General features: G+C 36.1%; 17 protein-coding genes and 11 pseudogenes across 22 annotated transcripts in view; 20 read left to right on the top strand and 8 right to left on the bottom strand.

The window, feature by feature from the left end:
* Window positions 1–9,789: 9,789 nt before the first annotated feature.
* Window positions 9,790–11,316, top strand: LOC149527142 (uncharacterized). Its single transcript, XM_089783804.1, has 3 exons — window positions 9,790–10,866; window positions 10,948–11,064; window positions 11,170–11,316. Exons 1-3 carry the CDS (start codon window positions 9,796–9,798, stop codon window positions 11,314–11,316), a joined length of 1,335 nt encoding a protein of 444 aa, XP_089639930.1. The 5' UTR covers window positions 9,790–9,795.
* Window positions 11,317–16,033: 4,717 nt separating this feature from the next.
* LOC110418275 (uncharacterized) lies at window positions 16,034–19,156 on the top strand. Its single transcript, XM_021430956.1, has 2 exons — window positions 16,034–16,172; window positions 16,860–19,156. Exons 1-2 carry the CDS (start codon window positions 16,160–16,162, stop codon window positions 18,920–18,922), a joined length of 2,076 nt encoding a protein of 691 aa, XP_021286631.1. The 5' UTR covers window positions 16,034–16,159; the 3' UTR covers window positions 18,923–19,156.
* A 2,364-nt stretch (window positions 19,157–21,520) lies between these two features.
* On the top strand, window positions 21,521–23,781 carry LOC149527141 (uncharacterized). The gene is given in 3 exon segments (XM_089783803.1): window positions 21,521–21,604; window positions 21,735–23,045; window positions 23,047–23,781. Coding segments are annotated over 3 exon segments (2,130 nt in total).
* A 750-nt stretch (window positions 23,782–24,531) lies between these two features.
* On the bottom strand, window positions 24,532–26,585 carry LOC110417992 (expansin-like A2). The gene is made up of 5 exons (XM_021430604.2): window positions 26,126–26,585; window positions 25,826–25,935; window positions 25,560–25,738; window positions 25,073–25,205; window positions 24,532–24,965 (listed from the first exon to the last, which is right to left on the bottom strand). Exons 1-5 carry the CDS (start codon window positions 26,235–26,237, stop codon window positions 24,720–24,722), a joined length of 780 nt encoding a protein of 259 aa, XP_021286279.1. The 5' UTR covers window positions 26,238–26,585; the 3' UTR covers window positions 24,532–24,719.
* Window positions 26,586–28,312: 1,727 nt separating this feature from the next.
* On the bottom strand, window positions 28,313–35,956 carry EMB1030 (Alanyl-tRNA synthetase, class IIc). 3 transcript variants are annotated; one of them, XM_021430358.1, is made up of 13 exons: window positions 35,673–35,956; window positions 34,665–34,766; window positions 34,372–34,580; window positions 33,723–33,901; window positions 33,510–33,588; window positions 33,182–33,316; window positions 32,891–33,040; window positions 32,648–32,758; window positions 31,607–32,524; window positions 31,131–31,403; window positions 30,119–30,328; window positions 29,447–29,604; window positions 28,313–29,123 (listed from the first exon to the last, which is right to left on the bottom strand). In XM_021430358.1, exons 1-13 carry the CDS (start codon window positions 35,809–35,811, stop codon window positions 28,787–28,789), a joined length of 3,000 nt encoding a protein of 999 aa, XP_021286033.1. In that variant the 5' UTR covers window positions 35,812–35,956; the 3' UTR covers window positions 28,313–28,786. The 3 variants fall into 3 exon arrangements, with proteins under 3 accessions (XP_021286033.1, XP_021286034.1, XP_021286035.1); XM_021430359.2 differs by lacking the exon at window positions 35,673–35,956 and having other exon boundaries at window positions 34,372–34,569; XM_021430360.1 differs by lacking the exons at window positions 34,665–34,766; window positions 35,673–35,956 and having other exon boundaries at window positions 34,343–34,448.
* A 646-nt stretch (window positions 35,957–36,602) lies between these two features.
* Window positions 36,603–37,093, top strand: LOC149527140 (auxin-responsive protein SAUR68 pseudogene; annotated as a pseudogene).
* Window positions 37,094–38,646: 1,553 nt separating this feature from the next.
* On the top strand, window positions 38,647–39,043 carry LOC110417525 (auxin-responsive protein SAUR68 pseudogene; annotated as a pseudogene).
* Window positions 39,044–39,180: 137 nt separating this feature from the next.
* Window positions 39,181–39,627, top strand: LOC110418099 (auxin-responsive protein SAUR68 pseudogene; annotated as a pseudogene).
* Window positions 39,628–40,936: 1,309 nt separating this feature from the next.
* On the top strand, window positions 40,937–41,380 carry LOC110417521 (auxin-responsive protein SAUR63 pseudogene; annotated as a pseudogene).
* A 1,654-nt stretch (window positions 41,381–43,034) lies between these two features.
* Window positions 43,035–43,470, top strand: LOC149527139 (auxin-responsive protein SAUR67 pseudogene; annotated as a pseudogene).
* A 1,295-nt stretch (window positions 43,471–44,765) lies between these two features.
* Window positions 44,766–45,350, top strand: LOC110418096 (auxin-responsive protein SAUR63 pseudogene; annotated as a pseudogene).
* Window positions 45,351–46,440: 1,090 nt separating this feature from the next.
* LOC149527138 (auxin-responsive protein SAUR67 pseudogene) lies at window positions 46,441–47,971 on the top strand (annotated as a pseudogene).
* Window positions 47,972–48,411: 440 nt separating this feature from the next.
* On the top strand, window positions 48,412–49,259 carry LOC110417526 (auxin-responsive protein SAUR63 pseudogene; annotated as a pseudogene).
* A 1,386-nt stretch (window positions 49,260–50,645) lies between these two features.
* Window positions 50,646–51,399, top strand: LOC110417523 (auxin-responsive protein SAUR67 pseudogene; annotated as a pseudogene).
* A 1,863-nt stretch (window positions 51,400–53,262) lies between these two features.
* LOC110417522 (auxin-responsive protein SAUR68 pseudogene) lies at window positions 53,263–53,997 on the top strand (annotated as a pseudogene).
* A 1,391-nt stretch (window positions 53,998–55,388) lies between these two features.
* Window positions 55,389–56,338, top strand: LOC110418448 (auxin-responsive protein SAUR68-like). The gene has a single exon (XM_021431180.2). The coding sequence runs from the start codon at window positions 55,762–55,764 to the stop codon at window positions 56,206–56,208; it is 447 nt and encodes a 148-aa protein (XP_021286855.1). The 5' UTR covers window positions 55,389–55,761; the 3' UTR covers window positions 56,209–56,338.
* Window positions 56,339–58,723: 2,385 nt separating this feature from the next.
* Window positions 58,724–61,898, top strand: LOC110418203 (lysine histidine transporter-like 8). Its single transcript, XM_021430863.1, has 5 exons — window positions 58,724–59,389; window positions 59,487–59,623; window positions 59,833–60,260; window positions 60,928–61,059; window positions 61,169–61,898. The coding sequence occupies exons 1-5, from the start codon at window positions 59,001–59,003 to the stop codon at window positions 61,655–61,657; spliced, it is 1,575 nt and encodes a 524-aa protein (XP_021286538.1). The 5' UTR covers window positions 58,724–59,000; the 3' UTR covers window positions 61,658–61,898.
* A 6,205-nt stretch (window positions 61,899–68,103) lies between these two features.
* Window positions 68,104–71,196, top strand: LOC110418464 (lysine histidine transporter-like 7). Its single transcript, XM_021431203.1, has 5 exons — window positions 68,104–68,593; window positions 69,212–69,345; window positions 69,452–69,888; window positions 70,226–70,357; window positions 70,527–71,196. The coding sequence occupies exons 1-5, from the start codon at window positions 68,277–68,279 to the stop codon at window positions 71,013–71,015; spliced, it is 1,509 nt and encodes a 502-aa protein (XP_021286878.1). The 5' UTR covers window positions 68,104–68,276; the 3' UTR covers window positions 71,016–71,196.
* A 2,685-nt stretch (window positions 71,197–73,881) lies between these two features.
* On the top strand, window positions 73,882–74,844 carry LOC110418520 (uncharacterized). The gene is made up of 2 exons (XM_021431266.2): window positions 73,882–74,189; window positions 74,313–74,844. Exons 1-2 carry the CDS (start codon window positions 74,004–74,006, stop codon window positions 74,640–74,642), a joined length of 516 nt encoding a protein of 171 aa, XP_021286941.1. The 5' UTR covers window positions 73,882–74,003; the 3' UTR covers window positions 74,643–74,844.
* Window positions 74,845–74,980: 136 nt separating this feature from the next.
* On the bottom strand, window positions 74,981–77,857 carry LOC110418276 (late embryogenesis abundant protein). The gene is made up of 3 exons (XM_021430957.2): window positions 77,111–77,857; window positions 76,416–76,601; window positions 74,981–75,729 (listed from the first exon to the last, which is right to left on the bottom strand). Exons 1-3 carry the CDS (start codon window positions 77,549–77,551, stop codon window positions 75,442–75,444), a joined length of 915 nt encoding a protein of 304 aa, XP_021286632.1. The 5' UTR covers window positions 77,552–77,857; the 3' UTR covers window positions 74,981–75,441.
* An 828-nt stretch (window positions 77,858–78,685) lies between these two features.
* CAO (chloroplast signal recognition particle component (CAO)) lies at window positions 78,686–80,169 on the bottom strand. The gene has a single exon (XM_021430847.2). The coding sequence runs from the start codon at window positions 80,138–80,140 to the stop codon at window positions 78,776–78,778; it is 1,365 nt and encodes a 454-aa protein (XP_021286522.2). The 5' UTR covers window positions 80,141–80,169; the 3' UTR covers window positions 78,686–78,775.
* A 2,229-nt stretch (window positions 80,170–82,398) lies between these two features.
* On the top strand, window positions 82,399–85,813 carry LOC110417691 (L-ascorbate oxidase homolog). The gene is made up of 9 exons (XM_021430156.2): window positions 82,399–82,620; window positions 82,721–82,889; window positions 82,993–83,102; window positions 83,762–84,032; window positions 84,130–84,232; window positions 84,325–84,670; window positions 84,766–85,131; window positions 85,216–85,294; window positions 85,385–85,813. Exons 2-9 carry the CDS (start codon window positions 82,734–82,736, stop codon window positions 85,595–85,597), a joined length of 1,644 nt encoding a protein of 547 aa, XP_021285831.1. The 5' UTR covers window positions 82,399–82,620; window positions 82,721–82,733; the 3' UTR covers window positions 85,598–85,813.
* A 130-nt stretch (window positions 85,814–85,943) lies between these two features.
* On the top strand, window positions 85,944–87,842 carry LOC110417692 (GDSL esterase/lipase At5g55050-like; annotated as a pseudogene). Its single transcript, XR_016351300.1, has 5 exons — window positions 85,944–86,458; window positions 86,543–86,682; window positions 86,810–87,037; window positions 87,160–87,409; window positions 87,584–87,842. The product of XR_016351300.1 is annotated as a GDSL esterase/lipase At5g55050-like (transcript).
* Window positions 87,843–88,009: 167 nt separating this feature from the next.
* LOC110418214 (protein CYTOSOLIC ABA RECEPTOR KINASE 9-like) lies at window positions 88,010–92,446 on the bottom strand. Of its 3 annotated transcripts, XM_021430875.2 has the most exons (7): window positions 91,989–92,446; window positions 90,919–91,144; window positions 90,724–90,833; window positions 89,758–90,646; window positions 88,986–89,219; window positions 88,755–88,904; window positions 88,010–88,424 (listed from the first exon to the last, which is right to left on the bottom strand). In XM_021430875.2, exons 1-7 carry the CDS (start codon window positions 92,123–92,125, stop codon window positions 88,272–88,274), a joined length of 1,899 nt encoding a protein of 632 aa, XP_021286550.1. In that variant the 5' UTR covers window positions 92,126–92,446; the 3' UTR covers window positions 88,010–88,271. The 3 variants fall into 3 exon arrangements, with proteins under 3 accessions (XP_021286550.1, XP_021286551.1, XP_021286552.1); XM_021430876.2 differs by having other exon boundaries at window positions 90,919–92,123; XM_021430877.1 differs by lacking the exons at window positions 90,724–90,833; window positions 91,989–92,446 and having other exon boundaries at window positions 90,919–91,023.
* A 135-nt stretch (window positions 92,447–92,581) lies between these two features.
* On the bottom strand, window positions 92,582–94,600 carry LOC110418215 (coiled-coil protein). Its single transcript, XM_021430878.2, has 3 exons — window positions 93,854–94,600; window positions 93,589–93,708; window positions 92,582–93,433 (listed from the first exon to the last, which is right to left on the bottom strand). The coding sequence occupies exons 1-3, from the start codon at window positions 94,409–94,411 to the stop codon at window positions 93,422–93,424; spliced, it is 690 nt and encodes a 229-aa protein (XP_021286553.1). The 5' UTR covers window positions 94,412–94,600; the 3' UTR covers window positions 92,582–93,421.
* Window positions 94,601–98,151: 3,551 nt separating this feature from the next.
* Window positions 98,152–101,811, top strand: ROPGEF1 (rho guanyl-nucleotide exchange factor 1). Its single transcript, XM_021430043.2, has 5 exons — window positions 98,152–98,693; window positions 99,107–99,223; window positions 99,322–99,860; window positions 100,288–100,641; window positions 101,119–101,811. Exons 1-5 carry the CDS (start codon window positions 98,414–98,416, stop codon window positions 101,548–101,550), a joined length of 1,722 nt encoding a protein of 573 aa, XP_021285718.1. The 5' UTR covers window positions 98,152–98,413; the 3' UTR covers window positions 101,551–101,811.
* A 186-nt stretch (window positions 101,812–101,997) lies between these two features.
* Window positions 101,998–103,387, bottom strand: LOC110418095 (F-box protein SKIP23-like). The gene is given in 5 exon segments (XM_021430712.2): window positions 101,998–102,299; window positions 102,302–102,689; window positions 102,691–102,808; window positions 102,810–102,924; window positions 102,927–103,387. Coding segments are annotated over 5 exon segments (1,170 nt in total). The 5' UTR covers window positions 103,285–103,387; the 3' UTR covers window positions 101,998–102,108.
* LOC149527137 (F-box protein SKIP23-like) overlaps window positions 103,307–104,418 on the bottom strand; it is a 2,429-nt gene continuing 1,317 nt past the window's right edge. The window contains exon 1 of the mRNA XM_089783895.1: window positions 103,307–104,418. This exon is cut by the window's right edge and continues 1,317 nt beyond it. Coding sequence (XP_089640021.1) covers window positions 103,938–104,418 — 481 coding nt within the window. The 3' untranslated portion in view covers window positions 103,307–103,937.

The following is a 104,418-nucleotide window of genomic DNA, read 5'->3' as shown; positions in this document are numbered from 1 at the left end:
CAAAAATAAACATCTCAAGAAGAGGAAAAGAAGGTTAAAATGTCAACAGAGCGTAGCATAAATAACAATCAGTGCATTGAATTGGGTAGTAAGGGTTACATCATATCCTTAACCATCATAATGATTTACTACTTTGATCATCTGGAAATTGGAACTGGAAGCTCTTCGCTCACTTTCATCTGTTGGGCATTTACCATGTACCAGTACAGGCTAATTAATTGGTTAATAAAGTTTCTTCCCCTTTTGTTTCAATTTGCCATATGAGTATGACAAATCAAAGATTTGACTCCACAACACAGTTTTGCCCATTTCATTATCAACAACAGTTTTGCCCCCTGCCTTCTACATTTGTCAGTTTCAACTTTCACACTTACTATTCAACCAGTTAAGTTATCCCCAACATCCACTACAAGTTTTGTTACTTACTTATCTACACTTCCCCAGAGAGGTAGCCAGCCAGCCAATCCAGGGGCCCACGAAACTAAAGTTGCGAGTGCAAGACAACCCCCGATCAACCTGAAAGAAAACAGAAAAAAGAGAAATTGAAAATTTCTTGCTTTGGAAATGTTTCAAATTCCATAACCAACATTGTTCCCAGTTAGTGTTCTTTTTTTGAGATTGTGACAGATTAATCTGTGTTTCAGCACACGCGAGGCCTTGGGGCGTAGACATGCATGTAGTTGGAAACGTGGAAGACCAAAATGTTTCGGATTACAAAGGAACGAAAACCAGTTACAATCAAACAAATTGTTGTTAGTGTTGGGGATTTGTTGGGTCATGGGTGATAGCAGCCTCTAAACTGTAGGTAGAACTCGCACACGGCATTGCTGTCGTTGGAGGAAGGCGGATGTGGGAATTGGCCAATTGAGTGGATGGGAGATATTGGGACCCAGACCCAGTTGAGAAGAGGGGCAAGAGAGATGAGGGTCATTTTCTTTTGGGTCTGTGATTGGAGGCTATGACAAGGAGGCTCCTCGTAAATATAGGCCACTAGCCATTAGGCCTCTTGCACTTATCATCTAGGCAGCACGTTGCTATTTAATGCTTCTGGCATTTTCTACCTGCAACTTTGATTATGGGATGTTTTTAGCCACGTGTCATCGCAGACATGTACTTGCTCCACAAATCCCATGGCTCTTGAAGCCTTAATCCCATTACTAATTAATTAGAGATCAAACTACAATCCACCCGTGTTATTGTTTCTGACATGAGACTAGAAACAGTGCAAAAGAGAAGAAGAAAATCATTGATCTATATTAGAATCATAATAGTGTCAATGTTACCTAAGCATTTTTTCTGTACCATCTTTATGAAGTTCCAATAGTGTAGAAATGAGGCAAGAACTAGTACTAGAGACCATGTGAGTGGAAGAAGAAGAGTTGCAGACGAACAAAAAGAACAACGACAAAAATCACACATTTGCTGGATTTGCATGCCAGAGTCTACTCCAAATTTGTGCACTAGAACCTAGAATTAAACATGATACTCCTAGTATAATTAACCATGTGGAAGCCAAAAGGCTGTAAAAAGGTGGGCATGAATGCTAAGGGGAAAGTGGTTGTACAATCAAAATGACGAGACCGTATGTATAGTGAAAGCTCTAAATGCAAAAAACAGAGTGTCAATGAAGGCAGCGGCGCAATGATTGTGCTGCGCCGTCTCATTTTGCATATATGCTCCTATATCTATGTGTTTATCATCTACGATCTGCCTCTTTGGGTTTGGGGGTTGTTGAAGTTAATGGCCTCTCTCTGTTTTCCAATCTCGTTCTCTTGGGATCATTTAATTTCACCCCTCTCTTTCTCTTGTTGTAATGATTATTTATTACTATATATATATATATATATATATATATATATGCAACAATAGTATTGATTTTTTTTATCAATTATTATATATAATTTTCAAGAAAAATATTTAAATTTAATTTTTTGAGTAAAAGGATACTCATTTAGCTTATGATGCCTTGGACTATGTATTGACTTGTCTCATCTTCTTATTGAAGATGTAGATACTATACCAATAATTTTATTGAATAAAATCCCATTTTGATTGAGAAAAATAAATGATAAATAAGCAGAGAATTTAAAGAATACTTTGGCAAATAAGTCTGTGAGAATTATGAAGTGTTTGGTAATGTAGCTTCTTGACTGAGGGTCAACATTCTAATCTTGTATCACTTGTGGACCTTTGGTCTCCGACGAGACAAGTGTCTGTCTGACGGCCTACCGTGCCCGATTGATTTCATTACCTACTTTCAACTTTAGAAAACACCTGCTTGTACATCAAGTTCATTCTAGTAGTCGACTTTGATTATCTCTATTTTGTCTTGAATGTCTGACTTTGACTAGTAAGAAGAACACTTGCTTAATTCTCATTGGATCAGGGAAAAAGTATTGCCCCAGCTTAATTTGCTTGAAGGAGAAAGACGGATTTGCAAACCATGCGTATACACACAAAAATAACCTGAGAAAAGAAGACGAAATTCAGCTTTTATATGCTTGTGATTGTCGAAGGCCGGCGTATGATGATCATCTTTTCTAAACCTTTGGCATACTTGGGCAGATACAATTTGTTAGTTCTAGATCATTCCGTTTCTCTCCTTGTTGGTGGAGATGATTGATGATGATGTTACACTCAGAGTCCTCAACTTCGGCATTCTTGTAAAGCAATTGCAGGGACTTGGCCTTGTGAAATGCAATAATCTATAGCATGAAACGGATGGAAGAAACGTCGAGGACCAGAAGTATCTCACAGATGGAAATCCATACCATATTAAATGTCTGCGATTAGAAGCACAGAGGGAGCACCTGCTCCTGCTAAAATCAAATGGATACCATGTAGTGAACAAGTTTTCCGAGTTTTCGGTGTTAAATTTTCAATTAACTTGGGATTGGGGGATCAAAAATTTACTTTGGGCACACACGACGAGAACGTACTTCTTGTTGGCACGCACCATCAGGCCTTGCAAGGATGGATTGAAAAAGGAATGAAAGAGGAAGATAAATACATTTCGTCCATGTTGTGATAACATTGAGAAGAATAGAGCCAGTGTCACGCTTACTAACTCTACTCAAGTATCTCCAAACTATAGAATTGTCATCGTCACAAGCATCGCCCTTCTCCCATTTCCTAAAACTCTTAAAGACACGACAAGAAGTCAAATCATCTACATAATTCCTATTATCAACAGATAAATTAGGGACGGAGAAGACGCCTGTATCGCGTCAGGAAGGCTGCTGAACCTATCACCCATCCAAGCAAAATGCAGAAAAGCTCAAAGACAAGAAGAATGGAGAAGATGAACAGAACAAGAAATGGAATCAACAATCTAGATTCCTATCTTTCATTCTTATATTTATATTTTCACACACCAACAACAAAACTAACTTTCCTCTAAGAGTCGGCATGGGAAAATAAAAAACTCTGACGAATACAGCTGAACACAGAATTCAAAAACATGGGCTACTGTGCCAGCAACGGCTTTCAGACTACAACTATGAAACAGAAACGAAAACAAACGAACAAAACGCATAGCCACCAACGACTTAAAAAAGAACAAAAGACAAGACTAAAAGCATAGCACATGTTGTTAAACGTCTAGGTATGAACCAATTTATTACTTATTAGTTATACGTTAAGACAGAATCAATTTATTACACGTTAATTGTCACATGTTAAGGCATAAATCACTTTAACAGTAATTGTTAAATACTTGTTGTTACTTATTAAGGTATGAATCACTTTATTACATGTCAAGATATCTTATACTAGGCTTGAATCACTCAAAAACTCAACACAACTTCTTGATTCTTGTCCGATTAACTCTCAATTTGCTTCTTAGATATTCAGAATGATCAAAACTCAAACCTTTAGTGAATATGTCTACCACTTGTTAATTTGTGTGACAATATTCCAGTAAAATGTGACCTTCCTTCACAGCATCCTTGAAAGCATTAAACTTTACCTGTATGCTTGGTACGACTATGCTGCACTGGAGTTTTAGCAATTGCCATTGCTGACTAGTTATCTACATTGAGCAACATTCCTTTGTTTTGAGTAAATCCTAAATCAGCTAAAATCTTTCTTAACCATAGTGCTTGATTTGTAGTTCAGGCAGTGGTAATATACTTAGCTTTTGCTGATGATTTAGCCACTAGTTCTTGCTTTTTTGAAGTCCAAGTAAACACACCACTCCCAAAGGAAAAACAATAACCTCTAGTGCTCTTTGAGTCATCAATGGAGTCAGTCCAGTCACTGTTTGTAAACTTTGAAGTTCATTAATTTCTGCTTTTAGATATCTCAAACCAAAGTTTGTTGTGACTTTGACCCACTTGAGAATACGTTTTGCTGTTGTAAAGTGCAGCACTGATGGCGCTTGCATAAACCCTGACAGTAGACTTGTAGCAAACATCAAGCCTGGTCTGGTTGTAGAAATGCACAAGAGGGAGCCAACGATGCTCTTGAAAAGTGTTACCTTTGCTTTTGTAGAACCATCATCTTTGCAGAACTTGCTTCCAGCAGCTATTGGATTTCTTACAGCTTTGCAATGATCCATATGAAACCTTTTTAATAAATCATGAGCATACTTGAATTGACGCACAAAAATCTGACCTGTAGATTATATGAATTTCATTCCTAGGAAATAAGACATCAGTCCTACGTTAGTTATCTCAAAAACTTTCAACATCTGAAGTTTAAATTCAGTTAAACAATCCTTCTCAGGACCATTTATAAGCAAGTCATTTACATAAACTGCCACAATAAGCTCAACTGTGCCATTTGACCTCTTTATGTCAGGAGTAGCTTTATTTGAGCTTCTTTCAAAGCCAGGAGATCTTAAATGATCATCCATCCTCTCATATCGGGCTTTAGGTGCTTGTTTGAGACTATAAAGAGCCTTGACTAACTTGCAAACTTTTCTCTTAGAACCACTATCCTTATGTCTCTCTGGCTGTTGAAGGAATATATCTTTTTTCAAGTAATCATTTAAAAATGTTGATTTGATGTCTAAATGGTAGATTTTTTAATCTTCTTTTGTAACAAAAGCAGCAAGCATCCTGATGTGTCATGTCTGGTCACAGGTGCAAAGTCTCCATGTAATCCATTCCATAAACTTGAGTAAAACCCTTCACAACCAAACTAGCCTTATACTTGTTCACAGAGCCATTTGGATTCAATTTGGTTTTGAAAATCCATTTAACTCCTATGACATTCTGGTCTGATGGTTTATCTACTAGAATCCATGTCTTGTTTTTCTTAATCATGCCAATTTTAGCATCCATAGCAACTTTTTAATATTCATTTGCAACTGCTTCCTTGAAATTTGAAAGCTCTATTGTTGCAACATTACATCTATTATAGATATCATGAATTGATCTTGTGCACTTGACTGCCAAATTCTCATCTTCAATATGTTCTGAGCTATCATCATCTTCATTCAACCGATTTGCAATTGGACAAATCACATTATCAACGTTGTTAGCAGTCTCAGCTTCCCAGTTTCAAAAATGCCCTTCATCACAATTGACATCTCTGCTGATGAAATCCTTTCTTGACTTGATGCCATAAAATTTATAACATTTTGACATTTCACTGTAGCTAACCAGCACTGCAACAATAGACTTGGAATCAAATTTTGTTCTTTTTTCATCCGGAACTTTAGCATAGCAAACACAGCCAAATGTTTCGAAGTGTGAAACAAAAGACTTGTGACCAAACCACATCTCATAAGCTATTTGTTGAGTTAGAACTCTTGTACAAGTTCTATTCAGTATATAATTTGAGGTATTCATTGCCTTTGCCCAAATATGTTTAGGCATTTTCATCTGATACAGCAGGCATCTTGCCATTTTAGCAAGCGTCCTATTCTTCCTCTTTGCTTTTCCATTCTGTTGAGGACTGTCTGTATTATTCAACTAATGCAGTTCACCGAAATTAGCCAGATACTTCTCCAATTTAGTTGCAGTGAACTCATTACCATTGTCACTTCTCAAGGTCTTGATATTCAAGCTTGAAAAATAGCTTACAACACAATCAAACCAATCAATAAGCCAATCAACCAGTGAAGTAATAATGGAAAAACAGTCAAGTCCAATAACAACAGCAGTGCACTTGCGTAATCAAGAATCGGAAAAGCACGTTTTAGAATGATTTAGGCAGCAAATAACCATGATCATGAAGCTGACCCACCATGCTCGATTCAAAGTATCAGGGTTGAAAGCCGAAAATATGCAGGGTACTCATGGACACATACCTGAGCCGTGAGCAATTCAAATGAAGGTTTCAAGGTCAAAGGACATGAGAGAATAGCCCATAGTGTACACCATTATATCAGTTGCAGTCTTTGAGAAAAGAACCCTTCAAATCGAAAAACCATATACTACGTTTTCCACATGAAATAGAGAAGTCTAGTAATGATATGTTCTCTAGAAACAGAAAGAATCATCTTTTTCTCTTCTTTCTTGAAGAATAAAAGAACATTCATTCCGATTATCTTTCTTTCCTTCCAGGACTTAGCTATGTAAATTAATATTCTCGTCACGTTTTTCACAATTTGTTGCCTTTTATATAGCTATAGATATCAATATATTTCCAAAAGGGGCAAGGGCTTGATTAATCTTGTAGGGTCTTCCTCAATTTCTCCTAACTTCAATTCCATTGAATTTCCCAGATATTGGTTAAATTTTGTTGCAAAGCTAGGAGCGGCAGCAGTGATACTATCTACAATAAGCAGTCCTATATTATGCACTATGATCGATCATATGAAAGCTTTTAACACAGAAAAAGATCATTCAACCAGTCTATATATTGTTTGGCCAGTTGTTACTTTTTCTCTTATAGTTTGGAGGGAATTCTTTACTTTATTTAGGAACTTGTAAGCTCCTCATGTCATCTGTATTACTTGTTCTTGGGGTTAGTTAATTGTTTATAGAGTTTACCGTTTCTATCTCCAATTCCTAGAAAATTTTCAAAACTACTATATATTATCCCAACTTAAACAGTATGAAATTAAAATACATCTTAAGCTTTATAAAAAGGCGAAAAAGAAAGAAAAAGAAATTCTTTCTAGGTCGATTTCTTTCTTGCTTATGTTTGCTAGTGCTAGAGAGTATGTAACATGGTTAGTCATGAAATTAAGGTCGATGTTCTTTTTTTTTTCTCCAAAGCAAAGATGAATTTCATTGATAAATTTCAGCTCACAGCACTATAGTCCAGGAGACTATGTTCTGGTCTTCCTGAAATCACAGCATTGTAGGAACAATGGCTTAGCTGCCATACCCAATATTAGGACATACATGTGTAAGAACATTACAATCATTTTGATTATCCAGAAACGCAGCCACACTCACTTCCTTTGGCACAAACAAACTTGTGCTGCTCCCTTTGCACAGACACGTAGACACCAACATAAGCAAAACATTCATATACCCACCCACAACAGTTCTATTATCAAAAGCAACCTGTTATAATACCCACCCACTTTGCTCCCCACAAGTCGGAAGCAACATTTCCTGTAAAATATCGCATACCTGCTTCACCAAAAAACAGCCATGGAAATTTGGTTAATGTTCTTCTCTAGCGTGAAAACAATTTGGTTTTCACTCCCCATTAAGGTCGATCTATAAAGATAAAATAATTTGAAATATTTTCACCAATTGCTTCAGGTGCAGCCTCACTCTAATTGGCTTCATCAGCTCTTGCGTGGTGCAAAACTAGCAGCAGAGCAAGCAGTGATGATAACTACAAGTAAGTAATAATTAATTAATTAAATGTGATTATACCCTCAAATATCTCTCTGGTAAGTAACAATAAATTCTTAATTTCAACTTACTTATCTGATTTTGCTGTGTTGTATTCCCTAATATTAATTAGTTAATGATCCTTATTCTCCACAATAAAATTTTCATAATAAAGATGTCGGGTGTGATGCTATGTTGTGTTATACATGTTTTCATTTATTTTATATAAAGTGTTGTTTTCCCTCAAATTAATTTTAATCTAAAAAATACTTCTGATATCCATACATAAGTTTATATAAATATTAATTATGTTGATTAGAATCCTTCTATCCATTATTTAGTTAATATTAAAATCTTTATGAAATCCAATTAAAATCCATTTAATTTTTTTTTTGGAAAATTAGATTTCATTCATATAAGAGAGCTATCCATGCACAGTAAAATTTTTATTAATTAATACTCAATAAATTAATAATTTCGATTAAATAATATTTTTGATTGGTCTCGATTTAGGACAAATGCGGTAACTAATAATTCATTAAATTTATCAAATAATACATGTTAGAAAAAACTCACAAGTCTCACTTAATATATAAATTAATAATTTTTTATACAATATATATATAACACTCAATTAGCCAGTCTTTATAAAATATGACTCTAATGTTAGTTGTTTCTTTTTGAAATTGATTTTTTGGACTTTATTTCTAACTTTTCTTAATACATTTAGAAACTCTTATATAGTATTATCATATTATAAGAGAAAATTATATAATGCGATTGTTGCTTTTTGGGTGTAATTTGAATTTTTTATATTGTACTCACATAATGCTATATGCATTTCATTCATATTGTTGAGTTCTTTACACCTTTAATATGAGAAGTCATTATATTTAGTTTTATCGTTTGTAATAATGTATGTTCTTTTTATAAATGTTTTTACTTGACTTAATGTTTAAAAAGTATATTAATGAAGTATACATCGAATATAATTTTAGTTTGTTGTAAAAAATAGATAAATTTATTGCTTCTATTTAATTAGACTAATTACATCTATGAACTTGTTTTGATTAAATAAATACATAAAATAATAATAATTTATAATTCACTAATTAAATAATATTCGTATAATCACAATATATAATACATAAATTAAATTCAATGTTTTGAAAAAAATAAAAATTACCTAGATAAATTTATTTTTTATTAATTAATATTTAAGTTAATAAATTATTAATTTATCAATTAAATAATATTTCAATTAATTAATAAATTTTCATTATTAAAGGGTATTAATTTATATAAATTTTTTTGTACATTCAAAAGAGAGTTCATTGCAGAGAAAGCAGTCCTAACCCTCTGTTCACATACTGGTAAGTGAAACACCAGTGGCCAACTCTGCCCTTCTACACAAAATATTTTCACCTTTTCATTCCCCTCTAAACCTACACCTATTTCGCATGTCACTAACCTAAATCATACAAAAAGTTAGTAAGACTAGGAAACACAACCAGCATGCCTGTTTCCATCTGTTGCTAACACTGGCATACGTTTCAGACAACATGAATTCACAACCAGATAAGTGAAGCCCATTAACCACTTGCCTACCACCCATTCCAAAGTGATCCCAAGGGCCAACCCACCAGCAGCTTGGAGACTTCCACAGCCACATTATCTCCCCCTGCACACACGAATCAAAGTTCTGCATATACATAGAAAAGGCAGCCATAACCCAAAAGATAAATCAAAACAAAAACGTGACAATTAAGAAAAAACATACAGCAGGTCATTGACTCTTTCCACCTCAATTTGGCAAGGTTATCCTCTAAATCATTTCCAGATTCGGGAATAATATATATACGTCCAATTTATCAAACAACAATTCATGTAAGCATTTCCAAAATTTGCAGTTGCTCTGTCTTGGATGTTTGTGGAGATGAAGCGTTTGGTCATGAAGAAATTTTTTTCACAAATTGCGATTCAACTCTGGAGCGAAAGGGAGCACGGTTGATGGTTATAGTGAGCCTTGCTCTCCAGTTTTGTCTCGTTTACCATGGGAAGAATCGAAAAATACCAGAGAAATCATTTAGCAGCGGTTGCCATCAGTGCTTGGATAACATACCAGTCAGGAACTTTAGTAGCAAATCTTGTGTTAACTAGCCTCCTAAAGGGCGGTACCCAGCTGAAAAATTGGTTCATTGTACTCCGGTCTCCATTCATTTTGTGGCACTTGGGCAGCCCGCATAACATTACAGCCTACTCTTTGGAAGACAACGATATGTGGTTGAGACAGTTTTTTGGGCTAGTCATCCAAGTTGGGCAGGTGATTTATATCCAAATAAGTTTTCGATCAAGAACCTTCAATTTTCTAGCTATTCCAATCTTCATTGCTGGAGTTTTCAAGGCTGGAGAAAGGATATGGGCTCTCAGATGTGCAAGCGAAAAGCAATTGATAAATTCATCGTGCTGCCTAAATCATGAAGATAGAGGAAGGCAACAAATGGTTCAACCTGCAAGGAAAAACAAAGAGGTCCGAATTCTCCGCCAAGCATATTTATCTTCCATTATTTTCAAGCCCCTCTTCACGGACCTCCCTTTCTGGATTGAGAAAAAAGCCTTCGATGAGGTGGTCGACTTGAAGTCTGAATATGCAGATGAAGAAGCGCAATCGAAAAAGGATATGCCTGCGGAAGAGGCATTCGCATTAGTAGGGATTGAACTAAGTTTACTTCACGACTTGTTCTTCACCAAGATGCCCATACATTACCAACGCTTCAAAGTAAGTTTATGTCTTCATGGTTTCTGCTTTCTTTCCGCAGTTTCTTCATTGATTGTTTTCTCAGCATTTGTTGACAAGAAAAAGTTTTGGAAAATTAACGTTGCCATAACCTACATGTTGCTGGTGGGTGCTATTTCTCTTGATATTTGTTTATTCATTACGCACGCTTTCTCTAAATGGACGATTGCACAGTTAGGCAGTGTTCCACCAGGAAAGAAGTTGTACTCCAAGCTTGTTGCTCCTAGGCTGAGTTCAATCTACTCGAGGAGTGCAATAAGAAGAGTGGCACAACACGATCTGATATCTTCTTATGTTGAGGTCGCCGCTGATAAAACGTGCATTCGGGTTATAAGGTGTATTGACACCAGCAACCTTCGGTAAAAACACAATTTCATTGTATGGGAGTCAGTGGATTCTAATTTGAAGACTTTCATTTATGAACACCTACTAGAGAAACGCAATGAGTATCTTGATCAACTGCGGAGCTGTAAGAAAAACCGAGATTCTCTTCTCGCCAACTTGTTGGATAAGGATATCGATGATGTACTTAAAAAGTATGTTGTTGATGACCAAGATTGGGACGGTGATAGAAATGATTTTGCCCGCTACATCTTTCTTTGGCATATTGCTACTAGCCTTGTTTACTAGGATGATCTTTACAAGCATCGAAGAGGCATGCTGGGTTCATGTTGCAAACTCAGCAAGACTTTATCTGATTACAAGGCCTACCTTGTACTCTTGCGTCCTACGATGTTGCCTAAAGGTCTTGAGGAAACAATAAATATATCGTTATGATTTAAATAAAGCTTTAATACTTATTATTATTATTATTATTATTATTTATTTAAAAAATAAAATTTATATATCGTTAAACACTTTTAGTCTGAAAATATATATTTAAAAATTTATTTTTTATTAAAATTAGATTTTTTTTATTTAATGGACTTGTTACATTAACTCTCATACGTTTACGTTAAAATTTAAAATTTAGTTATTTTACTTTTATAAATTTTTACATCAATTCTTACAGTTTTATGTTAAGATTTATTTATATCAATTTTATACTATAATTATTTTTATCGTTATTATTCTATTTAAAAATTAAAATTTATATATTGTTATATACTTTTAGCTCGATAATATAAATATAAATACTTATTTTTTTATTAAAATTATATTTTTTAATTAATTAACTTATTACGTTAACTCTCACACATTTACGTTAATATTTAAAATTTAGTTATTCTACATTTATAATTTTTTACGTCAATTCTTACAGTTGTACGTCAAAATTTATCTATGACAATTTTGAGCTATAATTATTTTTTTATTATTTATTTAAAAATTAAAATTTATATATCGTCAAATATATTTAGCCGAAGAATATATATTTAAATATTTATTTTTCACTAAAATTAAAAATTTTTTTACTCAATTGACTTGTTACGTTAACTCTCACATATTTACTTAGATTTAAAATTTAATTATTTCACCTTTATAGGTTTTTACGTCAACTGTTATAGTTTTATGTTAAGATTTATCTATACCAATTTTGAACTATAATTATTTTTATTATTATTATTTATTCAAAAACTAAAATTTATATATTGTTAAACACATTTATTCTGAGAATATAATGTAAATATTTATTTTCATTAAAATTAGATTTTCTTTTCACTTAATGAACTTATTACGTTAACTCTCTAACATTTAGTTAAGATTTAAAATTTAGTTATTCTACTTCTATAAATTTTTACGTCAATTCTTACAATTTTACGTTAAGACTTATCTATGTCATTTTATACTATAATTATTTTTATCCTTATTATTGTATTTAAAAATTAAAATTTATATATCATTACATATTTTTAGCTCGATAATATAATAATAATACTATTTTTTCATTAAAATTAGACTTTTTTACTTACTTAACTTATTACGTTAAATTTTGTTATTCTACCTTTATAAGTTTTTATATCAATTCTTATAATTTTACGTCAAAATTTATCTATGACAATTTTGAGGTATAATTATTATTATTATTATTTATTATTTTAAAATTAAAATTTATATATCGTCAAACACATTTAGCTGAAGAATATATATTTAAATATTATTTTTTACTAAAATTAGAATTTGTTTCATTCAATTGACTTGTTACATTAACTCTCATATATTTACATTAAGATTTAAAATTTAATTATTTTATCTTTATAGATTTTTACGTCAACTGTTACAGTTTTAAGTCAAGATTTATTTATGTCAATTTTGAACTATAATTATTTTTATTATTATTTTTATTTAAAAAATAAAATTTATATATCGTTAAACACTTTTAGTCTAAGAATATATATTTAAATATTTTTTTTTCTTAAAATTAGATTTTTTTTACTTAATGGACTTATTACGTTAACTCTCATACGTTTACATTAAAATTTAAAATTTAGTTATTCTACTTTTATAAATTTTATGTCAATTTTTACAATTTTCCGTTAAGATTTATCTTTGTCAATTTTATACTATAATTATTTTTATCTTTATTATTTTATTTAAAAATTAAAATTTATATATCGTTACATACTTTCAAGTCGATAATATAAATATAGATACTTATTTTTCATTAAAATTAGACTTTTTTACTTAATTAACTTTTTACGTTTTTTTACTTAATTAACTTTTTACGTTAACTCTCACACATTTACGTTAAGATTTAAAATTTAGTTATTCCACCTTTATAAGTTTTTACGTCAATTTTTACAGTTTTACGTGAAAGTTTATCTATATCAATTTTAAACTATTATTACTTTTATCCTTATTATTTTTATTTAAAAATTAAAATTTATATATCATTAAATACTTTTATTTCAAGAATATAAATTTAAATATTTATTTTTTTAATAAAATTAATTTTTTTTACTAATTAACTTGCTATGTTAACTCTCATACATTTTTGTTAAGATTTAAAATTTAATTATTTCATCTTTATAAGTTTTTACTTCAATTCTTTTAATTTTACGTCAAGATATTTCTTGTTTATTTTAAACTATAATTATTTTAATTCTTATTTTTTATTTAAAAATTAAAATTTGTATATCATTAAATACTTGTAATATTAAATATAAATTTAAATATTTTTTTTCACTAAAATTAGATTTTTTTACTTAATTAATTTGTTACGTTAACTCTCACACGTTTATGTTAAGATTTAAAATTTAGTTATTTTACTTTTATAAGATTTTACGTTAATTCTTACAGTTTTACGTTAAGAATTATATATGTCAATTTTAAACTATATTATTTTTATCCTTATTATTTTTATTTAAAAATTAAAATTTGTATATTGTTTCAGTCTTTTAGCTTGATAATATAACATAAATGCTTAGTTTTCATTAAAATTAGACTTTTTTACTTAATTAACTTATTACGTTAATTCTCACACATTTACGTTAATATTTAATTTAGTTATTTCACCTTTATAATTTTTACGTTAATTCTTACAGTTTTATGTTTAAAGCTTATCTATGTCATTTTAAACATATAATTTTTATTTCTTATTATTTTTATTTAAAAATTAAAACTATATATCGTTAAATACTTTTATTCCAAGAATATAAATTTAAATATTTATTTTTCAGTAAAATTAAATTTTTTTACTAATTGACTTGCTATGTTAACTCTTATACATTTATGTTAAGATTTAAAATTATTTCATCTTTATAAGTTTTATATCAATTCTTATAATTTTTTGTCAAGATTTTTCTATGTCCATTTTAAACTATAATTATTTTAATCTTTATTATTTTTTATTAAAATTTAAATTTGTATATCGTTAAACACTTGTAGTATGAAAATATAAATTTAAATATTTTTTTTACTAAAATTAGATTTTTTTACTTAATTGATTTCTTACGTTAACTCTCACACGTTTATGTTAAAATTTAAAATTTAGGTATTTCACTTTTATAAGTTTTTACTTAATTTTTACAGTTTATGTTAAGACTTATTTATGTCAATTTTAAAATATAATTATTTTTATCCTTATTATTTTTATTTAAAATTTAAAATTTATATATTGTTACATTCTTTTATCTTGATAATATAAATATAAATGCTTATTTTTCATTAAAATTTAACTTTTTACTTAATCAACATAGTATGTTAACTCTCACACGCTTACGTTAATATTTAAAATTTAGTTATTACACTTTTATAAGTTTTTACGTCAATTTTATATTTTTACTTTAAGGCTTATTTATGTCAATTTTGAATTGTAATTATTTTAGTATTATTATTATTTTTATTAAAAATTAAAATTTGTATATCGTTAAACATTTATAGTTCAAGAATATAAATTTAAATATTTATTTTTTATTAAAATTAAATTTTTTTAATTGACTTGTTATATTAACTTTTACTCATTTATGTTAAAATTTTAAATTTAGTATTCTACCTTTATGAATTTTTATGTCAATTCTTATTAATTTACGTTAAAGATTTTTAATCATAACTTTTAAGACCTTTATGTCCAGGTTTTTTAATGACAATTTTAAATTGCATATATTTTTATTTTTATTATTATATATTTTTAATTTTGACTTTTAATTTGTTATAATGATAATGCTCTATATAATATGAAATTTCAACCAATAATAAAAGAAAAGCAAATAAATGATTTCTATTAATAAGGCATAAAAAGAGTCCATGAAAAAGAGAATTTTTTGTTTACCAGTTGAACTGGTTTACCAGTTTCTTTATAAATATTAAATCAATTACTGTAATTTAATCTTATAAATCTGATAGTCTTTATTAATTGATCTTACAATAAGGTAAAAAATGATGACCTTACTGCAGAATTTACCATTCAACCCCTGCCACATGTAAAATTGTAAACGTATTTATACTTGGAAAATATGATCAAATTCAAGCACACATCATTAAAATAAGAATGCACAGAGTTGGAACTTTGAACCATGCACGAACCTTCTCTGCCTTTTTAACTAGGCTAGAACTATCAAGGTTTATACTCATTTTTCTTAATTAAAAAAATAGGTTTCCATTGAAAGTTGTCGTCTATCCATTGCCTTATGTACTTAACACCCTTCTTGGGACACCAATTTCCAGCTACTTCGCTTGACTCCCCTCTCAAGGTTTTATAGATGGGAAGCAAAACCTACGTACATCTCCTTCATTTGGAATAATTTAAGGTGCAATCTAGACCTAAAGCAATATTGATACCGTATGCTACGTGTTCCGCATGAACTGCAGACGTGTACTGTGCAACGGTGAATGATTAGGGCAATGCTATGTTCTCTATAAAACAGAAAGAATTTTCTTTTTCTCTTTGTCTCTCCAAGAATAAAAAGAAAAAAATAAAGTCACTGTTATTGTCCCCAGTGGAAGTTCTTTGCTTTGCTTCTAGGACTTAGCTACGCACAAATAATATTCACGTCATGTTTTGCACGATTTCTGGCCTTTATATCTTAAAGAAAGGCGCAAGGGGTTAATTCATCTAGGAGGATGTTTCCTTAGTTTCCACTAACTCCAATTCCATGAAATTATCCAGTCTTTGTTTTCTATAATATGTTCATTAAAGCAGATATTGGTTTACTTGGTTGCAAAGCTAGCAGAGGCAGCAGTTATGCTACTTGCAAGTAAGCATTACTTTATCATCTTGATTTATGTATCTGATAATTAAGAGCCACATTAGTGAAGTCAAGTTATTTAGCTAGCTACTTCTTTTTTCAATTATTTTTTATAAAAAATAATTCTCACTAGCATTGAATTCATTCTCTCTTTAATATAAAGGGTGCATTTAATTAACTTAGCTACTTGATTAAATATTTTATTTAGACCTCTTTTTGGATAAATCTCACCTACACCTTTCAATATTTAATTTTCACACAACACTCTATGATATTATTTTTCAATTAACACTTTATAGAGATTTTTTTCCTTAATTAACAGGTGAATGATAATTTTTATTCTAATCAAGGGTTAAGTTATTGATTTCGTCTAATAAAATTATAAAAATAATACATGGTCAACTTTGAATGATGTATTTTATTAATTTAGAAAAAAAATTAACAATCTAACCCCTGTGGAAAGAGAACTTATCACAAGATGTTAATTGGGGAAAAAAAAAAGATATTCACATAGTGTTAATTGAGAAAAAAAAACTTATCAAATACAAGGAGTATTTCTTTTTAAACGAAAGAAATCATCAAGTCATATTTCAACCTGTTACATTTCATTGGTTCAACAAGAGATAATCCAATATTAGATTGAACGTTCAAGAGTTAACTATGCATATACATAATTATATTATTTTGAATTTTCAGTTGCCCTCTCTCTCCTCTATGTTGAGATCAAGGAATCGGTGTTGAAGAAAATATTCACAGAAATTGCAAAAAGATTTTGGAGTGAATGGGAGCTTCGTTCCATGGTTATTGTGAGTCTTATTCTCCAGTTCCTTCTAGTCTATTTTGCGAGGAAACGGAAGAAATACAGGGGAAAATTCGTGCCAGCCATTTCAATCAGTGCGTGGTTAATATATTTATCAGCAGATTGGATGGCAACTCTTGTTCTGAGTACCCTTCTTAGGGGCAGCACGGAACTGGAAAATGGATTTATCGTGTTCTGGACGCCCTTTCTTTTATGGCACCTGGGCGGCCCGTACAATATCACAGCTTTCTCTATAGAAGACAATGAGTTGTGGTTAAGACACTTTTTTGGGATGGTGTTCCAGGTCGGAGAGGCAATCTACATCTACGTCAGGTTTCGGTCAAACACTGTACTGAATGCATTGGCTCTTCCAATATTCATTGCTGGAGTTATCAAGTATGGAGAAAGGATATGGGCTCTCAGATGTGCAAGCAAAAAACAGCTCATAAATTTCTTTTACTCAAGCTCAACTTCTACAAGTGGAAATGAAAGCTATGTTGTTGGTAAGGAAAATGAAATGATCAGAACAGGCCTGTTTGATCTTTCAGGGAAGAGAGCTTATATTGAAGATCGAAGCATTCCATCTGAGGTGAAATTTCTTCGGGAGGCGCATTTATCATTTGATATTTTCAAGCCTCTCTTTGCAGATCTACCATTCCAGATTACGCATGAGTTTCACGATCAAATGGTCTACCTGGATTCTAGACCTCCGGATGAAGCCTTCAATTTTGTGGAGATTGAACTAAGTTTCCTTCATGATTTGCTCTTCACCAAGAATCCCATACGATATAGACGACATCTTTTGAGCTTGATTCTTCGCGGCCTCTGCTTTTTATCTGTTGTCTTTGTACTGATTGTTTTCTCAGCTCTCCTTCGTAAGATCGAGCATTCCACAGTTGACACTGTCGTGACCTACTTGCTGCTGTCAGGAGCTATTTATCTGGAGATCTATTCATTTTTTATGCACTTTCGGTCTAAGTGGACAATGTTGAGGTTCGCCGTTCCTCGAGACAAGTGGCACAAATTGTACCATGGGCTTGTTAAAAAATGGTTACGTTCAGTTGAGTCATGGAAGGGAATCAACAAAATGGCACAACATGATCTGATAGATTATTGCGTCAAGGCCGAGGCAAGCCCGTTGACTCCTGTCATTAGGCTCATCGACACTGGCAACCTTTTGCAGAAGTTTGGGCATGCCAAATGGAAGCCAGTAGACAGTGACTTGAAAGAATTCATCTATCGTCACCTCAAAGAGATGCGTACCAAGTTCGAAAAAGAGCGCTTTCAGCTCGAGTATCTCGAGAAGTTGTTAAGCGAGAAAGGTGATAATGTAATTAAGGAGAAAGGTTTTCATCTCGAGGATGAGTGGAAATTGGAATCGACTGACTTCACCCGTCGCATCTTTGTTTGGCATATTGCCACCGGACTTGTTTACTACGACGATCTTTACAAGCATCGAAGAAGTAGATGCGATTCAATTCTCCGGATTGGGAAATCCTTGTCTGATTACATGATGTACCTTGTACTGGTGCGTCCATCCATGCTGCCTAATGGGTTTAGTGAGATGGTAAACAAAGAAACTTACCACCAAACCCAGAGGTTTTTTGCTCAGACGACAGCGGAAAAACGCTTGAAAGCGTCCATGAAGGAATTTGTTTTGGCACTAATAACTTTGGATTCTGGCATTCATTTATATGAAATAGGAGCGCTGCTAGATGGGATCAAGTTTGCCCAGCAATTACAAGCTTTGGCAAGAGATAGTAGGTGGGATGATGAGGAGAAGTGGAAAATGATTAGTGATGTATGGATGGAGATGATGGTTTATGCTGCTAGTCGTTGTACATGGGAGGAGCATGCGCAGCAATTGAGGCACGGTGGAGAGCTGCTCACTCACGTTTCTCTTCTTATGGCACATCATGGTTTAAGCACCCAAGTCCACAGATTGGAAAAATCTCAATGATGATCGGCGCGACGCAATGCCATTTCCTGAGACTATTTGACCTGCACTATACTCTTTCGTCTTCTTCTCCCCTTTTACTAACCATCAATGTAATTCATGGCATTTCTTTTTCTCCTTTATATATAATGGGGGTACCTTAAGCAGTTTCTTTCAATTTGTTTTTGCATCAAAAAGTTATTCAATCACAATCGAGTTTCAGCACTTTATTAAAAAATAAAAGGTTGTAAACTTAAATTTGATTTGAATTTCAGTTTTTTCTCTTTTGTTTTTCATTTTTAAAACTAATTCTATATATATATATATATATATATAATTTAACTTACAATCCAATAATTCAAGTCTCTGTTATAAAGTAATAATTGCCGAAAAAATTGTAGAAATAATGTATACAGAAAACATGTTTACATAATAAGAGTGTTAAAAAGTTTGCATGAAACATTTTTACTATGGTACGATTGATCCATTTCTTTAACACCAATTTAAGTACTTATTCACTTCCAAGACTAAGTACAATCAATGTACAAGTTTACATGAATTTTGTGGCTAACAATTTTTATGTTCAAGCAGTCCTCAAAGAAGACATTATAATGGTTGAAATTTGAAGTGATCTTGAGCTCGAACAGAAGATGTCAATGGATAAAATACCTGTTGTATTTTAGATTCCTTATCTCAAATCTTATTATTTGCTAAGATATTTGAACCCTATATATACCCAATTAAAATTTGAAATTGTTACTTGAACCCATACCTAAATATTCTAGACACTAGCCATTAAATATTTCAAATCATTTAATTATTCGATTAAAATAAATTAAAGATTAATTTTTATGTATATTATTAATAAAAATTAAATTAATATAAATAAAGTTAACTTGTAAAAAGTAAATTAAAAGTTAAAATCATATTTAGATTACATTAACTATAAAAGCTTTATAAATAAAAAGTAATATATATAATTAAAATTTGTTATTTCTAATCGGATTATGAATAATATATAGTAATTTTACTACTCAAACTCTATTATAGAGTATTCTAATCTTATTTAATGAGCTATAGCAATGCAGGATACTGAATCACAAGGTATCCTATTGACATCATTAACTAGAATTTAAACTTAAGATGTACAGAAAGAAGTTTATGAGATAGGAAAAAGTTATTATCCCTGGTCATATAGTTCAAAATCTTTATGTAAAAAAAATGTTATATTCAAGCAGTTTTTGCTACGTACCAAGTTGTTGCCTAAGATATAATTTGCTATTTACTACGTGCCTTCCTATTTGCATGCGTTTTGGATGAGTATGTAGTTGTCACTAGTCACTAGTGTAATGCACAATGGTCTTTACTTATGCGATTCTTTTGTTTTCTAATGTGATTTACACTAGTGTAATGCACTCAGGTCCTATTTTCTAATGTGATTTACACTAAAGATGAGGAATGTCGGAAACCACCTTTGCTTCTTTTGTTTCCTCAAGAATAGAATTTTCTTTCTATCTTCAATACTCTTCCAGGGGACTTGCATGATCCACGGTGTGTACCTTTGATATGTACACATTTCTTCCCGTTCAGGAAGTGCTTGATCATTTGTCCAATTTTTACCCTCCTACATCCTGTTACGGCCACACGTTGAGGTCAAAAGTAGTGGCTCAATCTGCCTTTTCAGCATACTGCTTGATCTTGGTGACAATTTGCTGTGTACAGGTATCAGCAGCGACAATAATGATACTTACAAGTGAGTTTTATTGTATCATTTCATAAATGTTAAACTAATTTTAAAAATTGAATTGCTACTTATCTTATTCAATTCTGACAATCTTGAATATTTAGTGGTAACAATGAAGTACAAGATTTTGAATCAAAGTCTTAAGCCTAAGGGTAGGCAGAAGACTTGTTTTCAGCCTTAGGACCTGAGTACAGTCAAAACCCATCGCTACCCTTATTTCAGTTCCTTCTCTACTCCACCGTGACCACCCTGAATCGCATTTGTGATTAACCTGTAATCCCTCCAGCCTTGTTCTCACCCCCTTGCGTTCAGCCACTTGCGAGCAGGTATTAACCAGAGCCCCGGTATGTGTGTGGGCACCAGGTGCTGTCCCGAACCCACCATTTATCCTGTAACCTTTGCTTGATTCCGTTGTGACACTTGTCTGTTCATGTGTTTCCCTTCCCCTGCCTATCTAAGGAAGATTCAATCTTTCAATTCCCAGCCCTGTTCACGGAAAAAGTAGAAGAGTCGGTCCTCCATCAGCTGGAACAGGGCAGAGAATTGAAATATTGAATCTTCCTTAGATAGGGCTGGGAATTGAACAATTCAATCTTCCTTAGATAGTCATTCAATCTTTCAGTTCCCTGTTCTTAGAGTCGTCCTATCACCCCATTAAGTCATGTGCCAATTCACTGCTGCTAATTATATGATTCCTGAAACCACTAGCAACATACAGACCCCTTCTTCTTCTTCTTCTTTTGAGGTGCTTCAAATATAGGAAGTTTGCTCTGAATTGCGTTCCATATTTTCTGAAAATTGCAGAAAATTAGGAAATGAAGAAAAAAAAGCCTAATAAGCCTAATTATTTCATTATTAAGGTTATTATATGAAGAAAAATGCAGGAAAAAGCCTTCATCTACGACTTCCCAAAGATCTTGGGAAATGAAGAAAGTCTTCATTTGGTTATGAGCAATGCAATGGTTGGACTACCTTTTTCTTTTCCTTTCCTTTTTTTTTTTACTTTATTATCCACAACTTGAAAGATTCACGCATGTTAAATGCATTTCTGATCAAGAACATTGATTACATAAAACATTTTTGAAGTTTCAGTTGCGCTCTCTCATCTACGTGGAGATCAAGAATTTGGCGTTGAAGAGAATATGTACAGAAATCGCAACAAAATTTTGGAGTGAATGGGAGCTCCGCTTGATGGTTGTAACCAGCCTTATCCTCCAGCTTGTACTCGTCATGTTTGGGAATCTTCGACGAGGATACATAGGGAAAAAATTGCCATATGTTGCAATAACTGTATGGTTAGTGTATTTGTTGGCAGATTGGATGGCAACGCTTGTGCTGAGCACCCTTCTCAGAGGCGACGTTAAGCTGAAAAATGGACTTGTTGTATATTGGACGCCTTTCCTTTTGTGGCATCTTGGCAGCCCTCATAATATTACGGCTTATTCTTTAGAAGACAATGAGATGTGGCTACGACACTTTCTTGGCATGGTCTTCCTAGTGTTAGAGGCAGTATATATCTACGTCAGGTTTCGATCAGACACCGAACTCAATCTTATGGCTGTTCCAATATTCCTTGCTGGATTTTGCAAGTACGGAGAGAGGATATGGGCTCTCAGATCGGCAAGCGACAAGCAGCTCATAAATTCCTTGGAACCAAGAAAGAAGGGAAAAAAGGCTAGACCAGAGGAAAACAAAAGTATAAACGATTGTTTCAGAGGCAAAGGCAATGTTTCCGAGCTCAAGTTGCTCCGTGAAGCTTATTCATCGTTCCTTATTTTCAAGCCTCTCTTCCTTGGCCTCCCATTTGAGCCTTCAGCAAACTTGTATGATGACATGGTCTACATTAATTCTAAATCTGCGGAAGACGCCTTCAAATTGGTAGGGACTGAACTGAAATACCTTCACGACTTGTTTTGCACCAAGATGCCCCTTCATCACAATCATCAGAAGGTGAGTTCAAGTCTTCGTGCCTTGTGCTTTCTGTCTGCTGCGTCGTCATTGATTGCTTTCTCGGCAATCATGGACAAGAGTGTGCATTTAAAAGTCGACATTGTGATTACGTATTTGCTGTTGTTGGGAGCTATTTCTCTCGACATATATTCATCTATAATGCACCCTCTCTCTACATGGGCAATGATCCGGTTTTCCATTCCTAAAAGCAAGGTGCATAAAATGTACTACAAGGCTGTTGCATCCAGGATACATTTGGTTGAAGCCAAGATGGCAATCAAATCAATGGCACAACATGATCTAATAAATTGTTTCGTCAAGGCCAGGACAAAAAAGTTCATTAGAGCCCTAAGGATTATTGACACTGGTAATCTTTTACAGAAGTATGGGCATACCAATTGGAAGCCTGTTGACTGTGAATTGAAGGAATTCATCTTTTCTCATCTGAAAAGAGAAACGTAAGAAGTTGGCCGAGAAGGGTTTCAGACCTGAGGATCTTGAGAAGTTAATAAATGCGAAAGGTGAAAGCATTTTAGATGCAACTGTCTTTGAGGACTTGGAAGAGGACACAACTGATTTTTCGGTACGCATTATTCGTTGGCATTTGGCTACAGAGCTTGTTTACTACGATGATCTTAACAAATTTCGAATAGGTAAACTCTGTTCATTTTGCCAAATTGCCAAGTCTTTGTCTGATTACATGATGTACCTCGTACTAGTCTGTCCGATGATGCTGCCTAAAGGGTTGGGTGAACTGATCAACAGGGCAAGCCACGCCCAATTGGAGAATTTTTGCCCAGACTTAGATTTTAAAAAGGGGAACATGGACTTTAGTGCTCGCAGGAAAAAATTTACAGCGGCGTTGATTGAGCACGAACCTAGTGGTGTGGACAGCTACGGCGTCGACTTGATAGACAGTGGGTCTCCTTTGGCCCGCAAATGGCAAAGTTTAGTCACAGATTGTCAGTGGGATCATGAAGAGAAATGGGAAATGATTAGCAAGGTGTGGTTGGAGATGATGATTTATGCTGCTAGTCATTGTTCTTGGAAAGAGCATGCTCAACAATTGAGGCACGGTGGAGAGCTGCTTACTCATGTTGCCCTTCTTATGGCATATCTTGGTTTGACCATTAAGATTCACAAAAATAAACCACATGATCATGAATATGAGCTCAATTCAACATTCTGATCAACCCAAAATGTTGCTGACCCTGATGTCATTCATTTTGTTTAATTACTATTTCACATTAATGTAATTAATTTCAATTTAGTTCTTCAAAGTGAGATTTCATAATTTGATATGTAATTAGTACTATTTTTCGAATAAGAGGTTTGCAAATAAAACAAAAAATAAAAGAAGCCAAGACCATTTCTTTCTTGTCTGATCTTGGGGCTTCACATGACCAGGCTTTTGTCCTTGTTACCAGTTATGTGGCGGCAAATGCAGGCTGCAGTCACTTTTTTTAAATCCTTTCAACTCATTTGGGCCCTGAGCTTTTAAGTTTTTTGCCCAAGAAAGATTTACCAAATGTCGGTACTAGAAAAATGAGCTTTGGGCCTATGCAGATCCAATATCTTATCATGGCGTCAGATAAAAATTATATTAAGTAATTTCATAACCTATAGAAATAAAATTTTAAGGTTGACAATTAATTAGTGTGTAATAAGAAGTTAATCATTTTTATTTTATATTAAGAAAAATTTGGGACCTTGAGTCTGCTTAATTTTTTCCTTTACTTTTGGGTAATTTAAATTGAGAAAATCAGTATATGAAATTGAAAAACATCAAATTAATGCTATTATATGTTCAAGATTTCTTTTTTCTTTTTGATGAGAAAGATGTTTCATGCACCAAATTTAAATAACATTCAAATTAAAAAGAAGATTCATAGTAATTATTGTTCCCTAGCAAACCAAATATTCAAAAGAGAAAAAGAAAGAAAGAAAAAAAGGAGCATTTTATTATGGTAGAGTAGGAAAAAAAATATGTTAGACATCTTCAAGAGCAAACCTAGGAAATAACAACGAGAAAAAAACCACTATATATTCATTTTTTTTAATCTTCTAAATTATTCAAATTCACTATAAATATGTGTATCCACACAAGATTGGCCAAGCAAGACCCTCTCATCTCCAACTCCCATCATCACAAGGAGAGCAACCTTCTTTTGCAATGTCAGTGATTTGAACACCAGAATCATATATAACGCCAGTTTTCCAGTCAGCTGGGAGCACGCTCTTTGCCCAAATCCACTTGCCATCAAACCCAGATGTCACCACAAATCTAAATTGCAGGGCACCAGTTGGAACTCTGCTTGTGTCCCACACTGCTCCATAATTCCTGCTCATGAAATTCCAGTTTGAAGAACCAACCTGGAATGATACATAGCGATATCAGAACATCAGTGTAATGAGTACAAACAAATTGTTTTAGCCATAATGTAAATTTAGCACTCTTTGAGTCCTTTATCAGAGCTGACCTGAGCCACATCCATGCCTACTATCTCTGTCTGACCACCCTGGTATAGCAATTTAATAGCCAAGTAATTTGGTTTTTGGCTTGATTCTTCAACTCTAACAGCTAAGTTCTGGTTTTTGTATTCACAAGGTATCCTGTTTCACATAATGAGTTGATCAGCATTGTAACATTGATGATATAAATGCTAACCAAAGTTAAAACAATATTTATTGAACCAATCACGAATCACGATAATACCCCAGCATAGTAAACTATAGGAATACGAGATGGAGATATTGGACCGTTATAGCAATTAATGTGCCTGCCGGGATGCCCCATAATATTATAAGTTGGTCCACGCCGGGACAGACTTTTTCTATGTGGTGGTTGTAACAAAACCATCGCATGAGAAAACTTCAAAAAAAATATATCATAATCATTCATTTTCATCACTAGCATTACTATTTTGTTTGGTATAGTAATCTGATTAAATGTTTGATCACGCTAACCTTTTATATTCAACGTCGACAATCCCAAGTTTCAAAATGTCTTGGCCCACGCCTTGGTTAGCCATGGCCATGAAAGCTCTGCTGCTAAGAACAAAGTCTGTTTGATTGTTGTGATTGAGATCAGTTAGTGTCACCCTAGTCCCTTTGCTGCTGCACAGAGTTGAATTTATGCACCTTATCTGCCAAAAAGATGTTAATAATCAAACTCAGTTTCAACTATGGATGGTACAGATACCAGAATTAATTGTTTTTGTAAAATTACAGACCTGAAAGCAGGCACCACAACCAGCTCCATCTTTGTACAGAGAAGACACACCAGCTGCAAGGTGTCCACCGCTTAAGCCTAATGCCAAGGAACCATATCCACAAGCTCCAGCTGCAAATATCAAAGCCACGAAACAAATGTTACCCGCCAAATTTCTCACAGAAATATCATCTGGGTCTTTGCCAATTTCGTTTTTTCAAGGAAGAAAACTACTCTGAGTATTAATCAAATCGATAGAAAAAAAAAAAGCAGAAGGACAACCAGGAAAATGAAAGTAAGATGGAACTTTGCTGCTGCTTACATGAAAGTGCAGAGGCTTTGGAGAAATAAGCAGCCTTGGACTGGTGCACGCAGCGATCACAAGCAGTAGCAGAAGAAACGAGGAGGAACAACAAGCACAGAAAGAGTGCCATTTCGCGTTGAATTGAGTTGAGAAATGTAGGTGACGAGCAATGAAAGACAGTCTTGAGTTTTATTTATAGTGTGGCACACAGGAAGATCAGTGTGGACAACAGGTCAGCAATTCCGGAATAGTATGGATTGGGGTTTTTTTATTACTTTTTGACAATCCTTTTCTGATTTGAATACTGGTTACCATGGAAAGGGAAGGATTACATAGTAAGGAAAGAGACAGTCATTTGCTCAAACGCGGAGAGACAAAACAACAGTAAAACAAAAAGACAATGGATTTTGTCACCGACTCTTTGCCAGTGTCCAAACAGCTGTGCCGGTAAGCAGTGAGAACATGAGGACTTGATGTAGTTTTAAATAGGAGTAGCTTTTATGTGTCTTTTTTCGGGTTTTCTGACAGTGGGATTGATGGGTATTTGTAAGTGAAAGTTTGCATAGTTTTGGCACCTCTAGGAGAAGCTTCATCTCTGTTTCCATTCCCCATGCTTTGGCAAAACACATTATACTGAAAAATACTACACATTAACCTTGCAAATATGGGCAATTAAAGAGGGGGAATTCTCTGATGTTCTGAGGCACAGCAAAAGCTTTCTTTCTGTTCATTCATGGCAGATAGACAAACCCTTGGTCAGAAAAAGTTTTTCTATTTGAGATTCTTAAAGTAAAACTTGAAATTTTGGTCAGATTTTTTTATTAGAGTGGCATAGCGTGTATGGACCCAAGGAACAAAAAGGGGAAAAGGAAAAACGATGGAAGAAGATAAGGTTGGCAAAGATGAACGATGATAATTGCTTGTTAATGAGTGGAAAGATAAGAACAAATTCTAAGCAACACCCACTTGCCAAGCAAGCATATTGCCAAAAACTCAACAGCAATTGTGGGCTATAGGCAAAGAGAACCTTCTCTTTTTCAACTAGATGACTAATCTTTCCATCTCAAGCTTGTTAATTACTGAATCCAGGATTAGCTTTTTATTATAGATCTATTGATTTTGACTTTATTTTACTCTAATTAAGAATTCGCTTGTCTCATTAAATTGTGGTATTATCAAAATTAATAAATCATACACAACCTGACAATATATTTTCCAAAATGGTAACAATTTTCCTCAGCTCAGTGCCCCAAAATTATCCGATCTTCTTCAGTGCTTTCAAAGCCATAATTCCACGGACCATCCCCCACTCTATGAGTTGGATCCACTGCCTTCCTTTAAGCGTCAATTATATTAAGAAAACGTATGCATTTGGCATCATAGCCTCGGTCAATGGAATCCCAAGTGGATACCACTTAGAGCAGACAACATCAATTCGAAACCATCGGATCCAGCTGCCTGAAACTTGATGCTTCATCCCTGTACCTTTTGGGTCAAAGTCAAGCAAAAACTGTCCCTGGTTGCTCACATTTTCAATGCTTGCCTTAAATTTTCTAGCATTGGACGTTGGGACTAGACCATAACATCCACTACTAACATAGCCTGATAGCCGACAGTTGTTCCCTGCAAAATATTTTTGAGGATATTTGCTTCATGTCTCAGCAATCAAACCGGCCAAGGCCCAAATGAGTGTTCTGACAGAAACAAAAATGAAGGGGCAAACTCAAGTCATTGGTACTTCTTCCATCCCCATGTTTACATCATCATGATCTCATTGGTTGGCTCATAGTGGCATTTTTCAGTTCACTTATCGGAAATGGAATAAGAAAAAGACAAAAGGACAGACTTGCGATAGCAAACAGACAGTTCATGGTTTCTTGAGGTCCCATGTGCAGGAAAGCGCTGCCCACTTGCAAGATCATTGAACACCATATATGGCCATTACATTCTTTTTTTCCTTGATGGTCATGACGTGGTTATTACTTAATTAATACATAGCATAAAATTTGATCTCCAAATCATGGCGATACCAATATCAGCCCATCTACAATACTAAAATACATACAGCACGACAGCTCATAATGCCTTCTGATGGTGCAATGATTATGGCCTTAACACACACACACACACACACACATATATATATATATATATATATATATATATATATATATATTCACGTGTAACTTTGCTTGAAAATTGTCTTAGGCATAGCCTACTAGTTCACCACAACAAATTGCATATTAAAAGCATAACACTGAAATGTAAAGAACGTCAGGAACCAAAAAGAGGGCAACAGCCTATGAATGCCCACGATAGTGTGGCTATCACTTACCTAGCATTAGCTAAAACTACCAGTAAGTGCGGCTATCATTTACCCAGCATTAGCTAAAACTACCAGTAATGTAGTAGTTGAGGAAACATTATATTCTTCTATGACATACAATTTTGGCTATGACATTCATCTTTAAAAAGAATGTAAGATTACCTGTACAGTTTTCCAGTTTCCTTCCTGCCTACCCATCTTATATAAAGGCATTCTCATCGGCCCCTGCCACCTTTACCGTATTTTTATATTAAAAAAAATGGATGATGCTATCCCTAAGCACTTATGGACACAGAATCCTAGCATTGGAGCCTTCAGAATGTATTTTGACGAAGTATAAAGTTAGAAGTATCTCAGCTTGCTTTTTCAGATAGAATAGAGACAATCTCTTCCCGTGCCCTTCCAAGGGCACTTGGCAGATTCTCAGGCTTCCTCCCACCTGCTTGAGCAAAATTCGGCCTGCCACCACCTCCTCCACCACAAAGCTTAGCTATCGGGCCTATAAACTTCCCAGCCTGTATACCGAGATCAACCACTGCTGGAGTGAAAGCAGCAACTAAACTAACCTTCCCTTCATCTGGACAGGAGCCCAAGATTACAGCTGCAGGATCTTGCAGTGTATCAATTAAATGCTCAGCAGCAACTTTCAGTGAATCAGCATCCACATCATCCAAGGACTCAACTAGTACCCTGGAGTAGAATGTTCAAAAGCCAAAGAACAAAAATCACAAATGTGTTCCATTAAATAGCAAAAACTATTTTATATATTTGAAATGATATTTTTATCATCAATCTTGAAAACGAGATAAGAAATATTTACAGATGAACAGGTATAAAGTCATAACCAGTAGTAATGACAAGTAACCCTTAGGATCCTGAGAACTCCTAAACTAATAAAGAGAATATGTTTATGACATAAACTACAAGTATTGTGACCTTTTTCCTTTTGTAGGTCCTTTGACTTGAAATAGGAAATATATAAAACTGAATTAAAAAGAAAAAAGGGAAATTACCTTATCTTTTGTGAAGTTCCTACTTCGAATGCCTTGCTTCCAATCATTAATGCTTTATACACCGCTGCTTTTGTACGCAAATTAGCAACTTCATTTCTTGACATTCGTAACTCCTCTAAGAGTTTTTCTACCCTGGTTGTCACTTCTTCAGCTTTCACCTGCAAAAATGATGCTAAATAACATTAAAAATCTCTGATAGTGGCCAAAGGAGAATGTCTTAAGTACTGGAGAGCATCAAAACAGAAGAATCAACTGCTGACTCATGCATAATTAAAAAGCCATAAATTCGCAGAAGCAGAAAAATATAGGATACATCATTTTGGAGCAATTAGAGGTTCAAGCTGAGTCAGGCATTTTCTGAAAATGATGCATAACCTGTACATGATAAGAGAGGAAACATGAATACATCGCCAAGCCATACCCAAAAGAAAGAATTTTCGGCGAGTAGGGCAAGGGGCCATACATTTAGACGGGCCTCTGATATTGACAGACTTAAGTAAAAATGTAAATGTGTACAGTGAGACAGAAAGAAATAGTTATGGTACTTGTAGATACATACAAATCCCGCTGGGAAGAGTCTTTTCAGATTGACTTTAATTTTCCAGAATGAAGCAAGTTGGGAAAAGGTTTAAGTATTAAGTTATAACCACAAGGGTGGAAAAGAGAACATACCTTGAGCATGGAGCATAGATTCTTCATATGATATTCCCTGGCATTGATATATTCGATGAATGCTTCACCAGCAACAGCTTCTATGCGCCTGACTCCAGATGCAATCCCTTGCTCAGATATTATTTTGAAGACACGTATTTCAGAGGTATTTCTGACATGGGTCCCACCACAAAGTTCCATTGATACGCCGGGAACTTCCACAACTCTTACCTGCAAGGCATTATAAAATTAGGACAACTTATACTTTTAGTAAGGTACAAGTCTGTAAACATTTGAGTTGCCGAGTAGGAACTTCCATAGTGCTACTAAAGAGACCGCTAAGATAACGTGGCATGAGATCTAGTTGAAGGATGAAAAGAAAATGATTCAAAGTTTAATTTGTTTTGCTAGTCTGTCTTTACATGCTTATTCCTCCTTGTCAGAGTCAAATCCAATGCTTAGAGAACTAGGAAGACCATTTTCTTATGCTTTTCTCCACAGTATCTTCTACTTTGGAAAAAACTGATCTGTGGCATTTTCTAGAAATGGCTAGAGTTTTGAAGACAAAGTGCTTGTTTTCATTGAAGTAATCATAAGCCATTATCTTTCCATTAGTGATTACAATTCTAAGTTCCAAGTAGGACACATGTAGCATGATGACCTTACACCCATATCGGAAAATTCACATTCACGATCCTATCATAGAAGTTGTGAGATTTGTCAGGTTAGAAGTTCTGAAATTATAGAAGCCCAAGAGTTAAGAAAAAAAGAAACACCAAGACCATGAAAAAGTCCAACAAGGGAGCTTTCTACTTTCTAAATCCCGAATGCCTCTTCAGCTAGAACTAGATTAACAAACAAAGCCACTCTTTTCGACTAGGAATTAACAAAGAATATCTGAATAAGTTATGATTGTCAGAATGTGATGTATGTTCATAAGTTAATTAACAAAAAGGTACGACGACCCCAAACCCAAAATAAGCTAGCAATGCTTGCATACAATTCATTGTTATAATGAAGAATAAACACAAACCTGCTCGCCATATTTTTCCCCAAACATTGCAATCGCACCAGCTTCTTTTGCATCCTTAAGAGGCATCACTTTTGTTTCAAGAAATGTTGCAGCCCCAATCCATCCATTTATCAGTTGCTCAATATCTTCAAGCTGAGTGTCAGTAAGGGCATGGCCATAGTTGAAATCAAATCTGAGACGATCAAAAGCCACTAATGAACCAGCTTGTGATATTTCCTGGCCAATTAATTTCTTAAGTGCTGCTTGCAACAAATGGGTAGCAGTGTGATGAACCTGAAAGAAGAAAACAACAAAAACCAAGATAGTTTAAACAATAAGGTAGAAGAGATCCAAAGAATACATAATACAGTAGTAAACTTTCTAGTTTGTCAATCAATTTCGCTTGAAAGGATTTCATGCATAAAAGGAAGCTCTGGTTTTACTAGCTTAAGGGAATAAAAAAACCATAAAGCCACAATTAAGAATTAAGCTGGTACCTTTGCCCGCTGCCTGAGTTTTGCATCCACAGCTGCTTCAACTTCTCTGCCAACTTCCAAAACCCCCTCTCTTATAGTCCCCTTATGAACAAATATGTCACCTAGGGATTTTTGGACATCCTTGATCTCAACAACAGCTGTCTGTTGGTTTTCACCTCCAGTAACATATAGAAAACCATTATCTCCGATTTGACCACCTGATTCAGCATAAAATGGTGTTCTATTCAGCAAAACCTCTACATCATTTCCTTCAGAAACCTGTACAACTGGACTTCCATTCACCATGAGGCTTTCCACTACTGCTCGAGTGGAAAGGCTGTCATATCCTACAAATTCGGTTTCATCTATATTTCTTGTAAGACTAGCACCATCTTCAGCCTCAAGTTTAACAACATTATGAGCAGCCCGAGATAGACACCTTTGGTTTTCCATCTCTTGATCAAAACCATTCATATCTACAGTAACACCATGTTCTTCAGCAATTTCTGTTGTTAACTCCACTGGAAATCCAAAAGTGTCATATAGAAGAAATGTGTCTTTTCCAGACAAGCAAGGCATAGTCCCACTTTTCTGAACATTTGATAATGCATCTGCTAGCATTTTTTCCAGTAAGATTTCTCCTCTCTCTAGAGTTCGCACAAATTGAAGCTCTTCCTTCTTCAGCTCCTCAAGAATACGGGGTGCTTTAATCTTGACATCTGAATCAATATGGGTACTTAATTCTACTACTTTTTCTGCAATTGCTGGTAAAAATGCTCCTTCAAGATTTTCTTTTACTTCCCCCTTTATACCAAGGGACCTGCCAGCACGAACAACCCTTCTTATAAGTCGTCGAACCACATAACCTCTTCCAATATTTGATGGCAAAACACCATCGGATACGAGATATACTATTGCACGTAGATGATCTCCTACAACCTGAAAACAGTAAAAAACTTCAAATAATGAGACATATCTATTAAATAGAGTAAGAAACTTTATTTGCCAAACCAAGTATCTTAATGATAGTACAGGCTGTTACGTACAAATCGAAAAATGTACCTTCAATTTCAATTTTGTTTGCTCATCTGCCAAGGCATATGAGATATTTGCCAGTTCTGATGCCTTTTCTATAATTGGATAAATCAAGTCAGTTTCATAGTTGTTTGGAACCTGCAATAAAAAAGAATAAAATATGACTTTTAATCCTTCAAAGCACATGACCTTGCAAATGATACTAATAGGATATGCCTTAAGTGAAATATTAATTTTACTTTGACATGAGAAAGAAAAGATCATGGTTACCTTTTGAAGGATGCAAGCCATACGCTCCAAGCCAAGACCAGTATCAATGTTCTTTTGTTTTAGGGGCTCAAGTGTTCCATCGTCCTTTTTATTATATTCCATGAAAACCAGATTGTAAAACTCTATAAACCTTGTATCATCCCCAAGATCCTGCAAGTTACTCACCCAGGTTAAGAAAAAGGAACTGGAATTCAGAACCTATGAGTTAAAACCTCCCTTATGCCCAAACAACTTCTGAAAAACCCCCTTCCCTAATGAAAGATTAAAAAAAATTCTGAAGTGAGTAAGTACCACATCTACATATCCCCTCTGAGGATGGAAATCATAGTAAATCTCAGAGCATGGGCCACACGGACCAGTAGCACCACTCATCCAAAAGTTGTCATCTTCACCCATTCTTTTTATGCGTTCAACAGGAACACCCACCTGATGCAAACTTGCAACATTAAAATCATTTTAAATAACCATGAGGTAATAGAAGAAAAACAATCATGAAAAAGACACCAAACTCAATGGACGAGCCACATTGACCAAACAAGGGAACTGCAAACGTAGAGCACATCTACAAGGGGAACATACATGATGCAAAAATCTAAGTGTAAAGCGCAGCCCAGATTACCTCATTGTGCCATATTTCAAAAGCTTCATCATCATCTTCATACACACTTATCCATAATCTCTCAGGTGGCAACCCAAATCTGTAAGCTCAAACAACCTTCATTTTGGCATGGAAGAAATGGATGTCTATGAAGGAATCATCATGCTTAATAAATATAATGAATCAATCAATCTTAAATTTGCATCCAAAAAGCAATACTAAATTCATGCTTACTCCACGGTGGAAAGCTCCCATGACCATTGGATTGCTTCCTTCTTAAAGTAATCTCCAAAGGAGAAATTGCCTAGCATTTCGAAAAATGTATGATGCCTTGCCGTTCTGCCAACATTCTCCACATCATTTGTACGTATACACCTTTGTGAAGTAGTAGCACGAGGTACTTGTCTGGGAATCTAAACATACAGAGCTAGTTTAATCACACCAAGCTTTAACAATCAAACTAAACGAATAATGTCTAAATTTACCTTTAACACATTAATTTAACTGTCATCTTTGGCATTTAGCTGGTGTTATTTGTCAATGACTATGCCTTTTAAAAGCATGATCAATTACTATGCTTCAAGCCACAAATAATAATTAAAAAAGCACATCGAAGTTCAGGCTTTTCACAATATTTGAAGGACTCTTTAGAAAAGTTTCATGACATTACAATCATAGTGACATATACACCTATAACTGACAATGTTACATAAAAGCAGTGTAATTTTAACAAGTATTATGAAGTTTATAAGGCAAAGATTTGTCATCATTTTCATTGCTAGAGTAAAGGTGCAGTTAGTGGATGTGCTTTTGGAGTTTTGTCCTGTTTGACTAGAAATATTAGCAAAACTCACAATAGATTCATGAAGAATCTTAGCCATACTTTTCCAAGGAATATAGGCTTGAAGGGAAGCATTCCTGCAATTGTCAGTAGGACTGTTGGGTCATCTGGCACAAGAGAAGCACTAGGAATGATCTTGTGACCACGGGAAGCATAAAAATCAAGAAATCGTCGGCGTATAGAATCCCCACTGACAAGGGAATCCTTTGACTGATCTTCCATCAATTCCGCTGTGACAGGCTGTACCGATGCTGAAAAGTCACATGGTAAGTACTATATCCACTGATAATGAAGCTACAGTGTGACTAGCAGAATACATAATTAACTATAGCAACCTGATTTAGTTTTTGACTGATTGCCCCATGCTCCTCTCAAATAACTATTGCTACACACCAAGATGCCAGGAGAGAAAAGGGCCAAGGTTCTTGTAAGAAAGCCTGCGTTTACATGCACACAAATATCTAGGCATTAGTGCATAAGCCTAAAACATAATCAATGCCTCACTTAGGAAAAAGAAAATCAATGGAAGATTACAATTATATATGTAAAAGTAGATTTTAAGAAATCAAGCAAATAAAGTTGCCAAGATTATATAAAAACTCAAAAAAATTTATACAAATTGTACTTATTAGCTAGATTTTATTTGCTACTTATTTGCTACTTAATTATGGAACATTTCACTGATTCTTAAACCAAAATAATTGGGAAGAAGAGACAATGAGAACCCAATATCGACTGCGACATGATAACAAAGAATCCAGAGCTCTCAAATTGAAAAATCATGTAGTTGAAGGACCCCAAAATACTAAAAAATCCATAAGAAAAAAGAGAAAAATCTCAATAATGCATACAATGAACCAATTAAAGGCTATTTTATGGACTAAACCAACCAAATAAGGAAAAGAACAAGTGGGTTTGAATGAGTTATCTCCCTGCTTAAACTCAAATTCTTGTTCAAACCGAAAGCAACGACCCAGAAACAAACACCTTGTGAACTAGACAATGTAAAGCTAAGTTGAACTAAATAGCAAGCAATTTCACTATCCAAATAACATGGGTTTGCAACTAATAAGATTAACTACAGCTTAACGTTCAAGAATTTGCATAAAAAACTAAACTTGGTAAATTTATTTTCTAATCATGAACCATAAAAAGAACAATAATGCAAAAGCCAAATTAAAATAATGGAGAGAACCCAACAATTAACCAATTTTACTCACATGAGTCTTGACTAATGAGGTAAAATATAGTTCAAAGCACTGTACTTTAAGTAAAATTGTTTGTAGAATTGGGAACTATAAAAAGAACAAGAATCGAGAACAACAAAAGAAATAAACTCTTACCATGTGAAATGGAAAAACTGTAATTAGATAGGGGTGGGGATGGTGGCTTTGGAAATATAATGGGGGAGGCGGGAAAAGGAACGAGATATTGGCGTCCATGAATGGGGCATGGAGAGTGGGCCAGTTTCACGGATGCCATGCTCTGTTTCTGGGATAACCCAATATCCTCTGTTTTTCTTCTTTTCTTTCCCCTCCCTTTTTGAAGTGGGCGTTCTAATACGTTGCTCTAAGCATGCGAGATAGGCAGTTGGGAAGATAAGCCTTTCTACACGGCCACACATTTCTTTTCTGTTTCTTCCAGGCTATGGTTTAAATAATAACAAGAAGGTGACCTTTAAACCATTGGCATATTTTCTCTTGTTAGAAATTGCTTTTTCCTTCTATGTGGCAATAAAATTAAACAACGGCACCACTTTCTCTAAAAAAAAAAAACCAACCTTAAATCTAGTAAGCATAAGCAATAAGTTTTGCTTTTGGTAGGATTACATACCGTGGTACAGAATTTCCCACGGTTAATGTTAAGAACGAAAAAGGAAAGCAAAGAGGGTCCAAGTTGTTGAGACTCGAGACTTCCCCTGTTTGGGTTCCATCCACATGTTCAAAATCGAGAGGCCTCTATACCTTTGGTACGACTCTGGAAAACTTGTAGTAGAACCTGCTGTGCCTCTAAACCACAAGACAGAAAAAACGAGGCCCCCACAAAGCTTGTTGGTGGCCGAACGCATGGAAATATAACATTTATTCCAATAGAAGTAATCACATGCTGTTGCATAGAGATTTACGACAGAAGGAAAAGCTACAAACGAAAGAATTCTAGGCTCCTGTATGCCCTGTTGTCTATAAATACCTTGCACATTGTCTCCCCTAAGCACAGAAAAAATACCCTTTTCTCGCATCCATCTCCATCCTTTGGCCACTAAGCAAACCAGCATGATTAGCACAAAGATTCTGATCAGAATGGCAAGAAAGTGGCGGAAAACTGCTGCCATTGGCAGGAAGAGGGTTAGTTCATCGAGGACTGATCGAAAGTTGGCTGGTGCCAACCGTTCTAATAAATCATCAGTGGTTGATAAAGGGCATTTTGTAATCTACACAACTGATAAGAAGCGTTTTGTGATTCCCTTGGCGTATCTTTGCAACAACATCATTCTCGAGCTCTTGAAGATGTCTGAAGAGGAGTTTGGACTGCCAAGTGATGGGCCTATAATATTGCCGTGTAGTTCAGTTGTCATGAATTACATTGTCTCCCTGGTAAAACAAGGATTAACTAAGGATTTGGAGAAAGCTGTGCTGAACTCTGTTGCAAGCTACCGCTGCTCTTCGAGTACTACTGATTTCCAACAAGGACATGCAGATCAACAGTCACTTGTTTGTGGATTCTGAGGAAATTAGTATTCAGTACTGTAAATGGTTTATGTTAAACAAAATTGAAGCTCTTGTAAATGTTGAAACCTGCTCTGTACGTATACCAGTACATGTTAAGGTGTAATATAGTCAATTTTTGTGAAATGCAATAGCAAGTTTAACGACTATAATGGTTTGGCGCCTGTCCTCTTGCTACTCTTATACTGGATGTCTCTTCACAGAGTCATGCATCAGTTTCTACAATCTTCAGAGTTAACTTTTTTAGCTTTCATACATCAATTTTTGGACTGATAACCTCGTGCATGCGCAATAGAGGTAGGTAGCAGGGGAAGTCCAAATGTTATGCATGTTGTTTAGTTCATGCCCTTGGAATTGGAAGGCATGGCCATTTCTTTAGACAGGTTAGCTATGCACCAGCAATTAAGTGGACTTTCTTCTACCCAGAATCCTTTCTTGGGTTTTACACTAAACACTGGAGACCTATCTACAACTATTATCATGAGAGATGTACTCAACGTTGCTTTAAATCATAGTGTCTGGTTCTACCAAATTATGTAGCAGGCTAGTTTTAATGAAATTTTTTACTTTTTTGAGATGGCAAGGTTTCAGAGCTCATACCTAATGCTGCTGCCACATAATTTTTTCCCCATCTTGCTATCTAATCTGATTTTCACTGGGGTTCAACTCTGTATTTCAGCACTAGGCCAGTTGCAAGTTAGTCTAATTTTATTTATCGGTATTTAACGGTTAAAATGACGCACCTTGAAATGCAAGGGGGAGAAACAAGGATCTAACATAACATGCCCCGACTATGCTTATTGAGGAACACTGGGCACGGTATAACCAAATTTGATAGAGACAGAGCAAACTAAGGGACAAAGCAGAGAACTTCTCAATGCTTTACTTTTTATTTTCTTGCTCTAAACTTTGTTGGCTCCACATGTATCTTTGTCTTTTAGCATTCATATTAAGCTAAATACGTATTTTAACGTAACTAATCAGTGATTTGTGTTGATAATCACATCATAATACCAACGCACATGACCTCATATAGGACTCCTATAGCTCCTGGTTGTCCTATCTCCTTTCACTGCATCATTCTTATCAATTTTCCTTTTTTAAGCATGTAAAAGATTCTCATCTTCTTCCATAACGATCTTATTGAAAGTAAAAGGTTGATTACTTCTAAAAAGCATCAAATTGACTTGGTTTCAGCTGGCATTTTAGCATTTTAGGTGGTTCCCACTTGTTAAGATGTCCTCTTTAGTTTATATCATCTATTTTCATTGTTGTTAGAATGAAATTTATAACTATGCAGAACCAGTAGCATCTTCTGCGTCCTTAAGCCACAAGACAGAAAAGGGGGATCTCCACCAAGGCAGTACGTTGGGCGCCAAACATGTGAAAATATGTCCATGCAAGCATCTATTTCAAAATAGAAGTAATCCCATGCTTTTGCTTAGAGATTCACTCCAGAAAGAAAAGGTACAAATCCAGTTGTTTTTGTTCTTTGTATATAAATATCAGTTCCATTGCTTCCCCTCAGCACAAATTACCATTTCTCAATCTTGCTTGAAGTCATAAATCCACTAATCTCAAAGCAAGCAACATGATCAGCACAAAGAAGCTTACCAGAATGGTGAGAAATTGGCAGAAACATGATGGCTAGTAAGAAACCATCAGTGGTTGATAAAGGCCATTTTGCTATCTACACAACAGATAAAAGGCTTTTTGCAATACCCCTGCCGTATCTCAGCAACAGCATCTTCCTTGAACTCTTGAAGATGTCTGAAGAGGAGTTTGGACTGTCCAGTGATGGGCCCATAACATTGCCATGTGATTCAGTTGTCATGAATTAAATAATCTTGCTCATCCAACGAGGTTTAGCTAAGGATTTAGAGAAAGCTGTGCTCAATTCCCTTAATTACTATGGCTGTTTGTCATATAGTACAACTTTTTCCAATGAAGGACATGCAAATCAACAGTCACCTGTTTGTGGATTCTAATATATATATATATATATAACCCTAGTTTCATTTCCCTCAACCCACCAAAGCTGTGTGTCAGTATCCTAAGAAGATCTAAACGCCTTCTCCTTCTCTAAATTCCATATTGAAATCTTTCGTTTCAGAGAAATAACAAGATGATCAATGCCAAGAAGCTCATCAAATTGGCTAGGAAATGGCAGAAGCTTGCTGCCATCAAGCAAAAGAAGATAGCATTGCCTAGGATGTCTCAAGATGTTGGCACAAATGATTGCAGCACATCATCAATCCTTGAGAAAGGTCATTTTGTGGTGTATAGTCCAGATCAGAAACGCTTCATGCTTCCTCTAGAATACCTTAAGAAGGAAATTGTCAGACAGTTATTCAAACTGACAGAAGAAGAGTTTGGAGTTCCAAGCAATGGACCTCTAACACTACCTTGTGATGCAGTCTTTTTGCACTATGTAATTTCTTTGATCAAACTGCACCTGACTGAAGATGTAGAAAAAGCATTGCTCACATCCCTAGCCAATGGCCATTGCTCATCATCTTCATGTCGAAACCAAGAATCAAGAAATCAACCATCATTAATTTGCAGCTTCTAAAGCAAATTGTAGTCAAATTTTGTAATGATACACTATTTTACACTGATTCTACAAGGAAAAGGAATTAATTCTCCCCATATTTGTTTATCTTTGAGAATCTGTTGACAGTATATTGTTGCTTACAAAAAATGACGTATGGCATCCAACAAATTCAGCACTTCACATTTCTTCTGACTAAAGTTTAATAAGACCACAGCAATTTATCTTCAAGTTAAATATATTCAGGCTATCTTATATAATATGCTCCACCAATTTCTTATGCCCAAGAGGATGATATAAGAAGCTGTGCAAATATGAAGATTAAAGATCAACAACTAATTAGTTGGTCATTACCTTTTTTCTGTAACACAGATTCAGAGGCCTATAGATATCCCGCATCTACTTAGTGATGGAGCTAGCCTTTTTGTGCAAATTTTGAAACTGTCTAGGAGAATGAAGAAGTTTGCAGGCTATGGACTGACTGATAAAATTTGTTTTTACACCTCACAGACAAGGATGGTAACAAACACATCTAAACAGCAACAAATCTTAACACTTGCTGTCATCTCAGATATTCCCATTCCAGAAATAATCTCCTTGACCATATGGATCAGCCGATCACGGTTTATTTCATATAAAATAACAGGACCACTTGGCCACACAAACCCTCTTTGCATTCAAGCTCCATATGCTAATAGCAAAGTGAAACTAATAGGACTGATCAACACATCAGATATTCTCTCTCCTACCGTTACATGGTTTGGCATCCCTCAAATCTGCATTGAGAACTACATGGAATAGATTTGCCCACATGGACAAGTGACAGGAAGGTCATGAAACTGTGTGGGTGAGAGAGAGAGAGAGAGAGAGAGAAAAGAGACAGGTGGCAATTTGCTTGAGAGAAGATTTCTTGCTACTGTTCAGAATAGTGAATCTCATCTAAACAGGATCCTAAATGTCTGCTGGAGCTGTGATCAACTGATTATGAGTCAATGTAATTGCAATACTGGACCATATTGTTGTTAAACCACTTAGCAGCTAGATAAAGATGTGTCTGCATGAATCATCCAAAAAAAGCAAACATGCCACCTTGCAGATTACTCCTCATAACTGCCCATCACATGGCTTTGTTTCCAATGAATACTGCATTCTACTAATTCATTGAAGGGACTATCTCTGGCCTTGTGATTATATATACATCCCTTCCATTGCCTCATATCCAGCACAACCCACTGCATTCGAAATCAAAGTTCTAAGACCCAAAAAAAAAAAAACTTCCTCTTTTTCTTTCATCTCAAAGTCTTTCCTACTAAAGTTAGTGTAAAGAAAGATGATCAATGCTAAGAAGCTTAACCAATTAGCAAGGAAATGGAAAAAAATGGCTGCAATTAGGAGAAAAAGAATTACATTTCCAAAAACTACTGAGGATGCTGACACCAACAGATGCAGCACGTCATCAGTGGTAGAGAAGGGTCACTTCGTTGTATATAGTGCAGATCAGAAGCGCTTTGTGCTCCCTTTGGAGTATCTCCAGAACGAAATTGTCATGAAACTATTCAACATGGCAGAAGAAGTGTTCGGACTACCGGGCAATGGGCTTCTCATGTTGCCTTGTGATGCAACCTTTATGGAATATATTATTGCTTTGCTCAAAAGGGAACCAAGTAAAGATGTGGAGAAAGCATTGCTCCTATCTGTAGCCAGTTGCCGTTGCTCATCGTCATATCTTTATCAGCAAGAAACAAGCCAGCAGTTGCCAATATGGAGCTTCTGAATCAATTTTTCTTTTCAATTTGTAATTGATCCACATCACCGCAGATCGAATTATATAATGGGAAACGCAAGGATTTTTGTTTCTCATGTTTAATTGTCTAGAGTCTTGACAGCAGTTCTTATCATACAATATTATGTCAACAATTTGACATAAGCAAAGTGACCCTTTGAATTGTTTAGTCTTATTTTCACATTAGCAAGACACAAACCCCTGAAATCATCAAATGAAAGCCAAACTGGTTTAGCTTCCAAATTGGGTTGGACTCACCTCATCTAGTCATCTTTGGGTAGATAGTTTGGAATTCTTTAATTTATTTTTTTTTTCAGAGACCAGATAGTTTGGAACTAAAGCATTAAGATTTGGGTTTTCTCAGGGCTGAATAGAATTATAACTAGTTGTTTCAGAGAAAGGAGAACACACCCAAGAATATACAGGAACTCACATATCTATCTGCCATGTATAGTATTTTTTTTTTCTCAATAGAAGATAATTAAACTCTCCTTTTACTCCCCCTAGAAGCCGCATTGTTAAACTTCCTTGACCATTTTGATGAGCTTCTTCAAATTTCACAGGCTCAAGCTGTTATCATTCCATTACTTTGTTTATAACTCAACTTGTCGAAGCCTAGCTAGTTGCATAAAGATATCATCTCAGGTCACCTAGTAGATATCTTCTGATGTCTAACCAATTACAGTATTTATCCGGTAAAAGCCGCTGAATTTGTAAAGGAAGGACAAATTTTAAGCCTATTATATGTGCATGGAACGTGTACAAATATTCAGTGCTATCGACCATGCTATTGAAATATTAAATACATAATTACTGAAATATGACATAATTTTGTAACTTTTTCAATAATCTCGATGTGTAAAATCAATGACACAAGAAAGCCATTGAATTTGTACAAGAGGACACATAGTTGTAATTGAGCAGGACGTACCGTACACAGAAACTTAAGTACTTACTATTATGTTAGAACATCGAATTGGAGAATACCAAAATAGTTTCAAGCCATATAACGGTGTCATTGTAGTGTGTAAAAGAGTTACAGATGATAAATCTCAAGGATACAATGAAAAACCTAGTGATTGACTGCGTTCTGCATTAACGAAGTCGATACACTAAGCATTCACTGATGAACAACAAGATTATCTAGTCTTCTATATAATTTTCTAGAGTAAAATGATACAGAAGAAAATGAGAAGAAGTCTAAAAAGAAAAGAGAGAGTGTTTAAATAAACCCCTAAACTATATCAAAAAATCAATTTAGCCCCTATCCTTTTATTGTGTTCAAATAAATTTTTAAATTTTTATTTCGAATCAAATAAGCCCCTCAACAGTACATATGACACTTTTATAAACCCTCAACGGTACATATAACTGAACCACTTCCTTTACCTTCCAGACATGCCCAACTAGCTACCTCCTCAAATGATAGCTCAATTTTTCAAGCCACATGGTTTTGCTTCCCTTTGAGTCCCTACGTTGAGTTGCTTCATTCAAAGTACTTTTGGATTTGTGTATATATATCATCCGATTTCCATTTTCCATCACCGCAGCACAACAAAAGCTTTTCAGTTTCCTAAGATATTAAAGTCTCTTCCTTCTCTTGTCCTAAAATATTCTAGCTCCCTTGTTTTAGAAAAGTGACAAGATGGTTAGTGCTAAGAAGCTTATCACGTTGGCAAAAACTGGCAGCAATTAAGAGGACAACAATCACGTTTTCAAGAGCCACCGGGGATGATGACAAAAATAGTTGCAGCACATCATCAATGGTCGAGAAGGGCCACTTTGCGGTGTATAGTGCTGATGAGAAGCGCTTTGTGCTTCCCTTGGAATATTTGAAGAACGAAATTGTCATGGAGTTGTTCAATTTGGCAGAAGAGGAGTTAGGACTACCTAGCAACGGAAACCTCACCCTGCCTTGTGATGCAGCCTTTATGGAATATGTAATTCGGTTGATAAAAAGGAAAGCAAGTAAAGAACTGGAGAAAGCATTGCTCATGTCTGTATTGAGTGACCGTTGCTCATCGTCATTGTATCTCTATCAGCAAGAAACAAGCCAACAGTTTCCAGTAGGAAGTTTCTAAAGCAAAATATGTTTTCAATTTTGTAAACGATGTACATTAAGATATATAATGAGCAAACTTCAGATTTTGATTCATGTTTAGCTGTCTGCCCAGCCATGGCAATTATCCTTTTGTTTTTACACTGCAACGTCAACAATACTGTCCTACATATTCACTGCACAAGAAAAAAGAAAAAAGGTAAACCCACCACTGGCAAATAAACATCAGAATTAAAACCAACACGAGTCCGTGGTTGGGCCTTTTCTGAGAAAACCCAAGACTCAAATCCATTTGGGAAGTATGGATGCAGAAATTAATTGATTTTTATAAACTGGGTTTCTTGTCAAAAACAAAGAACATACTTCAGAAATAGCATACCACCACTACACGGCAAATCCTATTGACCTTTGTTCTCAACCCGAAGTTCAGATAAGTTTTAGCCTTTTGGTTGAAAGCCTGTGCTTCTGTATATTTTAAAATATTTTGGTTGACTGCCTGAAATTTCTTTGGTTCGTAAAACTTCAATCCATCATGATTTAGGGTTTTTTTTTCTTTCTGCTTAGCCATGGATGATTATGCTATCAACGTCTGTCACGACGTGCCCTTTGTTTGAAACGAGGTACTTCATCTCCCATGGCAGGTGCATCCTGGAGAGTTCCTTGTCAACATGGTGCAATTCGCAGATATTATCCATCAAATTTGACCCCAATATTTGTAGACTAGAATGATCAGCGGGACCTTATCTTGCAAATGGATTATGACCCAAAAGCATGACAGCCTTTTGCGGAATCCTGTTACGACAATTACAGCTGCAGCAGGCTTTTGTTAAACCCCAACTTTTTCTTGTTAGGTACAGTCCATATGGTACATGTTGGTACCAATATGTCTGATCTTGCACTTGCCCCAAATCTGTAAAAGTTGTACAATGCATTTAACGTTCAAAAAAGGACTCATAGCATCTCTCAAACTACATGCAGAGAAAAAAATTGACGATTGACTAATGGGAGCCAAGGCTGCCAATTATGGCCACCACCCAGACCTCAACTCATTGAATTATCACGTGATTATGCACAAATGAAGCCAACGCAGGGTAACCTACTTTTAAGAAAGCGTCCCCAAGAGGTGTTGTTCACATACAAGTAAACCAGTTCCATGACCTTCCAGGCATGCCCATCTCCCAATTAACTACAATCATTTCGGTCACATGGTTTTGCTTCCCACCTAACCATACATAGGTGGCCTCATCAACAGGACTGTCTTTGGCTCTGTAATCATATATTCATCCAACTCTCATTGCCAACTACGTAACGCAGCAACAGCCTTCAGATTCCTACTATCTCAAAGTCTCTCCTCCTTTGTTTTACAATCTTCTCTCTGTTTTTATCCGTAACAGGATGATCAGTGCTAAGAAGCTCATCAAATTGGCAAGGAAATGGCAGAAACTGGCTGCTGTGAAGCAAAAAAGGATCACATCGTGCGAGACGACCCTTGGAAATGCTGGCACAAATAGATGCAGCACATCATCAATGGTTGTGAAAGGTCATTTTGTGGTGTATAGTGCTGATCAGAGGCGCTTTGTTCTTCCTTTGGAATATCTGAAGAATGAAATTGTGAGAGAGCTATTCTCGCTGGCTGAAGAAGAATTTGGGCTACCAAGCAATGGGCCTCTCATGTTGCCTTGTGATGCAGCTTTTATGGAATATGTAATTTCTTTGATAAACCGACATGCAACTAAAGATATAAAGAAAGCATTGCTCACGTCCATTGCCAGTGGTCGCTGCTCATCATCTTCGTATTATCATCAACAAGCAACAAATCAACAATTACTAATCAGCAACTTCTAGAGCAAAATGTGTTTCAATTTTGTAACTAGACGATACTCTGTACAATTGAGAGGCTAACTTCAGGCTAATGAAAATTTGAGTTTTATTTTAATTGGATAATATTCAAATAAATTCTTGAATTATAAAAAGAAAAAGTCAATTAAATTCTTTTAGTTTTATTGTGTTCATTAATACCCTTACTTTTATTTTAATTTAAATAAATCATTCTCAATAATCTGTTAGGGTTTAAACAAAAATTCCTAAATGATCTTAGTGTTGGACGGTCAAATTGAAAAAAAATTGAAATAGTTTCAAAGCGTGTAACAGTATCATTATTCTTAAAAATTTTATTTGGCCTCACTAAGTTTGTGTAAAAGGATTATAGTTGATAAAGCTCAAGGATAAAAAGAAGTCCAATGATTAATTACATTTTGTATTGACGAAATCAATCCACTAAGTATCCACTGATATAAGACAAGATTACATGAACTTGTATATAATTTTTAAGTTTTGATTGTATGTGGTTATTCTACTTTTACTTTACAAAAATCACGCTTAGAAAGCAGATTTCAAGCAGTAAATTTACCTTCTTCCACTTGAGTTTATTTCATTTTCATATCTTTAAAAAAGGTTCTCCAAGATTAAAAAATTAAAATCTAAGTCGGTAATTAAAAAATCTAACCAACAATATTTTTGTACACATCATCTATCACGTAAGAGTATGATTTTCTAAAATGACATATGAAATGATAGATGATGTAACATTTATGTGAACTATAATTTTAATTAACACAAATTAGTTAATAATTAGTGAAAATGACTTATTTGATTTAAAATTAAAATACAATGGCTTAATTAAACTTAAAAAATATAAACATTTAATTGATTTTTTTTAATTCAAAGACTTATTTGAGTATTATACTATTTTTATTTAATTGTCTATTTGTCTTATTGGGATTATTTAAACAAGAAAAGCTACATTATTACAAATAAATTTGAAATTAGTCTCTATAATATGAGATTTGAATTTTACTCTAAGAGCAACAATTGTTATTCAAAATGATTTCTCATTGTCACAAAAACAGTATAGATAAATAATACAAGAGGACTAATATATAATTGAAATTGAGCAGTACGTACTGTACACATAACCTTTGGAGTCGATTATCTGGGCATGAAAAGAAATGCTACCAACAACTTTACCCCACAATTCAAAACCATCAGTACAGAAAGTTTGACGACCAGGACCTCTGCTGTTATCAATATCTCTTGGAACCATTACCAGACTGATGAATATGGAGCAGATTACGATGCCTAAAACCATAAGCCTGGAGATAGAGACGCTGCACTCTAACTAGTCTTTCATGGCAATATAATCCGGTTTCAAAAATTATATAACCCCATCAATCCAGGGTATACTTGAACCACAACCCTTTTGCTTGTTAGGTCATATATCCAGAACATGTGGGTACTACTATGCCTGGTCTTACACATGCCCATTTCGGTCAACTATGATAAATTTGATGTTGAAAAGAAGACTGAACCACTTCCATTACCTTCCAGACTTGCCCAACTGGCCACCTCCCCAAATGCATCGCTCAAATTTTCAAGCCACATGGTTTTGCTTCCATTCGAGTCCCTACATTGAGTTGCTTCACTCAAAGAACTACTTCTTTTGGATTTGTGTATATATATATATTCATCCAATTTTCATTCTCCATCACCGCAGCACAACAAAAGCTTCTCAGTTTCCTAAGATCTTAAAGTCTCTTCCTACTCTTGCCCTAAAATATTCTAGCTCCCTTGTTTTAGAAAAGTGACAAGATGATCAGTGCTAAGAAGCTTATGAAGTTGGCAAAGAAATGGCAAAAACTGGCAGCAATTAAGACGAAAACAATCACATTCTCAAGAAACACGGGGGATGAGGACACAAATAGTTGCAGCAGCACATCATCAATTGTCGAGAAGGGTCACTTTGTGGTGTATAGTGCTGATGAGAAGCGCTTTGTGCTTCCCTTGGAATATCTGAAGAACGAAATTGTTATGGAGGTGTTCAATTTGGCAGAAGAGGAGTTTGGACTACCTCGCAACGGCAACCTTACCTTGCCTTGTGATGCAGCCTTCATGGAATATGTAATTGGGTTGATCAAAAGGAAAGCAAGTAAAGAACTGGAGAAAGCATTGCTCATGTCTGTAGTGAGTGACCGTTGTTCATCGTCACCGTATCTCTATCAGCAAGAAACAAGCCAACAGTTTCCGGTACGAAGTTTCTAAAGCCTAATATGTTATCAATTTTGTAAACGATGTACATTAAGGTATATAATGAGAAGGCTCCAGATTTTGATTCATGTTTAGCTGTCTGCTCGGCCATGGCAATTATCCTTTTGTTTTTACACTGCAACATTAACAATGCTGTCCTGCATATTCACTTCACAAGAAAAAATAATAAAAATTAAACCCTCCACTGCAAATAAACATCAGAATTAATAACAACACGAGTCCGTAGTTGCACCTTTTCTGAGAATTTATACCAAGACCCAAATCCATTTGGGAAGTATGGTTGCAGCAACTAAAAAACTGAATGTAGCTGGGTCACGTGGTACGTGACCATCTTCTTATTCAAGTTAAAGTCACTCTTGCTTGGCGCCAAACTCCATGAACCAAGCTTGGTGCAGAAACAAAAACCCAAAATTTCAACAGCTTAGCCAGATATTATCCATCAAATTTGATCCCATGATCAGCGGGACCTTATTACATCCATTTAGAAACAAGAGGAACGTGAAATGGACTATGACCCAAAAGCATGACAGCCTGGAGAGAGACTTTTGGGGAATCCTGTTTCGGAAATTATAACTGCAATCCCCTGCAGGCTTTTGTTGAACCACAAGTTTTTCTTGTTAGGTACAGTCCATCTTTCACTGTTGGTACAACATGTCTGGTCTTGCGCTTGGCCCAATCTAGTAAAGCTATATAATGTGTTTAACGTTCAAAAAAGGACTCACAGCATCTCTCAAACTACACATTCAGCGAAAAAAATTAACGATTGACTAATGGGAGCCAAGGCTGCCAATCATGCCCACCACCCAGACCTCAGCTTGTTGAATTATCACATGATTATGTACAAACGAAGCCAACACAAGGTAACCCACTTGTAAGAAAGCGTCCCCAAGAAGTGTTGTTAACATACAGATAAACCAGTTCCATGGCCTTCCAGGCATGCCCATCTCCAAATTAACCACACAGATTTCTGTCACATGGGCTTGCTTCCCACCTAACCATGCAAAGGTGGCCTCATCAACCGGACTGTCTTCGGCTCTGTGATTATATATTCATCCAACTCTCATTGCCAACTTGTAACACAGCAACAGCATTCAGTTTCCTACTATCTCAAAGTCTCTCCTCTTTTGTTTTACAATCTTCTCCCTGTTTTTATCAGTAACAGGATGATCAGTGCTAAGAAGCTCATCAAATTGGCAAGGAAATGGCGGAAACTGGCTGCTATTAAGCGAAAAAGGATCACAGCGTCCGAGACAACCCTGGGACATGTTGGCACAAATAGTTGCAGCACATCATCAATGGTTGAGAAAGGTCATTTTGCGGTGTATAGTGCTGATCAGAGACGCTTTGTTCTTCCTTTGGAATATCTAAAGAATGAAATTGTGAGAGAGCTATTCTCTCTGGCTGTAGAAGAATTTGGGTTACCAAGCAATGGGCCTCTCACGTTGCCTTGTGATGGAGCCTTTATGGAATATGTAATTTCTTTGATCAAAGGACATGCAAATAAAGATATGAAGGAAGCATTGCTCACGTCCATTTCCAGTTGTCGCTGCTCATCACCATCGTATCTTCATCAACAAACAACAAATCAACAATTACTAATCGGCAGCTTCTAGAGCAAAATATGTTTCAATTTTGTAACCGAATGATACTTCTGTACAATTGAGAGGTTTATCTTAAGTCTAATGAAAATTGGGGGTTTTATTTTTATTTAATTGTCTATTTGTCTTTGTTGGCATTATCAAAAACAAGCCAAGCCAATTATTGCAAATAAATTCGGAATTAGCTTCTATCATGGGAAATTTTAATTTTTACTCTAATAACAAGAATTATTATTCAAAATTATTTGTTATAGAAAAATTATAAATCAAATATAATTTAAGTAAAATAATAATAAATTTAGTAACCTATTTATCTAAGATAAATTTTTTTAAAAACAAAAGTACATCTCTAATATCGTGCATGATTTGCAATGTACTGACAAAAAAAAAAGAATATAATAAATTTTTAAGAATTTTGCTTTACATTATTGCATATTCCTCAATAAAAATTTGTTAAAACTTACATAAAACATAGTCAGTGAAAGTTAATATCACTATGGCAAAGCCTTGTTTTGATCATACACTAGAATGGATGCTGAAACGACTCTCATGCCCCGTCTCAGGCCCCTCCGCCACTGCACTGGCAAGTGGAGACCCATTGGATGCCGATGCTGCAAAGGATTGCTGGAGGAGAAAAAAAAAAGGAACGCTGAAACTGCCAAATTGCCAAGGCAGACTCGTGAGGAAAAAGAATTTCCAACACTAAAGAGCCAACTCAACACCCTTAGTGAAATTGGGTTGTCATTGCATTGAAATCCTGTCAACCAAATTAACAGATCAGCTTCAAATCTATTTCTGTAGGCAGTTCAATTATCCTACTCAGACTAATCTTGCCATCATCCCCTTAATTAAGTTGCTGAGTTGCAGGGCATGTTACAGACGGCATGATTATGATGCCTTTGGAAATGGACGCTTCTAGCATTATCATAGCTACGGAAATGGACGCTTCTAGCTGTCCAGCTAGACGCCTGTGGTCTGCATCTTGGGGCCTTTTGGTCAGGGCATTCCAATTGTTATACAGCAAAAGGGGTCTGATTTAGATAATGATTCAAAAGCGCGAAACAGTCTGCAGATAGACATTGAATCTAACCTCTTTCTCAGTTTCAAAAATTATAAACTCCAACAAAGCAGGATTTGTTGATCCACATATTTTTCCCGTCAGGTATGATATCCAAATTATGTGGGACAGACGTGCCTAGTTCTCCGTCAATTCTTCCGGATGGCATCGTCATAGGTTGTCCTGAAATAGTTACAAGCATATTAGAGCCCACTGTCCACAGAAGACTAAGGACCCCGTGGTTTCATTTCACCCACTTGGAAAAAGAAGGGGGTCTCGATTGCCTGATAGAGCCAAAGCATGGTCACGACCCAAAACCTGAAGATCAGATAAGCATGAACCCACCACATAGGGTACCCACATCCGAGAGTGTCTCAGTTACCTCCATATCAGTGAACCACTTCTACTGCTTTAAGACATATCTATCTCCTAATCAATCCGCCACAGCTACATATCACATAGCTTTGCTTATAAGAATCCCAGCATTTGGCATCTTCAATAAAGTAGCTGTCCCTTGCTTTATGAATATATATACTCAATCCACCCCCGTTGCTTTTATCAGCATAGAACAACAGTTTTCGGTATCCACATATCCAAATTGTCTCTTCCTCCCTTACTCCCTCTAATTTTCTCCCCAAGTTTTCTAACAGTATCAAGATGATCAGTGCTAAGAAGCTTATCAAATTGGCAAGGAAATGGCAGAAACTGGCTGCCATTAGGCAAAAAAGGATCACATCGTGCAGGACGAACACTGGTGGTGTCGGCACACATAGTTGCAGCACATCATCAACGGTTGAGAAGGGTCATTTTGTTGTGTATAGTGCTGATCAGAAACGCTTCGTGCTCCCATTGGAATATCTCGAGAACGAAATTGTCAAGGAGCTATTCGCTTTGGCGGAAGAAGAATTTGGACTACCAAGCAGTGGTCCTCTAACGTTGCCTTGTGATGCAGCCTTTATGGAATATGTAATTACTTTGATCAGAGGGCGACCAACTAAAGATGTGGAGAAAGCACTGCTCACCTCCATAGCTAGCAGCAGCTGCTTGTCTTCTTCATATGTTCATCAACAATCAACAACCCAACAATTCTTAATCTGCAGCTTCTAGAGCAAAATGTTTCAATTTTGTAATCAATCGAGCAGCTCTACTGTATATCTAAGGCAATTAAGGAAAGAGAAAATTTTTTTCTTTATATTTATTTGATTTGATTTTTTTTCTTCTTGGAAATTAATTCCTTGCTAGTTTTCTACCTTACAAATAGCACATAAGAACTAATTACTTGCAAAGATAAGCTTGGAATTACTAATCTTCTCCAGAATATTTAATTAATTTGATGAAGCTTAAGTCTAAGTTTTTTATTTTTCTATAAATAATTGCACCCTCTCTGACCTTGGTACCCTAATGATAGTCCAATCTAATATTTTACTAGTCAAAAGTCCCACTTTTGACCTATTTTAATATTAATTAAAATTTTCTAAATACTACTAATAATTTTCAAAAGCTTTAACTAAAGTGCTTTTCAAATACTTCTTTTTTGAAAAATCAAATGGATAAACTATTCAACACATCAAAAATTAAAAAAGTTTGACCTTTCATATTAAAAAGAAAAAGTTTGACCTTACTCACTACTATATTAGATAACAGTAGACCCCCTTTTAGGAATTTTTGCTGCTAATAAAACCCTTTTTTTATCATTAAATATTGAGGACAGTGTGGCCTTAGGATTTGGGGGAGAATAGGAGCAAGCTTAATGTGTTGAAATTTCTTAACATAATGTTTTTAAATTTTATAAATTATTTAAGAAAATTTAAATAAAATTTTATTCTTTTATCGCATTCAATTGAGTCATTGTACTTTTATTTTGAATCAAATAAACTTTTATCATTAACAATTAACTAATTATCATTAATCAAAATAATATCCATCATTTTATACCTATGTGACGTTAACTTAGAAGATAAAAAAATGTGATTATATCATCACATTGTATCACCATCCATAATGACATGTCAATATGTCATGTCTATACCATATGGCATAAAAAATAAGTGACATTTTGACTAACGATAATTAGTCAATTCTTAATCATAAAACTTTTTTCTATCAAAAATAAAAATATAAAAAAAGTAATTGATCATAATAAAACAATAAAATTTTATTCAAATTTTTCAGAATAATTAAGAAATTTTTTTAAATATTATGTCAATTTTTTCTCTTTTAAAGGGTCTTATGTCTTTTCTTTCAATTTTCAAAACCAAAACAAGTCAAATAATTAAATTATTATAACATGCAATAAAAATAACTGGCATAAAGTTACTACCGAACCAACAATTTAAATACATAGCTTCTTTATTGTATTTTAGTTTGTAAAAATTATTTTTAGAAATATTAAATTAAAATGAAGGTACAAAGACGAATTTATTGGACTCCCTTGCTCCACCAGGGCCCTCTACGGTCTGATATCATGAGGGCTTGTAAACAAGGCATACTAATTTTCAGGAGAAAGGGATGTGATTTACATTATGATTCAAAAGTAAGCATGCAATGTGCAGATAGACATCGAATCTAACCTCCACATTTCTGTTTTCGAAAAAGCAGAAACGCCATGAACACAAGCTTCTTTTGAACCACATGCTTTCCTTGTCAGGTAAATGTGGGGACTTGCTTAACATGTTTTGTCTTGAACATGCCAAGCCAGCTTCGTGATTTGACCTGAAATAGTTAATATAATTTTCACAGAAAGCTCTGATGGGTCAATTTCGATGAGCTTGGGTAGGACCTGTTAGCTTCAAATTGACTCACACCGGGCAAAAGATGTGTCCGATGATGATTGCCTTAAAAGAGCAAGGCATGGCCACTTTCCTAGACCTCCCCTTTTCCTTGATTCATCACATAATAATGGAAACATGAACCTTATCATTGCTCTAGACGAACCCACTTCCAAAATTAGTCCCTCATCACATCCACAAATCTCTTAGTTTGGTCTCCACTACTCCCTACATTAGGCATCTTCATTGAAGTGCATGTCCCTGGATAATGAATATATGTATGTATGTATATATATATATAAAAGTTACCCACTCTCTTTGCTTCATCCCATGCAGCAATACATTAGCATATCAGTCTCCAAAGAGCTAAAATTCTCTTCATTCTTTTCCTTTCTTAAATTAATCCCCATAGCATCAAGATGATCAGCACAAAGAAGCTTTTCAAGTTGGCCAGGAAATGGCAAATTATGGCTACGATTAGACAAAAAAGGATCACATCGCCAAGGCCCTCGGGAGTCGACGTTAACACCAATAATTGCAGCACATCATCACCAATTGTCGAGAAGGGTCACTTTGTTGTGTATGGTGCAGATCAGATACAATTCGTGCTTCCTTTGGAATATCTAAGGAGCAGAATTGTTACAGAGCTATTCGCATTGGCGGAAGAAGAATTTGGACTACCAAGCGACGGCCCTCTTACGTTGCCTTGTGATGCAGCCTTTATGGAATATGTAATCGTTTTGATCAAAAAGCATGCGACTGAAGCTGTGGTGAAAGCATTGCTGATGACCTTATCTGACACTCGCTGCTCATCCTCATCGTCAAATCTAATTCAACAAGCAACATACCAACACCAACTAGTCTGCAGCTTCTAAAGCAAATTTTGTTTTCATTTTGTAAACGGACCAAAACTCCGTACAATTTACAGCATATAATGAAAGTATTTCAGTATTTTTCTTTGTAATTTTTTTCTAAAAAGTAGAAATTTTATTAATTTGAAACACTTGCACATCATAATAAGTCTTAAAGTTTGTAGATAAAAGACTTTTAGTGACATAAGAAATCAAACTACGAAGAGAACAAGAGTAATACACAACTGCTCCAAATGACAAAAGCATTATCAAGGGGAAATAGAGAGAAGAAAAGTAGTACACAACTACTCCAAACCATAAAAACATTATTAAGGTGAAATCGGGTGCCTGAGCAAACAAAGTTCTATCCCATTCATCAAATAACCAATAAATCTTAATTTAGATCCATCTGCCTATTCATCAAATTACCAACTAATTCTAAACCTGATGCCAAACCATACATCAAAACCACACCAAAGACAAAAAGAGATCCAAAAACACAACAAAGGAAATTATACCAAAACCACACAAAAATGAAAAAAAAAAAAAGAAGAAGCCCAAAAACGTAATAAATTACACAAAGAAAACTATAACCCAAATATACTGCCTTGATTGTAAGCAGATTTTGCTCCACCCCAAAGGAAAAACTTGTGGTAGACGTATCAATTTAGGAATCATTCCCTATCTCAAAAGCCTGGGTAGCATTCATGCGTCCATCTTCTAGTAGGAAGCTTAGTTTGTAGTCTTTTCTTTTTTCGTAATTGATTGTCTTCCTCAGGTAACTTTTTCGTAACAGTAACAAATAACAGCACAAACAAATAACAATAATATTAACATAAAAAATTTATTACGTAAAATTATAAAAATAACATCAAATGAGACATCAAATTTACTTCTTTATATCCCATTAAGCTCAAGGTAACTATTGTAATCAGGAGTGGCTTAATAACCTCAAAGGCCTAAAACGAAATATTCAAATAAGTTTTTTTTATTGAAATTAAGAAAAAAGTTTATTAAAATTTTACTCTTCTAGCATTTCTAGATGCAAAATTTCTAATTAAACTTTTATAATCAAATTCTTCTAATATTTCTTTTTCAATTGATAATATCGTCAATCTATTTAATCTTTCTTGAAATATTATTGATTTTAAATAAAATTTTATTAATTTTAATTTTGAAAAACTTCTTTCTCTTTAAAAGCAACACTTACTGAAATTTTTAATATTATTTTAAAAGCAATAAATGCATTTGGAAAAGAATTGAGTCTTCTTATCTAACTAAGTATATATGCACTTGGAAAAGAATTGAGTTGAGCATTAATTCCTCATAGTTATTATGAGACTTACTACTGAGATTTATGGTAATAACATAATCATCCATTTTCTTCTAATTATATCAATGGTTAAGTAACAAGAAAAGGAACAAATCCAACTATCCAGATTGCTTGCCGGTAATCTAAATGTGTACAGAAGAGAAATGTGGTGGATATTTATTGATTATGACCATTCAATATTGCATGACGCAGATAGAAGGATAGTTAATATGGATATTGGGTTGTCCTCTCACAGCCTGCCTGTCAAAAACATGTCTTGATAATAATACTTTGATTGATAAAGGCTCTTGAGGCTATTTGAGGACTCAATAACAACTTGGGAGCTGAAACTCTGTCGGTTGCTAAAGAGAAACTAAAGCATGCGCCCAACACCGGCCCTCTCTGATCCTCACTGAACCATCACATGCAAATGTACAAACGACTCCCTACACGAGGTAACCCACAAGTAAAGCTGGTGTCTGATTGTCCTCCTGAGTTTTGAATATATAAGTGAACCACCGCAAAAGCTTTCTCCACAGCTCAACAATCAGATTCGAGTGTTTTCATCAAGAAATAAACATCTCTCTTAATTTCTTCAAGTTCACCATCTTAACATATACATCATGATTAGTCCCAAGAAACTCATCGAGATGGCAAGGAACTGGCAGAGGGTAGCTGCTCTTGGAAGGAAAAGAATTTCATTACCAAGAGCCAACAGAGTGGCAAATGTTAACAACAGTAATGATTTTTCATCACAAGTGGCGGGCAAGGGTCACTTCGTAGTTTACACAGCTGATGAAAGGCGGTTTGTTTTCCCTATTGCGTATCTCAACAATTACATCATCCAAGAACTTTTCAAGATGTCTGAGGAAGAATTTGGACTGCCAAGCGATGGCCCTATCACATTGCCATGTGATGCAGCCTTCATGGGGTATGCAGTTTCTCTGATTCAACGGCGAGTTGATAGAGATACGCAGCAATCTCTGCTTCTCTCTATGGGTGGTTGTAGATGCTCATTATCTTATTCTCTAAATCAAACTAGCCAGCAGATACCAGTCTGTGGTTTCTGAATCGATTGGCAAAAAGATTTTGTAAATATCACAAGCAGAATTAGCTTAATAATACGTTATACAAAGTGAAAGTTTCCAACTATACTTTGATTCCTTCATGGGGTTGTTGAGTTTTCCATATCCAGTAAGGTCATTTTATTCCCCATTTCCTGAAAATATACAAATGCATGGGGCCTTTTAATGCTCTACTTTGTTGACAATAACATAAAGATAATCAGATCATGCAACAGATAACCACAATAAATAAAATACTAGTATCAAATGAGTGTGAATTACTTGACTGTGACAAATAAGATCAAGTCACAGGCCTTTATCCTTTAATCTTCGGACTAATTCAAGAAGAATTGATGGGAAATTTGCAAGCTTTGTCCTTGATTTTATCTTTCAAATCATAAGATTTCCTTCTGGGTATATATGAATTCCCTTTCTCATTATGATGTTGAGGGAATTAAGGTCAAACCCTTTTCTCTCAAGTCATGATTTTCTTTTTTTTTTTTATTAGCTCCCCCTACAAGCTTGGAATGATATAAGACCAACCAAATTCCATGGCTTCATATTATACATAATGCTAATCAATCTTATATGTGATTATCACAGGTGCAACTAAATTTTTTTTGTTAAAATTATAATCAGCCACTTGTCATTGAAGAAACTATCTAGTGAGCTGGTCGGCATATATAAAAATGGAGTATAATAATAGGGTCAAACTAAGCCGGCAGCACCATATAACTGATTGTTAATTGTGTGAACTTTTCTTGACTTTTGCGAATAAGCAACTAGAAATATTTGTACTTCTGCCTTCGTTGCCGACATTTTTATTTGCAGGAGATTGACTGTGTGATTTTTCAATCTTAATTGTGTTTCTTATTGTAAAAGAAAGACATCAAATGCGCTTCCTAGATATTGCCAAGCAAGTTGATGAGGATATGCAAACCCCTCCACATATCTTCTACCTGTCATTCTTCTTAATGGGAAATCGTTGAGAATCTCAAACCTTTCAGATGTTGCTACTATATATACTTTAATTTCGGGTTCATACTCCAAAAACCAAGTCTAATACTCAATGGGAAAAATAAGTTGAACAGATAAAACTTTGAATAGTTGAAGTCAATGAATCAGATAAACTTTTGATTGGATTAACAGATACAGAAATAGTTTCCAGCATAACCCTTTTTTTTTTTCTTTTTTCTGATCGAATTTTCAAAGCCCTCATAGGTAATCTTGATGAACATATGGTGCTGTTTGTGAACAAAGACACGTCCCAGAAGCGAAGTTTGGTTGCGTGGGAACAAGACGGTTTTCTCTTTTTCCTACTTCCGCAGCAAGCCTAATTTGAATTCAACCTTACTTTTTTCTGTTTAATTTCTACAGGTAGACGAGAAAATTTTAATTGAAGAACTAAAAATTCAATGCTGTTCACTTCGAGCTTTTTGAGAATTGTTGGAGTATTTAATTCAGGTTTTGACTCAACCAACATCGTGCTTCACATATAATTTTTTCTTGCATAAAACATTCTTCCCTATCTCTAATTAAGTTGTTAACAACATGGGAGTGGGTCAAAATTTCTTCTCTGCATCAGCATCTTATCTGATACGATGTTTCATCCCTGGCTCATTTCATATTTTATTATGGGAGACAAGGTACAAAAGAATCAACACAGAGCAGAATTCTCTATTTCAAATGGGAAAAAAAAAACAGAAAAAATGGTCATATAATCAAGCCTATGCAAAGCCATTTTACTTGCATTTTATATACAGTTAGTGTACGTTGGAGGCATGGGGGATACGAAACAGCCGAGCGGTTGAACAAGCAAATTCAAACGTATAAACCCTTGTGATTAACTTAATATTAACATGTCAAACGTGAAAATTGAGCGATTGGATTTGGCATACCTTCCAACTGTGTTACAGCCACTTTTCTTAGATTACAAAACAGGGGATTTTGACAAGTTACTGCATAAATTCTGTTTCCTTAGTAAAAACTGTAGAGATATTGTGAACATATTGACTAGAAGTCTAAAATTACCATAATTTCTATCTGATAGGTTAGCAGATTTGAAAGCCAGATCAGCAGGATAGGTAGCATATCCAGTTGCTAAGCTATCCTAGCCTGTGAAAGGAAACAAAGATTTTTTTTTTCTTGGTCTTAGATAGGGAGCTCCTGAGCATCTTTGTTGTATATAGACAGTAACACCCGGAGAACTATGGCACTGTCTTTCTCATGCTTTTTCCATCTTAACCTTGCATGTTCATTTTGCTTTACAGAACAAGTTAGTTCTTGTTTTCCACTTATTTAATGTGGCTCCTTTTTCATAATCCTTATCCAAGGACTAATTCCAAGTCAAATCCATAAAAAAGGACATAAAAGGAATTTCCATGTTATTGTTAAATGAGTGTGTAATACTTGACCAAAAACATTTTGGTGGGCTACTTTCACTGACCGGCAGTGCTAAAGAATCAGTTACAAAAGGGCCATTGGGTTGAAAACAGAGAAAAGAAACCAAGTGTTCCTGCCTAGCTGCTACAATCATTTTCCTGGCTTGAATACTGGTAGAATTGTAGGAGTTTAAGCACCTTTTCTAAACTCAACTTGTCCCTCATTGTCCCATATATTAAATTCCATTTATACCTCTTCAAGACCAAACCATATAGCACTATCCATGCATTTGTATCCAAGGCCTCTATATATAGGCTATTTTTAAGTGCATACTTTGTGGGAGAACAGGAGGGAAACCGCAGAGGAGAATAGGTTGGTTTCCAAGGAGAGACAAGAGCTTGATTTAAGAAAGAAAAATGGGTGAAGTTAATGAAATTGGCTCCACGCCTATGACACCAAGACCGGCCTCCGTGACACCAACACCGCCAATATCAGCTCCTCCTTCGCAGTTTCACTCTCCCTCTCTTTCTCGATCACCACTTCTTTCCTCAGCTGATCACATACAACCTGCGAGCAAAACCCCGAAAAACTCGACCCCCAGGATTCGAACCCCACGCTTTATTACTCCTTTGGGAAGCCCAATCAGGAGGGCTCTTCAGCTGACTAGGCTTGACCCTCATGATGCTTGGCTTCCAATCACTGAGTCAAGAAATGGGAACGCCTACTACGCTGCGTTTCATACTCTCTGTTCAGGAATTGGAATTCAAGCCCTTGTGCTCCCTGTCGCCTTCACAATTCTTGGGTGGTAGGTGATCGATAACACTTGTTCATGGCGCAACAGGTTGATTTTTGTTTTATTAGCAGCGCAACTGAAAGGTTTTTTTTTTTTTCCTTGTTTCCAGGACTTGGGGAATCATAAACTTGACTGTAGCCTTCATATGGCAGCTTTACACCTTATACTTATTAGTTCAACTTCATGAATCTACTGAAACTGGTATGCGTTACAGCAGATACCTGCAGCTTTGCAGCGCAACTTTTGGTAAGGCTCAAACCAATCAGAAAACTTATTAAACTAAATGAAACTGAAATCAGTCAGGCCTTATAACATTCTCAATTGCCTTCCAAACTGCCCTTTGATTAGCCAATGTAACACTGCTGGCCTTTCATGTGCAAAACAAGCAAAATTGATCAAGTTAAATCAGATGAAGATATTTTGATTCATGTTAATATTGTTATCCATGAATTCAGGTGAGAAGTTAGCAAAGTGGCTGGCTCTGTTCCCCATCACGTACCTATCAGGAGGAACATGCGTGGCCTTGATCATCATTGGGGGCTCAACTTCAAAGATATTCTTCGATATTGTATGCGGTGGAACATGCAACGCTCACCCACCAACCTCCGTGGAGTGGTACTTGATATTCACTTCTGCTGCAGTTCTTCTATCTCAGCTCCCTAACTTGAACTCAATCGCCGGTGTGTCCCTCATCGGTGCAATCACAGCTATTGGGTACTGCACCCTTATATGGATTATTTCAGTTGTTGAGGGAAGACTGCCAGGAGTATCATACAATCCAGTCAAAGGAAGTACTGATGTTATTAGGATTTTCGATGTTCTTAATGCACTGGGGATCATAGCTTTTGCTTTCAGAGGCCACAATCTCATACTTGAGATTCAGGTAACTGCTCGAAGAACTCAGATCATTGCTTAGACAAACAAAATTGATATAGAGTTCATATCAAGTAAATAATTTTAAAGACATGACTTGTTTCTATTGAGAAATTTTTTAAAAGCATCTGTCTTCATAGTCTAATGTAATTATGATGAAGAAAAAAATGCTAGTACTTTGCTTAATTCGGCAACTATCTTTATCAGCTGCCTAGCCAAAAGAAACTGGGTGACTTTCCATCTTGTTAAATTTTCTATTTTGAAAGTGTGACATTTCCTTCTAGATGTTGCCCATGTGAATTAAAACCTTGTAGGCTTTCCTTTTATCTTTCTTCTAATCCGGAATACAGCCTAACAATTAGCAAGTCTTTCCATGCTTGATAGTTCATATAACCATGAATTTCTACGCTAAGGAAATTAAATATGCTAACGAAACTTGACCATCGCAGAGGAAAAAAATAGTGAAGTTGACCATTGACTTCTGATCATAAAATTACAAGTGATCCTGTGAAACTATAAGCCGAATATGTTGACACTCAACAATCAAGAAAAGAGTTTGTCTCGTTCCTATGAAAGAGAGTGGAAATTAGATAAAAAATATATATATTGTGATTACCCTTTGACCAACAGCTAGTAAAAATGGCAAAATTTCTGAAGCAAATATTGTTTGGTTGCAGGCAACCATGCCCTCAGACGAGAAGCATCCATCGCGGGTGCCCATGTGGAAGGGAGTCAAGGTTTCAAACACACTTGTTGCATTGTGCTTATTCCCTCTTGCAATTGCAGGCTATTGGGCATATGGTCAACTGGTACTATTTTTTCTCTTCCAAAAATCTTTTCACTTACAATTATCTCTGCTACAAATCAAATGTTTTCTCTGAACCAACAAATTTCTAAAATTGTTTTCCCTGTTGGCAGATACCAAAAGATGGGGGCATGCTGACAGCCTTGTATGCATTCCACGGCCAGGACACCTCCCAATTCATCCTAGGATTAACAAGTTTATTCGTCATAATTAATGCCGTCAGCTCATTCCAAATCTATGGCATGCCAATGTTCGACGACATGGAATCCCAATACGTTAGGCGGATGAAGAAGCCATTGCCATGGTGGCTCCGAGCAATTATCCGGGCTATGTTCGGGTATGGATGCTTCTTTGTGGCAGTGGCAATCCCCTTCTTAGGAAGCTTGGCTGGTCTTGTTGGAGGCATAGCGTTGCCTGTGACCTTAGCTTACCCATGCTTCATGTGGCTTAAGATTAAAAAACCAAAGGTTTTTGGGCCATCATGGTGGCTAAATTGGGTGTTAGGTGTCTTCGGGATGGCTCTTAGTGGGGTTTTGATAGCGGCTGGAATTTATGTCATCATTGATACCGGTATTGAGGTCAGCTTCTTCAAGCCTCACTAATTCACTACAAAAATTAGCATTGAGGGTGTGATTAGGTAGACAACTCAACTATTGTATTCGTTATATGTATTGGTGAAATTGGTTTTCCATTCAAAGGAAAGAAGTCAGGAAGTGTATTTTGCTTCAATTCCTTGTCTACATCACTTGCTTTTTTCTTTTGTAAAACCGTCTTTTCTGGCCTGTAAAATGTGAACTGTACACTTTCAAAGATATGCAAAAGTTTTAGCCCAATCTTGCTGCAGAGCAGGCTGAGCTCATGGAGTAGCCCAATCTTACTCGACCATGCTACAGATTTGACCCAAGTATTCTAATCCTCAATGGTTACTTAATTTATTGATAATAAATTAATATAAAATTGACTTCAATCCGCATCAGTTGTTGTTGAACTGGAATGAATTCCATGCTCTTTGTTATAAATGCTAAGTAAGGAAAACAGTTGTAACAGAGTCTAACAGTTGACAGGAAACAATCCCATCAATCCATTTTTAATGCTCTTCAGCTGCAGTCTTGCTTTGATGTTGTCTCACTCAGCAGCATGGAATCCGGCACTTTCCCTCACCAAATTCATGCTTTAGCATCAGTTGACATATCAGACAACCCAACACAGCTGAGCAAAGCGGGGGAAATAAAAAATGTATATTCAGTCACTGTCTCACCATGTCCAAAAGCTTAATCTTTTCTTTTAGGTCCTAAAATCTGTAGTCTGTGATTTCCAACCCAAAGTCTGAACCAAAAGCTGAAAATTCGATAGACATTCCAGAAGCCCTATGCATTCATCAAGAACGCGAAATCGTGGACGTAGAATTGAATAAAGTCTGAATTTTCTTGGTCGGTCAGATAGATAAATTCCTCTGGAATCGTAGCTAAACATCAGACTTTTTTTCCCAATAAAAGGATAAGTGGGTTGGTTAAGTTTCTAATTACCTATAAAATTTTGTAACAGTCCAGTGTGATCAGAACCTTTAGGATTCGGAAGACAATGAGAGAAACTTTCTACTTATCTTTTGCTTCATTCTCTTAGTTTTAAATGAAATAATATGTCCTCGTATCTGTGCAAAGTAATCAAAATGCTAGGCTTAGTTGAACCGCAAATATTAGAAGTGGCAGGTAGCCAACCTATAGAATATACAAGAAGGCATCTAAATCCATTAAAAAAGATGGAGTGTAACTTGATACTGTAATCTATTATGGCCCATGACGCAGATCTATCGAGCTCTAGGCCGAGAACTGAGCAAACAGCTGACAAAACAGAGTATGAAGAGTACATGTTACAGAATTGATAACTTAGAAAGAAAAAATTGCTGGTGATGTTCTGTCTGTGCACACTTCCAGAAAAGTTAATGTTCTTGCAGATTCTCTCGTTAGTTTAAAGTTGATACTTCCATATCAAACGTTTTCTGGCTGATGTTGTTGACACCCATTAAAGACTAGACAAATTAGATAAATGCAATAAAATTTTGGGATCCATGAATGTTGAATGGACAGAGAAATCCATTGAAGGCCTCACCTTTCTGTGTGGTCAACATTCTTCAGTAATGGTAGCCAGAAAGCACGCATCACTCTCATGTTACTTGAAACGCACAATTGGGCAAAACCCAGACATGGCTGTTCCTAGGGTGGATTCAACAATTTTTTTTGAGTAATGTAATAATTTAAAAAATTAATAAATTTATTGATATTATTAATAATATAAAATTTTAACATTAAATAATATAATTAATATAAATTTTTTATATTTTAATAATGTCACCTGACGCCACTTGCATCGACATGATCCGTCCCTGAGTACTTTGCTCCGAGATTATGTCCACTCCTTACATCAACCACCATTATACTAGTGTTAGAGATTTATTCCCAATCAATTCCTTTTCATGAAAATCTCTAGTCTTTTAACCCCATTTTGCTCTCTCCTCATCCAACACATGAACCCTTGTTCTTAGTTAGAAACAAACTTCCTGTCTGATGAGTACTTTAAACAAAAAAATTTCAATTTTTGGGTTTTTTAATCTACATCGTTTTATAATTAATTATTATGTTTGATGCTTATTATGTTAAAAAAAGAGAACATTACGTATTGAATTTAAGATCATTTTATTCTTATTAATCAAGTTAGTTAGATCAAACCCTTCGACAGGAAAAGATTTTCCTTTCAATATAGTGGGCTTATAAAATAGGTTAATGTGCCTACCGAGGGATAAGTGATGTCCTTTCTGTATAAGTAATATGGAGCTACCGTGAGGCACAGTTTGACAGCACTCACAAGTATTGTTTTCTTTGAAAGGGTGTGCACTAAGACAACTAGCCAATAAATAAATAAGTATGCATCACATTCACATGGGTTGTAGATGCCAAATAAATAGATTTATTTTAGAGAGAAAAGCAAAAAAAATTAAAAAAAAAAACCCAAAGGGGAAATTAAAAAGGGTAAGCTAGCATTTAGTCATCATATTGCTTGCTCCATGTCTTCATTTCAAGTTTGAAAAATGTTAGCTTCTTGGTCACCCCCACCATAAAGGAAAATGTTCTTTGCTACTTTTTCTTTATTTGTGTGTGTAATTTCAATTGGATATGAGGTTGAGTCCTCTCAATTTTTGGTGGAAGGTATCTTCTTAGACGTGGCATTGCTTATGATGTTTATGGGTGTACGTAAGGAACCAAAGGATTGGATACTCAAACTTAATATAAAAATCTTTACAAAATTCAATTTATTTTAAATATAAATTTTCATATATTGGTTGCATGTGAAATTACACGGATGTCTAGTTAAGTCTATAACCATATACTATCAAGACATTAGATTTAATACGGTATTATCGACTTACACTCATCAATACATTACAAAAGAATAACTATTATTTTATATGATAAGATATTCTATAAATTATTATGATGACTGTAAAAAAGATATTTTAATGCCTATTGAAAGAAATTTTTAGAGATAAGCTGTAGAAAATTACTCTAATTGAATCCCTAGTAGTCCATGGTGGCCACTCCCTTGTTCCAACTCAAAGGAACATAAGTTAAATCAAACTTGGTTTTCTTTGCAAAGAATGCACAAATGCAATGGAATCACCACCAAATTGTGCACGATGGAATCACTTATTCTCATATACATGATCTCAAATTAAATTAATTTGTAATTCAGGTAGAATTAATTAATTATAAACAATGTTGAGTCTACTAACTTGTACATTTATCTTTTTTTATTCAATTAATAAAAATTTCGGAAACATGATTTCAAAGTTCTACCTTCTTTCTTTAATTTTAAATTGTTCAAAGATTGGAGATATTTTTAATGTAGCATTATACTACATCAATATGTGTTAGTATTATTTATTTTAATATATCAACATCATATGATATAAAATGATGAGTAATATTTTGATTAATTACAGTTAATCAACCATTAGTTATAAGAGTTTATTTGATTCAAAATAAAATATAAAATTTTAATTTTTTAAAATTAAATTTTATTTGAATTTTTCAAAATAATTCAAGATTTTTTAAGTATTATGTCCTTTTTAATCAAGACCCATTTAGGATTATCAACTAAGTAAAAATTCTGACCCAAGAAAAAAAATTACTCAAAGTAGCATGAAAATTCTAAGGACCAAATTAATTATTTAATCCAAAAAAAGAGAGGGAACCATGTACGTACATATATAACATTTGAGTGGCCATGAGAAACAATATAAGATTTCTCAAAATTCCAATTACTATATATATTGATTGTTTCAAATTTAAGTATGTGATTTTAGCTTTAAAATTAGTAAGAAAAAAATAATCATCATTTTTTATCAAGCTCATTAATTAAAAATCCTAGCTTAATTAGTTAAAAATTAATCATTTTCTTTTCTTATCACTAAATAGCTAATTAAGCAATTTTGGTATGGTATACCATGAAGTTTGGGCCATCAACATGATTCATTAATTGATTAACCTTTGCTTTTTGGCTAATTAATTCAAAGGTCAAAGGAAGTTGAGGTTTACATTCTTTTTCTCGAGACCAAACTATGCTTTATAGAGCCTGTTTGGTTTTGTCTTTCTGGTTAACAGGGCTTCATTCTTTGTTCAAACATGTCACATTCTAAGTTCCCAATTCTAATTCCTAGTTCCTTAAGTCTAGTCTTCCTTCTGTCTTTCTCATTGTATAATTATAAATTGGAAAGAAATTTGAGTAAAAAATTGACTAATTTGCACCCAATTATGATGGACCCATCCTCCTAGACTAAAAGCAATTAAATGTGTATACATTTAGGGTAATTATAAAAAGTTAAAATTTTAATTATTAATATTTTAAAATTTTATATTTGATACACTATCAATGTATAAATTTTACATATTAATTTTGATAATTAAGTGATAATATATAAAATCTATATATCAAATATAAATCCGTTAAACTATATTTTAAATAAAACTTTGGAAAAACGTCCAATTTGCGTGCCAAATAACTTTATTAAATTTAGGAAGACATTGATTTGTATTTTAACACTTCAATTTCAAATCAGTGCTACCTTACTTAGGCATTTGAATAACGTGTCAAAATTCATCTTCTTTTCTTACTTTGACTTTGGGTTTCTTTTGGAAGAACAATAACGAGCTTGGCCGTCAGAGTTTGGCTTTATCTTGGCGTCATCAAAGTTTTTCGTGTCATAGACTTTCAGCTTGATTAACTTGTTTGATAACGGTTTTTTTTTAATTTGGAAAAAAAATTGAACTCAAATTTATGAAATATTTTAAAAAAATTAAATAAATTTTATTATGTTTAATTAAGTATTTTTATTTTAAATTAAATAATTTATTATTATTAATTAAAATATTATTTATATTTTATACCAAGTGACGTTAATGTAAAAAGATGAAAATATCAATAAAAAAATAAAATAAAATTATTATATTATTATATGTTATATCATATTAATATATCATATCATTATTTATTATGACATGTCGATATATCATATTAATATTATATCGATAAAATAATAAATAATATTTTAATAATTAATTATAAAAATTTATTTAATTAAAAATAAAATATAAAAACTTGATTTAATGAAATAAAAAATAATACAATTTATTTAAAATTTTTTTTAAAAATTAAATATTATGTCATTAATTTATAATAATAAATTCTCGAACACTCTTTATTAAACATTTTTTAGAAATTCAAAAGGATCTACGGATGAGCTGTTACATGTGGAAAATAAAAATTAATGAATCATAATGTCACTAAAGTAAACGATAAACGTCATAGCCTCAAATCAGCTTGATGATGTCATGTCGCCCCAGTATGTTGAAGACCCACTAGGGAATGTATAGCGTCACAGCCTTACCTCAGCATGACCATGTCATCTGCCACGGTCCGTCTGTTCAACATCTTCTAGGCAAATTCTTTGTAAGGAAAATATTTACTGAACTGATAGAACTTTCATATCATCAAATTTTGATATTTTATTAATAAAATATTATTTAAAAAATAATAATATTTTAAGACTTTATTATTTAAAAAAATAAAAAATGAATCTAATTCTTTAAAATAAAATATTTTTTTCTCTAATCAAAATTACACAAAAGTTTATAAACACTCTATTCCAAAATAATATTTTTTACTAACTATTTAAATTCGACTGTTAGTCAATTATCAGTGCTTTTATTAATTTAATAATATAATAAAAATAAAAAAATACTTTTATTTTTTATTAACTTTTAAAATTATTATTATATAAATTTATTAATTAAAAAAAATCTCCCCAGACAGAGAGCACTGATCTGGTGCTCCCTTCCCAATGCTCCCCTTTCTTAGGAGTTTATTGGTGCCTTTTTTTATTTTTTAAAAATATAATAATAATTTTTTAAATTAATAAAAAAAATTATTTTGATTTTTTTAATTTTTATTAATAGTGTTTGCATTTTCGAGTCAAAGTGTTTATTTAAAAAATAATAAATTTATTTAAAATTTTGATTAAAACTTAAAAAAGTGAAAATTTTTTACCTTATTTTTTATCTCATTAAAGAAATATCAGGTGACACGTGATAATGTAAATAAATTATATACTATTATTGTCTCAAATATTACTTCTATTATATAAGTATACAATCTTTCTTACTATATGAAATATCATTATTATATATAAAATTACAGACTCTAAATTTTGCAAATATACCTTCAATTAATTTATGGTATGAAAATTATGACTCATATTTTTTCTACGTCCAATTAATTTCTACATCCCATTCTTTTCTATTTCTATTTTTGGGTGGTGGAATAAATTTTCATAAAATTTCATCTTGAAAACGAAAACAGATGGGGATTTTTTAAAAAGGAAAAAAAATATTTATGACATAATAGATTGTGACGCTATGCCATTACCTTGTCAGTTTTCATAGCCTATACATAGGTATGGAAGGTTTATGACGCAACAATGTCGTGAAATGCATTGTTGAAACCAACTGCAGAAATCTAAAGCCTTTGGTTGATTCTCGTGGTCTGGGACTGAGAGTGGTATATCGAGGTCAGCTGGGGCGTCATGTTTTTTCGCATGTCAAGAGACTTTGCTATATAAACTCGAGCAACGTTTTATTGACAGCTGCTGGGAGTTTTCGTTATTGAATCATGGGAGAAGTAGTACCCATTGAAGATGATTTAACCCAAGAGCTACCACTCTACATGTTGCCCACACCGAGCCCTTTGCAGATCATCACGATCAAATCGGGCTCCATTAAGGACACGCCTGGGTTCACGTGCAATCCCGATGGTTGCACAAAAAGTAGTCCGGGTGGTCAGGGCATCGACATCAGGGAACTTGAATCTTGGCTGCCCATCACGGAGTCGAGAAATGGGAACATATTCTCTGCAATGTTCCATATTTTGTGCTCCGGGATTGGGTTTCAGGCCCTTTTGCTTCCTGTCGCTTTTGCTGCTCTTGGATGGTGAGTTTGGCAAGTTTTTGCCACGACTTTAATCCCACTCTTAAAACAACTATTGCCTTAATATTTTTTGTTTTCCTAAACATTAGCATATATTCACTTTCCTTCTGTTATTTGACCAACTCTGAGATCAATAAATGTTGGTCCCAAAGCTCTCCTGTTTTCCAACTAAGTTTCAGAACTGCCGGTTAGGTTGGACCAAAGAGTAGACTCAGATGTAGAATAATCTCCTGTCAATGTTATTATTATTTCCACACATGTTAATCCATTAGTTTAGTCCTATTTCTGCTCGCATTTGTCCGGGAACACCTGCGTAAAACTGGGCTAAGAGATTCTCACTAAATGGCTTCCAGTTTAGCCCGGACTACAATTTGTGGCTGAGTTTGAACCTAGCTATATTTTCAGCTTATTTCCAACAACTTTTGCTGGTTCACGTAGCGTCTAGAGCTAGTAAAAACGTTGTTGACATTTACATCGCTGTGGTCTATGGCCCATTATTTCTTCTTCCACAGCCTGATTGCTTTAACTTTTCTCTTAAAAAACAAAAAAGAGAATGACTTTGAAGCAGGGTTTTTCTTTTTTCCGTTGCTTAAATTTTCATACAATTTTCAATTGTTGTAGGACATGGGGGATAATAAGCTTGGGCATGGTATTTATGTGGCAACTCTACACGATATGGCTTCTTGTCAATCTTCATGAACCTGTTCCTGGAACCCGCTACAGCAGATTCGTCCGCCTGTCAATTGTTGCCTTCGGTAAGTGTGTGTTAAATAAAAAACCAAGTCAGGAGTCTTTAAAATGTCACCTAACTTTATTGTTGCCCTAAATGTTTAAAGTTTTCTATTTATGAACATATCCCAGGTCAAAAGCTTGGGAAGTTGCTTGCAATCTTCCCTGTAATGTACCTATCAGGAGGCACTTGCGTCTTGCTTATTATCACAGGTGGAGGTACCATAGAATTGTTCTTCAAGATCATCTGCGAGGAAGGGGCCGCGTGTCAATCCAAGTCACTCACTGGCACCGAGTTGTTCCTCCTGTTTACTTGCATAGCTCTTATCATTGGTCAGTTGCCCAATTTAAATTCGATAGCCAGAGTCTCCCTAGCTGGTGCCATAGCAGCGATTGGGTGCTTTACTATGATATGGGCTCTATCTGTCAGCAAGGGTAGACCTGACGGTGTTTCTTACAGCACACCACAGGCCGCAAAAAGTGGTATGACTGGATTTGGTAACATCCTGAATGCCATTGGCATCATTATGCTTTCATTCAGAGGTCACAATCTTATTCTTGAGATTCAGGTGAATAGTCTTTACCAGTAAAAACTTAATCCTGTTCATTGAAAAACTCTTAACACGCAAACTCGATTGAACCAATAAAAAGATCTTCCCATGTGAGCAACAATAATAATGGGGTATTGGTTTATGGTTCAAAATGTAATACTGAAGGTCAACTAAGTTTGGTCAACTAAATTTTATCAATTCCTCGCACATGAGCATTTGACTCATTAGTTAATACATGATGTAGGGTTTGAATCCTCCTTCTCTCAATTAAAAAAAAAAAATCTTATCAGTTCCCCCAACTCAATGGGGTGAAGTCTTGACTACCAATATGGAACTAATTCTGTTGTTGATGCAGGGGACACTGCCTTCTAGTTCAAAGCATCCATGTCGTAAATCTATGTGGAGAGGAGTAATGGTGTCATACATAATAATAGCAATGTGTTTGTTTCCACTTGCCATTGTTGGATTTTGGGCTTATGGAAACAAGGTAAGCATGTACTCTCCATTTAACTTTCCTGTTACCTGTCACACGAGAATGTACTTATGGCATAGCCATCAATATGCATAACATAATCCATCTCATTTTCGTTGATACAAATGCTATTGGCAGTACTTAATTTGTTAATATATTAAAAGTTTCCTTTCATTTCTTGCAGATACCTGCAAATGGAGGGATTCTAACTGCTTTTGCGCATTTTCACGGAGAAGACACTTCAAAGTTTGTGATAGGCCTAATCTACCTATGGCTAATTATAAGTTGCTTAAGTTCATACCAAATCTATGCCATGCCTGCTTTCGACAACTTAGAGTTTATTTACGCCAGCAGTAAAAACAGGCGATGTCCAGGGTGGGTTCGAGTGGGATTACGCCTTTTCTTTGGAGGGCTGACATTCTTTATAGCAGTGGCTTTTCCCTTCTTGGGAAGCTTGGCACCTCTACTCGGAGGAATGGCACCAGTACCTCTGACCTTTGCATATCCATGTTTTATGTGGATTTCGATCAAAAGACCCCGGAGAAATGGTGCCATGTGGAGTCTGAACTTGGGGCTTGGTTGCTTAGGCATTGTGCTAAGCGTTTTGCTAGTAGTTGCTGCTGTATGGAACTTAGTTGACAAAGGCCTGCATGCCAACTTCTTCAGACCTTGATGACAGATGCAGAAAACAATAAAAGGCACTGCTCAAGACAAGAAAGATCGAGTCATGTGTATCTATTAACTTAAACAGGGCCTAATCACTTTTCTTTTTGGACAATTGATCATTTTTTTTTTGTTATACATACCAAGAACTGAAACTGAAGAAACTAGTTGTTTCCTGATAATTTACATCATTTGTAGTATCAATCGGTTTAGTTTCAATATGATTCACATTTTACTCAAACTTAATAATACTGTATAAATTCGAAGAATATAGTAGGATCTGAACATACCCCAGATATGAAAATATGATCATGAATCAAGAAATTAAGACAACTAATTGCTCTGTCTTTTATCTTCTAGAATCAAAAAGAATGAAAAGGAAATGTCCATGGTGATGAACCTGACACTTTGCGCGGGGGCCAAACCAGTAAAAAGTGATCATCAGAGTGTGACACCCACTAAAAACAGCAGGTGGACAAGATGAATCTGAAGGACAAACGTCACAAAATAATTTCAAACAGAAAAGAATCAGCGACTCCCCTCCCTTCACTTACACAGCCTTTCTTGAAGTACTTTTATTCCAGAGTTTTATCCCTTCAATAATGCCAAAGGAGCTACAGGTAATCACCACCATGAACATCAAAGTTTAGTCCAGAATGCGCACTTGGGCAATCCAGATTTCCATATCCAGTGCTTGAAATGTCATGCTGACACATGAACCACCATGTATCTCTGATGCAAAAAGTAGTGTTCATTAATTTCTTCATGTCCACTTTTTTTTTATTATGTAATGAAAGTCATTGTCCCAAAAGACTAGAATAATTCCTCAGTATCCGGCTCATAATCCAACATATGTGAGAACAAATGGAGACATGGACAGCAGAGGTAGCTGACCTAAATATCTGAAATTATCAGGCTCCAAAAATCATAATCATGGAAGGCTATTAAGTACTATGATTCTTGTTCATGAGAAACAGGCAAATAACTGACAGGAAAAGCCCGAAACTGATATTGATAAAAGCTTCCCAGTTCCTTGAATTGCCATCATCTTCATAATCACCACACTCAAAAGCAAAAAGAAAAAGGGGAAAAGGACCCGAGCCTAATCCCTGTTTAGTTCTCTTCGGCTCTTTGTTAGATTTCTATGTAGAAATCATTTCACTAGTAATTTGAGATGCAATATGAACTGAGATAATTTTTTTAACTAAAAGTGATACTACCATTTCAAATACATGCATTTTGGAGAATTCCAATTGCATGCGCCGGTAGGGCTATAGTGGCCAAATAGCTTATTGCAAGGCAAAGAATTAGGTTTGCAATTTGACAAACAAGGCATCATTGTAGTAGTGCAATCCCACCTTCATTTGTAAGCCAGCTAATGGCTTCTTTTGACCTTTGACAAAGCCTAAACCTATACTTTCTGACATGGGGTTTTGGTGGATGTCAAGCAACATTTCTGATAGAGTGAGATTGTAGTTATTTTAAGATGCAAAATGATTAGGATGCCTATTCTTTTGCTCATTGTGTTATAATCTTGATTAGACAAAAGGCAAAAGTAGAAAAATTTGCATAATAACAAGGTTGGAACTTAGAACTAACAACCTGTTCATGAACCATTAAAATAGCAGGCCAATGACTGACATTGACTGTTGTTAAAGATCAAGAGCTTGCAAATTTTCACGTTGATGATTATGTCTGGAGAATTTTCACTGCCATTCAATTTGCTTAACCCTATCCCATTTGGATTGCTCCCACCAATACGCCCCGGCCAAATGTTTACCCTTTTTCTGCCTTTATTTCACAATATTTCACTCTCATGTCGACAGGTAAAATATCTTTAAAAAATATCAAAATTTTAGCGTTGTTATCTTATCAGCATAATTTTTTTCATAGAGAAGTAGTGATCCCACTACAAAGTGGTCTTAAATTGAACTCAATTTAAATTCAATTCATGTCAAGCACTTTTAGAGGAGAGACAAATAAGGTGGTGGACGTATCGCGAAATTAAGTGAGAGAAAATATCATATCAAATTTTTTAAAATGATAAAAAGATTTTAAAATACTTACGACAGGTTGCTTCCAATTTTTTTGAGTAGTAATGACTAATCTAGTAGGTTAAAAAATAATGAATATAATAAATAAGTAAACCAAGATTTAAGTTGGGATTTCAAATTAAAACTTTGATAGAAATGGACTGACAAAATATTCCAGAATCATTCATTCATGCCAATCATGGATTCGGAGGTTGATGGCTGCATCTTGCCTTCTGGATGGTTCGAGTTCAATTCGGTGGGCTTATTAGAAATAATTTGGGCTTCTATTTGGGCCTAATAGAGAACTTTGAATCCTTTATGGGCCCCTGACCCAAAAAGCAGGGAACCCTTATTGGTCTGTTTGGCCCATAGGGACCTATGTACGTGGCAAAAAAACGACTTAACCCTGGTACAGGTTGAAATAGTTGAGAGACAAAACCTGGCACAGTAGTTAGTACTAAAAAGAGACTGAAGAACGTGACACCCTGCAAACTCCCACAAGCCCTCCTTGACTATCATTGTACTTTGAATATTTAAGTTCCATTTTCCGAGTCAATTGTCATCGTACTACCATCAGTTTACACAGCATCCTAGGCTCATATGTTTTGTCCCTGAATTAAGTAGAGCTATTAATTTCAGTAACAAGAAGATGAGTCCTTTTTTAGCCTACTAATCCAGCCCTGATCTCAAAGCCCGACCACATCAGAACACACGCGGCATCTCTTGATTGGTGTGGACCGTCCACACCGACCATCTTGGTTGTCCTCCTCCAAGGGCCAACAAACGACCAAGTCCATGTCATTTGCAAGCCATGTTACCCACAGCTGAGTTTGGATTTTCCTTGGTTTTTCACCTATAAATACCAACACACTCTCTCAGGGTGAAACCATAATTTGACATTCAAACGTCACAGATTTAGCACTTTAGTCTTATTACTGATATTTGTTCTGCTGATTCCCAACAATATGGAGGGTCACCATGCTGAGGGAGATCACAACAAGACAGTGGAAACAACAGATCGTGGTATGTTCGATTTCTTGAAGAAGAAAGATGAGGATGTGGCCATGGCAGATGCCCACAAGCCAGACAATGCGAAGGATGAGGAGAAGGCAAAGGAAAAACTCCACCGTGCTGATAGCAACTCTAGCTTAGTAAGCCTTCTGTCCAACTCACTAAACTAAAGCCAGCTATATGTCACTGCGCCATATTTTTTTCAGCATTTCGGCAAGGATCTTTATTCAAGTTGTTTATGAACTTTTCCTTTCTTTTTGCAGTCTAGTGATGAAGAAGAAGGGGAAGATGGTGAGAAGAAAGAGAATAAGAGAGGATTGAAGGACAAGATCAAAGAAAAGATATCTGGCGACAAAGAGGCAATGGAGCATAAAGACACATCAATCCCAACTGAGAATCCAGAGGAGAAAGGCTTTCTAGATAAGATAAAAGAGAAACTTCCTGGTCAGAACAAGAAACCAGACGATAATGCCTCGGATGGGCATCCTGCTGAAGGTGAGCCAAAGGAGAAAGGAATCTTGGAGAAGATCAAGGAAAAGATTCCCGGGTACCATGGACACAAGACTGAAGAGGACAAGGGCAAGGAAAATTGAAGTTAAAACTAGCCAATAAAACTGTACCTTGGATGTTGTCTTTGTGCTTGCATTGTGTTTACGAGCTCCCTACAAGTGTTTCTTGTGCTTTGGGAGTCTTTGTTTCGTATTCTTGTGTTGCATCAGTCATTTGATATTTCCTTCCTAATGTCTAGTAATGTAATAGTAGTTGTCTTCGAAGCCTTCACTTGGTGAAGGGTTATCTAACATTTCAAAGCTCAAAATTCCATGTGAGAAAGATAGTTTGCTACAGGATAGGCTTCACTTACTTACCTATTAAACTAACAAAAGGCTGCAAATAAAGACAAGCTAACTTTTTATTAACTTAGCAGCAAATAGCAAAAAGACATAACAGGCAACGGACATCTCTCATCAATCGACACATTCGGAACAAGTAGCAGATAAAGGCTAAGCAAAAACAGCTTAATGTTTATCAACCATATACAGAAGAACATCTAACTGATCACTACAAGAAACATCAAATAAACCACCTCTGTAAACAATAAACTTCCAAAGAAAGAGGAGCCTATGCAAAGTTAACAATTGAACAAAATTCATCTTGGTTTCTTCCAGAAATAGAGACAAAACAAAAATTTACATTGCAAAAGGAGAAGATTCTATATACTCAGAGTTCCACCATCTACCTCAAGTCTTAGTGCATCAAGGAGCATTAATTCAAATTTTCAGCTCCTGGAAATCTTGGGAAATGAAGATTCCAAAAGGCGAAAAAGTGATAACTCAGGTTGGCAATATCAGATGCCCTATAATATGATTTTACCTGAAAATAAGAGTGCAGCATTCACTGATAATCACATGAATCTGTCAAATTAAGGGGCTTCCCAAGTTTGTTTCCTCTAAGAGTGACAGAGCACCTGAATCTCCCATAAAACTTGGTCTTTACCAGTGTGCCCAAAATGTAGGCCCTAGACCTCATCACAAATGTCAGGTTCAGGGGCACTGCTATGCCGTCCAAGTGCTCTCTAGAGTTCACAAGAGCTGGTATCCCACCATACAGTGGCACTTGATTCCCTTGCACAATCGTTACCACTTTCCGCTGACTCTTTCTTGATTGAGTAAACTTCTTCATCTGTTCCATACATTAATGACCAACCAATTAGATAAAGAAAGCATCATTAAACTCCTGGTAAAAAATTTCTTTCATGTTATTGGTACATGAATTTTACTCAAAATTGATTATCCAGTTTCCAGTTACGAATCTTTCCCCTCCCTTTAACACCTTTCATCGTCACCTAAAAGCCTTGCTCATGCTAGACACTCGACTTAAAGAAAAGAATCTCATTGCATAAAGCCAACCATCTTTTCTATCAAACCTGACAACGTTAAGACCCCCCAGTTTAAAACTTTGGAACATTCCTTCCTATCCTAAGGGTGAAGTGTGAACTAATGTTTTGTCCCAATGCGTGGAAGACAGCTAAGTTGTGCCCTGCACGAAAGCAAATAGATTAGCTGCAAAGCAAACGGCCATTTCCATAACTAAACAGACGAATAGCATAGGGTTTCTCTCTGTGGGCCCCTATTGAGTTTATGTTCGGTGCAGTTCTGGCAGCCTTTTTAATGGCACTCGAATAAAGACACCCAATAGAATTCAAAGCCCTCTGCTAAAATTTTTCCCACTTCTCCAGGCTGCTAACTGCTAACCCAAAAAGACTTTTGACCCCAAAATTCTTTCCTTGCCCAGTCTAACCAGAACCACCACTTGTTAACTACAACTTACCATAACCCCAAGGATTAGAAAACGGGTTTTACTTTTACCTGTCCAGAGGCAATTTTGAGCTGGAAATGGTGAAGCTCCCAAGGGGTAGAGGTCACATGGACAGCATAGAAAGTAGCTGGGTTTCTGTATGAAATCTTGACCGTTGAATTTAGTGAAAGCATATCTGTTGGCACCCCTGATTGATCATTTCCTGCCTGATAATATACGTTCTCGAACACTATGTGCTGCTCACACACCCACACACAGTTTAGAGAAGAATGTTTATTAGTACTCTACTACTTGATTAAATTAATTAGTACAATTAAAAATACAAAAAGCTTAAATTGCGGGATTGAGCAATCAAAACGGCGCCCATTCCATATTCCTAGCCCCTAGATATCGGTAACATGCCTCATTCCACGATACAAACTCGTGAACTGAGTCACTGAGTTGACTCACAACAAAGAGAGGGTTAAACGTTTCCATCGATGGAAAGGGGATTCCGTTGTGCTTTCAGGAAACGTTCAATGCTAGGTGCCAAGTGCCAACTATGATTTCCTTATCAATAATTATTGATTTACACATTTTAAGTAAAACAACTGTAATCACAAAGTTTACTCAGTTCACAGAAAACGTTCAGTGACCCAAAAGAGCAAAATTAGCTTAATGCTTACGACCACCATTGACCAAACCCGACTCAGGGAACAACTGTGTCAACTCAGTAGAGACCAATTTACAGAAAAAAAGAACTCACCTTGACGATGACTTTAGGCTTGTAACTTCTGCTAGCACCCCACAAGATCAAAGAAAACACCGTAAACAGCACGAAAAACAAGAAAACAAGGCAGAGATAAAGCCTGACGTTGTTAGCCCTGCGTCCATCGCGACCGTCCATTTCATCATCGTCGTCGTCGTCATCACCGCCATGACCAATCTGCACGTGCTTCCAAGCGGAAAGGCTCCTCGGGTTCTTTAGCGAAGCCGAGAACCTGGACGTAGACGACTCCCTGGAATGGTGAATGGGGGAGCAATGGTAATAATGGTGCGTTGGTGAAGCCGTGGGGCTCGACCCATACGACATCTTCTCGACGTCATGGTTCGAAGGGCTCTGAACGTAGTAAACAGGCCTTCTAGGGGACCTCGATGGCCATGACGCATCAATACTCGTCCCTTCCGAATCCGTTTTCGCGTGCATTTTTCTCCTCCCTTTTCTGGCCAACACTTTGAGACAAAGATCAAGAAGATCAAAGGCTATGGTTTTCCAATACAAGCCTTTCGGGGGGTGTTTGTTTATATTAATTACTGGTAAACGAGAAAGGAAAGTGAATCAAGGAAGGAAGTGAGAAGCAATGTTACAGAGGGGGAGGAGTTGCCTGGTTTGCGTCTAATGTGCTTCCGACTTCAAGGTTTTTCGAGTCACAAGACACGGCAATTGTTCCTGTTTTTGTCTATGTTTTTCTTGTGAGTGGAATGCGCACACTGCATGCTGACCTGACTTCGGGATGCTGCTCCTGTGTATCACTCACGCTATTTTTTGGGCCCCACGTAAGATCAAATCCAACGGTCATTAATCATCATTCATCAATTGCAAGGACCGTTACTTCCTCTTCATGTGCTATTTTCTGCTATGATTTCGACCTCTCTAAATTTACATTTTTTTCTTTTCTAATAAGAAAAAAATTGTATCAAATAAATATATTTTTATTATTTTAAAATTATCTCATTAATTATCAATTATTGTAATTAATTTTTTAAAAACTAAGTCTACTCCATTGACATTGTCAAAGTCAATTTTTTTTTTAATCTTAATAGTTGGTAAATGTTTTTATTAAATAGAAGTGTATAAAATTGTTTCAATACTTAATTATATAGTATGAATATTTGAATTTATGAGAAACTGACTCATTTCAATATTTTTTTAATTGGTATTTTATAAATTTTTTATTAAAAATTTTTACATCTGATATGTAAGAGTATATTTAATTCTTACATACATTTTTTCAAATTGGCTTTAGTATTATTTTTATTACGCTAATCTTCATTGGTTGATAGTTGATACCACATAAGCCTAATTTGACATTGCTATTGCTGTTGAAAATAACTCGATTTAAAAAGAACTTTTTAGCCTGATCAAGTTCAACCCTGGAAACTTTAAACCCCTGTTCTTTCTTTCGCCATCGCCGGCCATGGCTTGGCCGACGGCGGCACCACCTTTCTCATATCTCCTTCTGTCTCCCGAGCCCTCCTCCCTATTTCTCTCTCTCTTTCAATTTGATTTAAAAAAACTAAGTTAAACAAATATTGTAGCTACAGTGCAATTTACACTCGATTTTAATAATCGGTATAGATTGATTTTCAATCGAAATAATCCTGATGAGGAAAAGAGAATTACAACACAAAAATTCTATGGGATAAGATTTCATGAACCATCCACACTTGATTGGTTCTTCACAGCGCCATTTCCATCAATCTGTCCCGAGCCATCAACACTTGGTTGGATCTTGACTGCACCATTGCCCTCAATCTGTCCTGCCTCGAACTCCTTGATCAAATCAGGATCAACATTCTCCTCTGGCTCCCAAGTAGCCTCCTCCATATCCGTCCATTTCACGAGATACTCATTCTTGCCGTCGTCACCCATTCGTTTCCCCACAACTCCCTCAGCCACAGCATACTCTAACCCTGCCTCGAAGTCCCTCACCAAATCCTCAGCTACAAACCTTGCTTTAACCCACTCATTGTCACCACCGTCTTTCCACTTTATCAAATACTCCAAGTTTTCACCTTTCCCTCTCTTCTCCAATATCTCCTGCACCTCAGCATACTCATATATTGCCCCCTCTAATATCTTTATCACACTTTCAAGCCCCATTCTTCTTCCGAATTGCGCTGGGTTCCCTTTGGGGGTCACCTTTAGAATCTCCTTAGCTAAAGCTAAGGGTGTCAAACCCCTGTCATCTTCCAGTTCAGGATCGGCCCCGAGATCCACCAACAATTGAGCTACACCAGGTTGGACATACCCAGCTGCCATATGAAGAGCCGTTAACCCACCAGCATTATCACGATGGTCAATATCAGCTCCAGCTTCAGCTAGGATCTTAACACATGGCTCCGAGCCAAGACCTGATACAAAAAGAAGGGCAGTTCTGCCATCTGGGTCTACAGCATCCAAGTCACGCCAATCTTCCTCGGCTGCTAAGAGCTCCGCCAAAACCTTCTCGTCAGCTTTCTTAGCCGCTGTCCACCATGGGGTTTCGTATTCTGCCACCACATCCTTGGCTATGAAATCTTGTGGAACCCAAGAAGGGGCATGACCGTCTTTCCACTCTATCAAGTATTCCATGCCTTTCCCACCTGGGAGAGCTCTGTTGCCGATGATTTTGCTGACTTCACCATACGATTCATCCGCTTCATCCTTAACGTCTGCTTGGAGTGTGTACCCTGTTTCTTGGAAGCTCTTTTCTTGGTCTTGGACAGCGAAGAGAGCAAAACCTCTGTTGGGTTTGACGTGATTTGTTTTCGTAGCAAGGAACTGGAGGGGTTGGGGAGAGATAGAAAGTGGGAGCTTCGGTTTCGGGGAAAGATCGAGACGAGAGAGAGTTTGGTTTACAAAGAGAGTTTCCATGCCTGAGACTATGCCTGGTGCAAGGAAAGTGAGTTTGAAGAGTAGCAAAGCAAAGTGAAGTAGCGTCCGCCTGTTGGGTGTAATCTTGAGAAGGAGAGATTTTGGGATAAGGAACGCCATCCATTTTTTGCTTGTTTTTCGGGGATGGGACAATAACATTGGTGTTGCTTATTGCGTTGTTCAGCTTGGGTTTCGTCCACATAAAATATTTTAAACAATTTCCTTTTGTGGCTGAGGACTAACTAGGCTGAACTCTCCGGGGTCCGACTGCATCAGATGGTGGACCAAGTTTCCCAATCTCCCCAACCCATTTTTATCCAAGTCTAATTGGGTTGCCGAAAGGCTGCAGCAACTGGGTTAAACTATTGGGTCAGGTTGAGATTGGCCTGCTTCGATCTCTCCTTTGGGGCTTCACTCAGGTTCCAGAGAAGGGCATCCCAATTGACAATTTGCTGACTTTAAGTCCTTTTCCCTGTTCATGAATCATGATTCCATAAAAGGTAAAAAGGAAAATCAATTCATAATACTGACATGATAATCTGAGTAAACTTTACTTACAAGTTACAAGTCTTCTTTTACCCCCTTTAGAAATTTGAAATGGAGATTGCTAGTACTGTTTCCCTTCTTTTTCTTTTGGCAAAGTAATGAAATGATGACAAATTGCTTTTGATCTAAATGAGGTGGATTCAATTTTCAGGTTAATCAAGCAGCGGGGTTAGATACAAAATACATTAAACTTCTTTTTCAGTTCCTGTTGATCATCATCCTTTATTTGAGGCTGGAAATTTTGGCTGCAAACTGATATATTTGCCAATATATAAAAAAAAAGAAAAAAAAAAGACTTTCTGACCCGTGTGTGACTCTTCCTCACAGCAACACAGCTCAGCAAATTAGCCAAAATGGACAGAGTCCAACTGGCAGACTCGCCTCTTCAATCACGCCTGAAAGGAGCTAAAAGAAAACCAATCTTATTCAGTGTATTTATTCGTACTTTTCTTTCTTCTTTTCAATCTTGTTGTGGTATAAACAGTTTGACAATGAACACAAATGGGTACTAACCATACATACATTTTTTGGTTTTGCAGTGTGAAAGTGTTGATCTGAACTAGTTAATCAACTTATGGAACCAAAACTAAAATATTAAGGCCCTGTATTTGTCAATTGCTAGCTGCAAATTTAAATACTTGAGAACTACTTGGAAACATCGAGTGGAAATAATTTCTTGAAATTATGCATGATTATCGTTTTCATGTCATTTTTCTCAATATTAACGCGCCCATTAAGTCCTGTTTATAAATTTGAACAATTTTCATATTTTACATTTAATACAAAGATAAGATTGTGACAAAAGTGTTGAGTCAAAGGCTCCATCAAATTTATAACACATATTGACTAAGAGCACAAAGTAAAAAAAAATCCGATTTAATTAATAGATGTGAGATTGCTTTTCTTTTAATCATTGTTCTAATGCTCTCACATATAAATACAACAAACCTATTATTTATAACAGTCTATCACAAAAAGAATAAATAATTTAAAAAAATAACGCTTGTTCTAATACAATATTAAATTTTTAAAACAGACATCTAATTTAAAATCAATTGAGTACAAATAGAGTGGTCTTTATTATATTTATATATTTAAGATACTCTAATTTATGCATAAAATTTCTTTATCACCACCCTGATTTGTTTTATTCTTGTGTTTGCTACTTATTTCATTACTTTGTTATTTCCAACTCTTTTATGGCAAATGATTTACAATGATTTTGTGGGGATATAGAGTCATATAGATACAAATCAAGCCCTAATATAAAAAAAAAAAAATCATCCTTGTATTAAAAAAGCATTGATTTGTTTAGCATGATATGAATGAGGGTATTATATTTGACTTACCAATCAATTCAACCAATATGAAAACTCACTGTCATCATTCTGTCAACAGCCCAAAGAGCCCGCAGTGTAAGCAAAGAATGTCCCAACTCCCATTACATTCTCCGCGTACAGTTATCTCCTTAGCATAACAAGACAAAAATGCTGATCACCTTCCATCACCACCGTCCACATAGTGGGTCCAAACAATATACAGCAATTCCAGCCGTTGGCTTGTTAGGACCCAGACCGGAGTTTTAAAACCCACATGGAAATGCCGCGTGTAGCGTCAGAAATCACGGGCATTTCGTCCCCAGCTCATGCATTTGTGAAATTTTAAGCCCGCCAACGCGGTTTCCTCCTGATTACCTACTCTCGTTTCCACCCTAACAAGGACATTTTCGTCACTATGGTTGACATGTAGCTTACGTATCAAATTCTTATTGGATAGTTTGTGAATGGACAGAGCTTTGGATCTTTGTGGTGGGTCAATCACTGCATTCAATACCCCACTAAGCACACTATATAAGCATGATCACAATCCTCCAACCAACACGAAAGCTTCTCAATTCTTCTCTCATTTTCTCTTCTTCTTCTTTCTCAGATCATCAGTTCTTTTTGGTTGGTTTTATTACTTTGATTCATTCATTCGTTCACTTGCTCTTTGGGGGGTTCCCTCTTTGGTAATGCACTTTAAATAAGTCACGTATCAGTTACTACAGACCACATTGAAGTCTCCTGTTCCGTAAACGCAGTAACCTTTCTTTAGTAAGTTTACCAAAGCCTGTCTGTCTAGCTTCCTTAGACCTTCTATATCTTCAGACCCTGCCCTTAAACCAATATCCCAAATTCTCTTCTTCTCCACCAGGACAAATCACAAAATGTTGCTGATGGTAGAATCCGGCTTTTGGCAAAGATGTGCTGCCTTCTTGGTTCTTGCTGCTGCTGCTGCTGTTGTTCAGGCTGAGGATCCTTACAGGTTCTTCAACTGGAATGTTACTTACGGTGATATTTACCCACTTGGGGTTCGCCAGCAGGTTTGGAAATTAATATTATTTATGCAATCAGTTTTCTTTTCTTTGGGGTTATATAAGGCTCCTGAGATCATCTGAAAAGAGACGTTTTATTTGTTGTTTACAGGGAATTCTCATTAATGGGCAATTTCCAGGGCCTGAACTCTATTCTGTCACCAATGACAATCTTATCATCAATGTCTACAACAACTTGGATGAACCTTTTCTTCTATCATGGTGAGCACCTCCGATCAGTCTAGTTTGCTCCTTTCCTTCTAAAATGGATTTCACATTTCATGAGATATCTTTTCTGAAGATGAACACTTAGGCAACCTACCATGCGTACTAGGCATTGGGCAGCTAACAACTCAGTATCTATAAATTAAGCTGCCTTTGCCTCCTAAAGTTATAATATTATTGCACCACGGACCTCCTATAGTCCTATTAAAAACAACAGTTTTCACAGCAGAGTATATCTGGCTTGTAAGAAATTCCTGGACAATAAACGTGTTTCAATTAATGACTATGCTTCTCTTTCTTATTTGTCATTATAGATTATAGGAGAAGATAATTAAGAATAATTGATGTGTAAATCTTGCGTGCAAGAGACAAATACTTAAAAACTTCTTGAATATCAAATCTAAAGTGCAGCACCATTCCAGCTTTTGATGGTGATTGCCTGTTGCATTTCTAGGTATAAGAACAAAATTTAAACATATAGCATGTGCTGATAATGATCATCCTTGGTCTATTAAAGTTGTGAAAGCGACCATGATCATCCTTCGGACCTAACTTTTGACTTTAATTTGTTTTCCCATCATAAAACGTGATTGGTCAGCTTCTCTTAGACGAGGTTATATACTAATTTGAGAAAAAAATTTTTGTTATGTGCCTAGGAATGGGGTGCAGCAAAGGAGAAACTCGTATGAGGATGGAGTATATGGGACTACATGCCCAATCCCTCCAGGCAAGAACTTCACTTACATTTTACAGGTGAAAGATCAAATCGGGAGCTTTTTCTACTTTCCATCCCTTGCTTTTCATAAGGCTGCTGGCGGCTTTGGAGGCATCAAGATCCTCAGTAGGCCCAGGATTCCTGTCCCTTTCCCGGACCCTGCTGGTGATTTCACAGTTCTTATTGGAGATTGGTTCAAGACTGATCACAGGGTAAATAAACAAGTTACTTATTACGTACGTAGTTATGCTGATGATCAAATCAATTATGTAACTTGACATTCATTATTTCTTTTACTTATTATTGCAGAAACTGAAAGCTAGGTTAGATGGTGGTCATAAGCTTCCTTTCCCTGACGGCATTCTGATAAATGGCCATGGACCTAATGGCGCAATTTTCACGGTTGAACAAGGTAAATTTGGACGGACTTAGACAGTTTTAACTCTTTAATATGCCTCCGGAACATGGTAGTGGTAACAATTGGTATTCTTCTGTGTGCCACAGGCAAAACTTACAGGTTTAGGATATCAAATGCTGGGCTTCAGAACACACTCAATTTCCGCATTCAAGGTCACTTAATGAAGCTGGCCGAGGTAGAGGGAACCCACACCGTGCAGACCATCTACGAATCGCTTGATGTCCACGTGGGTCAGTCCTACTCTGTGCTTGTTACAATGGACCAAACTGCCAAGGATTTCTACATTGTGGCCTCAACCCGTTTCACTGACAAGATCCTTACCAGCACTGCAACTCTTCACTACAGTAACTCCAACAAGGCAGTGTCAGGTCCTATTCCTGGTGGACCTACTGACCAAATAGATTGGTCTCTTAACCAGGCTCGATCCATAAGGTAAAAACTTGATCCAGTTACTCCATTCAAATCCACTTGGAGCTCATATTTGTCCAATCAAACTCATGTAAGTATTTCATTTCGGTGCATTTCAGGACTAACCTGACAGCAAGTGGACCAAGGCCAAATCCACAGGGATCATACCACTACGGTCTCATTAACATAACCAGAACGATCAAGCTAGTGAGCTCAGCTGCCCAAGTTAATGGGAAGCAAAGATACGCAGTTAACAGCGTGTCTTTTGTCCCAGCTGATACACCCCTCAAACTAGCTGACTACTTCAAGATTGATGGTGTTTTTCGAGTTGGAAGCATCTCAGACAGTCCAACCGGTAAAAACATGTACCTTGACACATCGGTCATGGGTGCTGATTTTAGAGGCTTCGTGGAAATTGTGTTTGAGAACCATGAGAGCATAGTCCAGAGCTGGCATATTAATGGATACGCCTTCTGGGTTGTCGGGTAAGAACTTGCAGAAATAACCGAATCAAAAGTTTGATGCCAATCCCAGAATTTTCCTGAACTTACACTACTTCTCTATGGCAGCATGGATGGAGGATTGTGGACTCCAGATAGTCGTAAACAGTACAACTTAAGGGATGCAGTTTCACGCAGTACCACACAGGTTTGTAAAGCCAGTCGTTCTTTTTCTCCAATATAAAGACGCACTCTGTTCTAACATAGAAGGAAACTAAAACTATGGTTGGTGTTGCAGGTATATCCTGGATCATGGACTGCTATCTACATTGCTCTTGATAATGTTGGAATGTGGAACGTGAGAACTGAATTTTGGGCACGGCAATATCTCGGACAACAATTTTACTTGCGAGTATACTCACCTGTGGAGTCAGTCAGGGATGAATACCCCATTCCAAAAAATGCCCTGCTCTGTGGCAGAGCCGCAGGAAAAAGCACGAGACCTCTCTGAAACAAATTTGCAGCCAAAGTTTGTTCTGAATTAACCATTACAAGTACAAAAAATGACCCAAAGCTTTTAAGGTCTCAATTCTTTTTCAACAGAATTTGTATTTGGTTTGTAACTACAGAATCGTCAATAAATGTACTAAATTAAGCATTCTTTTTGCTGAGTAAAGATTGTAAGGCTCAATTCCTGTAATAAACAAGCTGTGTAAAGCTTACTCTACTGGGTGACACAAACTTTTAACTCCTTTGATTCCCTAACATGCAAAGATACCCTCATTGTCATGAGAAGAACAGGATAAGCAAACCCTGAAAGGAAGTGGATTATCCAGGACAAAATTTGAAAGCAACCGAAATACGTTTCCTTGTTTTCATCATAACTCCCTAGAAAAAGCCAATAAGGTCAATGATGTGAAGAACAGTTCAAGAAGGGTCAATCCGGCCTTGGAAGTATTACGACGTTCCGCCTAATAGGACGGTACTATGCTCATTGCAGTTTTGAGCACCTTCGGTATTTCCTATAGTTTTCTAGGACCTCTTTGCATATAAAAATGTACCAAAATATCGATTGTCCCGTCGAGAAAGATTAAAAGGGTTCAAAGGAAACAAGGTTTCTTTTCTGGATTTCCCATGGCAAAAGGGTTGGAGGTCTTTGTAGCGTTGTCATTGGTCATAGGAGTTCTTCAATCCGCTAATGCAGAGGTTCCAGCCATCTTCATACTAGGAGATTCCACAGCTGATGTTGGAACCAACAATTACTTGCCTGAAAGTAGTATAAGAGCTGACTTCCCGCACAACGGTGTCGATTTTCCTTTTGCAAGAGCTACTGGCAGATTCAGCAATGGCCTCAATACCGCTGATTTTCTTGGTTAGTGTATGTATAAAATGATGTGATCATTGGCAATGTCATTACGTTAAATTGGCTGTCTTTTCTGATGGTTTCTGTTGTCAGCTAAACAATTTGGTTTCAAGAGAAGCCCACCACCCTATCTTTCTCTAAACGCAACGTCTGCTATTAAGAGACGTAGATTTAGCGGTATAAATTTTTCCTCAGCAGGATCTGGCCTGCTTGATACAACCGGGCAAACAGCGGTAAGGCCTCTTAGTTTTCTCCATAGCGTGAGACAGAGTTGGTTGTTCATCCCTCACATCTATTTCAAGCTTGCTACTGAATTACTTCTCGGTTAACATTGACGAAAGTTGATTTCCATGGACCCAGAAAAAGAATGCTGTCCCAATGGGGGAGTAGGTATACCAATTCTCTACAGTCTACAATGATCTTTTGGCAATTAAAGGTCCATCAGAAACAAAAAATCTTCTCTCGAAGTCTCTGTTCTTCATCTCCATCGGTAGCAATGACATTCTGGGCAATTACCATTCGAGCAATCCCATGCCAAAAGAACAGTTCATACCCAATTTAGGACTCGTATATGAGCAGCACTTAAGGGTGGGAGTTCCATCTTTCTTCTGCTTTGAATCATGATCATCACCATCACATAAGCGAGGCTAAGGTATATAATGATGAAGTATGTCATGCTTGAACTGAAGTCTTGTTTAACATATATGCAGAATCTAATTAGTGTTGGAGCAAGGAAGTTTGGCATAGTAAGTGTTCCACCGGTTGGGTGTTGCCCATCTCAAAGGCTTCTTACAGCTAACTGGGATTGCTTGGAGGAGTTAAACGACCAAGCTAGGGCCTTCTTTTCAACGGTGGACACCCTCATGCGCAACCTCAGTTCTGAGTTCAAGGAGATGAAGTATTCTCTTGGAAATGCGGTTGAGATGGCACTTTATGTTATTGACAACCATCTAAATTTCAGTAAGCTTTCACTCTGAAACTACATTTACATATTAACAAGACGCATGCATATCTACCCAGACTTTGAAAACATCAAGAGGCCGCTTAAAAATTGGCTCCTTAGCATCTATATTCTGAGAGAGAGATCCCATCGTAAATATGATCTTAATGCTCCTCAATTTTCATTCCTCTCAGACTTTACAGATGTCATGTCCGCATGTTGTGGGAACGGCACATTGAATGCAGAATCCTTTTGTACTCCGACGGCCAATCTGTGCTTTAATCGCCATCAATACTTCTTTTGGGATTCGTTCCACCCTACACAGACTGCTTCAAGGTTGGCAGCTTTTAAACTCTACAGCGGGGAATCAAGATTTGTAGCCCCTATTAATTTTTCTCAGCTGCCAGAGGCTTAACTGAACTGCTCTCTGCAGTTTATCTGCTTGAAGCAGAATAAAAAGAGGTTGATCTTATTGTAATACTCCAAGCATTACTGTAATTGTGTTTACCAAGATCAACCTGGTATCTCAAAAATAGGCATAACCAGGATTTTCTAACTTGAATTCATAGATATAAGAACCGGTTATAACAAGCAAAAGATTACAGTGCATAAAGCTGGATGAGAAACTATGTGGAAAGATTAATAAGAATCATAATTGGACAATAAACTAAAGAAACAGATTACGAAAGAATCATGTATTATTACACATATGACGCAATAGGCATTAGCATAACTATGGAAATAGCTCATTCTGACCTATATGTGATATATTTACATGCTGAATGAGGGAGAAGAGATCAAATCTGGTTGGACATTCTTCAATTCTACATGAGCAGATCCACTTCTGTTCTGAAAGAAAGTCCAACAATTTTAACAATTAATCTAGGTATCATACAATGCCAGAGTTCCAACACTTGACAACTCATATAGTCTCCACAAATCTGTTTCAGCTGCAGAACCAAACCCATTTAGGACTTGATCTTTCTCCCTTTGCATCTCTAGCCAGTACTCTGAGTCCTCGAATAACCTTAATATCTGTCCAAATAGATTGATTAGAACAGTTTCTGCACTGCAGTAACAATCTGAATTCAACACATTTACTTGATACCTTGTGCATCCTACTACATGGCTCTCTTCTACTTTTAGGAAGAAAAAAATAAAGTGGCTGCTTTAGATTTTTAGTGGTTGTTCAATCAAATATAGAATGGACATATCGTTCCAGGGTCTTATGCAATTATAGTTTGGTCACTGTTTGTGAGAAAGCAGGCAAAGTAATGGATTATGGTAGACTTCAAAGATGATACGTAATGTCCTAGAAGTGAGTGAGAAGCAGTTTTATGAAATGAAAAAGGAAAAAAAGTTCACCATTTTCATTGTTGGCCTTTGAGAAGATGAATGCATAAGACAGAGGCGTGCTATAAACATCATTACTTCCATCTCTTCTTTCTTGTAATTTCTGCTCAAGGAAGGATCAACTAGACGCTCACATTGGCCAAAGCGGAGTAAAGATCTTGCCTGCATGTCAGTTACGCAGAAATGCTTAAAGCTTTTGAGATACAAAAACGTGATTTCAGGTATAATTTGTCAATACATTACCCAAAGTACTAAGCTTTCATGATTTTTCTGGTTTCTTTGAATAGCATCTTTCCCTGTGATAAGTTCCAGGAGCACAACCCCATAGGAATAAACGTCTATCTTTTCGTCAATCTTTCCACACACTATGTACTCTGGTGCCAAGTATCCAAAAGTCTTAACAATGTCAATTGGCTTTGTGTTTGCTGGAACTTGATAAGATTGATGATGCACTATTGCTGCTCCAAAGTCTGAGAGCTAGAAAGGAAATCCAGAATATCGAATATTAGCATATACATTGGATTTAAGAATTTAATGCTGCCTGTGTTAAGGGCACAAGTTGAAGTTTTCATTGGCCAAATTCTTTGTCTCAAGAAATGGTTAACAAGAGAAGTTACTCCACAGAATTAGTTGAGGCCTTCAAATTCAGCTACAGTCATCTCAAACTAACATTCTCACGGAGTTCCACTTTGATCAATTCCCTACTGAGAAATCGTATGCAGTCTTCATAAACATTGTGTTTTAGGAACAAAAAGATCGGAGGATTCAAATTGAGGGCTCCTAAAAACAAAAATTTGCATTGCTAATGGGTCAGCATCCGTTTAGGAGCTAATTGCTTTGTTTGGTGATTTATTGCAGCTTCTTTACTTTTGCTGCTTTAGTCTTTCTTGGAAAATCTTATCAGCAAAAGGTGCAATAGAGAAGAGAAATTGTATCTTATCAGTAGTTGTTCTGGGCAGACTTGAATGAGATAACATAAGCATTACAGACATTAAATGGTTGGTGAAGAACTTACTTGCGGTTGGCAATTATCAGAAAGAAGTATGTTAGATGGCTTCACACTTCTGTGAATGATGGGTGGGTCACAAAAATGATGAAGGTACTCCAGAGCCTTAGCTACACTGATTGCAACACCCATCCTCTCAGCCCACTTGAGTTGTTTTAAACATTCTTTCAAGCTTCCCTTTAGAAGATTATAAACAATTGCATGCAATTCTATGCTATCACAGTACCCGATTATCTCAACTATGTTCTCATGTTTTACGCTGGACAACATCTCAACTTCTCGGAGAAGATCCTTTGCTGACCAATGTGTGGTTTTGAGGACTTTCACAGCTGCAGCTTTACCATCCTCAAGCTGAGCGCGATACACCATACTATTTCCCCCTTTTCCAATCACCATGCTGGGGCTGAAATTATCTGTGGCGACACTGAGCTCTTCTGATCTGAAACACCTGCAGGATCTCTCTGCTTCTGGGAACGCGATTCTGTGAAACCTCCTCCTTGCATTCACATTTTTATTCAGACTCAGCTGCCCTCCACTATCCATTTGCCATTTCGATGATGATGCAGAAGAAGATGGCATAGTAAATGACTTTTTAAATTGATCCTGCACCGTCTTCTGGAGAATGTACTGTCCTTCACTGTTAATTTGACACATTGATTGGGATGTTGAGGATGATGGTACTGTCAAGGACTTATGTAACAGACGGGAGGTTGTGGATTGATCAACCATAGAGTTTGTCTGGGAAGATGATAAATAAGATTGAAGAGTTACACCTGCAGAACCTTGTTGGGAAGTTCCCTGCCTCCGGACTAGGATTCTACCTGCATCATCCATCACCAGGAGGGTGCAGGTGGGAGGTAAACTTTTCAGACAATTGCTTACAGCTGAACCCTTTGGCCTATAGGAAAACATAACAATAGAACTATTAGACATAAAAATACAAAAAACAGTCTTCTTAGTTATCAGCTTCATTACCCTGAAGGGTTGCATCCAATTGCAAGGATTGTTGCATAATTTTCTCGAACTTGATGAGATAATGCAGAGATATAGAAGTTTCCAGTGCAAATTTTAACAAGGAAATCAACCTGCATTGGTAAACCATGAGTAAACCAGCCAATACATCTCTAATGTCATTCTGATTTCACTAAATTGGTGAAAACAAACGCTTACCCGCTTGGATTTACAAAGATCTTCATGGATGTGAAAATTGTTCGGATCAAAAGCATCATCTCTTTCTTGGACATGCACTGCCAACACATTATCCCCTGACTTGGCAAACGTTCTGAGTAACTGGAGTAGCATTTCTCGACTGCTGTTATCAGATTTGAGGCCAACAATAATAGTTTTGTTCTTCACTGTCCTGCCATTCAGGTATGACATAATTCTGCAATTGATGCTTGCATTTCGAACCATGATCAAGAACTAACAATCTTCAGGCACCATTCCATTTCATACGAAGGGAGTATGTTTGACAAATTTCTAGCACATCTTAAGTTATGAGATTCTGTCCTCTCACTGGAACAGACACTGCTTTAAATCTATTTATTGGCACTGGTGCATACCTGTTGTCCCTGATTGGCTGAGCACTTACTTAAGTTAGGTAAGTAGATACAGCAAGATCTAACATTACCAACGCTGAAGCACCATGGGGCAAATTTTGTTACCCAAGACAACAAATGCTTGGCCACTACTTTCCCGGACAAAGCTAAACCTTCACTTCACAGCTCCCCAAATAGAATTACAGATTGGCAGATGCCTAAGGTCTTATGAATTCCCCGGTAGCGGAACAAACTCTCTAACTATGATTCTTTAAACAGAGACCGAAGGGAAACCTATAATTTTGTTGCAAAGTCTATATTCCCATGTTAATACATTGTGGGATCCATCCCACAAAGTAGTTAGCTATTCATTGTTTTGGATTGTATGCCTTTTAATTGCCCAAAAGAATGTGTACAGCTTGTTTTCCTTTTCAATGGTAACCTAATTCTGACAGTTTTATGGCGCAAAATCTTAATGGTCTCAACTCCTCAAAGGGGCAAGAACAAACAAAGGTTGTGTACAGGCTTACTATTGATCATCAGGATAATTTGCTCAAGGCTTTTAAACTGTATTTAGGTAACAGATTTGTTATCATCGAGGACCAAGACATCCATTTACAATGTGGATGACAGTGACGGTAAACAAGCCAAGTGTTATGAGCTAACAGCAGTACTTGCATTTGTGAAGAAGCGTTTGGATACATTTCAAGATTGGATCTCAAGTGACAGTCAGGATTAGATTTCAGGATGGTCGGCATCAGTCCATGATATCCTGAAGTTGGTGAAACAAGGGTTGTTGCTGCAACATGTGCCAGATCCACTGAATGGCTGAATGCCATGAATTATCTGGTAAAAGTCATTTATCAGACGGCAGCAAAATCCAATTGCCTCCGGGTGTAAGATGTTCCAAGAAATCTCTCTAACTTTCCTGCTTAGCTCTCACCCTTAAGAGCGGATGAAATGTACCCCCACTCTTCCCTCAGTGCACCTAGTCACACAGCAAGAAATTATACCTTTCAAATAAGGGGTTATGGTATGGTATGGTCATTAAAGGAGACTAGTTAATGCACATTAAGTGATGTTGCTCAACCACCAGTTGATTTGACCCTACTGGAACAATGGTGTGATGGCCTTCATATTCTTCCACCCAGAGAACCAAATGACATTCCAGGTAAAGCATCTCAAATAAGCTCATGCAAGAAAGCTCCACATGATTTATTATGTTCAGCATTTAACCACAAGAACAAACTTACAAGATTTAAATGGATGAAAGAGGATCTAATTGCTCCACTACAAGATAAATATCATTTCATTGTCTTACTGGATCAGCATTTCTAGTTTGCAATTGCAATATTCAAGCATAAATACCTTCAAAACAGCCATTCAATAATTTTCACTAAACTTGGCATCCAAGGATTTACAACATTTGTCCATGGAAAAATTTGAACCCGGAATCACCAAAACCTGATAAGCATTCCAATAATCCAATCACATTGATCAGAGCTACTTGAGAAATATCACTAAGACGCATTGCCTTATCTTCCCACTATATTCCTCAGGCTAGTAGACTTTCACGTAATTAAGCAAATCTACTGACATATTCATGCATTGATACTTTGGAATTTGGATAGCAGAAGAGGACTCAGAAGCAAGCCTAACATGATTTAAGTCACAAATGCACATCATGTATCGATCTTCGCTAATCCTTGAGAATGCACATCATGTATCGATCTTCGCTAATCCTTGAGAATGCACATCATGTATCGATCTTCGCTAATCCTTGAGAGAAAGGAAAACCTTCCAAGCAAGCTTAATCTGTAATTTACACAATCCATGCCCAGTACTATTTCTCTGCATGTACAACAGTCACTATTGTCCGGTCCTTAAGAAAAAGAAAAAGAAGAGGGCAAAAAACCAGACTTAAGTAACTAAACAAGAGAGGCATGATCTGAACACTAACAATAAGAAGCCGGCATTATCACTTCAATCAAGTTTTATTTAGTTTTAAGCAGACACTGCACATATTGTAGGCCAGCAACTGACACAAGTTTAGAAACCACAAATGCATCTCTGCACCCAATATGTTCCAAGTAAAACTCGCCTGCTATTCTAGCCTGAGGAAAATTCAGCAGTGATCACTCAGCAATCTGCACAAGCAAAATAAAACTTATGTTAGACAACGGAAACACTACAAAATTTTCATTGGTAGTCGACACAACCTAACCAAATCAACCCATCAGATCATTTCAAGTTAGCAGACGGCATGGACACGGCATTGGTTCAAAACTGGCTATATACTTGCCTGGTTCAGAGGATTGTCTGGAGATTTCTTCCATAGTTTCCATATCATGTCCTTGTACTGATTGTGAGTAAGACCCGGCTTCTCCTCTTTCAGCCTGGGAAGCTCAGCTTCCTCAAATGCCTGCATTCATTCATAAAAATAACTCAATAATATAATTAATGCCGTATGGTAAAAAGATTAAGGCACTAAATACACTAACCTATAAATCTAATTAAGAAAGTAATTGAAAATTCAGCAAAGCAGAAAGGCGGCCCGTGTAACGTACCTTAAAGGAAGCCTTAAGGCGCCTCTCAGGGTGGCGATCCGCGGGAAGATTATCCGCCACAGACATTTGCGCAATCGCCTCCTCCACACTCCTTGCTTCAATCAAGGAATCATCCCTATTCGTGTTTGTCACTAACACCATCCTCTCATATTCTTCTTCCGCCGCGGTCCTAGTCTGCCTCTTCTTCGCCTCCTCCGCTTTCTTCGCCGTCTCCGCTTGCTCATCCTCTCTCCTCTTCCTCAGGTCCGCCTCCGTCACCTTCGGCACCGGAATCGACACGCGGTTCGCCTTCTTATCCGGTTTCTTCATCGCTTTCTCGATCTCCTTCTCCTCCATCTCGGCTTGACGACGCGCCTCCGCACGTCGAGTCGCCGCTTCGGCTCGTTTCTCCGCGTCCTCCTCGCGTTTCTTGGTTGCCTTAGATTTGGGACCCTCGGCTTCGCGCCAGTACTGCTCCTCTTTCTCCCTAGATTCCCGCTCTTTACGCTCAGCTTCGGTAGCGCTCTTGCGTGCACGCGCCGCCTCGGCTTTGCTGTTTAACCCCATCTTCTTCGGCATCTCGTCGTCGATTTAGGGGTGACTTAGGTTTTCGGTTTGCTCTATCCCTATTTGTTTTTTAATATTTTCATAAATTAATTAATCCAAACAAAAATTTGAGGAGTGAGAATATTCCAGAAGACTTCCTGTTTGCCTTGCTGATTAGAACCGTAGAAGCTTTAACCGATTATCACAAAAGCGCGGTTATTGATTTATTTATTCCCTGCCTTAATATACCGTTGGGCGTCCGCAATGCGTTCTTTTGTATCACTATGGACCAAAGGCCCTGTTCTCTTAAGCTGAATCCAACGAGTCAATGATTTGTTTGGGCCCGTAATTCCCCTTCCTTAGCCCACTACTCTCAGCCTTTGGGCCTTGTGTGGTTTAGTTCTTTGCAATTTTTGTATTTTTTATTATAATATTTATAATAATCACAAAGTACCTCATAACTATAAAAAGATAAACTTTTTTTAAAAAATCAGAATAAATAATTTTAAAATTATGAATATAATTTTTAGGGTTCTCTTTTTAAAATTTATTTTTTATCGAGATTGTAATATTCAGTTTATTGATAAATTATAGAATTTATACATTAACAGAATTTCAAATATAAACTTAAAATGGGTTTATATTTAATATACTATCAAACTAAAATATTTATAAACTATCAGTTAACCACGAAATGTCATCTTGTGAGTGTACAAAAGTAATTTTTAAAATTATGACTATTTGTTTGTTAGAATTTTTTATATTTAAAATTATTTATTAACGATATGATAATATTTAATTTATTAATAATATATAAATCCTACATATTGAGGGAGAAAATTTTGGAATTGGTTTCAACTTTCAACCATACCAAACTAGAATGAAAGCTTGAAAAAGTGACCAAAGCTAATAAAAATCCATAAATGGTAGTTCAAACCATTCATATTCAAGCTACCTAACTAAATTAGTAAAAAGAACAAATTAACTGTCTTAATAAATATAGCACTCCTCTCCCCTTTTTTGCCATTAAGCCTTTCCTCACTTTTGCCCCCACCCCACCACCAGCCTCTTGTTTCTTATTCTATCATCCATTATTTGCTCATTATTCCTTCTCTTACATGGTTTTGATTTGAAAAAGGAAAGTTTTCCACAGACATGTTCCAACAGCTAGTTTATAGCTTTAGAAACTTAAATAACTAATACACAAAAGTTGTAAAAAAATGTAATAGCAAAATGAATTAATTTCTACTACTTCTTAAAGGTGAGTAAAATTTGACTTAATTAAACATTTAATTTGATTCGAATACGATTTGAATAAAACGGTTTAGTTTAATTGATTTATTAGGTATATTGGTCCAAAAAATTTAATCCAATTAGTTTATTTAGTTGATTTTTTGTTTTAAATTTTTAAATCAAATCGACCCAAGGACCAAAATAATATTATATATATTATATAATATATTATTTTTAAATTTATATAAAATATATAATTTCAATACTAATTTTTATTTTATATTTTGTAATTATAGATGAAAAATATAAATTTTAATATTATAATTTGTAAAAAAAATGATAAAATTTTAATGTTTTTACTCAAAATCAAACCAATCAAACCAATACTATATTTTGTCAGTTCAATTTTCCTTTATATTGGTTCAATATTGATCGATTTTTGTAAAAATATTTGATTCATTTGGTTTTAAGGTTTGGTAGATTGAACTAATCAAACTATTTAATTGCTCACCTTTGTTGCTCTTACTTTGTTAGCATATTCATGGAACATAATATTTGCAAAAACTCTTAAATTATTTAAAAAATATAAATAAATTTTTATTTTTTATTATGTTCAACAAAGTTTTAATATTTTTATTTTATATCAAGTAAACTTTTATAATTGACGGTTGATTAATTATCATTGATCAAACATTATTTATCATTTTATACTTATGTGACAAAAATGACTATAACTCACTTTGATTATATTCAAAAGTTCACTTTTTACGTAAGTACTATAATATTATATCAATTACTTTTTTTTAATAGTTGCATACATATTGATAAAATTATTAATAAGGCTATTCATTAATCCCAAATTTCATAAACATTTCTAAAATACGTTATAAATTTTTGTGATTTTTATTAATAAATATTTTAACACATGAATAAAATAAATAAATATTTATATTGAGCCTCGTGGCACTGGATATTCCGATATACCGATGGATATTTAATAGTGAAAGAGTAAAGCTCACACTAACAAGTGGGCACGTGTAGTGAATGGTACCACGAGTTGCATCATGCAGGTGCTTAAAGAAAACATATCTGGTTTTATCCCCACACATGTCCTTGGGATTTTACTAACTTATTTAATTACTTCGTAATCAGTTGTATCATTAACTCCACATTCCAATCACAATAACTGATTAATACTTAATTAATTACCCATTAATTAATTAAAGTCTCGCTACGGTCAACCATCAAACGTTAATAAATGATCAACGATCCAAATTCCCTTATCAACTGTTGGTTTTACATGGCAAAGAAACAAACAAAATAAACGGCAACTTATTTACCTTACCACTATTAATTCATGCGTAGTACCCGACCAGCCGGCCTATGATGTTTTATAAGCCTCAGCTCAATCACGTGTATGGAGCTCCATAGCTATCGATGTGGTCCTCACTTAGGGACAATATAATTCCACCATACCTTTTTAATGAACAGCATGCACTTGTGGTCCTATATTGACGGCTATGGTCTCGACTGTCCGATCTGATTTGGACCGCTGGTCAAATTGTTTAACCCCGTCTGCTTGATCCCTACATTTTAATGACGCTAACATGAAAATCTACTTCTATGAAATCGGACAAGTGATAGAGTGACACGTGTTGGAGCAAGCTTTTCCTGGTAGATAACAGCTGCTGATGTATGGAGTGTTTAACGTTCAAAACGTAGTATCGGCTGTAGACGTAAACATATCCGACATCGATTACTTCTCGTTCACACAATGTCAGGCTTTTAGCCGCTAAAGATTCTTTACATTCCTCATATCCCAACCGTCGAATAAAGCAAGGGTCCCACTTTATCGTCAACGGTTGAGATTGAATTATAAACGTCCCGCCCCAAACTTCCAAACCCCATTAATTGCACTTCGCACTGACGAAGATGAATTCTAAAACGCGATTAAGTTTCCAATCAGTCCAACGCCTTAGGGATGCGAGCTCACATTATTTTAAATATAAATGTCCGCTTCCTAACCTTCACTCCCCCCGGCAAAAAACTAACCGCCGTTTGGTCCCTTTCACACGCCATTCCCTCCAAAATCATCACATGGGCCCACACCACCCCGTCCACGGAAGAAAAATTCTCGCCATGGCAGAGAAAATTAAGCCATGTCATCTAAAAACTACACGGTGGCAAGCAGAGGAAAAAGGGAAAAGAGAAAGTAAGGTGGTTCATTGATGAATACGTGTTCATGATGGATTTATTAAACTCACGATAGACTCGATATGAATCAATTATCAATTATGGAACAATTTCTGATCAAATAAAATATGTGCCACGTGGGGAGAATCGTTGCCACATCATCAGTAAATGCCACGGTGGCAGTGGGGGAACATGATAAAGAGGAAGTAGGGAGGGGTCCAGTGGAAAAGGCCCGTGTCGGGTGGTGAGGCCGAGCTCTGACGGAAAGACAAGCACTGGCAAACGCCGTCTCTTTTGCTTTTGCACACAAAAACATCATCAGTACCAGTAACACTATTAAGCACACAATAACAACATTAGAGAGAGAAACCAAAGTAAAAGTTTCAGTACTTATAGAGAGAGAGAGGTGAAGAAAAGAGAAAAAGTTATGAGAGAATGTGAAACGATTTCTTATCTCTTTCACTTTATACCGCTTCTTCTTCTTCTATTTCTTAATTTCCAATCAATCATTTCAGCACACAGCCACCACAGCTAGTGCCAAATTTCTTCTCATTGTAGCAAATGTGCGGCTGAGATTTGTTTGTTTTTTTGTAGCCGTTGGATCTCGTGATGGGGAGTGTATCTTCAGACGATGGCTCTGATCAGCAGAGCGAGCGGTGCGGGAGTTATAGTTTGAGTGCTGACGTCAGCGAGTCCGAGAGTTGCAGTAGCTTTTCGTGTCGGCGGTTCGACGGAGAAGGTTGTTCGAGTTCGATGACTTCATCTCCGAGGTTACTGGCTGCTGGAGGGTTCGGTTTTCAGGTGCCGGTGATGTTGCCGGTCATCGGAGGGAAGGATGTCGTGATTTGGGATGATGAGAAGCCTGAGAAACGGGACAACAACTTGTCCGGTATTCCCGGTTTCTTTGTTCCTTTTTTGGTATTTTTTTTGCCTTAGATATAATTAATTCTTCCAAGACTTTGGTTAATCATGGGCTGACGCGAGATGGGGATCTATGCTTACTACATTTTTGAGTGAAATGATTTTCCTTGTTTCTATTTGTAGCAAAAAAAATGTAATTATGATCTTTCCTGTGCCTTATAATTGCAAAAATGATAAATGTCAAAAATTAAAAAAAAGACAGTATGGAAGAAAAATAAAGATAAAATTGCAGTTTTAACGACTTATTTTATTTCCATTTTTAGTTATCCTTGTATTGATTTTTTTTTTCATTCTTATTTGTCTCTGTTTTAACGAGGAAAGGCAAAAGTGATGTTCTTTTAATTTCCACTGATTTTCTTAATATTTTTCAATGTTATGTAGAAGTTGAGATGATGAAGGAGAGATTTGCCAAGCTTCTTCTAGGAGAAGACATGTCTGGAGGTGGGAAAGGAGTGTGTACTGCGCTTGCCATTTCGAATGCAATCACAAATCTCTCTGGTTAGTGTAGTTTTGTTTATAGTTTCTTGTACTGTTTATTTTTATGTAATTTGTAAATTTTTTTCTTAGCTAAATGGTATTCTTGTTTGTAATGGCAGCGACCGTCTTTGGTGAGCTGTGGAGGTTAGAGCCTTTAGCACCGCAGAAGAAGGCAATGTGGAGGAGAGAAATGGAGTGGCTCTTGTGCGTGAGCGATTCGATTGTTGAACTTGTACCATCGATACAGCAATTCCCTGGAGGGGGCACGTATGAAGTCATGGCAACAAGGCCACGCTCAGATTTGTATATAAACCTTCCTGCCCTTAAGAAGCTGGATGCAATGTTGATTAGCATGCTTGATGGATTTCAGGAGACTGAGTTTTGGTACGTTGATCGGGGGATAGTTGTGGGTGATGGTGGTGACTGTGATGCTTATCCATCATCTGTTTCTGGAGGGAGGCCCTCAATTAGGCAGGAAGAGAAGTGGTGGTTGCCTTGTCCAAAAGTGCCACTAAATGGTTTGTCAGAGGATGCAAGGAAGAGGTTGCAGCAATGTAGGGATTGCACAAACCAAATACTGAAGGCAGCCATGGCAATTAATAGCAGTGTGCTTGCAGAGATGGAGATACCTACTGCTTACTTGGAGACCTTACCAAAGGTATGTGTTTGTGTTTCTCAAATAATGATATTTCTGCAGTCTTGCTGAAAACCACATTAGCTATCCTGCATTGGTTCTGTTCCTTGGGTAATAATACTTGAATGCTAATGGTTAGTACTTGAATTGATCTGTCAATTTGGGAATTGCTAATCTCCATATGGGAATCTTTATCAAGAAACCTGTTAATCAAGGAAGGTGCTCAAAGTAGGAATGAAAAGTTAAGAATGGCTTTGGAAGGGAATGGACATGCTTGATTAGATTTCTCCATGGAATGTCAAAATAACAGGTGTATTTTGTGTAGCATTGACTTGAAAATTGACTCTCTTTGACAGTTCTTATGAACTAACTTTTTTTGAGTGTAACTTTTCTTACATTTGATTAAATTTTAACAAATTTTCCTTGCCATTTGATGTCCAATTGCCATCAGAATGGAAAAGCTTGTCTAGGAGATATCATTTACCGTTACGTAACAGCCGACCAGTTCTCGCCAGAATGTCTGCTTGATTGCCTTGATCTGTCAACAGAACATCACACTCTGGAAATAGCGAACAGAATTGAGGCAGCAGTACATGTTTGGAAGCAGAAAGATCATAGGAAACGCATGACTCATGGCAAAGTTAGGCGCTCATCGTGGGGTGGAAAAGTCAAGGGCCTTGTGGCTGACAGTGAAAAGAATAATTTTCTGGCCCAAAGGGCTGAGACCCTCTTACATAGCTTGAGGCTTCGTTTTCCTGGTCTTCCACAGACAGCATTAGATATGAACAAAATTCAATATAATAAGGTAATTTGCACTAATTCTTTATTGAAAAAAAAAAAAGAAAACCTAAGAAGTATGTATTGTCTGTATTATCCGGTATCATCAGAGTATTATTCTAGCATGTCTCTTGTCAAACTATGTGCCCTAATAAATAGGATTCAGATCCTTCTCGAGTTAGTGAGGATAGGACCAACTTATGATGCTTCCTTATTTCTTTATTTCTTTACAAATGTGCATCTTCATCTCGGGACCACAGCCTTTTAGTGGTATAATGGGGCCTATAATGAGTGAATTTACAATAAATGTTATCTTGTTCTGGTAGTCTCTCTTAAAGCGAAAGTTGAATCTCATCTACTAGTTCGGTACCTTATGTAAGCAGTGGTTGCCACAATGTTGGTACATTTGTGGTTTGCGTTACTTCTTGTTTCCTTCTTGCTTTATGGAGACGACCTTAGTAGGCAACACTGAAAGTAGCCCCCATTTATTATTTTTTAATTGCAGGATGTTGGGCAATCAATTCTTGAAAGCTACTCGAGGGTGATGGAGAGCTTGGCCTTCAACATTATGGCAAGAATAGATGATGTCCTCTATGTTGATGATGCTATCAAGCGCTGCACTGCGGCGGAAACAATCTCCCTTTTCAGCCGGAGTGGTTTGAGTGGTCTTCCAATCCAGAAGCGAATGTCTCCGAGTCCTTTCTCAATTCAGCACAGCCCTTATGCCTCGCCTTTTGCAACCCCAACCTTCTGTTCGTCAACTCCACTAACTGGGAGCCCAGGAAGGGCAGCTTCATCTTTGAAGAGAAATGGTCTTAAGGAGGAACCTGACTGGAAGTTGGAAAAACCATATGGGGCTGAATTCGAGAGGGTGTGGTCATATACGGGGAGCCTGAGCGCAAGAAGAATTTCTGAAAATGCTCCTGAGAGAGATTGATATGAAAAGATTCATGACCCTTTGTGAGATAAAGTTTCTGTGTTCTATGAATAGTAGAAAAGAAGTTGCACAGTTTCGTTTGGTGGCTGACAGGTTAAGAGAAAATTGGTGATCTAATCTTTTGTATATTTCTTAGCAGTAGGAATATCTGTCTCAAAGTTTTGATTTTTTTAATTTTTTTTTTCAACATCAAATCGTGTTAGTCAAAGGGAGAAGATTATGCTTTAATCGAATTCCTATTAATGCTGTTCATTAAATGTAGTTTGAGTAGTGCACTTGACCAGCAGCTGTCATTCAAATGGCCCAATTTACTCACAGCAAAACGATAGGTGGCCGGAAAAAGGAGTTCATTTCTAACCAGAGAACAAAGAAAACAGCAGAAAGAGTTTGCTGATGGCTTATGACAACGAACTGAAAGCAAATTGAAAACTTAGCATTGAAAAACCAAAAACTTAGATCAAGTGTTAGCAACCACAAAATTTGAAGATGAACTTTGAGCTGGGAGAGGGAGGCTTGCTGCCGGATTCTTGTCCTTCGGAAGTTATTGTTTCAGGAGATTTACCTCCAACTTCCCTCGAGGAAGATACTGAAGAAGTATAGTTGTTTATAACTGCTCTTGGAGAAACCACCGTAAGGATAAGCCCCGCCTTCAACTTTTGGTAATGCAGAAGTTACCCACCCAGGAGGTGGCCAGAACAAGTTACGGTAGGCAGGGCAATTCTCTGAAGGACTAGCACTACCATTTTCTAATCAAAAACTGTCATACCCCTATCAGTCGAATAGAATATAAGGTTACCTTTACCCCAAGAAAATTCAGAAGCTGATACAGAAATCGCTTGACGCATACCCAGAAACAAGATTTGATCCCCCAAACTTTCCATCTCATCCCACCTCTGCTCTTCTTCATCCAGCCTGAAAATTCTAACACTAATCGCCTTGTCGCCTACAGGGCTACCAGGATACACAGCAACAGCTAACAAATTAACACCAGACTGAACCAAGAACTTTCCGCTAGTAGGAGAGCCAACACGTCCTAGGAAACTAACGCTTAAAGATTGGTCAATGACAATAATTCTTCCGTCTAGCTCAATAGCATAGAACTTGCCATTGAAGGAAATCATATCCTCAACACTTTGACCCCATTTGAAGTAGAGTCCATTCCTTTTCTCCCGATCTCAAAACAGGCAGGACTTGAAATTTGGCGAGCATCATAAAATCATCACTGTTGGTACTAGACCGCATGATAGCAACTTTTTGTATATTGACGGTATTGAGGCTCTGTGTCATGTTCGATATATACACTACATCGACCAACAAATTCATGACCCAATTCAGCGACCTGAAAGTTTGTTAAACCCAATACCTTAGGAAACTAACTGGAACTGGCGGAAGATGTTTCAACTTAGAATCCAAAAGAGGATGCAACAGTCGCATTCTGACACGGTCGGTACCATCTCTGATCTTGACCAACCAGCAACCAGGGGCTGCTTGATGATCGTGGCTCCCAGGCAATCTAACCAGGAAAAAGGTGTGTCTGGTAATACCGCCGAGGGAGCACTGATATCGAGTTTTGTTTTGTGGTGGGAGATGTTTGGGTAAACGGTAAACTTTTGGTGGAAAAGAGGAGCGCCATGAAGAGCAGACAGATCGGAATCGAAGAACATCAAAACGGGTTTCAAGGCGTTTGGCTATTAGGGTTAGAAGTTCTGGTGGGAGCTGAGGCCAACCTGCCATAACTTGATATTTTTGCAGGGAAGTAAGACGAGCAGCAAGCACTTTAAGGGCAAGGGCATTTCCAAAGCTTGCATGCTTTGTCTTTTCCTGTTGTCTTGCAGGTTTCAAGAAAGCGATGGTGCTAACGTGCTAGAACACGTGAGCCACACTCAGACAAGGATTGTCTTAGGTCGAGCCAGTTTACGACAAACCATCTGACAAAGAAACAAGATATGAAGGAAAAAATTGGAAACTCTTAACAGTTTTCAAGAAAATAACGTTGACTGCAGATTTGCTTTGTCTACCGTTATAGTATTTTCATATCTGTACAAATGCACGTGCATGTGGCAAGATAAGGAATTAAATTAAAGATGATGATGGGGAACTGATACAGGCTCAATGTTATCCTGGAAGAAAATGACATTCACTTCATACTGAATTAGTCGAGGGAAGAAGATTATGCTTTAATCCAACTGTTATGTGCATCAAGAGAGTGCACTTAACTACAAGCTGTCATTCAAATGACCCAAGTTACTCAGAGCAAAACAAAATGGAATTACAGCAGAAAGAGTTGCTGATGACTTGTGACAATTTAACTGAACAAGCACTATCGTCAATCTGTCATCAAGCCAATTGAAAATTTAGCATTAAAAATGAAAGACTTAGATCAGGAGTTAGAAACAACAAAATTTGAAGCTGGACTTTGAACTTGGAGAGGGACGCTTGCTGCGGGTTTCTTGTCCTGCAGAAGTTATTCTTTCAGGAGATTTACCTCCAACTTCCCCTGTAGAGATTGCTGAACTCGAATCAGGATCCTCGTAATCAAAATCTGTTGCAGCGGAAGTTGCTGAAGAAGTAGAGTTTCTTATAACTTCTCTTGGAGAAACCACTGAAGGATAAGCCTCGGCCTCGCTTTCAACATTTTGTAATGCAGAAGTTACCCACTCAGGAGGTGGCCAGAACAAGTTACAGTAGGCAGGGCAATTCTCTAAAGGACTAGCACTACCATCTTCTAAATCAAATACAAGCATAACCTTCTCTTGAGAATGTTCATATCGTGGAGAGATGCAGAGATCAGTCGAATAGAATATAAGGTTTCCTCTACCCCAAGAAAATTCAGAAGCTGATACAGAAATGGCTTGACGCATACCCAGA

The sequence above is a fragment of the Theobroma umbraticum genome, unplaced genomic scaffold (genome assembly GCF_002168275.2).
Source record: "Theobroma umbraticum cultivar Fairchild unplaced genomic scaffold, ASM216827v3 scaffold_50.0, whole genome shotgun sequence".
Taxonomy (NCBI): domain Eukaryota; kingdom Viridiplantae; phylum Streptophyta; class Magnoliopsida; order Malvales; family Malvaceae; genus Theobroma; species Theobroma umbraticum.
This window is presented reverse-complemented; position numbering and strand designations above follow the sequence as displayed.

What these genes read in the sequence shown, in the direction of transcription:
- LOC149527142 (XM_089783804.1), top strand. Translation starts at nt 9,796, where the DNA reads ATGGGAAGAATCGAAAAATACCAGAGAAATCATTTAGCAGCGGTTGCC. An exon ending in CTGATAAAACGTGCATTCGG is followed by an intron (nt 10,867 to 10,947) that starts GTTATAAGGTGT and finishes TCTAATTTGAAG; the next exon opens with ACTTTCATTTATGAACACCT. An exon ending in TGGATAAGGATATCGATGAT is followed by an intron (nt 11,065 to 11,169) that starts GTACTTAAAAAG and finishes CTTGTTTACTAG; the next exon opens with GATGATCTTTACAAGCATCG.
- LOC110417992 (XM_021430604.2), bottom strand. Translation starts at nt 26,237, where the DNA reads ATGGCACTCTTTCTGTGCTTGTTGTTCCTCCTCGTTTCTTCTGCTACT. An exon ending in GTTGTGGTGCCTGCTTTCAG is followed by an intron (nt 25,739 to 25,825) that starts GTCTGTAATTTT and finishes TCTTTTTGGCAG; the next exon opens with ATAAGGTGCATAAATTCAAC. An exon ending in TAGGCATGGATGTGGCTCAG is followed by an intron (nt 24,966 to 25,072) that starts GTCAGCTCTGAT and finishes GTATCATTCCAG; the next exon opens with GTTGGTTCTTCAAACTGGAA.
- EMB1030 (XM_021430358.1), bottom strand. Translation starts at nt 35,811, where the DNA reads ATGGCATCCGTGAAACTGGCCCACTCTCCATGCCCCATTCATGGACGC. An exon ending in AGCCTATATTCCTTGGAAAA is followed by an intron (nt 33,902 to 34,371) that starts GTATGGCTAAGA and finishes CTGTATGTTTAG; the next exon opens with ATTCCCAGACAAGTACCTCG. An exon ending in AGAGGGGATATGTAGATGTG is followed by an intron (nt 33,041 to 33,181) that starts GTACTTACTCAC and finishes AGTAACTTGCAG; the next exon opens with GATCTTGGGGATGATACAAG.
- LOC110418448 (XM_021431180.2), top strand. Translation starts at nt 55,762, where the DNA reads ATGATTAGTCCCAAGAAACTCATCGAGATGGCAAGGAACTGGCAGAGG.
- LOC110418203 (XM_021430863.1), top strand. Translation starts at nt 59,001, where the DNA reads ATGGGTGAAGTTAATGAAATTGGCTCCACGCCTATGACACCAAGACCG. An exon ending in GCCTTCACAATTCTTGGGTG is followed by an intron (nt 59,390 to 59,486) that starts GTAGGTGATCGA and finishes CCTTGTTTCCAG; the next exon opens with GACTTGGGGAATCATAAACT. An exon ending in GCTTTGCAGCGCAACTTTTG is followed by an intron (nt 59,624 to 59,832) that starts GTAAGGCTCAAA and finishes CCATGAATTCAG; the next exon opens with GTGAGAAGTTAGCAAAGTGG.
- LOC110418464 (XM_021431203.1), top strand. Translation starts at nt 68,277, where the DNA reads ATGGGAGAAGTAGTACCCATTGAAGATGATTTAACCCAAGAGCTACCA. An exon ending in GCTTTTGCTGCTCTTGGATG is followed by an intron (nt 68,594 to 69,211) that starts GTGAGTTTGGCA and finishes CAATTGTTGTAG; the next exon opens with GACATGGGGGATAATAAGCT. An exon ending in CCTGTCAATTGTTGCCTTCG is followed by an intron (nt 69,346 to 69,451) that starts GTAAGTGTGTGT and finishes AACATATCCCAG; the next exon opens with GTCAAAAGCTTGGGAAGTTG.
- LOC110418520 (XM_021431266.2), top strand. Translation starts at nt 74,004, where the DNA reads ATGGAGGGTCACCATGCTGAGGGAGATCACAACAAGACAGTGGAAACA. An exon ending in CTGATAGCAACTCTAGCTTA is followed by an intron (nt 74,190 to 74,312) that starts GTAAGCCTTCTG and finishes TTCTTTTTGCAG; the next exon opens with TCTAGTGATGAAGAAGAAGG.
- LOC110418276 (XM_021430957.2), bottom strand. Translation starts at nt 77,551, where the DNA reads ATGCACGCGAAAACGGATTCGGAAGGGACGAGTATTGATGCGTCATGG. An exon ending in AGCCTAAAGTCATCGTCAAG is followed by an intron (nt 76,602 to 77,110) that starts GTGAGTTCTTTT and finishes GTGTGTGAGCAG; the next exon opens with CACATAGTGTTCGAGAACGT. An exon ending in TCAAAATTGCCTCTGGACAG is followed by an intron (nt 75,730 to 76,415) that starts GTAAAAGTAAAA and finishes TGTATGGAACAG; the next exon opens with ATGAAGAAGTTTACTCAATC.
- CAO (XM_021430847.2), bottom strand. Translation starts at nt 80,140, where the DNA reads ATGTTATTGTCCCATCCCCGAAAAACAAGCAAAAAATGGATGGCGTTC.
- LOC110417691 (XM_021430156.2), top strand. Translation starts at nt 82,734, where the DNA reads ATGTTGCTGATGGTAGAATCCGGCTTTTGGCAAAGATGTGCTGCCTTC. An exon ending in GAACCTTTTCTTCTATCATG is followed by an intron (nt 83,103 to 83,761) that starts GTGAGCACCTCC and finishes TTATGTGCCTAG; the next exon opens with GAATGGGGTGCAGCAAAGGA. An exon ending in TTTCACGCAGTACCACACAG is followed by an intron (nt 85,295 to 85,384) that starts GTTTGTAAAGCC and finishes TTGGTGTTGCAG; the next exon opens with GTATATCCTGGATCATGGAC.
- LOC110418214 (XM_021430875.2), bottom strand. Translation starts at nt 92,125, where the DNA reads ATGGCATTCAGCCATTCAGTGGATCTGGCACATGTTGCAGCAACAACC. An exon ending in TTGAGATCCAATCTTGAAAT is followed by an intron (nt 91,145 to 91,988) that starts GTATCCAAACGC and finishes TCGAAATGCAAG; the next exon opens with CATCAATTGCAGAATTATGT. An exon ending in CTGATAATTGCCAACCGCAA is followed by an intron (nt 89,220 to 89,757) that starts GTAAGTTCTTCA and finishes TTTCCTTTCTAG; the next exon opens with CTCTCAGACTTTGGAGCAGC.
- LOC110418215 (XM_021430878.2), bottom strand. Translation starts at nt 94,411, where the DNA reads ATGCCGAAGAAGATGGGGTTAAACAGCAAAGCCGAGGCGGCGCGTGCA. An exon ending in GCCTTAAGGCTTCCTTTAAG is followed by an intron (nt 93,709 to 93,853) that starts GTACGTTACACG and finishes GAATGAATGCAG; the next exon opens with GCATTTGAGGAAGCTGAGCT.
- ROPGEF1 (XM_021430043.2), top strand. Translation starts at nt 98,414, where the DNA reads ATGGGGAGTGTATCTTCAGACGATGGCTCTGATCAGCAGAGCGAGCGG. An exon ending in ACGGGACAACAACTTGTCCG is followed by an intron (nt 98,694 to 99,106) that starts GTATTCCCGGTT and finishes AATGTTATGTAG; the next exon opens with AAGTTGAGATGATGAAGGAG. An exon ending in ACTTGGAGACCTTACCAAAG is followed by an intron (nt 99,861 to 100,287) that starts GTATGTGTTTGT and finishes AATTGCCATCAG; the next exon opens with AATGGAAAAGCTTGTCTAGG.